The sequence below is a fragment of the Arvicola amphibius genome, chromosome 3 (genome assembly GCF_903992535.2).
Source record: "Arvicola amphibius chromosome 3, mArvAmp1.2, whole genome shotgun sequence".
Lineage (NCBI taxonomy): Eukaryota > Metazoa > Chordata > Mammalia > Rodentia > Cricetidae > Arvicola > Arvicola amphibius.
Genome location: NC_052049.1, coordinates 172,242,237 through 172,386,415, shown reverse-complemented (window position 1 = coordinate 172,386,415; position 144,179 = coordinate 172,242,237). Strand labels below are relative to the sequence as shown.

General features: G+C 44.9%; 1 protein-coding gene across 1 annotated transcript; it reads left to right on the top strand.

The window, feature by feature from the left end:
* The first annotated feature begins 33,678 nt into the window (after positions 1-33,678).
* On the top strand, positions 33,679-131,269 carry LOC119809467 (collagen alpha-4(VI) chain-like). The gene is made up of 36 exons (XM_038322272.1): positions 33,679-33,754; positions 38,009-38,611; positions 40,811-41,398; positions 42,827-43,432; positions 45,600-46,229; positions 47,237-47,782; positions 48,426-48,980; positions 54,614-54,948; positions 56,066-56,144; positions 58,618-58,763; positions 58,927-59,019; positions 61,646-61,699; positions 66,004-66,075; positions 68,352-68,378; positions 69,679-69,723; positions 73,339-73,392; positions 74,639-74,701; positions 75,036-75,101; positions 88,855-88,907; positions 89,034-89,070; positions 90,508-90,570; positions 92,250-92,312; positions 94,209-94,271; positions 95,047-95,109; positions 97,678-97,728; positions 99,259-99,294; positions 99,397-99,459; positions 101,736-101,798; positions 103,570-103,605; positions 104,528-104,564; positions 107,501-107,512; positions 107,598-108,091; positions 122,576-122,666; positions 125,989-126,672; positions 130,396-130,492; positions 131,023-131,269. Exons 1-36 carry the CDS (start codon positions 33,679-33,681, stop codon positions 131,267-131,269), a joined length of 6,891 nt encoding a protein of 2,296 aa, XP_038178200.1.
* The last annotated feature ends 12,910 nt before the right edge of the window (positions 131,270-144,179 follow it).

Below are 144,179 nucleotides of genomic sequence, written 5' to 3'. Positions count from 1 at the left end.
GTCCAGTGGTCTCTAGATATCCTAGATGGCTACGTCAGATCAGGAGCCATCTTGAAACTTTATTTTTCTGTAAAGAAATACATACACATAACCTTGCCTTGATGTTAACAGAACATCAGGCTTTTTATTTTTTTATTTAGAATTTACTTTAGGTTGTGGCTGTTAATGGTAAAAGTAAAACACCACCGTTCCCTGAGTGGCAGCAGTGGGCAGTCAGCCACGAGGATCTGCAGTGGGAAATGCTGTGGTTCCCCGTGGCTTGTGGATCCCAATCAGGGAGCCGTGTGGCCGGTGAGAGACAGATGCACCATACAGAGAAAGTGGGTATTTAATTTATTTAGTGGGTTATGGAAGGGAAAGAAGAAGGGGGGAAGGGGAGAAGGGAAAGAGCAGAGAGAGAGAGAGAGAGAGAGAGAGAGAGAGAGAGAGAGAGAGAAAGAGAGGGAGAGAGAGAGAGAAAGAGGGAGAGAGAAAGGGAGAGAGAAAGGGAGGGAGGGAGAGGGAGAGGGAGAGGGAGAGGGAGAAAGAAACAGAGAGGGTGGGGGCAGAGGAGAGGAGCCACGGCAGCAGCTACCTATTCAGGAGACAGAAAAGAAGAGACTCAGGCAGGAAACTGGAAGTGGAAGGAAGATCTGCTTACCTCAGCAGACAGGGGAGGGAGTGGGCAGGGCTTATCTCTTAAAGGGACAGGACAGAGCATTACAATGACTCCTTTAGGGCAACAATGCTTTGGGGCAGTAGAAAAATCATTATCCTTTAAAAAAATTTAAGTTAACATAACTAAATGCAGTATAACATATGGGGATATAAGTGGCATAGACTCTTACCCTTTTTAATTTTTTAAAAAATTTGTTAATTAAGTATTTGATGGTGTTTTATAAAAGCTTTACCCATGTATACTAAGGAATTTTAGTAACATGACTGATAACAAAATTTCTTAAATTATTTTTAGCTTAAGCAGAACCATTATTAATGTTCAGTTGTAGTGAGAGTCTTAGGAAGGACAGGTATCAAGTTATTTGACAAAGTCAATAATAGATAAGATATAATAGTATTTTCTGGAATTTTCAGGGCCTCATGTCATGTCTGGGATTGTGTTTTGTAGTTGACTAGTTAGGGAGAGGAATTATGTATGTCCGTAGTGAGTTTAGCACAGGTCTTTATCTACTCGAAAGCAGGGAATATCCAAGACACAGACAGCCATAGTTGTCAGCATCAAGTTGATATCCACTTGTTTCTAATTATGTATTAGAAGCTCGAAATAAAATTATGTCTTTATACTGTATAAAATAATGTCTTTAATAGAGGTTTAGGCTTTTGTGAGCTTTTTAAAAATTACTTCCCTTGTCAATGTCTGATCACTTATCAGACCAAGGGCAAGTATAAAATTAAAAACAAATCTACTTACTTAATAGTGGTCATTCATTTTTTTTTAAGAACCTAAGGTTATAAGAGTTGAGATCTTTAAAATTTAGGGTAATTTTAATTTTGAGCTTAAGGCTCTCTTATTAGGTAGAATTATTTAGAATTACCTGAGAAATAATCACAGAAAATCTTGAAGGAGAAAACGACTGAGTTTTTCCATGCAAGCATGATGGAGGAGGGTCATCTATGTGTTACTTTCATTGGTTAATAAAGAAACTGCCTTGGCCCTTAATAGGACAGAAAATTAGGTAGGCGGAGTAGACAGAACAGAATGGTGGGAAAGCAGAGTCAGGCAGATGCCTCAGGCAGTCGCCATGACTCTTCTCTCCTAGATGGATGTAGGCTAGAATCTTTCCTGGTAAGCCACCACCTTGTGGTGCTATACAGATTATTAGAAATGGGTTAATCAAGATGTGAAAGTTAGCCAGTAAGAGGCTAGAAGCTAATGGGCCAGGCAGTGTTTAAAAGAATACAATTTGTGTGTTATTATTTCCGGGGCTAAGCTAGTTGTGTGGGATCCGGGCGGGACGAAAAGCAGGCCTGCTCGCCTCATCACTACACAAGCATGAAAGTTTAAATTTAGCTGATATTGTCAATGAGGACAAAAAAAATGTGAATAGTATCAAAGCATAGCAATTCCACAGAGGAAGAACTAGTTAGAGGGCTTTAGTTTAATCACATTTTTAGGCAGTGTGAAGTTACAGATTTTTAGGCTGCACCAAAATAATTTTAGATAAAAAAATTTTAAAATAATCTAATTTTATTGACTGTATTTTTGGTTTAACTCTCTTTGGCCTCCAAAGAAATTAAAGAAACATGTAATTATATTTGTATTTTTTGGCCATTATATTATTTAGAAGAAATATTTTAAAACCTTTTTATTTTAATTTACTTCTATATTTAGTCCATCACAAGCCTGTTTATATTGTGATTTTTAAAATTTTTGTTATGTTGTATAAAAATATAAATTAAAAATGAAATTTTAGTCATAAAAGACAAGATGAAATATTTTGTTTTGCTAATGTTGTTAGCATGTTATTGAATGGATGCATAATTTAACCATGTGACCATCTATTAAATATACTTTATTTTAAGCAAACTTTGTTCTTAGTTCTTTGCTTTAGACTTAGCTATGAAAACATATACAGAAAGTCAAAGATTCTTTTTAAGTCAATTGTATTTGTGCTTAGGACTACAAACTTAGTTTTGAGCACATTAAAAAATTTGATCATTGGGCCAATGATCAAATGGTAGTGGCGGCGCACGGCTTTAATCCCAGCACTTGGGAGGCAGAGGCAGGTGGATCTCTGTGAGTTCGAGGCCAGCCTGGTCTATAAGATCTAGTTCCAGGATAGGCTCCAAAGCCTGTCTCATTGGGAGTTGGAGGGATAGCTCAGGGGTTTGGAGTGCTGGCAGCTTCTCCAGAGGTTCCAGCATCCACATGGCGGCTCACAACGCTTATAACTCCAGTTCCAGTGGGTCTGACAACCTTTTCTGACCTCCTTGGGTACCTGGCATGCATACGATGAGCAGGCATGCATGCAGGCAAAGCACCCATGTACATAAAATAAAAATATTTAAAAACTGATCATTTATAAAGTAATTGTTAATTTGTATGTCTTGATTATCTTTAACAGTTTATAAGTTAGTAGCTTTTATAAGAATAGGATTTTATAGTTTTAGACATACATTTCTAAATTTTTGTTAATCTGAGTTTACTTTTATAATCTTAGAAATTCATCATAAAAAATTCGTTCTAATCCAAGATATCTTGGAGAGTTGTTGTTTCTTTAGTCTAAAAGGAAGATATAATAAAACAGAAGGCTGGGTGTTAGTATCCAGATGAACCTGGCCCGGTCCCTCCAGGACCGGACAGAGTGACAGAGCGTTAAGCCCTGGATCACGTCTTCCCTGTCTCTTTAAAAGGTGAAACCACCTACTTCTCTCTCTTCTTCCTCTCTCTCCCCCTCTCCCTCCCTCCCTCTCTCCTTTTCTCCCTCCCTTCCTTCCCTCCCTCCCTTCCTCCCTCTCTTTCCCTTTCCTTTTTTCCCTCCACTCCCTTTACCTAATATAACTCCCCACTTCAGCTCTGTCTGAATGGCATGTCTGTCCCTTCCTCATGGTGAGTTCTCACCTGCAGTGGTTTGGACCCATCCACTGCCAAGGTCCCTCTCAGCACGAAATAATTACACCTAGTACGACTAAGTTTTAAGAGTGCTGTCTTAACTGGTTTATGCCACATGGCCATATTAAGTTGATGATGGAATTATAAGGCATGCATTTTTTTAAACCTTAGGAAAGTTTAAAGGCTACCAGGCATATGGTGTTTTTATCCTGATGAGGCATCAGCTAAGATGAAGACAAACCATGTCTGTCACTAAAAATATCTGTTTTGTGTGCTATGTTGTAGCAGGCCTAATTTTTTCAACAAGAGCACTACTAAATTAAAATTACCTATGTATAGACTTAACTATCAGACTTTTGTTAAAAGTTTTAAGCTAAAATTTTTGTTACAGATCTTATCAATTTTTACCCAAAGCCAATGAACTTATAAATCTGGAGATAAAGAGTATATAGAACACAGAGATACCTCTGTTCCCTGTGTGCTGATTTATATATGAGGTTGGTCGTTTTTGAGCCTTATTTTTTAGGATATCTATTTTGGTAAACTGGGGATCCAAAGCTATCCATTATATCTATAAGACTCTGATTCTTTTTAGTCCATCCAATAAATTGTCACTTAAATTTAAATAAGTAGCAAACTCAGTTAAAATATTAATGGCTGAGAAACATTTAATTAAGCTGATTGATTATAGCAAGCTTAGACTTTTGAACTATATCACCTGGCATGGGTACAATCTTTGAGGAACATACGGAATTTATATACAGAATACCTGTTCCATATCCTTTTAAAGAATCATCTATAAAAGCATTAAAAGCAGTCTCTATTAGATTTTAAAGCTCTAAATCTATAGAATTCTTTTTAATATTATTTATTTATTATGTATACAATATTCTGTCTACATTTATGTCTGCAGGCCAGAAGAGGACACCAGACCTCATTACAGATGGTTGTGAGCCACCATGTGGTTGCCGGGAATTGAACTCAGGACCTTTGGAAGAGCAGGCAATGCTCTTAACCACTGAGCCATCTCGCCAGCCCAATCTATAGAATTTTTAGATGTTATTCTAGGCAATACCTGTAGGGTATATTTAAAATCTTAAGAGGGAAAATTTTAGATAATTATCTATAAAATCCAAATAACTAATGCTAATGTTACTGTCAATTATTATTAGTGTGAAACAAATAACTGACATGCATTTTATCTAGTGACACAATACTTTCCCTGGCTCTTTATCAGTAAGGGATTATTCTGAGTTACTGCTTTAGCAATTGCACTATTTAATAAACTAATACTTTGCTCTGTTTCAGATGTTACATTTGTTTTAGAATTTAACTGAGAGTTTTCAGAAAGCAAGTTAAAGAGCAGAGCCAAACCCTAGCAGTGCTAAACATATAAGAGGGTTCCTAATAATATGTCCCTCAAATTTTAAATTTTTCCATGACCATGAAAATTAGGTATTTATTTAAGTATAGTTAGATGATTAGGAGAAGATAACATCTTCCATGCAGTATATGACTAATATCTCTAGAAATTAAACAGCATTGGCCTGGTGTTTTATGCTCTGATTGCAATTGTCTCTATACTGTATGTAATCCCGCTGGCAGGGTCAGCTATTCAGGGTCCTCTGAAGGGGAGCTACCTGAAAGACATGGGCTGAAGAGAGGAAGGAGACCAAGCAAGATTCTATTTGTCAAGATCTCTTTATTAGGGTGAAGGTTACAGCTTATATAGCCCTTGAATGGGGTGGAGGTAGGGGTAGGAAGGAACTTTGCCAGGGTAGCGGAAGGTCATCAGTCAGCACCTGGTGTAAGCCGAAACATGTGATCCATTAATATTTTCCAAGGTAGTTGGAATATGTGGTGGGTTCCGTAAACAAATAGTTCTCAAGATAGTTGGGATGTGGGGTGGGTTCCCCGCAAACATCCTTAGGGCAATGACTTCTGCTATCCTTTAGGACAATGGTCCCTGACAACTGTATATTGGTTTTGTTTTACTTTTTTCCTCCCATAAAGGAACCATTGATAATGAGTTACTTCCATTATGAGGGAAAAACAAAACAAAAAATCATTTCTCATATGGGATCTTTAACATTGATTTATTTCTGCTATGAAAAAAAAAACCCAAAAACATTTAAACAAAAATCAAGCAAAGAAAAATAATCATCTCTGGGGTTCTGACATGAGGGTAGGGTTTAAATAGAAAGCAAAAAAAAAAAAAATGTTTAACTAGGTAGTCTAGCCAAGGTGTGGCTCCCTAGCCACCATGGCCGCAGCGCCAAGTCTTTCCAGCAGGGTCACCTGACAAGCTGTAATCTTTCTCCTGGAGACAAGTTCCTCCTCTGGGTGTTCCACCCTGGGGAATCTGGTTTCTTGGGATCCGATCCATTCTTTCAGTAGTGTGATCGTCAGAGTGGAGCACAAGAGGTTGCTAAGACAGAAGTGTTTTTGCTTACCATTTCTGCCTATCCCTCCTAGTCCCTGTTTATCACTGTCTCTGTACATGACTTAACATCTTTTGTGAACATTAGGTAGAGCCTTTGGAATGTATGAACAGACCCATAGTTCCACTAGCCAGTGGGCTAAGACTGTTGCCAGACAACATCGGAGGTCAACAGCAGAGTTGCTCACACTTTGAGGTTACCACCTACCTGAGGTATGCACAGTGATGGTTTTTGTAGTGTGTTATCCTAAGATCTTTTTTGTCTTGTTACTATAAAAGGTTCATGAAATTACTACCTCATTGGAACATGGCATTTGGAGAAACCCAATCTGTTCTGGGCTGTGTCTCTTATGTTTGACTCTAGAATAAAGCATCCCTGTCTTCCTTTGAGGTGAGAGCGGTTTTTTTCCACAGACAGCTTGCACCTGTGATCATCAGTGTCCTGAGCAGCTGGCCTTCCAGAGCCGTCTTTACCCACCAGCCCCAGCTTCTGGATTAGCACTAACCTTTGCTCTCAGCTCTTCCAACTGTCTAGCAATGTTGCCAAGAGCAGAGATGAGGATAAATGGAGCTAAGATTCAGTTTCTCAGATCTACCCGAAATGTTTTTGTGTTCCAATAAACCTCTCTGCCAACACAATAATCCAAATCAAACCAAATTAGAAAAGGTTTAATGGATACTAGGGCTTCCACGTGGCCTTCCAGGCCCTCAGAGAGGAGATGGGGAAGGAAGACAGGGAAACCACACGTTTGTTCTCTGGGGAGCAGTTTAAATACCCTGTGGGAGTGGTCTTAGCCTCTCTGGGAAGGGGTAACTGTTTGGTGAGCTTTCTTGGAAGTGGAGTCTGGACTGAGGCAACTCCTAGAGAAGGGGGCTTGAGATGGAACTTTCCACCCAAACATTTCAGACTTTTTGGATATATGGATGCCAGGGGCTGAGGTGAAGTCTCAACCCAAACACTACTGACCTTCCTTCCTTCTACCCTTCCTCCTTCCCTCCGCCATCTTTCTTTCTTTCTTTCTTTCTTTCTTTCTTTCTTTCTTTCTTTCTTTCTTTCTTTCTTTTTCTTTTCTTTTTTTTTTGTTGAGACATAAGAGACACAAACATACAGGTTCTACTTCTTTTGTGGAAGTTTTATCTGCAAATTCTTAGACACATATCCTATGTTAGTTAGGGTTTCTACTGCTGTGAGGAGACACCATGACCACAACAGCTTTCACAAAGGAAAACATTTAATGGGATAGCTTACAGTTTCTGGGGTCTAGTCCATTATCATGGTAAGACAGGCAGATGTGGTGCTAAGAGTCCTACATCTTGATAGGCAGGCCGCAGGAAGTGCTGACTCATTGTGCATGACTTGAGCATATGAGTCCTCAAAGCCCACCTCCCCAGTGACACACTTCCTCCAACAAAACCACATCTACTCCAACAAGATCACTCCTCCTAATAGTGCCGCTCCCTTTAAAGGCCAGTTTCTTCCAAACCACATGAAATACACCTCCTGTTGAAAGCCCGGGTCTATGCCCCTTCCTTGGGAATTTGAGGATGCTATCTCAGTGGCTTTGACAGACCTTTGAGGACAGGTGTGATGGCCTGTGATTTCTGCAGGTTCTTCTGGTTCTTTCAGAATGTCACTCACAGAAGTCACTATGAAAGCGGTATCAGCCCGAGGTTCCCAGCCTGGAAAGGCCACTTTATCAACAGCCCCGCGGATCTCCAGGCCACAGAATGGTTTCAGACTGTCCCTTGTCCCTCACAACTTTGATTTGCTCATCAACTCCCTTCCTGTGCCTCCTCAAATTCTGCGGGCCTCAATCCGAGGACTCCCCTCCCAGCCTGGCTTCCCTCAATGCTAGCTTTTTTCCTATCTCTATTTGCTATCTGAGGAGTGCTGGGTTTGCCTTTGCTCCTCCCAATCTGGAACAGAGTGCAGCTAATGATTCTTTTGAAACTGTAAATTGGCAATTTACAATTGTATAAATTGACGGGGCCCAAAGTGATAGGAGGATCAATGAACACAGCGTGCAGTAATTAAGCTAGTTAAATTGAATACTGCCTTAAACACTTTTTGTTATGAGAACATTTGGAACATTCCACAGTTTTGAAATGTCTCCTTCTCTTGTCAACTATTATTCAGTGCACTGCACAGAAAAGCTAAAAAGAATAATCCTCCTGCCTGAGATTTGTGCCTCTTGGCCCCCACCTCCCAGTTCCCCTCCCTCTCCAGCCTGGGTAACCACCAGGGCTGCTCTCTGCTTCTGTGAATGCTTCAGATTCTAACACCTAAGTGAGAACATGTGGTTTTTGTCTTTGTGTGTCTCTCGTTTATTTCAACTAGCAAAAACGTCTCCAGTTCCATACATGTTGTTTCAAATGCCAGAGCTGCTTCCTCCTCCTGTCCTCCCCCCCTCCTTCCCTTTTCTTCTTCCCCCATTTCCTCTCCTCCTCCTCCCCCACCATTCCACCTCCCCCAACAGTCCCTTACTCTTTTCCACCCCACTTTCTCCTTTAAAAATCTTAACATCTGCCTACTTGTGTGTGCAGTGTGTGTGTGGGGAGGGGGCGGGGGGGGCGAGTGGAGGCTCAGATCACAGATTTTGAGAGTTCTCCTTTTACAACTTGAATCCCAAGAATTGAATTCAGTTCGTCATGGCGTGGAGGCCAGCACCTTTGCCTACCAAGCCATCTTGCCAGCCTGTTTTCTTCTACTTAAAGACAATCTTTAGGGGGCTGGAGAGCTGGCTCAGTGGTTAAGAACACACTGACTGCTCTTCCAGAGGACCTGGATTCAACTCCCAGCACCCACATGGCAGCTAAAAACTGTAACTCTAAGATCTGACACCCTCCTGCAGACATACATGCAGGCAAAACACAATGCAAATAAAAATAAATTATTAAAAAACAATCTTTAAAACTTATACATTTATTTAATACATATGTGTGTGTGTGTGTGCCCAAGCTTATGTATGTGGGCCACATGTGTGCAGAGCCTGCAGAGATCAGAAGAGGGTGTCAGATCTCTTGGAACTGGAGTTACAGATGGTTATGAGCTTCTGTGTGGGTACATGGAGTTGAACCCGGGTCCTCTGCAAGAGCAGTAATCAATCTGGCTATTCTCTGACCTGAATTACTGCCATCTCCAGGAATTATGCTGGGCCTGTGAATAAGACATGTTCATCACTGCTGGGCCTGCTGATTATTTACTGTCTTTCATAGAAGGAAGGTGGAGAGAGGCTCAAGGGACCCTCCTCTGAATATCCTGCCTCCTCTGCAATTTCTCCAATTGGAGACAGGTCTTGGGTGAAGGGCTGGAGGATATGGGTGGGGAAGAGAAGAACGCTTGTGAGGTGCAGTCATTTCTGCCGCATGCAGACCTTCCAGGGCTGCTTCACAGTTACTGACGTGCATGGCCACAACCCTGCAGCTATCTACTGGGCGGAAGTTAAGTCTGATAAACTCACTGATTCCTCTAGGTGAGCTAGACATTTGTCTCTCTGAGGGAAGGGATTTTAGCTGTAACTCTTAACTACATCCCTTCAGCCCCCGATTTCCTCCCTTTTAAGCCTGAAAAAATATCTCACTGTGTATATATACAATTTTTGTTGGTTTTGGAGACAGGTCTTCATTATGTATCCTGTGCTGACCTGGAATGTTCTATTTTGTAGGCAAAGCTGTTCTTGAACTTAGGCGATTTCTCTGTCTCTGCCCCTGGAGTATGAACTTACAGGCTTGTCCCATCACACACAGTTTGCCAAACGATTCTTAAAATGTGTCTCCTGGGCCGGCAACATCAATAGCACCCGAGAACATCAGAGCAATGCAGATTTCTAGGTCTCGGAGACCCAGAAATGGGGTCCTGCTCACCTGTGCTTTAGTGAGGTCACAAGGTTGGGGATGTAGCTCGGTGGCAGAACACCTGCCTAGCATGTGTGAGGCTCTCAGTTTGACCCCGGAACACACAGATTTAACAAACAATCCCGATAGCTCACGTGCTTCTGAGCTACTTAAATTGGCAAAACCCTGGCAGAGAGCATGAGGGACTGGACCTTAGCCACTTGTCACTGTGTCCTCAGAACTGAAAACAGATGCCCAGGGAATCAACAATATTTGTTGAATGAAATTTCAAGCCAGGACGACCTTTTAAGTACTTTGAAAGTATGAACTTGGTTAATCCTCGTGCACTGGGTTAAGTCCTATGGGGGTCCTATGGCTATCCCGTTTAACAGTTGAGGAACCACAGAGATATTAGGCGGTGAGTTCAGAGTTAAAACGTAGCCCACCCTTCTTTCTGGTGCTGCAGTAGATACCACACTCAACATTTTCCAAGCCTCCACTGTGTGAAACGGGAAGGAGAATAGAAATTTGGAGCCAGCCAGGGCTACAGCAGCTCATACAGAACAGAAGCAGATGTAGCTGGTGCCTGCCACCGCTTCCCATGGGGCCTTCGGAGGGAGCCTCTGGAGGAGCCTCTCCTTGCCATCCTCTGAGGCATCCTGTCTATTGATCTGGGGTTTGCTGTGCTGTGGAGTCACGGCAGCTGAAAGCCTGCCCCTGTCTTGTCCTCTCCATATTTCCAGGATCATTCCACAGATAAATCACCCATCTCAAACCTCTTGTATCTAAGGCCTTGACGTCACGAAGACACCTGCCTTTTTCAAATTGGAAAAGGAGAAAAGGGGAGTGGTGGTGGTTGGGGGAGAAGCAGCTGTTGAGGGATGACAAAGCCTCTGTTATGCACAATTTGGCCAGCAGATGGCAGTCTGTGTCCGTGTCCTTGCAATTGTACCCACCTGCCTGATTTCTGGTCCAAGCTCAAATCACATCAAGAGAGCCTTCCAGGGGTGACTGACTCTTGAATGGAGCTTTTGAAGGAGATCTGTAGAGAGGCTGACATCTTTTGTGCTCAGAAGCCTGGGACAGAGGCTGTAATTTGCTGGAAATCAGCCTTTATCTTTTGGACTCAGAAAAGGCCTGCCTAGAAAGCTCTGCCAAAGGCCTGTGCTGGTTCAATCGGAGAGATGCACTCAGCTGCCGAGGAGGCCTGGGGCCAGCTCATTCCTTCATCTTAGCCCACTGCTCAATGCCACCTCATTTTTGATCACAGGAAGAAGCAAACAACTTTGAAAAAACAAAACTAGGAAGACTCCCTATAAAGGGGAGCCCTTGAGATTACGTCTGGCTAGCAGGGTTATCTGAATTTTAACATTTTATTAAAATCCTGGAATGTATTTTGTGTGTGTTTTTTTAAAACAATTATTTTATTTTTGAGACAGGGTTTTATGTATTCCAGACTGGCCTGAAGTAGCCCAGGCTTGCTGTATAACCCAGCGTGGCTTTGAATTCACGGTCTCCTTGCCTCTGACTCTGGAGTGCTAGGGTGACGGATATCACAATTTCATTTTCCCGTGGAATAGTGTCCTGTGCAGTGTAGGAGGTTAATAGAGAGACTCAGCTATACAGAACATCTGTCAAGTAGGCAAGTCATCAAATGGCTGAATATAGACCGCTATATGTTAGCGACTCAACTTTCTGCCAAAGAGCAGAGTTCAAACACAGCCCAGGGGTTGGAGAGCTGACTCAGTGATTTAGAGACAGGCATTTCCATTGCCAGACACCTCATAACTCCAGCGGATTCTATGCCCTGTCCTCCAAGGGCTCTGCATTCACAGGCACATGCCCATAAACATAATAAAATAATAAAAATGAATTTCAATTTAGCTTTTAAAAGAGATTTATTTATTTTTATTCTGTTTGTATGAGTGTTTTCCTGCATGTATGTATGTGTACCATGTGTGTTGCTGGTGTCTGCAGAGGTCAGAAGAGGGCATCAGATCCCCTGGGATTGGAGTTGTGGATGGTTGTGAGCCACCATGTGAGTGCTGGGAACTGAACCCAGGTCCTCTTGAAGAGCAGTTAGTGCTCTTAACCATGGTTCCATCTCTCCAGCTCCACAAAAATAAATCTTAAAAAACAAAAAAAATACAGAAGACAAAATAATTGAATGCTATGTACCAATGGAGTATCACTGATATCAGTTTACGCATGATGCTGAGAGCTTTTGTCCTTTGCAAACCGAAGAATGTCAAACTTGCCTACTGAGGGTATTTAGGTCTGAGACCATGAGTGATGAGCCAATCAAGAGGATGGAGTTAAATGGTTCTGTTCCTAAACCTTATCCATGTTAACTCATTCCAAGTTCATGGTGAATTTATGCGATTTATCAGAACTATTACTTTCACCATGGAGATGAAAAAACAATCAAAGCAGAGGAGCAGGTAGACCGTTGGCCCAGGATCACAGCACTAAAAGCAGGAAGAGTTCTTACTCTCAATTTCCTCTCTGTACTTTTTTCTCTCAGGGTCATGGCCTCTTCCATGATTTCTTCTATCTGGATGGCAGGGAATTAGCAGCTGTAGGCAATGACTGGAATACTCTCCCCAGGCTCAGCTCAACAGGCTTAGTTGGAGGAAGGCAGGGGTCCTGAGTTCAGGTTATTCCCATGTGGGCTGCAGCTGGTTCCATAATAGTGGCCACACTAGAACCTATTCTCTCCCCATTTCCCTGCAAAATGGAGAGGTGTTCCTCAGGCTGCTCTGTGTTGCAAAGACCTGCCTTCCGCAGTCCCCGTCCCTGGGAATGTGGCATATAGTGCGTGGGCTGTGTCCACGCTAGAGGTGGAGTCTCAGGAAACTTCTGTCTCCCTTCTCAAGCCCAAGTCATGGCCTCTGTTACTTCCGAACATCTTACTGAATCCTCCTCAGCTGTATAGGTACAGGATTTTAAAACAATCCCTAAAAAGAAGGAGGAGGTGTCTTAGTTCTGGTCCCTCCTGTCAGGGAGGAAATTGAGGAAGGACAAAGCATTAACATGCGTGTGTTTGTAAATCCCTTATCCCATTATAAATCCTCACGAATCAACCTGGGAAGGAAGTGAACCAAGAATGGGCAGAGTCAGAGATGGGAGAACATTTGCTTCAGAGCAGTGGTTCCCAGCCTCCCTCTTGCTGCCACCCTTTAACACAGTTCCTCATGTTGGGGCAACCCCAACCATAAAATATTTTCACTGCTACTTCATAACTGTAATTTTGCTACTGTTATTATGAGCTGTAATATAAATGTCTGATATGAAGGATATCTGATATTTAACCCCTGTGAAAGGGAGCTGATAAGTGACCCACAGGTTGCAAACCACTGGTCTGGAGATTAGAGAAGGCAAGACCAAGACTCACTGGTGGATAATAGTTAGGAAAACACAGAACTATACTTTAAGGCTGGGAATCAAAATACCCCAGAATATTCAGTAAACACTCAAATGTGAGATCCTTTGGTCTGTAGAGCCCAAAAATATGCTTCATGTGTGAACTGGCATCTGACTATCGACAGGAAAAGTTAGACAATATATGAAGTCCATCAGGAGACCCAGGGCAAACATGATTGATATGCCCCAGTGGTAATGAAGTGTCTGTATGTGGGATTTATCTGTTCATCCGTCCATTCATCCATCTGTCTGTCCATCCATCCATCCATCCATCCATCCATCCATCCATCCATCCATCCATCTCTTTATGTATATAGTTTTAAAATGTGTATGATTGTTCTGCCTGCATATATAGCTGTGTGCTACATGTGTGCCTGGTGTCAGTGAGGCCAGATGAGGGTTCCTGCAGAACTGCTGTTACAGATGGTTGGGCATGATTTGGGAACTATACCTGGGTTCTCTAGAAGAACAATCGTCTTTCTCCAGTCTCTATAATTTTTTTAAAGATTTTATATATTTATTACGTATACAGTGTTCTGCCTGCCTGTTGGCCTGCAGGCCAGAAGAGGGCACGAGATGTCATTACAGATGGTTGTGAGCCACCATGTGGTTGCTGGGACCTCAGGAACTCCTCAGGAACTCAGGACCTCTGGAAGAACAGCCAGTGCTCTTAACCTCTTAGCCATCTCTCCAGCCCTATAATTTTTTTTGAGACACTGCTTTAATGTAGTCTAGGCTGGCCTTAACCTCTTCTACTTCCAAAGTGCTTAGGGTACAGCCATGTGCCTCCATGCCCAGTTTTTGGGGTGCTGGGAATCATACCGAGGGCTTGGTGCATGCTCGGTAAGTACTACTCTTAGTACCTTTCTGTGACTGTGATAAACCACCACGGCCCAGGCAACTTACAGAAGAAAGCATTTAATTAACCTCAGGGTTCCCAAGGGTTAGAGTCTGTGATGGCCAAGCAAAGGTGTGGTGGTAGGAACATCGGGGAGCTCTCATCTCTCAAGCAAAGAGAAGGCAGAGCCACCTGGGAATGTGCATGGCTTTTGAGACTGCAAAGCCCACTCCCAGTGACACATCTCCTCCAACAAGGCCATACCTCCTCATCTTTCCAAATAGTTTCACCAACTGTAGACTAAGTGTTCAGATACATGGGCCCATGGAGGCCATTCTTACACAAACCCCACAACTAGCAGCTGAACTGTCTCCCCAGACTCTGTAAATGGAGTATCCCCATAACAGTGTCGTGAGAGAGCAGATTTGGAAAAAAAAAACTGCTAAGTAAAATTATGTAAAATTGGGGATGAAGGAAGTAATAGGGTGAGTGCCTGGCATTTTAATGCCATGCTAGAGTGCTTTCTAATAAGCCTGCTTTAGGGCATTCTGACTTGTTGGTAATGAAATTTTCCTTGACTTACCAACCGCAATTGATTAGATCGCATGTGCTTTCCAGCTCTGAAGAGTTGGAGATTAAATTGAATTGAACTGAAAAGAAATCTTTTTTTTGGGGGGGACCAATAGAGATGCTAACCCTACAGATTAGGGCTTTGCTCTCTTATAGGAAATCAATCAATGCTATGTCTGATTTACCCTTACTTTATCATTCTTTTGACCACTGACTATACACAAGTCAGGTTTCTCAGGTCCACGTGGAATTGCTCATGTCTGCATTAATAAATCAAATAAAACTTTGACAAATGCTTATTAACTATGCATATGAGAATCATGACTATTAATAACCAAGGATCATGCTTTCCAGAAGCATCCTGAATGTTCTTGGGTGTGAGAGGTAAACTGAGGCAATGGAAACTAGTCAAGAGGACAGAATTATGTCACTGGGAAGAGCCTGAGAGGCGGAGTCTGACCAAGGTTGAGTAGTTCTGGATGAAGGTCACACACAAGGCCAGGCTGCCAGGCCTCATGCTGGCTAGGCATGGCCCTCTTGGGCTTCACTGAGATGGTCTAGGCACTGGTCTGGAGCCACACAAACCACCGTCCTTCATTCTTGTTTAAGCAGTTAGAAGCCCAGAGCTAATGGCATATGTCTATAATCCCAGCATTTGGGAGGAAGGGGCAGGAGAGTCAGGAATTCAAGGTCATCCTCCACTACACAGTGATCCTGAAGTTAGCTTGAGCTCCATGAGACCAGCCAAAAGAAAGAAAAAGGGCGCAGAGCTAAGTTGTGACTCACTTGCCTTTTCTTTCTATAGTCAACAGCTTCTTATTTAATTTCTTGCTTCCCTGTTACTTGGTGTTACGTGGCTGTTTTCTCAAGGTTGAACATGATCACCATTATCTTTTTATCTTTACCCTTCCTAAGGATATCTAAGCCATTAGCCATTGCTGGGGAAGGGGAGACTCTTATGTAATATAGTCCTATGTAAGTTGGTCATTTTTTTTTTTTTAAAGTAACCCTAGTTAGACCCATTGGTTTTCCAAGCTAGATTTGGAAGGAAGTGTTTCCTTGGTCTACCCTGTCCCATGTGGTATGTGTTGGTGTGCTGTCTTGCTATGACAGCAGTCATTGGCCCTGCTGGAGGCCCATGCAACTCAGGCTGAGCTACCTGAAGCTGCAGGAGTTGGCGGTGAGGATGGTTGCCTTCTTCTATGGTATGGAGTGGCACACGCTTTTGGTGAATGGGCTCTATTGTGTGAGTCCAGGGACACTTTGAGAAGGGCTGAGAGACTAGAGAACACATTGCAGTCCCTGGAAGTCACATGGGCTGAAAATGCATCTTAGCTATGTTGTTGTGGCCTCTGCTGTGGGGAGAAAACATAGCTGAGTCCTAGCTGTTGTGCTGGATAGCTCTATGTCAACTTGACCCAGACTAAAGTCATCTGAAAGGAGGGAACCTCAATTAAGAAAATGTTTCCGTAAGTTGGAGTTATAGGCAGGCCTGTAAGGCAGATTCTTAATTGGTGATCAGTAGGGGAGGGCTCAGACTATTGTGGGTGGTACATCCTTGGGATGGTGGTCCTGGGTTCTATAAGAAAACAGCCCGAACAAGCCATGGGGAACAAGCCAGTAAGCAGCACCCCTCCATGGCCCCTGCACTAGCTCCTGCCTTGTTTGAGTTCCTATCCTGACTTTTAGTGATGAACGGTGATGTGGAAGTGTAAGCCAAATGAGCCCTTTCCTCCCCAATTTGCTCTTTGGTCACGGTGTTTAATCACAGAAATAAAAACCCTAACTAAGACAGCTGTCTGCCCAGAAAGAACTTGTAGGGTAGAAATGTAATGGGAAAATGACAATGCAGTTACTGTAATGGTAAAAGCAAAATGCTGCAGGACCCCCTGCAGCTGCAGCAGCAGAAACGCTGCAGGTCCCTGAGTGGCTGCAGCAGGCCATGATGAGAGACAGACAGATGGGCATGCCACGAGACCACAACGCAGGTCTCCGAAGGCCGGCTGGTCTTGGGCAGGGAGCCACATGGTAGGTGAGAGACAGAGATGGATAGAGATGCCATGCAGAGTGAAATTGAATATTTATTTAGTGGGTTATGGAAGGGAAGGGGGAGAAGAAGAAGAGGAGAGAGAGAGAGAGAGGGTGGGGTGGGGTGGGGGGGAGACAGAAGCTGCCTCTTTGAGAGGGAGACACCGAAAAGGAAAGGACTCAGGCTGGAAGCTGAAGATCAGCTTGCCTCGGTGGAAGGGGGAGTGTGCATGGCTTGCATCTTAAAGAGACAGGACACATCATTATAGTTACTACTGCCACATTGGCCTTGGAGCTGGCAGGAAAAGTGGACAGAAGGGAAAATGGGGTAGACTTGATAGAAGAAAACTCTCTTTGACCTTTAATATCGGGTGAGGGAATATAATCCATGCATGATTCAGTATACAAATAGGGGCCTTAGTGGTCTAGTATGGAAATTCCCTACCCCATCCAAGATTCAGGTTTATTAAGGGCACAAGGGCTACTGAGAGCCCCTGGTGTATGCGGGTAAGGCCTGGCATGTGCCTGGGCGGGTAGGGAGGGTTTTCCCAATCTAGGGCTACTTGAAAGTGTAGCTCTCAGCGCGGTCTCATCCAGACTCTTTGGGCCTGAACATGGCGAGGAGCAGGGATGGCTGTGGTATTGTTTGCCTTCATGGCCCCAGATCTGTGTCTTTCCACATTTCTCACACTTCAGGCAGGGCTGACGCCAGTCCCTGTCTAGGGAGGCGACTCCATCAGTGAAGAAAACGTCCTCGTCACGTATGAGGTGTTGGGGAATAGTACTTTAAGGTGTGTGACTTTTGTTTGTGCTGCATTTGTTTAACTCTGTGAAGCTGTGATTCTTTGCCTGTCTAAAACACTTGATGGTTCTAATAAAGAGCTGAACGGCCAATAGAGAGGAGCAAGGGTAGGTGGAGCTGGCAGACAGAGAGTATAAATAGAAGGAGAAAACGAGGAAGGGAGGAATGAGAATAGACCAGCCGCTTTATTGCTTTTTATTTTGACGTAAGGTCTTGTTATTACTTTGGTTCTTTAAGACAGGGTCTCACTGTGTAGACCAGTCTGGCCTTGAACTCATAGAGATCTGCCTTTGCCTCTGGAGTGTGAGGGTTAAAGGCGTGCGCCCCCACAGCTCTGACTGAATGTATACATTTGTGACAGCATCGTCTAATTAATTTTAAACACAGATCCTTATGTTTCAGAGTACAGTGATTGTAACCGAATCTTAGGGATTCTTGAGTTTGGCACCAAGTCTTCTCTTGTAGCCTTAACGAATACGGTCTACCTTTTCTGAAGTGGTTGACCCCTGGCTGGTGCAAACTCCGGGTTCTGAAATGATTTCAGAAGTATTAGTTCTTGGTAATGACCCATTATCTCTCCTCATTTTCCTCCCTCCTTTCCTCCACTGTCCATCATCCTCCCATCAGTGAAGGAAAATGGGGATGTTCTCATTGAAGGCAGTTTCCAGATTAAAGGACGTGCTGAACAGAAAGGGATCAAAGTGAGCAGACCTGAGTTACTGAAGAGCATGTCTGTGAAGGGCTCAGGTGATGTTCTTTGGGCAAATAGCATCATTAGAAGACAGGTTTTTTTTTTTCCCTGTAAAAGGTTTTGACTACATAATCTATATATCCATTCCAAGGCTAAATTCTGTGACTATAAATGCATTTGAAATGTATTTGCCCCTTTAGGTCTTGTGTTTGGCTTTCGGATTCCTGGGAGTAAAGGACAATATGAAGCCATATTGTTTTGTGAGGTTTGTGGTTTAACAAGCAGAAACACAACCTTGCATTTTCAGAGATGGCATGAATGGCAAGCCAGAAAGTATGATTTGGGGCTCCAGAGAAAGTGTTTAATTGTGTCTGCAGAACTCAGATGATGATGGTGGATCACAGGTGGCCAAAATTCACACTGAGCCAGTTTAAGCAGAGAAGGTCATATGCTCATTTCATCAACATCACCCCTCCTCCACAAAGACCAAACAAACGACATACAATTAAATAAAGAACGTGAGACGGGCAGAGTCCAGGATTTCAGCTCCTCTTTTATTCTGTGCTTTAGAGCCAGAGACCAAGCTGAAACCAGAAACCAGGAAACATTAGCATCCATTTCTAAAACTTTATAGCAAGAGGTATGTGTGTGTGTGTGTGTGTGTGTGTATGTGTGTGTATGTGGTGGTGGTGGTGTCTAAGGCAAGATTGTTATTGCCCAGCCATGGTCACATGCTGATTCTTGGCTCAGCTGAGGTGTGGACTGTTTTCTGTGATTGGTAGCTCCCAATGTAGCTGAGGATGGAGTTTCCCACTGGTAGAGTGACTACCACTGTGTAGCTCCTCTTGGCCTGGTATTTGTAATATAGATCAGGCTGGCCTTTAACTCAAGAGATCTGCTTGTATTTGCCTCCTGAGTGCTCTTTCAAAGACCGTCAAATTGTGCATAGCGGCTCAGGTTTGTAAGTCCATCACTTGGGAGGCTAAGGCAGGGGGACTACTGTGAGTTCCAGGCCAGTCTGCACCACAGAATAAAGCATTGTCTCTAACTAGTGTCTCAAAGCAAGGTCTAGAGAGATGATGGCTCAGTAGTTAAGAGTGGTTACTGCTTTTGCAGAGGGACCTTGAGTAGAATTTCCAGCCCCATCTATAGCTGTCTGTAACTCCATCTGCACAGGGATCGGATGCCTCTGGCCTCTGTGGTAAATACACACACACACACACACACACACACACACACACACACACACACACAATCTTTAAGTGAAGCAAAGAAAAACAATCAGTAACAACAAACCAACCTATAACTCCATGATAATGACATCAGATCCCATTATACCCTAACGTTTTTAAGTCTTTTTTTTTTTTTTTTTTTTTTTTAAATCCTGACTCGGGTTCTGATTGACGTTTACCTGTCCAGTATTTTTTTCTGTCTGTCTCTGTGCGGTTTTTATGGTAATGGCTAACAGGTTAGACCCAATAATCGGTGATGTACACCAACTGACTAGAGGTGAGCCAGTCAGTGTTCAACAGTGGATCCTATCTCAGACCAAAGAACACGAGAAAGCAGCGACAAAACAGGGAAAAGTTCATCTGATAAAGACGGTGCTGATGCCTGACACGTGCTGAGCCAGAGGCATCCTCCACCAGAGAGCAGAGAGGCCATGGGGAGGCACGGCTACTTACAGCACTCCAGAGGAGCGAGGTTCGGATGAAATTGCAGCAAAGCGGTTTGTTAGCTCAAGGCAAGGCTGGGCTGTGTAGACAGAGATTGGCATCTGGCTTAGGCTGAGAGGAGAGCTACGGATCTTTGTTTCCTTGGAAACTACAAAGTGAAGACATGTGTAGAATGCTGGGTGGTGCCCCCTTATCTGGTGCTGTGCACCTGGGGTGGAAATGGAGGCTGTGTTAGAATGCCTTCGGTGCTCCGGGCAGGAAGGAGGTGTTCCATTCTCACTGTGATTTTTAACAGTTGAGTTTCTGATACCATCGTTTTAAAAACAAGATTCATCATGTTCTTTTGTTAATTTAAAAGAAAAAAAAAAGCAACGTGGTTTTTTTATATTTTGTTATTTAAAACAAACAACCTATCTTCATAGGACATCCTCTCCGTAGAAACCAGTTTAGGCAGGGCGCCAGGGTCTCCTGGGAACAGCAGCCTGTCTTCCCTAGCCCGACACTAGGAAGTGACGCGGGATGGAAACGTCTAGACAGCTACAAGACTACGAAGGACTTTTGGAGTTTACGGTCCTGAGGTGAAAATCCGCTCACCTATCTGTTCTGTGAATATTTATGGAGAGATACTGTGTGCCACCCGTCGTAAAAGAGATAGTTTCTCTCCTTGAACAGTTTATAATCTGTCGAGGGAAAGCCTGAAACGGGGAACAAGCCCATTATGCCCCCATAAGGCCAATAGAGGGCACTGGCAGAAATTCGTTTTTCAACAGTAAAAGGTGAAGGCTTTGTGGCCTCTAGCCTGGGAATTTGGTCCCATCCCTGGTGAGATTAGACAGTGCAAGTGGAAAGGGGAGGTTCTGAGACAACATCGTTTTGAAAACGTTGGTGAGCATGCCCACGGTGGTAACTCACTGGACAGATCCGGATCTCAGAGCATCCCTGAACTCTCCAATCGCTTCCTGGCAGCCGGACCAAGTCACACGCATGTGTGCATCCTTCACCGAGCTTTCAGCTCTGCAGCTCCAGAACTTTCTTTAGTGTGCAGCAAGTTTACTAAGTCTGCTCACAGGGTAGCTTGGAAATGCCGGGTGTTACCTTTGCCCTGGAAGCAACCACTGAAAGATAGCAATTGCTCCTAAATGTGCGGCCTCCAAAGCTCATTCTGTATAGTTTCTCAGAGGATGCCCAGAAGAACTGAACTCGTTAACTCCAGATGAGGTGCGGACACTGTGAGCATCCCCAGATCCAAGATTGAGTGTTGGTAGGCTCTGTATATCACCGTGCTGCAAGAGTTCTTGAATGCCAAGGCCCCATCATGCCCAGAAGAGAGCCTTCATGACATGCATCCACTTCTTCTGACTCTTATGTTCCTTCTGCCTTCCAGGATGTTTCCTGGGCTCTGAACGGGGATTGGGGGTTGTGGGAGGGTGAGGATACAGATAACAGCAAACAGTTACCCTTAGCATTTTGACTCGGCCCGAGTCTCTGAATTAATCACTATTTGCCACAACAAGACCAGGACCCCGGGGCTGCACTAGTCCCGGGGTAGAAGCACAAATATTTTGGAGGCATTTTGGCCTTAAGTATTTGAGCTTAACTGTATTGGTAGGATTTTAAGCATGATAACTTTCTTCTCTCAGGAAACCAACCTCACAATGAACAATGGCTGCTTCTTACCTACATGCTAAGTGAATATTTCCAAGAGGAGCAGTCTTTGGCTCCATTATCCCCATGTCACAGATAATTAAGGTGGAGGGTGAGCTGGTCCAGCTCTTTGGGGCTAATCCTCTGTGGAGGAAGTTCCTTAGGTTTTTCTGTCAAATTAATCAAGTCAAAAAAAAAAAAAAAAGAACCCACTGAGAAATGAGAATTCAACTCTCTTAATGACAGGCTGTCTTTATAGTGACAGTATATTTCAGGAGATGTCATTTGACCCCATTTACTCAAATAGCTATGCCAGAAACTAAATAGTGTTTCATGCCAAGCATGTGCCTTCAGGTCCTAAGATGATGGTAATAATGACAAGTCCCAATCGTGATGGCGATGACAGCCAATTTCCAGGCCCTTCGTCTATCCGCCTGCTGCTCTTACGTGATAATAGAATCCAGCTGACTACATGGCTGTCTAGCTGGAGAGCAAACCTCCCATCTTCCTCTGAAGCTGGATATGGTAAGTGTCCACGCTTTGACTAACAGAACGGGAGTGGAAACAATGCAACTTCCACTTTTCACCCTTCCCACTAGCTATCGGGTGATGCTTGTAAGAATCTCAGGTACCAGGTGTTTAGTATGGCATCTGCATTCGCCTCAATCCCCGAAAGACTGTGTGGACTATGCCAGCCACCTGCTGACCCGTAATACCTACGAATGTGAGACAGAAACAAATCTTTCTCCTTTAAGCCAATGTGTTAGGTTTTTTCCTATAGCAGGTATGTGCTGGTTAGCTGGTCTTTTCCTATAGCAGGTATGTGCTGATTAGTTGTTTTTGTAACATACCATCATCTATCTGGGAAGAGAAAATTCCTTCTTCAGATTGGCCTGTAGGTGAATCCATAAGGAATTTTCTTGCTTAAGCTTGATGTGGAAGGGCCCAGCCCCCTGTGAGTGGTGGCATCCCCTGGGCAGGTGGTCCTGAGTGGTATAAGAAGGCAAACAAAGCAAATCAGTAGGTAGTGTTCCTCCTCCATGGACTCTGATTCGCTTCCTGCTTCCAGGTCCTAAGTTCCTGCGCTGATTTCCTTAATAATGATGGACTATAAGCTGTAAAATGGAATAAACACTCCTCCCCAAGCTGCTGTTGATCGTAGAGTCTATCACAGCAGGAGAAATCAACCAGGACGGTCTCTTGGTCCAACTCATGTGCATACACATGTACATACTGATATACAGATTTTGACTTCACGTGCCCCTTAGTCATATTGTCATGGCTTGTTTAGAGCATTCAAGATGAATGCTGACACTTCCTACACCAGTTTTAGAAATGCAGGCACTGCTTGTCCTTGTCTTGTTCATCAGTTTTTTCTTTACCCACCCATTATATAAATTGTGTTGAGACTCAGTATGTAAAGAACTCTTTGACAGAGGGTAAGCAGGATGGCTCAAAATGAATGCTTTGAAGAAACTTATAGTTTAGAGACTTCACAGAGAGTAAAAATATTAAATTAGAGGTTCTTTTTTTTTTTTTTGGTTTTTCGAGACAGGGTTTCTCTGTGGCTTTAGAGCCTGTCCTGGAACTAGCTCTTGTAGACCAGGCTGGTCTCGAACTCACAGAGATCCGCCTGCCTCTGCCTCCCGAGTGCTGGGATTAAAGGCGTGCGCCACCATCGCCTGGCTAAATTAGAGGTTCTTGTGATGGACATTTTTTTTCCCTTCAGAATGTATTAAGAATTAAAAAAGAGTTGGTTTCACTTGTGTTATTTCCTTAGTACTATTTTTCTTTTGGAGAACATCCTCCCTGGCATGTTTGTATATTCATTTTCAAGGCCAGTGTTCACAGGGCAGGTCGCCATTTTTGGCTAATGACAATAAGGCAGGCATGAGTGTGGGCCCCGTATCACCCGTAAACTCAGCCCCCTTTCCACCCCGCCCCCAGTCTCTGGAGAGTATTAAACACTGGGGAAGCTAGTGTGTCATAGAGTCCTTCAGGCTTCCTGTGTGCCAGGAACTAATTCCTAGGCTCCAACAGATCTGAACAGCTGATAAGGAGAAATTGAAAGTTTGTCAGGTAAGAGCTATTTGCTTTTCCTAGGGGGCAGGTTTATACAGATGTATATGTTTTGTTGTATTTTTTCCACATAAAAGTATCTTTTATTATGAATGAACACAAGACAAAACCCTAAGCAAGTAGTTTGTAAGATCTACAGATGTCCTGTTTTTAAATGTGACCACAATAGCTTTGTATTTAAACTTTACCACTGTGTCATGACCCTAACTGCCCAGTTGTAAGAGTAACAGTTATTGAAAGAAGTTACATTGGTTTTGACTGGATACTGTTGCAGAATCATTAATGTGGTTATAATTGTTTTTATTTGTTTTAACAAATGCTCTCTCCTCCTCCTCTCTCTTCTCCTTTTTCTCTTCCTTTGCATTGTTTATTTTGATTTTTTTTGAGATAGAGTCTCATTGTAGCCCAGGATGGCCTTAAACATGCTATGTAACAGAGGCTAGCCTTGAACACCTCCTGATCCTCTGCCTTTCCCTCCAAAGTACTAGGTTTGCAGGTCAGGCACCACCATGCCACCTATGCTTGGCCTCTAAAAGCATTTTCTTTCCTTCCATGACCAAGAGAGAAAGCGGCACGTGAGAACACAGACACATGAGAGGGAGAGAGAAATCGAGGCAGGGGTAGAGGCAGAGAAGAATCCAAAGGAAAACTTGTTAGAGAAATAGAGAAAGTAACTCAGGTTGAAACCGGTAAGGAGGAGCCTGCAAGCCTCTGAACTTTTACTGAGCAAGAAGATAAGTAGTAGGAGACACATCCAGAATTTCCTATTCTGTGGAAAGGAGAACCCAGCTAGTTATGGATCTCATCTGTGCTCTGTGGATTATTCCACCCATACAAAGCTTTTGGAGATTTAAAAGTTGCAGATTGGTGTTAGATGGCAGAACTAAGGGGAGGGGACAGCCCTGACAATTTAGTGATTCAACAGGTGTAGTCAAGATACAAACTCAGGGGAAAGGTGACTGTCCTTGACAGAGCCTGCTGGGAGACGGTGGCAACCCTGAGTCAGACCGGAGTGATTTTCTTTTCTTTTCTTTTTAATAATTTATGTATTCTATTTGCCCTTACTTCCTTCCTCCCTCCCTCCTTTCCTCCCCTCCCTTCCTTCCTTCCTTCCTTCCTTCCTTCCTTCCTTCCGTCCTTCCTTCCTCCTTTCCTCCCCTTCCTTCCTTCCTTCCTTCCTTCCTTCCTTCCTTCCTTCCTTCCTTCCTTTCCTTTTTTTTTTAAAATTGAGTTTTAGAAGCCAGGCAATAACCCCAGGGGCTGCAAAATGTAGAGGAGCCATTTTTTTATTTTGGCCTCTGAATGCTGTAGCCCAGAGGCCTTTGCAAAGTCTGCTTTCACAGAGTGCCGTCGGGTGGTTTCAGATTCTCAGAAATGGGCTTCCTGGAAAGATCTTTGGAGATGTTTATTGTGTCTCTGATTAAGAGGAATGGAATCCCATCTGTATTCTTCAGCAGCAGCAGCAAATCCAGCATGTTGCAGTTAAGAGGAACTGCAATGATGACCCTTGTCTGCTTGGGGCTTTAGCCCTGACCAGTCTGTCTTGTCGCAACATCCCTAATTCATCTTGTGCCCTCTGTGTAAGGAGCAGTTCCGGACCTTACTGACTTTTGCGGTTCTCTTTCTGACCACATTCCCAAGTCCTCCTTGGCCAGAGGTTGCAACAGCAGACTGACTCCTCTTTGGTGTTCTCTGGGCTCTTAAACTCAGTGTCCACATTCTGTTTGGTTTTGTGCTGTTAGTTCTGAACACACACACACACACACACACACACACACACACACACGTATATAATTTTAGGGTCTCTCTCTCTATGTAGTTCTGGGTATCCTGGAACTTGATCTGTAAACCAGGCTGACCTTGAACTCACAGATTCACCTCCCTCTGCCCCCATGAATGCTAGGATTAAAGGCATGAGCCACTACACCTGACATGATTATATTCTTAATGCAAATGACTTTAAAATTTAATTTTGATTAAAGTATCAATGAGAACACAATAGGGTTCACATCTGTTGTGAACAGGTGAGGGCACACCAGATGTCCTAAGGATACCTTTAAGTCTTTGTAGAACATCCTATTTTAAAAGGGAAGCCTTTCCCGGTAAGCCAGTAAATCTATGCAGTCACATTCAAAGTACAGCATGGAAAATGGAAGGATTCAGCTGTGTTCTAGAGAGGGGTAGGAGTGTGAAAATGGCTATCAACAACCACAGTGATATGACAAAGGGGAAGTGGAGCAGGGAAGGAGGGCTGGGTAGCAACTACAGACAGCGTGGTTGTGAAGGTGCCATCTGAGTGCAGACATTAAAGAGGTTAAGGCGTTGGTCATGCAGCCGTGCTGAAGGACATTCAAAACAGAGGAAATGGGACATGCAGAGCTCCTCCTGCCACAGGGCATGTCTGGCTGATGTGAGAACAGCAGACCCAAGTCAGGAGCATAAAAAGTGAAGGTGTGGGATGGGGAGATGGCTTCTTAGGCGAAGTGCTTGCTGGGTGAGCATGAGGACCTGCTTTGGTCCCCAGAACACGAGTAAAACGCCCCGTGTGTGCTGGGAGGCAGAGACAGCTGGATCTCAGGGCCTTGCTGGCTTGGCTTAGTTTATTCAGCAAGCCCCAGACTCTAGTAAGAGACCCTGTCTCCAGAGGTGGATGGCTTTTGAGGAACAATACTCCAAGTTGATCTCTGGCCCCCACATGCACGCATGTGCACTTGCCCTCACCTGAAGCCCCCCCCCCCCCACCAGGCTAATTAAAAGTGACAATGAGAGACAAATGGGAGAGAAAAGCCTGGTCAGATTGCTTAGCAGTCTGCGGCCTAATTCATATCTTCCTCGGAAGAACAGGGAGCCTTGGGAGGTTTGGAGAAGAAGTGGCTTACATTTCACAAGCACTTCCTTGACAGGGTTGAGAGCAGATTTCAGGAGTCAGGGCAGAACAGGGACCCAGGAAAGCTTTTGCAGCCATCAAGCAAGAGAGGTGAGATTGTCTTGCGCTAAGGTGTTTGCAGTAGAAATGGTGACAGATGGGCCATTTCTAGGCAGCTCTCTTCAAAGGCAGAGCCAACAAGATTTCTTGTGCATGGGAGAGGAGCAGGGCTTTGGGTCTGTATAAGTAAAAGACTTTAGTTGTCTTTTTTTTTTTTTTTTTTTTTTTTTTTTAAGACTTTAAGACAGGGTTTCTCTGTAGCTTTGGAGCCTGTCCTGGAACTCACTCTGTAGATCAGGCTGGCTTTGAACTCACAGAGATCTGCTTACCTTTGCCTCCCAGTGCTGGGATTAAAGGTGTGCGCCACTAAGTCTGACTGGGGAGATTCAGGAGAGAACCCCTGTGGACATTGATTGGCATAAACAACAAAGCAAACTTGACACGTTTGAGTTAGTCACGGAAATAAGTGTACTAGCTTCAAAGGCGAAGTGCAAGAGGAGCGAGTGACTCTCCCTGGCTTGGCTTGGGAAGTGACCTGTGAGCTGGGTTCTGGAAATGTTTAGGAGCCTGCTGGGTGTGTGCACATCCATGCATGTGTATTGAGGAGTCCTGAGGATTCCAGCAAGAGGAAGGAATATAGAAGCTTTATGAATCTGCGAAGCCAGAACCAAACTGGGCAACCGTGTTATCTTGTAATTACCACCTCCCTGGAGTCTGTAGTCCAGAGAATCTTATGATAGAAAATGAAATAGCTGATCCTTTTCAGCAGCAGATAGGTTTGTGTTATTGTGTGCTTTTCCAATTCCATTTAAAGTTATTTAAGATATCAGAAATGATGCAGAAGCAGTTCAATGTCACTGAGTTCCTTTAAGCTGAGATCCTTGAGATAAAAATGAAAGTCATTGAAAAAGACATCGGCAGCTAGTTCTGAAGAGTTTGTTTCCCCGCGGTGACCGTGGTCTCCTGGGTGGTGCCATATCCCCACATCTGCACCATTTTGATGTAAGGAGGCTCTCTCTCCCACTGCCACAGAAAGTCTGTTAGAATTTGAAATCTCATGTTCATCAAAACATGGCTATTTCCTGGATTTACCCAGTCAAAGATGTGGTCAGGTCTTTGATACAAAGGAAGCATTTTTCTTTGGTTAAAAAAATACTGATGTTTTGTTCCACCAATGAGAAAGGACTCAGCTGGGGGTCCCATTTTGTTGCTTGTCACTCAAAGGAGACAGACATCTCTAATTTCACAGCTCTCCACAAATTTGTCCTCCTCCACGGGTTCGTTGTCTCCACACTCGCTCTGTTGAATGGTGCTGGCAAAGAAGCACACGCTCTAATTTTATGGCTGACAGAGCCGAGGTGTAGACTACTGCAGAGATGTGCAGGAAGTGTAAAACGGGAATGTGGCAGGACTGACACTTCAATAGAAATCATTGGCTAGTTCTACGCAGTTTTTACTGCACTTCCCTTCATTTCCAGAGGAAACTTGAGTTCTGGGATTTCAGCTGCTCCCCTGCCTGTGTACATCATCATCATCATTATCATTATCTTCTTCTTCTTCTTCTTCTTCTTCTTCTTCTTCTTCTTCTTCTTCTTCTTCTTCTTCTTCTTCTTCTTCTTCTTCTTCTTCTTCTTCTTCTGCACACTAGGCTGGTCTGGCACTGGGAGGATGACATTGTTTTACACCTAGGTCCTCTCCCCTTCTCCCCTCCATCCCCTTTCTGGTCTCAGGTAGCCCAGGCTGGCTTCAGATTTGTTATGTAGCCAAAGCTGGCCTTGAACTTTTTGCCTTTTCTCTCCAAGTGCTGGGGTAATAGGTATGTACCACCACGGCCGTCTTATAGGCCTAGGATTTGGGTAGTCAAGAGCAGGGGCCAATACCAACTGGTGGAGAGCGATACAGCATCTTGTCCCCGGGGAGTAGGTTGGCGTGGGGAGACACTATGTGTGAGCATGGTGCAATGATGACCATGATGATTGTGGTGACCTCAGTGACAGAGAGGCAGTCACTAGTCATCCTCCGGGGCAGGAGTCATCCTGGCAGTAACTCCAACTTCAAGGCGACACACACCGTAGCAGCGTGGGCCATAGATGGATAGCAGAATACAATGTGGGTTCCTTCCCTGGATTAGCGTAGTTATGTGGCCTCTAGGCTGCTTCCCGAGCTGCTGAAGCCCCGTGTGGATTGCAGTGTTCTCCAGCAGCAAAGACGGCAGACGTCTGGACAGTGCTTACGGCCACTGCGGGCTTCCGTATTTTCCCCCAAGGAGTGAGGTTTAAGCCATGTGCTGGTTAAGCTGATCTTGACTAGGGAAACAGGGAGAAGAAGTGGGGTGTTTCCTTCCGTCTCTGACTGGCCATCTTGGACGTCTGTGTTCTACAGGGCTTCTGCCACTCCTTTGTAGCACCACGGTATGATGCCTTAGACACTCTAACCAAAACAGAGGTATTTACTCCTTGTTCTGGTCACTTTTCCCTGTGGAGGTGAGCCCAAGACACCTCTAGTTGGCCCTTGTACTGATGTCACTTTCAGCAGATGGCCCAGCTGATGTCTGAACCAGGTATCACAATGAATTAGACAAGTCAGCCTGTGGAGAAGACCCAGGCTGATTAAAAATAGCCTTGAGGGCTGGGCGGTGGTGGCGCACGCCTTTAATCCCAGCACTCGGGAGGCAGAGGCAGGCGGATCTCTGTGAGTTCGAGACCAGCCTGGTCTACAAGAGCTAGTTCCAGGACAGGCTCTAGAAACTATGGGGAAATACTGTCTCGAAAAAACAAAAAAAAAAAAAAAAAAAAAAACCCAAATAAAAATAGCCTTGAAGCCAAGTTGCCATCCCATTCCAAAAGTTTAAACTCTTCACCGGTTGTGTGCCAGTCTTCGGATTACCATGGATGGTTGGCACATGGTGGGAGTCAGCATGCACTTATTGCCATACTAGCCTTCTCTCCTCACTACTTGCTGATGGAAGCTCCAAGCTCTACATATTGTTGTTTTTGGAGTCTAAAGAGCCATTAATTGTCATTGAAATGTTTGACACAGCTTCCCTCAAATATTTTACAACAAAGTTGTATTTATGTCTAAGCCAAAATTTAGGAATGGGCACAGGAAGCTAATGTTAGTGTTTATGCAATCGCTTTAGGCTGAACTTTAGGTTAGTTCTTACTGCCAGACATACCATTTGGGTTCCACTATGATGTGTGCAGAAGATCGTCTTCACAGCTCCCAGTCATTTGCTTTCTGGAGCTCACAGTCCAGATGTGTAATACTGCAAGACCACGCTGTAAGAAAGTTCCCCATCCAGTGTTCATCCTAACCCCTTGAGCGTGAGAAGAGAGAACGCCAGTGTCAGAGAATAAAGGATAGATAGAAAGGAAATGGGAAAATACGTTAAATTAACTGTGCACGCTTGCATGGGATAGTTTGTCTGCTGTTCTACCATCACAGTCTATCTTCACACACAGTTTGGCTGTTTACTTAGCTTTTTCAGTCTTTCAGAATATCTTCGAGGGACACAGGCAATTAGTTTTCAGACTGCCCTTAAATCGTGGTTTCTGTGATTATCTCCCTGTGATGAGATTTTGGGGTGGAAGGAAATATAAGGAGGGATGGTGAGGTTTCTCATGCACAGTTTCAGGAGATGCATATTGTCGCCTCATCCTGTTTGTTGATGTTAATTGTGACCATTCGGTTGTCATGCCTGCCAGCTTCCTTCATTAAAAAGGCTATTTGTTGTGTCCATTGTAACTTGTAGATAACATTTAAAAGAGATACTTTGAGACTGTGTTGTCGGCTTAGTTACTTTTCTATTGCTGGGACAAACACCAAGGCAGCTTGGACAAGAAAGCATTTAATTGGGCTTCTGGTTTTAGAGGATTAAGTTCATGGTGGCAAAGCAAAGCCATGGTGGCAAGGACAGCTGGGAGCTCACATGTGGATTCACCAATAGCAGAACACACTGGGAATGGTGCCAGTCCTTTGAGCCCTCAAAGCCTGCACCCAGTGGCACAATTCCTCTCCAGCTAGGCTACATCTCCCAATCCTCCTCATAGAGCCATCAGTCAGGAACTGTTGACTGAGGTTTTTGTCCTGCCCAGTTCCCACAATTGTTAAATCCCAAAGAATCCACACAAAGGTCTACATTAGTTATAAATGGATTGGCCCATTAGCTCAGGCTTCTTATTAACTCTTATAACTTATACTAGCCCATTATTCTTATCTATGCTAGCCACGTGGCTTGGTACCCTATTCAGCGAGGCATTCACATCTTGCTTCTGTGGTGGGCTCACAACTGCAGAGGAATGGGCTTTCCTCTTTCCAGAATTCTGTTCTCTTTGACCCGCCTCTACTTCCTGTCTGGTTGTCCCACCTATACTTCCTGCCTGGCTACTGACCAATCAGCATTTATTTAAGATATAATTGACAGATTGTAGACATTTGTCCCACACCAAGGAACCACGTATTCAAATATCCAAGACTCATGGGGGCATCTTATTCAAACCATCGCAGTAATTATCTTGTTTTTCAACAAAATTTTATCCAATGGTCTTGAGGTGTCATCTGGAGTCATTTGTTCTTGTGGTTGTCACAAAATTAAAAACATTTTGATTATCTGTGTGTCTGTGTGCTGAGAACCAAACTCAGACCCTCTGTGAGAGCAGCAAGTGCTCTTAACCAGTGAGTCATCTCTACAGTCCAACAAAGCAATTCTTTGAATGAGAGTCTTAAAAAGTAGATTTTTATTGAGGATGAAGCTCAGTGGGTAGGGGAACTAATTACTAGTTTATGTATTAATAGAGAAGCATTTCATCTGTGTATTTAATTTATTTGTTTGATTTAATTAAATCAGTTGGTTTAATTTTAACTTTCTCAAGATTGGTTGCTGCCAGGCTGGGGTGTAGCTCAATGGTAGAGTACTGATCCAATGTGCAAGGCTCTGAGTTCAGAACCCTGAGTTGTAAAAAGAGCAGCCAGTGCTCTTAACCACTATGCCATGTCTCCAGCTCAGGGACTCAGTCTTGTGCAGGTACACAGAACTGTATAACGTTCATGTGAGTTAATTGTTCAACATGATTTGAGAGAAGTCTTCCTCTGTTGTGGCACCATTAGTTATTGGACTTAATATCCCCCGTTTTCCCAACCTAATCATACTTCATCCAGTGGTTTTATGTCTTGCTTCCATGGTGGGCCCTGCATGTTTAAATGCAAACTATCAGACTTAAACAGCTTCCTGAAGTAGTATATATGATGTAAACATCAAGTCATTAATGTATATTTATCACATGTATGCACAGCTGTCAAGTGTTTATAAATGTTTGACTTTCCCACTAGATTTTATTTGCAATCGTAAACACATTTTTGACTAATTGTATTAATTATAATAAGGATGACATAATGCAATATGAAAATGTAGATGCATTCTTGGGAGATTTTATCTTACATGTAACTTTATTAGCTCCTGAATTAAACAATATTGAAATACAACCTTTTATTTCCTCCTTTCTTCCCTCTCTTCCTTTCTCCCTTCCTCCCTCTCTCCCTCCCTCTCTTCCTCTCTCCTTTTTTTCTCCCTTCCTCCTTCCACAGGATCTTAGTCCATAGCCCAGGCTGTCCTGGAATTCACTATATATAGCTCATGCTGGGCTTGAACTCATGGCTATCTTTCTGCCTTAACAACACATGGCTATTTATTCTATTTATTTACTTATTTTAAGACAAGGTCTTGCTGTTATCCCAGGCTGCCCTGGAATTCTGCTCCTTCTGCCCTGACCTCCTGAGTGCTGGGATTATAGGCATGTGTGACCGCTCTTGGCTAAAATGTCGTATGTTATTGTAACTGTGAGGGCCATACGTGAATTTATTCTGGCTTACTTTTTCTTGCCATTTTTATGGATAAAACGTTTTACAAAGATGGATCCATTCAATTTTGATCACAGCACTATGAGGTAGGTGCTATTGGGGAAACTAAGGCACAGAGAAATGATACAATTTGCCCAAGATGCACTGTTTAGTGGATCGTGGTTTAGACTCAAACAACCTATCTTCCAGAGTTCTGGGAGACTGATGGCCAAGAACATAGAGATGGGATGTCTCCTGTGCCATGTGGAGCCTCACTCAATGTGATCACTACCCCGTTCTTACAGTAGAAAAGAAAAAATTGGCTCAGACTTGATAATTTTCATGGATGCCTCTGGAAATAGGCTCAAGTTCAGGGGGAAGAGGTTATTTTATGTTTCTTCAGGGGAGTATAAAATATACTCAGGCTGAGCTGATCTTACCAGGCAGATGTGTTCTAAGATATTGGACTATTTCTGGATGCTTCAAATGTTTATCAGGTCATCTAACTCTTGTATAAAAATACAAGCAAAATTACCCAGAGATGTTTATGTTCCACTAAATGAATTCAGTGTGTGAAGTGGGAGTTCTACCTCCAACCCCCATATGCTTCCCCTGCCCATAAACCACATCTGCACAGATGTCAACACAATTCTGAGGTGCTCTCTTAGTGTTTACAGAATTTCCCTGAAGTCAGACTAGTGGGACACTTTCCTTACACAATTGAAGCAGTGCGGCAAGGTCTTTGTTATTATTATTATTATTAATTATTATCATTATTTTATGTGCATGAGTATGTCTTGTATGTGTGGGTGGGTGTGCTCACCTACATAGGCATGTTCAGAGGCCGGAGGTCACCATCAGGATGTCTTCCTCAGTCATGTTCCCATGTTATTTCACTTATTTACTGTGCATGTGTTTATTTATTATTTATTTGTGTGTGGACTCATGTGCTATGTACACCTGAGGGGTCAGAGGACAACTTGCAAGTGTTGGTTTTCTCTTTCTATAATGTGGGTTTCAGGGACTGAACTCAGGTTGTTGACTTGGGAGAAAGTAGCTTTATCTACTGAGTTATCTTGCTATCTTGATAGCCCTTCACCTTTTTTTTTCTGAGACAAGGTCTCTCCTTGAACCTGACACTTGCTGTCTTATTCCCCTCCCCTCTGGTAGGGATGTGGTTACAAGCTACATGCCCAACTACATGAGAACCTGTCTTCCAATTTTTTTCAACATTGCCAAAGTATACCGTACAGACAATGTGATACAATGTATTACTTTCAATGAAGACATAATTTTTAATCACAAGGTTTCTTTCTTCTTTCTTTCTAGGATCACATCTAGTATGGGGACTTGGAAGACATTTTGGTTGATCATCTCCCTTGCAGCTAGTTTGGACTGCATTAAATCGCAAAGGATTGGTAATATATGAAATTCTTAAACTCCGAATGCTTGTTTGCCAGGGACCTGGTAGTAGTGACAATCTTAAACGGAAATGCAGCAGGAACATCATAATTAATAAAGCGGAATGGATCCCTTGATTGGAATCTGGAAGCTCTTAGTGAGGGATGGGTACTTGATTTTTAAAAAAATACTTAACCCCAAATGGTAAGACAAATAGGTGTGTTGAAAGCATCATGCTTCTGAACGGAATGCTGGAGTCTAAGAAGCCTGTATTACTGAACTTTGCAAGAGTTGTGTGGTCTGTTTTGTCTCCACGACAGAGTTGTTCTGAGGGTAATTGTCATCACGAGGTGGGCACTTGTGTCTGATACCAGTGACACCTCTGCAATTGTTTTGTAGTCTTTATATGTATGTAGTATATGCATATGGGTGTGTTCACATGGTATACATATAGGTGTGTTCATGTGTGCTTTTGGGTGCTTGTACACATGGGTGTGTCATCTCCCCAGCCCATTTGGCAGTCATTTTAATAGATTGTATGGACTTTTCAAGATGAAAGTCTTGTCAAGGGGGCATTTTTTGCATGGTCTGAAGCCCACTGAGACACCACTGAGGTTTAAATACTCAAACACAGTTGCATAGACCGCCATCTTTGTTGGTGGAAAACTCTGAAGCTCTCCGTCTTTCCCTTGGCTCCCTTTCCCCTTCCTGTGAGCAGAGCTGTGACGGCAAGTCTCATCATGTTTCACATGCCTTCTAAAACTACAAAGAACTGACGGGGACAGAACGATGAAAGCGGAAGGTACCTCTGTGGTGTCTCATGGTAGAACCAAGGCTTGCTGGAAAAGATGAGCTACAGCTGGGGGTGGTTCCTTCAGCTTGGAAGGACCAGGGAAAGCTTTATGGCTGTGTTTGCTCCTGTGAGGGGTGTGTATTAGTCAGTGTTGTCTAAAGGAACAACTGATAGAATGAATATGAATATATATTATAATATACATATAGGATGTGTGAGAGTGGCTGTGGTCCCAGTAGTCCAACAATGCTGTCTCCTTATGGAAAGGCCAAGAATATGGAAGTTGTTCAGTCCACGAGACTGGATGATTTGGCGGTTCCAATCCGGTGGTGGAGTCCTGGAGATTCTGAGAGAGCTGCTGGTCTTTGGTCTACACTGGAATTCTGAAAGAAGATTCTAAGTATCAGGGAGGGATGGCTCAGCAACAGGACAGGTGAACTTGCCAGTAAGAGTGAGGCTTCTTCCACAGCCTTTCATGTGGGCTGCCACCAGAAGGTACGGCCCAGATTTAGGCTGGGTCTTCCCACTTCAAATGATCCAGTCAAGAAAATCCCTTCCTAGGCATACCCAGCTTCTTGGTTTTAGTTGGTTCCAGATGTATTCAGGTTGACAACCAAGATTAGCCATCGCAAGGGCAGAAACCAATGAGGCATTTCTGGACTAATGATGGAATTCTCTCTTCCCAGTGGAGGAGCCCAAGAGAAGCAAATTCTGTGTTACCTGTCTTCCTTTCCTAAAGACAGACTCCACTTGGCTTTCTGACCACAGTCAGGCAGACTTCTGCAAGGCAGGTCCCAGGATTCCAAAATGGACACAGGGAATTGATATCCCTGGGTTTTTACCACGTTTCCCCCAGCCCTTCTCTGTTTATGCCTGGATGGGGTTTTTCCTTTCTAAAGCATGGACTCATAATTAAACTTTTATGTGTTGGATGTTGGAAGAGCTGGGCTCTGTCTAGCTCTTTGAAGGAATGTCTGTGGGGTGCTATGCTGATAAGTTGTACGTCAACTTGACCCAGGCTACGGTCATTTTGGATGAGGAAATCTCTGTTGAGAAAATGTCCTTACCAGACTGACCTATGGGCAAGCCTGTGGTACATTTTCTTGACTGATAGCTGATGTGGGTGGGACCATTCCACAGTGGTGCTGCCACCCTTGGGTGAATGAGATGTGTTATTTTATACATGTGTTGTCCAATACAGTGGCTACCAGCTACCTGTATCTATTTGAGTAGCCTGTTTTTAGTCTATTCTGACTACTTGACTATTTTGAGCATAAAAATGCAGTAAAATACGGAGTCATATTTCTCCTTCACACTAGCTGTGTTGCAGGAGCTCAATGACCATGTGACTAGTGTCCACATTGCCCTGGTTATAATGATTTCTAGCTCTAAAATGTCAATGTCTTCATTGCTTTCATTATTGTTCAAGAGTTCCATCCTTGGGCCAGCAAGATGGCTAGTGGGTAGAGGCCTTTGCCTGATGACCTGGGTTTGATCCTCTGAACCCATGTGAAGGTGCCAAGAGAACTGGCCCTATGACGTTGTCCTTTGACTTCCACACGCACGCTGTGGCACACACAGTACAATATGATGACGATGATGACGATGATGACCATAGCAACAGTAACAGAGTTACTTTCTTGTAAATGCTATCTTCTCTCTCTCCCCTTCCTTTTTCCTTATGCCAGACAAAAATGTGAGTAGTTAATTGGAGTCATTGTGGTAGCTAGGGAGATATGTGTGTCAGTCAGTAAAAGAAGTCTGAGTGTTTCTACACTACTAGTAGAAAGTGGGTTTTCTTATTAAGTGTGTGGGAGATTATGGAGAACCTGCTTGAGGGACCTAACTGGATGGTCAAATGTCTGAGGAGGGGATGAGAAGGTGGCAGATGACCAAGGAGAGCTGGTGAGCATGCATGAGTCAGGCAAAGGAGATCACAGTGTGTCTGGGCTGCCTACCATCTGACATCTGTGCCAGTTCACCTGTGGGGAGGAGGACACGGCACGGAATGAGACTGGCTCTCCGTTGGTGGCTGTTCACTTGTACTTTTTTTATTTACTCATTTTCTGTTTTTAAATTTTTATTTATTTATTAAAAATTTCCACCTCCTCCCTTCCTCCCATTTACCTTCCCCTCCCCCTCGCTCTCCAGTCCTAAGAGCAGTCAGGGTTCCCTACCCTGTGGGAAGTCCAAGGTCCTCTCCCCTCCATCCAGGTCTAGGAAGGTGAGCATCCAAACAAACTAGGCTCCCATAAAGCCAGTACATGTAGTAGAATCAAAACCCAGAGCCATTGTCCTTGTCTTCTTAGTCAGCCCTCATTGTCAGCCACATTCAGAGAGTCCAGTTTGATCACATGCTCCATCAGTCCCAGTGCAGCTGGCCTTGGTGAGCTCCCATTAGATAAGTCCCACCATCTCAGTGGGTGGACGCACCCCTCACAGTCCTGACTTCCTTGCTCGTGTTCTCCCCCCTTCTGCTCCTCATTTGGACCTTGGGAGCTCAGTCCAGTGCTCCAATGTGGGTCTCTGTCTCTAGCTTCATCCATCGCCAGATGATAGCCTATGCTGGAGAGGATGTGGAGTAAGGGGAGCACTCATCCATTGTTGGTGGGAATGCAAACTTGTGAAACCACTTTGGAAATCAGCGTGGCAGTTTCTCAGGAAACTGGGAGTCAACCTACCTCAGGACCCAGTAATTCCACTCTTGGGAATATACCCAAGAGATGCCCCATCATACTACAAACGCATTTGTTCAACTATGTTCATAGCAACACTATTTGTAATAGCTAGAATCTGGAAACGACCTAGGTGCCCCTCAATAGAAGAATGGATAAAAAGGATGTGGCACATATACACTTTAGAGTTTTATTCAGCTGTAAAAAACAATATCTTGAATTTTGCATGCAAATGGATGGAAATAGGAAAACACTTTACTGAGTGAGATAACTGAGACCCAAAAAGATGAATATGGTATGTACTCATTTATAAGTGGATTCTAGCCATAAATAAAGGACATTGAGCCTATAATTTGTGAGCCTAGAGAAGCTAAATAAGAAGGTGAACCCAAAGAAAAACATATAGTTATCTTCCTGAGTACTGGAAGTAGACAAGATTGCCAGGCAAAAGTTGGGAGTAAGGGGGTGGGGGTGGGGGTGGGGGTGTGGTAGGGGTAAAGGGAGATGGGGAGAGAAAAGGGAGAAGGGGAGGATTGGGGAGAGCTTGGGGGAATTGGATGGTTGAGATGGAGGAAGGGTAGATATGGGAGCAGGGAAGTAGATATCTTAATTAAGGGAGTCATTTTAGGGTTGGCAAGAGACTTGGCTCTAGAGGGGTTCCCAGGTATCCAAGGAGATGTCCCTAGCTTGTTCCTTGGGCAGCAGAGGAGAGGGTGCCTGAACTGGCCCTTTCCTATAGCCACACCGATGAATATCTTGCATATCACTTGTACTTTTTAACACAAAGTCATTCTCTTTTGAAGCCTGCAGGGAGGCCTCTGTAGGGGACATTGTACTTTTGGTGCACACCAGCATGGACCCCCAGCATGCCCGCAGCGTGCGGAACTTCTTGTATGTCTTGGCAAACAGTTTCCATGTTGGCAGAGAGACCATCCGTGTGAGTCTGGCCCTGTACAACGATACACCTGCTTCTGAATTCCTGCTTTCCACCTACCACCGCAAAGGTGACGTGTTGAGACACATCCAGCGACTTCAGTTTAAGCCTGGAGGCAACAAGATGGGCCGGTCCCTGCAGTTCATTCTAGAGCATCACTTCCAGGAAGGAGCTGGGAGCCGGGCAAGCCAAGGAGTGCCTCAGATGGCCCTGGTGCTGAGCAGTGGCCCAGCCGAGGACAACATCCGCGAACCCGCAGAAGTTCTCAGGAGGGCAGGAGTCTTAATATATGCAGTTGGTGTCAAATATGCAGCTCAGGCTGAGCTCAGGGAGATCGCAAGTAGTCCCAAGGATAAATTCACCTTTTTTGTTCCCAGTTTCTCTGGTCTGCCTGGCCTCGTCCAGAAGCTGCGGCAAGAGCTCTGCAGTACTCTAGCAAAGGCGGCTCAACCCACTGAGCACAAGTCTCCAGGTATTCTTCCCTTCTTTCTCATCTGGACATCAAAGAACCCCAAACTTTGTTTTTCTTGTACCCCTTTACTACTTTCTTATTTATATGTGGGCACATTTAACTCAGAGAGTAGAATTTCACCAAACGATGCATCTCTCTTTCTCCAACCACTCACCACATCTCACCCATCCTGGGGCCTTGTGGTGGTGCCATACACCAAAGGAACATGAGTCTGTTTTTGAAGGAAGGGTTCTTTGTTCCTACCGTGATATTATTGTTCTGGGTTTACCTGCCCACTTTACATGGCCAAAGGGCCACAGGAGGTGAGAGGAGCAGGATGTCCCCAGGATGTTTGCTTGTTTCATTGGTTAAGAGGACACATTTTTGAGAAAAGAAAGACCTGGCCTTAGATCCCAGTTTTTCACTTCTGGTGCCCTCTTAGATAAGCCATTTAACCTCTTCAAATCTGAATTTTCTTCCTGGGACGTTAGTACCTGTCTCAGTCGGAAGGATCAAACAAAACTGTGTCATTAAAAAGCTGGGCACAGTGGTTACACAACCAGGGACACCCGTGCATTCCCTACTGTTTGTCTGTTGGTGCCTCCGAGAAGACATATCTGTCTTCAACTTTGTGTTGCTAGTGATCAGACTCAAACTGGTGAAGATTCTTCATGCTAGTTACTTAGCTTTATGAGAAAACATGCACATTTGCTTTTTAAAAATCATCTCAATGCATTCATTTTAGATTTGCCGATGCCTGCGTCGGATTTCCTAAAGTGTAAACCTTCAAGTAGAGAATGAGATGATTGTGTATGAGCTCCATCAAAATTTACAAGAACAGAACTTCATTATTTTGATATTTTCCTATAAGTATATGATTGGAAGAAGTGCTAAAAGTTGACGACCCCTTAGTGTGGCAGTGTGTGGCGTTCCTATGGCCAAACAGATATTATATACTTTTAGAATAGCACTTCAGGGCTTACAGAGACATTCTGCATATGTAGTCATAGCTACCCCTGCTTGCTGTTTTACAGCAGCGGTTCTCAGTCTTTCTAATGCTGTGACCCTTTAATAGAGTTCTCATGTTGTGCTGACCCCAACCAAATTATTTTCATTGCTACTTATAACTGTAATTTTGCTACGGTTATGAATCATAATGTAAATTTCTGTGTTTTTGATGGTCCTTGGTGACCTCTGGGAAAGGGTCATTCGGCCCCAAAGGGGTCACGACCCACAGGTTGAGAACTGTTGCTCTACGGTTTTCAAACCTTGTTTACATTGCTGTCTCAAATTTGCAAATAAGCAGGATGATTGGTATCACTATTCTTGCATTTTTCAGCTCAGGAAGCGAGGCTAAAGGCACCACAGGCAGGTGGAAGTGCTAAGATCTGAACCCCAGGACTGTTAGGCCCACTGTCGACAGCGGGCATGGTAGACTGCAGGGGGCAGTCACTAAGGCTGTGCCAGACAGAGATGCAGAGGAAAGGAAGGAAGGGTGCGACTCTGGCAAAGCTCCACCAAGGCTGGTGTTGTCCTGACCCTTTGTGGGACCTTAAGAGCAGATGTTACGCCTCAGGGTTGTCTTGACCCTGAATCTAGGTCCAGCAAGAAACTGGCTCTATGAAGCTGAGAAAAAGGCAGTAGTGGGAGGCGAGTCTTCCAAAGAGCAATGCTTAGAAATGGTCTAAAGGAAGCAACAGGACCTGGGCAGAGTGGCCATGTCAGCTAGAGCAGACGCTCCTCGAAATACCCGTGAGAACGCAGGGACTGGTGTAAAGATCATAGTGGGGCAGAGAAGGAAAACCTGAGAGGCGAGTGGCAAATAGGTCAGAACGGCAGTGAGACCACTAAAGAAGAACGACATACTCCAGCTCTCTGAGCTGTTAGTGCCAGCACACGCCTGGAGATGAGGTTTGCGTTAGGAGGGGAGAGACAGGTGGCTGATCGTGACTGGAGAGGCGACTACCCCATCTTGCCATATGCTGCCAAAATTTCAAAAGGTTTAACTTCTTGATGTGAGTCTAGGCATTGTCCATTGGATTTCAAGGCTGGAGGTGGCCATAGCAGTAGAGCAGGCCTGAAGCCTTGGAAGACGAGGGGGTAGAGGGAAGGGACACGATTCCCCAGTACACTGCCACTGTCCTTTCTGTTCAGCATTCTGTTGACTCAGTCTTTAGAATGAAACCTCTGAGCCTCCGTTCCTTCCCTTCTTTCCTACAGTCTGCCCAGAAGCCTCCCTGGCTGACATCGTGTTTTTAGTGGACAGCTCAACTAGTATTGGACCCCAGAACTTCCAGAAAGTAAAGAATTTCCTTCACTCGGTTGTCTTGGGGCTTGACATCAGCAGCCATCAGGTCCAAGTGGGACTAGTCCAGTATAGTGACAATATCTACCCAGTTTTCCAGCTGAAACAGTCCTCTCAGAAGAGTGTGGTCCTGGAATGGATCCGGAATCTGCCCTACAGCACAGGAGGCACAAATACGGGAAGTGCCCTAGAGTTCATCAGGACCAACTACTTGACTGAGATGAGTGGCAGCCGGGCCAAGGATGGGGTTCCTCAGATAGTTATCCTGGTGACAGACGGGGAGTCAAACGACGAGGTCCGGGATGCAGCTGACCAGCTGAAAAGAGATGGCGTCTTTGTGTACGTGGTAGGGATCAATGTCCAAGATGTCCAAGAGTTGCAAAAAATAGCCAGTGAGCCGTTTGAGAAGTTTCTCTTCAACACGGAAAACTTCAGCATCTTGCAGGAGTTTGCAGGAAGCCTCCTCCAGGCTCTGTGCTCAGCAGGGGAGAGACAGCTGGAAAGTAAGCCCTGTTCAATCGACCACTCTGGATCTAACACTGAGTTACAATGTAGTGATGTGTTTCCAAAGGGGAAGGAAGGCCTGCTCTCATGGGAGCGTCTAGAAATGCTTCCGAGCGGAAAGGAAGTTTGAACCGGGCATAAAGGAAGAAGAGAGTGTTCACGGGTGGGAAAGAAGGGAGAGGCTATGCTGTCGTGTGGTTGGGAGGAAGCAGCATGGGGTTTGGAGTCCAGAAGACATGCTTTTTCAATCTTGCATCTGCCATGTTTTAGTCACTGTCAGGTCCAAAGGAAACCCCAATTCCCCAAACTCCAAAAGGCATTCTATATATCCAGAATGAGTTCAACAGATTTCTGGCAGTTAAATCAAAGACAACATTCTCCAGGAACTTGTAAAACCTCTTTCCAGCTGCCAAAAGAAGTCATTTCCCTCATCTCTGATAGAAGGAACAGATGGCTAACTGTGGTGCCTCTCAACACATCAAAGCGCCTCCAGCTCCCTCAGTATCACAAGTACCTGTTAGCTAGCATCCTAGCCCTTCTCACCTCCTCCTCTACCGCAAACTGCCCTAGCTCACAGGCTTCCCTCCCCGCAGCTTCTCACTCTCCTTATAACCCAGCTATTCTCAGTATTCTCTGCTCGTTATCCTCACTGTATTCTCTATCTCTTGCTATCGTGCTATCTCCACTATTCTGTCCTGCTCTCCTGCTTCCCTAGCCCCGGTCATGTCCAGTCTGCTGGTTGTGTTTAGTCTACGTCTTTCTCTGTCTGTTCTGGACTCTTCTAGATGCCTCTGGATATTTGATATCTCTTAAGTACAACTAAAAAAACCTTCCCCTTAACCATACCATGCTGTGGTCATGTCAGCAGTTATGTGAGCATGAAGCAGCTCCAATTCTCTTCATTGCCCTCACCTTCACGATGGGGACAATAATCTCATAGAAGAATGATTTATGAGGATTAAGCCACCAAAGTATATAAAGAGCTGTGGCTTGCAGAGGCCATGCAGTCGTGGTTAGTTTCTCACCTTCTCCATTGGTGGAAGAAGAATATGAAGTAGACAGTAAAGAAGCAGGCCAGAGAGAGGGAGGAAGAGATGGAAAAGAAGACATGGAGGGGGGGAGAGAGACAGACAGAGAGATAGGTAAATAGAGATGGATAGGTAGATAGATAGATAGATAGGTAGATAGATAGATAGGTAGGTAGGTAGATAGATAGATAGATAGATAGATAGATAGATGGATGGATGGATGGAGAGAATGCCTGTGATAGAGTCCCAAGCAGAGAAGGGGCAAGCCCTGGGTGTACAATGCTATGTCACTTTACTACCTGTCCTTGTTATTGCCCATGCCAAACCACCCTTGTACTCCATTTTTCCTTAAGAACTTGATTTGATTGATCTTTTCTGTCCATCTTCTTTTCCTTCTAGAGTCCGCCAAGACCTATGCAGATGTAGTCTTTCTTATTGACAGCTCACAGGACACATCACAGGCCAGTTTCCAGTGGATGCAGAACTTCATTTCTAGAACCATTGGCGTCCTGGAGGTTGGCAAGGACAAGTACCGGATTGGGCTGGCTCAGTATGGTGATCAAGGTTACACCGAGTTTTTGTTTAATACCAACAAGACCCGGAATGAGATGATCACACATATCCACAAGCATTTGGTGCTCCGAGGTGGCTCCAGAAGGACGGGCCGAGCCCTTCAGTTTCTTCATCAGACGTTTTTCCAGGAGGCAGCAGGAAGTCGGTTCTTACAGGGTGTTCCTCAGTATGCGGTGGTCATTACCTCAGGCAAATCTGAGGGTGAGATCCAAGATTCCGCACAGATCCTGAGGAAGAGAGGCATCGAAATCATGTCTGTGGGGGTGCAGGACTCTGACAGGACGGAACTGGAGGAGATAGGATCTCTGGTGTTTGTGCCTGACCAGCAGGGAGAAGATGGAGTCAGACAGCTAATACAGGATGTAAATGTGGTGATCCAGGGGACTCAAATGTCTGAGGTCACGACCGAGGCTGCAGAGGGAGCTGCAGAAGGTAAGTCTTGATCCTTGGCTCCCCGAGTCACCAGGAAGTCACAGAAAGAAAATCTGGGGGACTGGGGTTACTTCTATTGGCAGAGTGCTTGCCTAGCAAGCCTGATGGCTTGGGTCTGATTCCCAGCACCACATAAACTGTACAACAACGCATGCCCATTACCTTAGCATTTTAGGTATAGAGGCAGGAGAATATGAAGTTTAAAGTCGTGCTTCATTAGTTACATATTGAGGTCCTCCCTTTTTAAAGGAGGAGGAGAAGGAAGAAAGTGTCGAGAAAGATGTCTACTGAGGGTATTCCTCGGTGTTAGGGCACGTGTCCCTGTACATAGGGGAGAGAAAGGGGACATGGAGTGCCTCAGCTGTCATCCTGTCTATCTTTGGTTGCCACCAATACACTGCCGAGCAAACCCTCTGCAGTCAGTGCTTGAAATAATAATGTATCCTTACAGGTCTGGGTCGGCTGGCTGTGGGGAAGCCCCACACGTAGATTTGCTGACCTTGCCTGGGTTTGTTCAGAGATCTGAGGTTTAACCGGAGCTGACTAGCTAAGAATGGCTCTGCTTCTGAGGTCAGCCCAGCTACTCTGAGCACATTCTCCCTGTGGTAATTGCAGAGCCCTAAGAGAAAAATCTAACTATATAAATGCTTTTCAGAGCCCGGCAGCACCTGCTGACATACTATTAATCAAAGTAAATCACATGACTGTCAGCATCCTCGGAGGAAGAAAGCATATTTTTGCATGGGCATATGAGGAGCAGGATGGAATATTTCTAAATAGTAACCTAAGCTACCACGTACTTTTTCTAGGCTGACCATTAGCCTTTCATTTGATATTGTTATTTCATGTGTATGGGTATTTTGCCTGCATGTATGTCTGTGTACCATGTGTGTGTTTGGAGCCTGTGGAGGCCAAAAGAGGAAGTTGGCATTCCAGATGGCTGAGGACCACCTGTGGGTACTGGGAAACAAACTCAGGTCCTCTGGAAGAGCAGCCAGTGCTCTTAACTGCTGAGCCCTCCTTCCACCCTTGTTTATTATTTTCTTTTTTCTTTGTTTATTAATTATGTATACAGTATTCTCAGTATTCTGTCTGCATGTCTGCCTGCAAACCAGAAGAGGGCACCAGATCTTATTACAGATGGTTGTGAGCCACCATGTGGTTACTGGGAATTGAACTCAGGACCATTGGAAGAGCAAGCAGTGCTCTTAACCACTGAGCCATCTCTCCAGCCCTCTTGTTTATTATTTTCATGTGTGTGTGTGTGTGAGTTTGCATACAACACATACATAAACGGGTTCCTAGAGGCCGGAAGAGAGCATCAGACCCCTGAATCTGGAACACAGAGGGTTGTGTAGATGCCTGGAACTGAGCCCAGGTCCTCTGTAAGAGCAAAAAGTGCTCTTAACCACTGAGCCATGTTTCCAGCCTCTCAATTTCTGTTTCTGAGACACAGTCTCACTACATAAGTCAAGCTGGCCCTGAAAATGTGACCCTCTGCCTCGGCTTCCCAAGGGCTGGGATTACAGGCATGCATCACCCTGCCCAGTTAACTCAATATTTGAAGAAATATTTTCACAAAGCTTTCAGAATTTCATGTTGTTTCTGTTGAAATAACATAAAGAGGGGAGAAGTGATTAAATAAAGGGTGTTTTGGACTCATAAGGGGGATTTTGACTGAGAGTCTTTTTGAAGGTAGAAAATGAAGGAAAAAGCCTTCCAATATTCAAGCTTCTAAGATCATTCCACAAACTGGAAGGTGATCTTGAGTGACTTTATGATGGGTGTCTGTAAACTGAAAGAGATGTGGATACGTTGTGTGTGTGTGTGTGTGTGTGAGAGAGAGAGAGAGAGAGAGAGAGAGACAGAGACAGAGACAGAGACGACAGAGACAGAGACACACACACAGAGGGAGATGGGGAAAGAATATTTTGGAATAGGTATGAACCTCTTTGACTATCATGTTAAAAAAGACTTTCTCTAAATTCTAAAGCACCAAGTAGAAGTTAGTATAGTATAACTTAAAACCTTCAACACATTACTGTGGCAGATAGACCATGTCACAGTGACACACACACACACACACACACACACACACACACACACGAGTGGTTCTGTTATTTGTCTGTTCTCATGTTGAAACCCCTTATGTCTTTTTGGTTTTCAGAATGTCCAATTGCCATCCCAACTGACTTGGTGTTCCTTGTCGAACAATTTAGCATGGCCAGGCAACCCAATTTCCAACAAGTTATCCATTTCCTGAAGACTACTGTCCAATCTCTCAACATCCACCCTCATGCTGTGAGAATCAGCTTGGTCTTTTACAGTGAGGAACCACGGCTGGAGTTTTCCTTGGACACATTTCAAAGTGCTGCCCACGTCTTAGACCATTTGGACAAGTTGACCTTCCAAGGAAGAAGAGGAAGGGCAAAGGCGGGTGCTGCTTTGGATTTCCTGAAGAATGAAGTTTTCATTCCAGAGAAGGGCAGCCGTTCCAAGGAAGGCGTGCAACGGATAGCCGTGGTCATCATGGAAAGTCCCTCTCTAGACAACGTGTCTATGCCTGCTTCTCGCCTCCGCAGGGCCGGGGTCACCATCTACGCAGCAGGCATCCAGCCTGCCTCTGCGAGTAAGGACCTGGAGAAGATTTCCACATACCCTCCCTGGAAGCATGCCATCCACCTAGAGTCCTTTCTGCAACTTGTCGTTGTGAGAAACAAACTGAGAAACAGGCTCTGCCTTGAGACCGTGAGCAAATTTTATTCTCCAGTGAATTTTAGTCCACAAAGAGCAGAAGGTAGGAGGGAATTGGTACATTTGGGGTGTGGTGTGTGTGTGTGTGTGTGTGTGTGTGTGTGCATGCGTGCACGTGCGCGTGTGCGTGTCTGTCCTGTCTTTCTCCCACCATGAAAAAAATGGAGTCAACTCATTAAAAAAAAAAAAAAAGAAACCTCCACTTAGGAAATATTTATTGTCTTGGTTCTAAGCAGCGCAGAGGAAGTGCAGGACTAGTAAGCATCTTACTTTTCGAGAGAGGGCATCTTGTAACCCAGGATGGCCTCAAATTCACTACAAGCTGAAGCTGACCTACAGCCCTTATTCTCCCACCGCCACCTCTCAAGTGCTGGGATTACAGTTCTGTATTACCAAACCTTATGTAAAATTCAGATGCTGGGCTGCTGTGAAGGCTGTTGGGTCTGCTTTTCTGGTTTCCCCTCCCCTGCTAGTATTTCTTAGATTCAACTTAGAACAATAGGTTTCAATTCAAATCACTGAAATATGGATAATCGACTAAGAAATTCAAGCCCGTGATGATATCTTCAGGGGAAAAACATCACTGAGGTTTTATTAAAAATACTAAATGATTTTTATATATTCTTGATTTCTTGTCCTGCGGTCTAGAAATATGAATATACAAACAAGTTTCAGTCTTTCCCCTTGACCTGTGTTTTTAGTCCCTAATTCTGTTTGGGAAGGTGAACTATGTTAAAGATGGCTTTCATTTCCTGGTCCATTTCCTGCTTATATCTTATTGGGCAGAAGGGGAGAAAAGGAGTCTAACTAATTTATAGTGGTCCGAAGAGTCTGAGAGCTGACTTCTGTCCCAGGCTGCACAGTGGCTAAGAAGGGACCTGGAGTGAGGAAAAGTGTCCCAAAGTCTAGAGTGTAGAGGAAGCCTAGATAGTAATAGAAGGTTGGATGATTTTTTTTTACCAGTAGGATGGAGATTGGGATCAGTGACTGGGAACACACCTCCTCCTGACATTCTGTTCTAACGGGTTGTGGCTTCTTCTCATTGGCCAGGCTGCGTGCATGTTGAGAAGGCAGACATTTACTTCCTTATTGATGGATCTGGCAGCATCAGACCAGAAGACTTCATTGAAATGAAGGCGTTCATGAAGGAAGCGATCAACATGTTCCACATTGGGCCTGACAGAGTCCAATTTGGAGTCATTCAGTACTCAGACAAGATTATAAGCCAACTTTTCCTCAACCAGTGTGCCAGCACGGCGGAGCTGAGGACAGCCATCGACGACATCCAGCAGGGAGGAGGTGGTACCACAACTGGTGAAGCCTTGAGCGAAATGGCCCTGATCTTTAAAGGAACCGCCAGAGCCAGTGTTGCCCAGTACCTCATAGTCATCACGGATGGCCAGTCTTCAGACCCGGTGGCTGCAGCTGCACAGGGCTTGAGAGACATCGGAGTCAACATTTATGCCATTGGAGTAAGGGATGCTAATACGACTGAGCTCAAGGAAATAGCAAACAACAAGATGTTTTTTGTATATGAGTTTGACTCCTTGAAAGACATTCACCAGGAAGTGATTCGGGACATCTGCTCCTCAGAGAGTAAGAATTAATAAAACAATCGTATATTAATTACACTTAACAATTGGGTTCCATTATGATACCTCATATGTGTGTATATTTTAATCACAGTCACCCCATTATTCTCTCTTGCCCCCTCCTATTTCTGCTGATCCCCTTTTCTTCCCAACTGTCCCCTTCTACTTTCATGGTTTTTTTCCTCCCTTTTTCTTTTATTCCTTTTTCTCTGTGTGCGATCCAGTAAGTTTCATGAGAGTTGCTACGGAAACATGGGTGGGAGGTTGCTTACAGGAGTGTGGGCATTGCACCAGAGGTTTTACCACTGCTAGAGTAAGAATTTTTAAAATCTCTTTAGTGGAGCTTTAATTATTTGAATGGTGTTTATTTTCTTAGATAATTCACTGGCTTGTGAGTGAGTTTTGAGTGCAGAGTGACAGTGACCTAGAATAAACCAAGCTGGTCAAATTTTATATCTTTATCCCACGCCCGTGTCTTATTTTGAGACTAGTTTGTGCTGAATTGCTGGAAGTTTATTGACTGCTATTTATTCCTTTTAAAAATATTTTTGTGCTGTATATGCGACCCTTGATTGTCTGCTGCAATTTGTAATCCCCTGGCTCCTGGTTCTGACCGAATGTCCTCTTGTGCTGCCCCCCCCACCAAGCCTGTAAGAGCAGGAAAGCTGACATCATCTTCTTGATTGACGGCTCAGAATCCATCGCCCCTAAGGACTTTGGGAAGATGAAGGAATTCATGGAGAGGATGGTGAACCAGTCTAATGTTGGTGCTGATGAGATTCAGATTGGCCTTTTGCAGTTCAGTTCCGCTCCCCGAGAAGAATTCAGGCTTAACCAATACTCCTCAAAGGTGGACATGCGCAGAGCCATCTTGGACGTCGAGCAGATGAACGATGGTACTCGTACTGGGAAGGCCTTGAATTTTACTCTGCCTTTTTTTGGCAGATCAAAAGGAGGGAGACCCGGTATTCATCAGTATTTGATTGTGATCACCGATGGGGTCTCCCAGGATAATGTTGTCCCCCCAGCCAAAGCCCTCAGGGACAGAAACATAATTATTTTTGCCATTGGAGTAGGAGCGGCTCAAAGAACCCAGCTTTTGGAAATTACTAATGACCAGAACAAAGTGTACCATGAGGAAAATTTTGAGTCCCTGCAGAACCTGGAGAAGGAAATCCTTTATGAGGTCTGCAGTTCCCAAGGTGAGTGAGAGAGAAGCTGACCTGCAAGCTATCAGAGGTGCAAGCGACCCTGTTTGCTTTCTCAATAATGTAGAACTCTGTCCTCCTTGCTGGGCATGAGGTGGATGGGAAGGTCATCTGTGGGATGACAGCTCTTGACACTGTAGCTTCCCTGGGAACTCTTAATTATCCCTTTGCTGTCACTGCCCTGGTCACCTGAGAGCTGAACATTCTCAGATTCAGCACCACGTTCCCTTATCACACTTCCCTGTAGCATAGACAAAGTCAGAAGGGAATGTGTGTGCACAGCGTCCTGAAGTTTGTGACTACTGTCGGGGAAGGAGCAGAGGGCCATGTCACTGACATAGTCTATCGTGAAGAACACACTGTCTTTCCTGCAGAACCCTTGTACAGAAACTTGCTGCCCATTATGTTCTGTTTCTAAAGGGCTAAAGTTGTCTTTGATCCCTTTCTGCCTTACCCTGTTAGGTTTCCCCTCACTCCCTGCCCAAGATGGTGAGGTCTAACCTCATCCTGACAGTCTGGACCTATCCTCTTCTTTCCTTAAGATTGACTTTCAAGGAGTGATGGAGATAGAAAACTACCTTCATGGATGACTCCACACTAGGTGAGAGGCTGTTACAAACACTTTCCTTGTCACAGGAGCTAACACATGCACAAGCAGACACACACACAGATATGCAGATACACACACAGACAGATACACACAGGCAGACAGACAGACACACAGACACATGCACATACATACACAACAAACACATGCACACAGACACACACACAGACACACACAGACACACACACACACACACACACACACACACACACACACTTATACGTATACCCACACCCTAGCTTTGAGGAATCAGCCCAGGAACTTGAGCATCCCAGACAAAGTATTCTGCCATCATGATCCATGTCAAACCCTAGGATAGCTAACTTTTACTTTTTTCAACTATGTATTTTTATTTTATGAGTGTGCTTTGCTTGCATGTTTGCCTGTACACTACATGTGTGCAAGTGCCCATGGAGACCAGAAGAGATTCTCCCTAGGACTGGAGTTACAGACTGTTGTGAGCCACCATGTGAGTGCTGGGACTTGATTCTGCAAGAGTAGCCAGTGCTCCTAACCACTGAGCCATCTTTCCTGATCCGCAGGCTGACCCTCCCACTTCAGCATCAGGGAGGTTTTGAGAATGCTAAACAAGTTCTCTGCCTCTGAGCTGCATCCTCAAGGCAGTGGGTTCTGCAGTCTGTGTGGCACATCTCGTTTGTTTGTTTGTTTGTTTATTTATTTATTTATGAATGAGACCGGTTCTCCTTATGTACTCCTGGCTGGCCCTGAACTTGCTGTGAAGACTAGGGTGGTCTTGATCTCCAGAGACCCACCCGCCTCTGCCTCTTGAGTATTGGGATTAAAGGCGTGCGCCACCTTGCCCAGTCACTGTTGTGCCTTTTGATGAGAAGGTCTTAAAAACTTAAACATGTTTGGGTCATCTTCGATCTTGTTAAAATGAAGACTCTGAGGTCAGGGTTAGGGTTTGCATTTTAAAAACAAATCGACTAATTATTCTTTGAAAATCCCATCCATTTCTATAATGCATATTGGTCATGTTTATACACCCATCACCCCCCCACCCACCCCTTCCTTCCCCTTCTGCTCCTGGTGAACTCATTTTTCTTCCCAACAAGTATCCATGTGTGTATGTATAAGTGGGTGTACATGTGTGTGTGTGTGTGAAAACCACTGAGTTTAATTAGGGTTGACAGCCTGTGCATGGGTAGAGATTGTTTACTGTAGCATGGGCAGGAGTCTGTATATCTAGGAAGCTACCAGGTAGTACTAATCCTGCAAGTCTATAAACTTTGCTCTGAAGAGGGGAAGTGTAATATGATATTGAATATAGAATATTGATATAGAATGGTATAGTATGGGGTAATGTATAATACACCATAGCATAGAATCATGTAGAGGAATGTATAATAAAACCATGAACTCTACTATTCCTACAAAAAATACTATGTATATAGGAGATGTTTTTATATGAACATGAGTGCATGAATTATCCATTTATTTTCTTTGAGACAGGGCCTCTCACTGTAGCTCAGGTTAGCCTGGAACTCACTGTGTGGCCTGGCAGGCACGAGACTCCTGGTAATCAGGTTTAGCCTTGTGAGTGCCGAGAGGCAGGCGTGTGCCACCATGCGTGGCCTTGTAACTGTTTAGCTCTTTGAGTCTGAAGAAACCAAGGAAGAAAATCTGGTCTTTTCCTTAGTTAAGTGCCTATTAACAGGGTCCCATGACTTGTCAGCCTTGGTGGGAGGCAAAACATGGGCTCTGGACATTTACAAAGCCCTTGGTTCTTCAGAATCTGCGAGAGCAAGCAGTACTTAAGAAAAAAAGAAATGCTTTCACCAGGATGCTTTTCCCAGGGGAAGCTCTGTGTTACCACACCTGTCTCATACAATGTGGCTCGTAGGTGGGGCGACTCCTCTGGGGTGCAATCAACATTCTTTCTCATTCTGTGCGGTGCTGTCCTAACGTGTTAGATGGTGTCCGTTCATCTGATAGTCACGTGGGCTCCCGTGAGGTAGACGTCATTATTGAGATACTCAACTCCTAGGTGAGGAAAATCGGGCTGACAGTGGTTGCAAACAAAAGGGAAACAGTGGGAGGCAGGGGTTGAATTACTCAACAAGGCAGCAAAAGACAGACCACTCACTGCCTGGCATGGTGGTGCATGCCTTTAATCCCAGCACGCAGGAGAAGAAGGCAGAGGCAGTCTGGTAGGATCTGTGAATTCTAGGCCAGACATGGCTATATAGTAAGACTCTGCCTCCCCACCCCCCAAAAAAGCAAAAGGCCAGATCAGGATCACTTTGGTTCTAGGCTAACCTCAGCTACACAGAGGGTTCAAGGATAGCCTGGCTACATGGGACCCTACCTATCTCAGAAACAGATATGGAAAACAAATAGGGGTTGGGGAATTGGCACAGTCAGTAAGGTGCTTGCTTTTCAGAGCCAAATACACGCATGGTGGTATGTACCTGTAATCCCAGGAGACAGAAATAGGAAGATCCTTAGGGCTGGTTGGCTGGCAAGTCTAGCTGAATCAGTGAGCTCTGGGCTCATCCAGACACCTTTGTCTCAAAAAATAAAGTGGCCAAATGCTTGAAGGAGACACCCAGGGTCAACCTCTGGGTCCCACTCACTATCACTATGCACATACACACATACACACATACACACATACACATATACACACAGACTCACATTCTCTTTCTCTCTCTCTCTCTCTCTCTCTCTCTCTTTCTCTCTCTCCCTCTCTCCCTCTCCCCATCTCTTTCACACACACACACACACACACACACACACACACACACACACACACAAACATGTACATATGTAACTACCCCGCAAACAACAACAAAAGCCCACATGATAATCATTATGTAGGCACGCAGAGACTTTTCTTGAGCAACTGGGTTCTAAGAGGTGCCAGGCTTTATTGTGGAAGACTCATTTGGGCTCCCTGCATCCTATCAAAGCTTTAAAGTCTATTTTTGTGAAGTATTAAATTAGGGTCTTTGCTCAGGCTGCTTCAAGATGCCCAGTAAATTTGGAAACCATTTGAAAAAAACACATGGATGAAGCTATCACAAAGATGGAGGCTAAGGTGTAGCGCAGTGGTAGAGGACACCTGCCTAAAGCCAGCCAAACCAAAGCAAACCACAAAACAAAACCAAAAAGCAAGGGTCGTGGACTGCCCTGCATATGGTAGTCCGAATTCTCTGGATATCAAATTCCTGAGTTTTCTTTCTTTGCAGGGGAACAGTGCCTACCTTTTCTTTCCGTTCATTTTGTACCAGGTGGATTAGGGTTCTTGCTCATTCAGTTTTGCTTTTAACTTTTTGATGAAATTGGGCTAGACATTCTAATAAGAGCCAGGAGCTAGTTAATTACAGAATTCTGGAGTCACAAAGCTGAAAAAGACCTTGGAGGTCGCCTGCCAAGATCCAATCCTCTCCGCTAACAGGGAAGAAAATGGCTCCTTGCATTTGTCAATTACTGAGTAAAACCAGTTGAGAAGGTTCTAGGGAAACAGAAGCTAGTAACACAATATTATGCCACTGAGAAAGGCAAAGTTCTCTTGTCTCAAATTGGATCTAACACAGAAATGGAATTTACTTCTGTGAAACTGCTATTTTGTCAACTTGAACTAGATTTTAAAAACAAAGCAAAATCCAGTCATTTTATATGAGAACAGGAGAAAGACACTTTCCACTGTGTTAGTTTCAGGAACATACCAGCTAGTATGGGTACGCTCTTCAGGGGGCTAAAGCTCATGACCCAGCCATGGGAAACATTTCATTGGTGAAGGGCCAACTACATACTCATTGCTCCCCAAATTGTATTGCCTAATCTTTGGTTTAATTTTTCTAGTTTTGAGCCAAGTATTCCAATATGTGTGTGTGTGTGTGTGTGTATGTGTGTGTATGTATGTATGTATGCGTGTGTATATATATGTGTGTCTCTGTGTGTGTATGTATATGTGTATATGTGTGTATGTATGTGTGTGTATGTGTGTGTGTGTGAGATCAGAGAACAACTTACAACTTACAACAACAGTTTGTTCTCCTTCCACTATGCGGGTCTTGAACTCAGGCCCTCTGGCTTGACAGCAAGAGCCTTTACCCACTGAGCCATTGTGCCAGCCTACAATGTGTGAAGATTCAAGGAGGAGACGTCCACATATTCAGTTGCCTTGAGTGGTTTTAAGCTATTCATTGCCCCCGCTGAAGTAATTAATAGTGCTAGCTCTTTCATGGTTGCTAAGCTATTCATTCATCTACATTTGAAACTAGATGTTGTCTGCGAGCATATCAATTTTTCATTCTCGATGGAATTTCGTGAGTGGGCTTATTATACACTAATTATACCCTGAAACACCAGTGGACCTTCAGATTCTAGATTAAGCCTCTCCAGGGGACCTTACAATTTATTCAGGCAAATGAAACAGAAAATAGAGGATGCCATCCAGCTCTGGCCTTTTTTAGTGGTCTGCCACCCCCACAAAAGGCTGATGTATGGGCAGTAGAAGAGGAAGAAGACTCCCAGCGTGGAAGGTGAGTTACAAGTACTGCTGAAAGAGACTCAAGGCTTATTTATAGGCTACCCTTACCTGCCAGACATCCAGTGAGGGTCTGTATTAGGTCACGGGAGAATAGCATGAAATAGCACTCACTCTTAAGGAACCACCGTGGTAGAGAAGAAGACTGAAGGAAAGCCTCAGTGATACACAGGATATTACGTACTTGATCGGAGGAGGCACAGGTAAAAATTGGAGACTGCTTGGAGGGTGAGGCAGGCATTTGGATTGCTACTTAAAGGACTTGAATATGTCAGTTGGCTACATAGGAAAGGACATTCCAGGCAGAGGGATAGGATTTGACATGACAAAGGCAAGGCACAGCCCGTTTTGTATCAGTTAGCTTTTACCATGTACCAACCTCCAAACTTAACCCACCATTTTCCAGACTTGGCCTTGGGGGAGTTGCCTGGGGGGCATTCTTTCCAGCTTGGGTACTCACTTCCCCAGCAGCAGGAGACTGATACTACTTCTCCACTTTCAAAGGATGCAGCATGGATCTGTCTGTTGGAATCGATCTCTCAACTTCTTCAGAGCGAGCTCAGCAGGACCTTCGAAGGCTGCTGCCGGGGCTGATGCAGCAGCTGGCTGTGCTTTCTGATGTCAGCTGTGACACTTCTGGCCAGATGGACCCCAGGTTCCGCTATGTGATTCCAGGCTCCAGCGGACAGCTTGTCTTTGACTCAGGCTTTGAGAAATACAGTGATGAAGCCATCCAGAAGTTCTTGGTGCATCAGGGTTCTGTGAACAATCGTATGGATGTAGACTTTCTGCAGACCCTGGGAGAGACTGCCATCCAGCTGTCTCTTGCTACAGTGAAGGTAATACAAGCCTAGGACCCAGGCTATGGAGCCTTGGGGCAGGGTAGGATAAAAAGGCTTTTGTAATGGAAGCCAACAGAACTGACAAGAGGAAGCTTTCATTCAGCGGCATGTCTTTATTAAGTCCTGGCGGCTCTGGGCTAAACAATACCAGGAGGGACCAAAGAATACAGCCCTGCCTTCCAACCGCTCATAAGTTAGAGATCCAAATCCTTCCATGGTATAATTCATCCTTTTTTTTATTTGTTTATGACAGGGTCTCTCTATGGAGCCCAGGCTGGCCTTGAACTCACAGTGCGCCACCTGCCTCTGCCTTCCCAAGGCTGGGATTAATGGGTGCGCCATCACACCCTACCTGCACAATTCTTTCTTAAGACACCCAGAGCATGCCGCTAGGCTCCCTAGTCTCTTATGTTCACTCCCAGCTATTCGGAGTTCAACCATTATTTTTGTAATCATCACATTGAGCTAGCCGAAGCCCACCGGTGAAGTCCCTCCCTTCCTGATGCCCCTTGAATGGTGTACCTCAGGCATAAAGCGCACTTCCTTCTTCCTCCATTCAACGTCCAGTGTCCCTCACATGCCTCCTCTCCTCTTGTTAATGGCACTTTGGTATTTTTTGAATGGATAAAGATGGAGGAGATGATTTTAAAAGCATCTTTAAGTGGCTAGTTTAGACTGTTTCAACTCTTCTCTTTTTCTCCCCTTGGGGTGAAGGGGAGGAAAAGTTGAAGCAGAAATAGGTTTGTAATTTAGTAACAAATGGATAGGTCAGAAGGAATATTTTAAACTGCTGGGCACACACACACACACACACACACACATTCACTTGTATTTTTAAGAATTGTGTCTGGGTAGTGGTGGCACATACCTTTAATCCTAGCACTCGGAGGCAGAGGTAGGCAGATCTGAGTTCGAGGCCAGTCTTGTCTACAGAGTGAGTTCCAGGACATCTTGGGATACACAGAGAAACCCTGTCTCGAAAAACCAAAAGAAAAAAAGCAAAACAAATTGTGCAATTTTTAGCATTTACTTCTGCATTCTCTTTTCTTCTTCCTTCTTTTGTTTCCTCTGTTCTTCCTGCTCTCTTCCCCTCCCTCTATTCCCCATGTCCCAGGTCCTTTTAGTGCTTACTGATGGACTTGACGAGGATCTACAGAGACTGAGGAGAACCTCGGAGCTCCTCCGCAGCAGAGGTAAGCCTGCACACTTCATGCGTGGACTGGATCCTCCCTCCAAGGCCCCTCCCACCAAGGTCGAGCTTGGTCTCAGGTCTGGTTGGACTCCTGGAAGCCACCTGCCCTAATGGGTGGAGCGTGGTTCCAATAGGCTGAGGTCCAGCCTCTCTTGTATAAGTCGGGGTGTGGAGGCATCTTCCCTTCCTAGCATCTCTGATGTCAGAGCTGCTTGGGACAGTTACACAGCCGTACTCCCGTATTGTCATCTAGTATTTTAGGTTTCCCAGAAGTCTCTGTGTGTCTTTTCCTTAACTGCTGGAGTCAGCTGGAAGCCAAACATTGCTCTTAGCCCCGCCATTCTTTTCAATCTTTCCCTCTGCCCTCCTCCACATTTAAGGGCACTCCAGGTGGCACGTTTGTGAAATTAGAAGATGCTCATTGCCCCTAGTGGATGCAGCCCTGTGCCGGCTGCTGGCTGCATTTCAGAACACACTTGCTGCTCAGCTGGGCATCCTAGTGTAGGACAATTTGTTCATATGCATAAAGTGGCTTTGGCTGTTCTTGTTTTGTGTCACAAGAAGCAAACACAGGATGAATATTCAGTCATGTTGTTTTGTTCAAACTCCCTTGAGGCAGGATAAAAAGGAAGGGAGAATTCTGGGGACACAGGATGGGGAGGGGAGGAGAGAAAGAAGGGAGTTTTCTCATACAGGAATTTGGTTGAAGCTTCTCACCCACAGCAGTTGAAAAGGGCCAAGGAGTTTGAGTGGTGAGCAGGGAGCAGAAAGTGCATATATTCTGATCACCTTAGGCCCCTGAGATTTGGAGGAGCTGGGAGTTTAGGCAGACCCTATCCTATCTAATGAAACAGGTACTAATATATCAGTGGAGTCTGCTCACACACTGAGACCAAATGGACATGGATGCTTATGAAATTCAACCAGGAATTGCCATGTTTGTTGTCAGAACAAATATTACTGTTAATATTTTGATCTGTAAACTCCCAGCATATACACAGTTGGCTTCTTGCTACTGAACAAACTGCTGACAATCTTGTACATATTCCCAATTTATGCCTTAAAAATATGTTCTTGGCAACTAACGTGTGAACAAAGTTTGCAGGCTCTTGTCACACACTCTCAAATTTCTTCCAGAAAAAAAAAGTTGCAATAATTTAAGTTTCCAGGGTAATCAATGAAGCAAGTTTATCTGGAAGCAAGCTGTCATAAAACAAACAAACAAACAAACAAACAAACATGCTTTTCAACACCAATGGCAAAATCATCCCCAGTAGTATGTATTGAATACACCCCATCAAAGGAGAAGGACAAAGGTGTCACCCATGAGGGGACTGACACATAGCTCCTGACACACTGCCTTCCTTATCAGCCTGAGGACTTCCTCCAAACTTTTTGTGACCTAGCCCTGATGTGGGATTCCCCTCTGTAAACTGTGAATACCACTGGTTAATAAAGAATTGCTTTGGACCTTTAGCAGGGCAGAATTTAGCTAGACAGGGGAAAACTAAACTGAATGCTGGGAGAAAGGAAGCAGAGTCAGTGAGAAGCCATGTAGCCCTGCCAGAGACAGATGCTGGGAACTTTACCTGGTAAGCCACAGCCACGTGGTGATACACAGATTACTAGAAATGGGTTAAATTAAGATGTATGAGTTAGCCAATAAGAAGCTAGAGCTACTGGGTCAAGCAGTGATTTAAATAATATAGTTCCTGTGTGATTATTTTGGTCTGAGCAGGTGGAAACCAACAAGCAGCCTTCCCTGCAACATAGCCCCAGGGCCAAACCAGGGTTCATGTTGTTAACACAGAGAAGGATTGCAGGACTGGCCCTGGTTACTCTTCCAAAGGACTCAAGTTCAATTTCAGGTATCCACATGGTGGCTCACCATCTGTAACTCCAGTTCTGGGAACCCAATAAATCTCTGGCCTCTTTGGGTATTACATGTACACAGGCATACATTCAGGCAAACACTCATACACATGAGATAAAAATAAATAAAATCTAAAAACTTTAAAAAAAGGTACTTGAAGGAGAGGCAAGATACCATTGATAATTTGAGGTTAGCCTGAACTTTCTTGAGTGCTGGGCTAGCTAGGGTTATATAAGTAGATTCTGTATGAAAGAAAGAAAGAAAGAAACCCAAACCAGACAAGACAGAAACAGCAATGAAAAAGAAGGCAAATTGTACTTTCACTATTTTTTTGAGTTATTCTCACTGTGTAGCTCAGTTTCAGCAAACCATGTAGCCCATGTAGACCTTGAACTCCTGATCTTCGTGCCTCGGCTTGCATGTTCCGGGGCTGCAGATGTAAGCCTCACTTGGTATGGGAACTTGTTTTAACAAAAAACGCAGCTTGAGACAAGAAAGCCTGAGGATGTGGCAGTGGTGGAATGATGGTGACCATCTGGGACTGAGACAGAGACAGATGGTTTGGAAGACAGGTAAGTAACCCCCCTTTGATACTTCGAAGGACTCTCTGGACTCCTGCTCATCGGCCTGGAAGGTGCGCAGAAGGTAGAGGAACTGCAGGAGCTGGAGTTTGGCAGAGGGTTCGCGTACCGGCAGCCTCTGAGCATTGGTCTGCCGTCCCTCTCAAGCGTCTTACTGAAGCAACTTGTGAGTCCTCTTCCCAAGTGTCCTTTGGTTGATCCCAGTGATGATGATAATGTTGAAAACTTTGGGGAGGGTGTGTGCATGGGAATTTTGCCTGTCTAGTGTGTAGTATGACCCAGGCTGATATAGAAGAAAAACCATATGTGACACAGATTCTGTGTTTTAGGACACAATTGTGGAGAGGACATGTTGTCATGTGTATGCCAAGTGTTATGGAGATGACGGGCTCAGAGGTGATCCTGGGACTCCTGGGAAGAAGGTGAGAATTCCTGGTGGAGAGAGAAGGTGACACTCAGTGCCCAGTGCACACCGAGGCTGACATCCTCACAGCCTTCTTTCTAATTCTACAGCCATAACAAACCTTTGAGGACCTTGTTACTTTACTTATACGATCTTGAGTTCTGGGAGTGGACAATGCTCTCCCCAAACTGACCAGTACGGAAAGGCGTTTGAGACTTGAGCTCCTGTGTTTTCCTGACATCACGATAGCCTGTTCTTTCTATCACACAAGGCTGCCTTTTTATGTTGATTTAAAATTATTTTTAATTCACGTGCTTGTTGCGTTTATTTGTATGCATGTGTATATATGTGCACATGTGCAGGCTACAGTGTCCATGTGGAGCTCAGAGGACAATCTTTCGAGAGTCGTTTCTCGCTTTCCATGATGTGGGTCCCAGGGATTAAATTTAGGTTATGAGTTTTTGTTTGTTTTGTTTTCTTTTTTGAGAGGGTCTGGCCTAAAGCTTGCTCTGTGCACCAGGCTGGCTTTGAACTTACAAAGGTCGGCCTGACTCTTCCTCCGAAGTACTGGGCTTACAGGTGTGCACTGTGTCTAGCCCAGGTCATTAGTCTTGATGGCAAGTGCTTTTATTGGTGGACCGTCTTGCCGGACAAGTTGTTTTATGTTTTTTATTTTTCTGTGTGAGTGTGTGTGAAGGTCATAGATCAACATCTGGACTCTCCCTCAGGCGGCAACTGTCTACTTTAGTATTCTGAACCTGGAGCTTACCCATTTGGCCTGGTCAGCCAACTGGCCAGCAAGCTGCAGAGTGCTCCTGTCTCCACCTTCCCAATTGCAGGGATTACAGGCATGTGTTGTCATGTAAGCTCAGAAGTCATGCCAAGGAGCTCAGACTTTACCTCCTGAGCCATCTCTAAGCCCCACTTCTGTCTCATTGACAAGGCGGTCATTGATCCCACCTTTGCACAGGATGGTGCACTTACCAAATATTGACCTGGCCGGCATCTTTTTCCCCAGCACTAAATGCCGTTCCCTTCCTAATGTTCTCACAGCATTAAAATCAGAGAAAAGATACAGCCTTCGGCTTTATGCAGCAGTTCCTTTTCTTCTCCATTAACTCTGACTTAACTGGCAGGAAAATTAGTACCTGACACTTTGAGGGAAGACCAGCCCAGAGAAACATTCCTCAGATACTCAGGGCTGGCCAGGTTCTAAGGGACACCCAGGAGCCAAAGTTCTGTGAGAGGTACATCACCTCAAGTGCCGTGTGAGGTTGAGCCACACCCACCGGCACGGACACTGTTCTTGACCTCTCTAGGCAGCTGGGGCGACCTTGAGCTGAGGACAGTTACAGGTGTGTGCCAGGCATGTGCCAGGTATGGTGGCTCACACCTGTAGTCATCCTCAGCTCAGTACTTGGCTGGAATGAGTTCTTTTTTGTTTTTTGTTTTTGTATGTAAAGATTTAATTTTATTTTTACTTGTATGCGTGCACCCATGCCTGTGAATGGACGTGGATAAACAAGGCTGGCACCTGTGGAGGAGAGGGCATCTGGTTCCATCTGTTGTGGGTGCTGGGAACTGAACTTGGGTCTTCATCAAGAGCAGCCTGCTCTCTTAACTGTGGCACCATCTCTCCACCTTCTGATACGAGTTCTTAATGGCTTTCCAGATCCATCCTATCAATATGAAACAGCGGAAACTCTGTCATGATTTTTTTTTTCTGAGATAAGGTCTCATGTGACCCAGCATGGCCTTGAACTTCTTATGTAGCTGAATATAACCATGATGTTTGGATCCTTCTGGCTTCAGTTCCCAAGCAGCAGGATCAGAAGTGTGTTTAGTTTACACAGTTCTGGGGACTGAACTCAGGGATTCATGCATGACAGGCAAGCACTCTGCCAGCTGAGCTCCGGGCCTAGCCCTGTAAAGTCTTTGAAAAAGAAACCGGTTAAGCATTAGTGACAGGTTTGTGTCTCTCACGTTCTTTATTATTAGACTGAAGGATTGAGTTTGGGAACCCCTTACTGTGTGCATGGCACCTAGGTGGTCATGTCTCCAATGCCAGCCATGGGAGAACCAGAGGATGCTGATGTCCCTGCTCGGTTAGAACCGAGTTGTGCTTGGTTGTATTGAATTTACAAATAAAACGTGTCTCGTTGATGTTACTGGTGGATTTTAGGCTAAATAGACAAATCTATCTTTCAAATGGCAAGCCAACATTCCTGGGGATGATAGAGTTTGTAAACATAAAACTGAAAAAAAAAAAGACTAAACAGTTGAGTCAGAGATAAACGCTTCCTCATGAGAAATTGGGGCGCATGACCTCACAGATTGTGTTAAGCAAGGTCAAAGACCTATGAAGGCATAACACTTTAAATTAGAAACTGGTCTTGGTTTGAGTTTTCATAATAGAATGGCTTAAAAATATATTGGAATCATAGCAATAACCTGATGAGCCAAACAAGTGTCCATAAGCTCCCTTTAACGCAGGCCAAGAATCTCTTCTTCCATGCAGCTCCTCCAGCAAGCACCGAATGGATTGGTTGATGACATGTGAACCTAGTGAGACAAGACGATCTGAGGGTAGCGATGATGAGGAATCCAGAGTCCAAGTTACTTATTTGAGTTTCCTGTCTTCTCAGGGCGAGAGGGGCTTGGACGGGCTTCCTGGGCATCCTGGAGAAGAGGGTGACTATGTGAGTACCGGATCTTTTCCTTTCTTGTCTTCCCTTCCTCTCTCCTCCCCACCAGCTAAACTGAGGTGATTTGTTGTGATTACCGAGTCACCCATGATAATGACTGGTGTGACAAGGTGAACTGAAGGGAGTTCGTTCTTATAAGGACCCAGCTTTCTTGGGTGGCAGTGAAGGCTCTGGGGTCATGGCGAATCCCTGAAGGTTTGTATAAACCCTGGGTACCCCACACCACCCGAGGACTTGCTGCATGAGAAGCACACACTGTTTGTTTATCAATGAGACAAATGTTGTTATAGAGGGAGCATTAGGTAGGAGCAGAGCGCGGTGGACACCGTCTTCCTCTTTGCACAGAATTACCAGGAGGCTTTAAGAAAGCCATGGATTTCAGGTGATTTTTAAACAGTTCATTGTCCCACGAGCCTGCTTTAAAGCGGATTTGCATGTACGCCACTGGCTCTCGAGCTTTCCGGTCTCAGACTGTAGGTGTTTTGTGTTGAGTGGGTCAGTTGAAGAAAAGAGGTCACGCCGAGATGAAGTTTAGGCTCTCTGCAGTGTGGAAGAACAGTTTCAAGGTACTGAGCCGCGAACTGCCATGCTGAAGCACTTTTATTGACTGTTACACCAAAGTTGTTTTTGGGTAAGACAAGTTCCCCATACCAAAGCCCTGATCTAATCTTTATGTTTTCTGAAGGAAAACATTGCACCCTTGCAACCTTAGTCCTTACTGTGTACAGTTTACCTGCAGGGTGAAATAGAGTTCAGGTTCCCAAGCCCTAGTGGAGCTTGTAAGTCAAGAGGCCTTGGGTGTGCCAGGATAGTCTTGTGATCAAACTGTAAAGCTCCTTCAGAGACAGAAAACGACCACCGTTTTGTGATATCTACTCTAAGTTAAAACTAAGAGAATTTTATTTACTTATTTCGTAATGACAACAATCCACTATGTATTAACATGCATGATATTACTTTATGAAAAATGAATATATTTGACAGAACAGAAAGCATCAGCATAAAAAGAACAATGTTTTCCATATTTAGCTTTTAGGAAGCTGCCGAATTTGCATGCCTGATTCTTTGTCTAGCCTTCTCTGGTGCCACTATCTGTGTGTCTCTTCCCTCTGCCTTATACTTGGGAAAGAATGAGAGTTAAAAACAGAAAATGGAATGCTGTTCCACTTAGCCCGTTGTGCCCCACGGAGAAGGAGAGAGACAGCACTTACAGCTTCCAAAGACTTTACTAACTCACCACATAAGCAGTCAGTGATGATCAGGGCTGCATGACAAGGGCTCTGGAGCCTCGTTTCTCCTGAGCAGAGACAGAAGCAAGGGTTATTAGCACAAACCCACAACACATTTGCTGCCAAGTTACAGTTACAATTTTCACCAACCAGGAATCAAATTTTAGGGACTTTTCCTTGTGTGTTCCATACAACGCAAGCCTTTCAGTCCAACCAGTCAGATTCGTTTGTTCCTCCTGGGGTCAGGAGCAGCCATAATGTTTCTAGAGAGCTCAAGATGCATAACGGCTGCTTCTATGGTTTAGGGAGGAGGGTGGTCAGTATTGGAAAGTTCCCAGCTCCCCTAGGACTTGGGAACCTGAACTCTATTCCACCCTACAGGTGAAATGGAGTCTGAAGTCAAAATGGCAGTACTCAGGCCAAGGTGCTTTTGCCTGTTCCCTTCAGTGTAACTGGGAAAAAAAAAAAACCTTTGTGAACTACTGTACATACAAACATAGATATTTTCTTTGCTCCAACTGTTTTTTTTTTAAATTATTTTATTTGCCAGAAGATGTGTCTACATACTATATACGTAGCTGGTACCCAAAGAAGTCAGAAAAGGGTGTCAGATACTCTGGAACTGGAGTTATAGGCAGTTGTGAGCTGCCATGTGGGTGTTGGGAACTGAACCTGGGTCCTCTGGAAGAGCAGTCAGTGCTTTTTAACCATTGAGCCATCCATCCTTCCCTCTAGCTGCTGCTATTCTGAATACCTACACTGTCTGAATGTAGAAGCTAAGCATAAATTAAAGAAAGAATATAGCTGCCAAGACATGTGTAAACCAACCTACTTTGCAGTTTTGGGAGACTTGCTCAACCCTCCTTCCCTTTTTTTCAGTAAGCACAGCCTTACTGAACACGAGTTCTTGCTCTTTCATTTAAATAACAGAAATATTCCTTCTATTTTTCGATGATGTTTAAAATGTCCTGTGCTATTTTTTGTACCTGTGGGGTGGGTCAATGAGTGAGCATGTGTGTGTCACGTGGAGGTCTCTTTTGGGAGTGGGATCTCATCTTCCATCTTGAGGCAGAATCTCTCTTGTTTATACTTAGGCCAACTGGCTTGGAAGCTTCCAGACAATTCTATGCCTCCCATCTTCCTACATGAGTGCTAGGATCATACCACAGCTCCGGCTTTTTAACGTGGGTGCTAGGGACTCCGCTCATCACATTGGCACATCAGGTTCCCTTGCCCACTGAGTCATCTCTCCAACCTTCTTTTATGTTTAATGCAATTTCTTACAAGAGAAGATGATTTCATTGTGTGTTGTCCTCTGAACAGTTTTTTTTTTTTTTTTTTTTTGGTTTTTCAAGACAGGGTTTCTCTGTAGCTTTACAGCCTGTCCTGGAGCTAGCTCTTGTAGACCAGGCTGGTCTCGAACTCACAGAGATCCTCCTGCCTCTGCCTCCCGAGTGCTGGGATTAAAGGCGTGTGCCACCACTGCCCGGCTTGAACAGTTCTTAATATTGTTTTTTTTTTCTTCCTAAAAATGGGTAGCTTTTCCTGCTCAGTGCCAGAGATATCTCTGTAGGTGGGATGCAGTCAGAGGCGCGAGCACGCATTTGTAGACTCAAGCAGAACGTGTCTCGGGAATGATTTATTCACCCAGATGTTTTCTGTTAGTAACTCATCACGCCTCTCCTGAGCCCACCCTCCAACCCAAGCACGTAATACATCCTGAGACTGGGAGGATGGCTCAGCGGGTAAAGCCCTTGCTGTGCAGTCTTGAGGACCTGAGTCTGGATCCCACAACTCACATAGGCTGCATATATAGCAGTGTGTGAACCTGATCTCCCACGACTTGGATGCAGCTAAGAACAGGAAACTGTGTGTCGAACAAGGTGAAAGGCAAGTCTGTCCTTCTGACTTCCACACCCGGCCATGGGCCAGATGTGCTTCACTCACACATAAACACACGCACACGTGAACACACACACGCGCACATGCACAAGATTGAAATAAAAATTGTTATGTTCATTGACTTTGTGGGTGAGAAAATCAAAAAGGGCTCAAAGGCCAGTTGTTCCTCCACGTTTGGGGTTCCAACTGGGCTGATGAGAACTTCTGGGGCTCTAGAGACTGAATTGGAGGACCCATTGCTGGGGTGGTATCTTCTCTTTTGTGCCTGGCATCTCTGCTGGAACGCTGGATGGACACAAACCTCAAAATATAGCAGGAGATTTAATATATTTTTAAAAAGTGGGCTGGTGAGGTGGCTCAGCTGGTGTGAGTGCTTGCCATGCGAGCCTGGCAGCCTGTGTTTGTCCCCTGAAACCCACAGTGGAAAGAGAGAACCAACTCCTGCAAGGGGCACCCAGACTTACACACATTTGCTGTAGTACCTTGCACCCGTATACACACATGCTTATGTACACACGCCCTTGCTCCTGTACACATGCATGCTTATATACACACGCATGTACACACAAGCGCATGTATACACACATGTGCCAATAATAATAAACTGCAAAATATTAGAAAACATCTACCAGTCTTGGTGGTATGTACTTATAATCTCAGTCCTTGGGTGGAGGCAGCAGGATCACAAGTTCAGAGCTAGCCTGGGCTATATAGCAAGACCCTGTCTCAAACTAACAAACCCAAAACCTAAGAGAAATACAAAGTTGATTTCCCAAATACTATAAGGACAGTAAGGGAACAATTGGGTGATCTCAACAGGAAAAATTGCTGAGGCGAGGCAGTAACCTCAGGGACAAGAAGGGAGTCACTGATAAGAAAATGTTAAACAATAGTTTATTCCCCATGAGACCACAGTTTGAGATATCTGAAGGAGATGCTAGTCACATCTGAAGTTTGCATTATTTTCTCATTTGGGAGCTCAGCTTGGCCAGATGATGAGTTTATAATCTGATGACCTTGTAGGTTCTATCTGGTCAGGTGTTTGAAGATATGAAACTCTAGGGACCCTCTATGTTCCAGCCCTGTGCCGGGCATCCCTGCCAGTTAGAATTGCTTTGGTGGGCATGGAGATAGCTAATTAGTATCTTCCTACGTTTTTCTTCACAGGGACAAAGAGGCCCCCGGGGTCTTCCTGGATTTCGAGGTGAGGACGGGTGTCCAGGTGTGAGAGGTCTTAAGGTGAGTGTGCCCTTAACTTTGAGATTCTTGGCCTTTCAGAATTTTGTCCCTTGCGTTGGAGAAAGATCTTAATTCCTCACCACAGCTATAGAATCTCAACTCCTAAGAATGAAGATTGCCTGAAGGAAAACCTGTAGCCTTTGCAGAGAGGCGGTTCCAGGAGACCCCAGGAGTGATGTGAGGATGTAAGGGAAAGTGACCTAAAAAGACAAAATCAGTTAGATTCCGTGCTGTGGGCAGAGCAGGCCCATGACAGGAGCTCTGGTGGTTAGTGGTGAACAGGGAGCCTGAGCCATATCCACTCAGACACAAGAGACCTGGTGATCCTACTCCAAATCCCCAGGAAGGGGTATGGGACTGGTCCCAAGAAGCTTTAATTCCTTAGTACTTTGGTACTGCATTTGGGGAGAGCAGGCTCTGGTTCCAGAAAAGAAAAGACTCTCAAGACAAGAGTTGAGCGTTGCTGGTAGTAGGAAGGTGGGCTTGGAATCCCGAATTTGAACATCTAAGGGAAGATGAGCAGAATGCCCTCTTTGAAATGCCTGCTCTAAGTGGCTTCTGAAGCTTCCAGGATTGGAGGGTCTCCTTCAATAAGCTCAGAAGAAATATCTACAACATGAAAGTCTAAAGAGAGCTTCCCCAGGCACACTGATTGTGTCCCCCATGTGCCACCAAGGTGTTCTTTCAGTGACCCTGTCCTGTTGTTCCCAGAAGCCTCTGCATGCTTGTCACCCAGTGTGTCCTCAACTATCTGAGAAATATTATCATAATAAATGTAAGTGGCAGGCCACTGCTGCTCCCTGTCCCCCCTGCTATGCAAGAATTTCAAGGTGCTGTTTGTACCAGGTGTAGGAAGTGGGGGAGGCTAGTAGTAATTCTTTGAGACATGTTACATTCAACTGGAGAGACAGGCAACTTCATTTGATCTAATAATTATATTTTCTTCAAACTGAAGTGACATGACTTCGTAAATAAATCGAGAGTTAAAAAATTCATCAAGCCCATTTTCCCCTCCCTCTCTCTCTTTCCCTCCCTCCCTCGCTCCCATCCCTCCCTCCTCGCTCCCTCCTTCCCTCCCTTGCTCCCTCCCTCCCTTGCTCACCCCCTCCCTCACTCCCTCCCTCCCTCGCTCCCTCCCTCCCTCGCTCCCTCCCTTCTTCCCCTCTCCCTTTCTCCCTTTCTCTCTCCAGTACATGGAGCTATACCTAGGGTCTCATTTGAGCTAAGCAAATCCCCAGCCTTCAGTCCTTTTTTATCTTAGTTTTGATTAATATGTAAGAATTGCATATATGAATGAATACAGTGATTTATTTCAGTAGCTGCACATAGAATGCAGCAGCTGAATCCAAGCTCCTCCCTCTTCTGCTCTGCCCATTGTGGAATATTACTTTAACTAGGGAAACATGTTACATTTGTTTCTGCTGCCTTTGTTAGCGATGTAAAAATGTGTTACACTTGTGTAATCAGGTAAAGATATGTTTCATTTGGTTCACCTTGCCTGCCTAAGGCACCTGATTGGTCTAATAAAAGCTGAACAGCTACCAGCTAGGCAGAGAGAGGGTTATGTGGGACTGGCGGGCAGAGAGAATAAGTAAGGAGAAATCTTGGCTCGGAGAAGAAGAGACGGGAGAACTGAGGGAGAAAGAGAGGGACATGTCTGGGGCCAGAAACGAGGGCAGCCATCAGTCAACCAGACAGGAGAAGCAGTGAAAGTTAGATAGACAGAAAGAAAGAAAGTAAAAAGCCCCGAGGCAAAATGTAGATAAAGAGAAACAGGTTAAGTTATAAGAGTTGGCAAGAAATGTGCCTAACTAAGGCTGAGCATTCAATAACTAATTAGTCTCTGTGTCATGATTTGGGAACTGGTGGTGGCCCAAAAGAAGCCTGCTATGCACACCCATTGCCTCTGCATCCTCTAGTGATCAGTATTCTACATTTGGGTTGACTTTCTATTTTTACTTTTCAAAACTATAAATGTGTTACTAGTCTTTTTGTGTGTCTAGCTTATCTCATTTAACACCAATGCCTTCCAGTTTCAAATGGACAGAATGCTTCCTTTTTTTCTTTTTTAATGATTGAGAAACATCCCATTGTGTATCTGTATCACATAAAAAAATCCATTCCTCCATTGATGGGTCCTAGGCTGCCTTCCTACCTGGGCTATTGTGAACATTGTCATAGTAAACACAGACATGTAAGTATGTTTTGGGCCATGGTAGCTTCACTTTTGGATCTGTGTACACAGCTGAATTATTTTTATTTCTTCCTGACTTCAGGGAGCAAGAGGATTTTCAGGAGAGAAGGTAGGACCACCTTCCCTTTTCTTTCCCTGGCTGGCAGCTTCCCTGGGAAACACAGTACCAAGTTCATGCCCTGTTCTATGGCTTCAGTGTGAAATGCCAAATTCTTAGACCAAGGAGGTTAGACTTGTCTTCCCAACTGACTGCCTGGCTGATGGGCTGACTTCTAAGACAGATATTTAAGCGCATATAGATTGTGACATATATTGCTATTTCCAACTCTGTAGTAATGAACTACCATATCTATCGCATGATGGTCTAAAAGAGTTGGTTCTGGTCCAAGGTGTGGTGGGGAGAGTGGGGTCACAGGCACATATGGGGAAGGGGTGATACTTTGGTGTGGTCACAATAAATGAGTAACTTTGTATCCAGATTCAGAATCAAAGTATCTATTGTTGGCTTATTTGCTCTAGAAATATACATGGCCCCCACTTTGTGTTCCCCTTGTTACCATGGAATAGAGTTACAAATGGTAAGACAGACCTGGGCTCAGGCTGATCTTACTTATGCATTCTAGAACCTCTCCATACATCCTGTGACCTGGGGCAAAGGTGATCACATCAGGTCCAATTCAAGAGCTTGCTAGATGTGTTTATTGTCATATGCTAATTCAATTTACTCGGGTTTTAAAAAAGAACTCTTTAAACTTGATTTCTGGGGTAGGACAATAGTATCAAACCCATCTTTTAGATGTGTGGCATGGGTTCATTTGGTTTATGAAATTCTGACAGTTTTCTTCAAAAGATGCTGTCTCTGTCTTTTCTGTCTCTCTGTGTCTATCTGTCTGTCTGTCTCTCCATCTCTCCTTCTCTCTTTCTCTCTCTCTCTCTGTGTTATGTTTTTAGACAGGGTCTCACCTATAGCCTAGCCTGGCTGAACTCTTAATCCTTTTGCTCCAGACTCCTGAGTGCTGAGATTACAGGTGTGGGCCATACCAGCTACAAACGTCATTTTTAGAATGTGACATTGACAAAGGGCTTGCTCACTTTCAGTGCTGAGTTGCAAGAGTCTTTCTTACCCTTTCTTACCACAATTGTGTGTCCCCCCCTTGCTGTTTTTTATACATCTTTCTCTTCCTCTTGCTCCCTTCCTAGTCCCTCTCCCCCTACTTCTGCATGGAACCATCTGGGAAAGCAATAAGGACCATTTTGGAGAAGACCAAATTGTTACTTTTTAATAATTGGGTGTGGTGTTAACATTGTTTCAGAAGCTCTGTGCTCTTGTTAGCTGAAAAAGAAATTAACATAGAAGAAACCCTCTATCCCTTGGTCTCTTGTCTAACTTCTGCCCTTTATTCCCACAGGGCAGTCCTGGTGAGGAAGGTGCTCGGGGCTTAGATGGAGAACAGGTATGAAATTCTCTTGCTTTATATTTTCTGCCCATTACTCTGGCTCTATCTGTCTGTCTATCTATCCATGTGTCATCTATCTCTCTGATTAATTGTGTATCTGTGTGCACACATGCATTCCTGTGTGCTAACCACTGCACATACATGGAGACCAGAGGTCAGGTTGTAGAAGTTGGTTTTCTTTTTTGACCTTGTGGGACCTAGGGATTGAATTCTAATAGTCAGGCTTGGCAACAAAAGCCTTTACCTGCTAAGTTATCTTGTCATGTCCTTATTTATGTATGTATGTATGTATGTATGTATTTATTTACTGAGATGGGGTCTCCCTGTGTAGTTATGGCTGGTCTGGAACCTGCTATATAGACTAAACTGGCCATGAACTCAGAGATCCACCTGCTTTGCCTCCTTAGCACTGGGATTAAACATGTCTTCTCAGTGACCACTTTCATGTCATTAAACTTCCCCTCTCATTTCCAAGGAAACATCTCATGTCCATTTTAAGTTAATTATATACAACTTTGCAAGAGTGATTTTTTTTTTAAGTTTTGAAAACTTTGTTTATTGTCAGATTGGACTGAAAAACAGCATTTGACCCTTAAAATTTTTAAAATAATTTTATCACACACACACACATGCACACACACACACACACAATATGTACTTTGATCATCTATCCCTATTATCTTATCACCCCCATTCTACTGAACCCCAAATCTTTCCAAGTCCTCTTCCTATTTTCATGTCATTTTGTTTGTGGTTCACTGCTTTTAGTTAAAGCTGGCTTAACTAAACATGAGTGTGTGTGTGTGTGTGTGTGTGTGTGTGTGTATTTATTCAAGCAGGGTAGCTTACCAATGGCTATCACACTAAGGACTAGACTCCCATCTCTCAGCCACCATTAACCAAACAGCTTCTCGGGGCAGGATGTGGTCTCTCCATTCCGCGATGGAATGCTGATAGTCCCAGCCTTGTGCACGCAGCCGCTGCTACTGTGAGTTGACGGGGCAGCGGCCACGCTGTGTCCAGAAGACAGCCTTCCATGCGCTCCTCACCGTCTCTTGCCTCTCACGTTCTATCTGCCTCCTCTTCCACAGTGGTCCCAGAGCCTCAGAGCGAAATGTAATCTTTTATTTCATAGATTTCATAATATATGTTAAAAGAATTTAAGTTAGTATGTAAAAATTATGGTGTCTTCATATGTCAGGGCCAGGATCCTTTGTTCTTTTCATCTCCTTCTCCCTTTCTTCCTCCTCCTGCCTCTTTCTTCCCCTTCTCCATCACAAATAGTTCCCGCTTCTGCTCTCCTATTAGTCTGGTGTATGTACTCTTAAAGCAAGGACAGCCCTTCCCGACTAGTCATTTTAACGTGCACATTTGACAGCGTCCTCTTCTCTCTATCCGAGGGCCCTTGACTTTAGTCAGTCCCTTCCCAGACTGCCTAGCATTGTCTTGAATTTCATTTCCATCTTCTGTTTTGTTAAATTTCAGCAATTAGACATTTTTCTTTTCTGCTAAAGATTTATACTTGTGTGCATGCGTGAACATATGCCCCTGTGTGAAGGTGTCTGTGGAGGCCAGGAGAGGGTGTTGCATTCCTGATAGCTGGAGTTACAGGCTGTTGTGAGCTACCCTGTGGGTCCTGGGAACTGATCACAGGTCCTGAGGCAGAGCAGCCACTTCTCTTAACCACCAAGCATCTTTCTAGCCCCAGACTTTATTGTTAATACTGTTTTAAAAAGCTGACATTCTCTTAGCTTTCCTCCCATATTTATTAGCACCAGAGATAATCTTCCTTTAAACAGTTAATATCTTCAAAAAAAGAAAACATGAAATAATCTCATTTCTTTTGCCTAAGATACTCCTTGCAGAGTTTCCTTTAATGGGGGTCATGGTCATTGTAAATTCCCTTGGCTTTTGTTTCTCTGATATCTCTTTGTTTTAGGTTTTTTTCTCCCACAAAGGATATCTCACTGAGTAAACAAATTTGTTCTGAGTGTTATCCCTTCTCAGAACTTTGAGAATGTCATTTCTTAGTCTCTGGCTTCTTTTGCCTTGGATCTTTCATTATTACTGTTTAGAAGCTATCTGTCAAAATAATTATTTCTTGCAAGCAACATTTCAAAAATATATATCAGGCTGCATAAAAAATCCCATTGCTGTTAGTTTTGGCAGTTTTAATATGATGTATCCAGCTGTACGTTTCTTTCTATTTATTGTCCTTGGAACTTGTTAAGCTTTTAGATCTATTTATGCCTTCTACAGAGCTTAGAAAATCTGTAGAAAGTCACCCCATTGAAAGTTTTAGCTTTTGTGTTGTGGTCAGCTTCCCATCACATAATGAAATACCCAAAATAATTTATCTATAAAGAGAAATGGCTTATTTCCGCTCATGGTTTTAAGATTCAAGTCCACGTTGGGTAGATCCACTCTTAAGTTTCTGATGGGGGAGGCACAAAAGACCATGCTGGGGAGACTGTCATGGAGAGTTCTGCTCACTTTGTGACTGGAAGAAGGAGAAAAAGAAGAAAGGACAGGGGTCCCAGGGTTCCTCTCAAGGGCTCAATCTAGTGGCCTGAGGACCTCCCCCAAAGCCCTACTCCTGAAGTTCCACAGCGTCTTTCAGCACTAACACAATGGGGCTGAGACTGAACATGTAGACCTGGGGAGACATTAAAGACAACATACAGCACCTGTTTCCCTGTTGCAGTGGCTCTCAACCTGTAGGTCACGACCCCTTGAGGGTTGAATGACTCTTCCACAGGGTTCACCCAAGACCATCAGAAAACACACAGAGTTACATTACAGTTCATAACAGTAACAAAATTATTTAGTTATGAAGTAGCAACAAAAATTATTTTATGGTTGGGGGGGTCACCACAACATAAAGAACTGCATTGAAGGGTCACAGCATTAGGAAGGTGGAGAACCACTTCTCTATTCTGACTTTATGGATATCTAACTAGAAATGTATGAGAAATTCCCGTTTTGTCCTCAACTCTCTCAATCACCTTTCCGCATTTTCTTTTTGAGCTCCATTCCATATAATTGCTCCTCCTCCTTCTCCTCTTTCTTCGCCTTCCTCTTCCTCCTTCTCCCCACAACCAAAAGAGTCTCACTGCGTAGGCCTGACTGGCCTGTAACTTGTTATATAGACCAGGTTGGCCTTGAATCCACAGAGATCAGCCTGCTTCCCCAGTGCTGAGATCAGCAATGAGAGCCACCGCTCACACTTTGGTTTCTAACTACTTATTTTGTACTTCATTCACTTCTGTTTTGTTTTCTTTTCTATTTAAGACATCAGCTGAATTTTAAGTTCACTTGTATTTTTCAGCTCAAGAAGTTCTATATGATTCTCCTAAAATCCCATCTGTATCCTGATTTTTTCTTCATCGAGAGCCCTAAGCATTTCCTCTTATTTCTCATCTTATTAATGACATAAGAGTTGTTTTAATTCATCTGGTATTTGTGAAGGCTCCTCAGAGCCCTGATCTGTCCTATTGTCAATAGTGCTAAAGCACCTCTCCTCCCACTCCTGGCTGGAGTGTAAAACTACCTGAAGAAAGCTTCCAGAGTGACCGAGAGGATAAATATTCCTTGCATATTTATTTTTCTTAGGGTGATCGTGGAGCCGCAGGGCCGTCTGGAGAGAAAGGGAGCAGAGGCAGCCGGGTAAAGTATGCGCGTGTCTTCACTCTGTCGTATGGCTAATGTGCACACCGACACCAGCAGTTTAGGCTGTGGGAAGGAGGTGTCTGGTGGTTTTACTTGACACCAAGGGTGAAAGGCAGCTCATGTTAGATGACCCTTTGAAAGCGTTCCTCGGGACCTGAAGGACAGAGACGAAGCAAGTTGTGTGAATCTAGGACCTGTGCTTTGTACCGTGAGCTTGTCACCCTGTGATCATAAGCTTCTCATGGGACCCTGGCACTGATGACGTGGTCTCTCACCAGGACCCTTTGGCTTCAGTTCAGATGTGTCCCTCCAGCCACACTGTACCACCCTCTGCCTCCATAACATTCCTCCTGCTTGCCTGCCTCTGTGGCTTTGCCCGTATTGGGTGCCATTCCACACCACACCTTTTCCATGATTACATCTTCAGTGGTCATTTGAATATTAACTTGTCTTTAACTCTCTAGTTCCCTTTCCTTCCTTTCCATAATAGTTTTCTTGATGTTATGTGAGGCTTTACTGGGGAGATGTGAGCCAATGCTTCCTTCCCCCTGATGGAAACCAAGGACCAACCAAAGTAACTATTCTCCCAAGTTCAGCTTGGTTAAAATGATGAGTTCCTTGGGGTTACTTGCAAGTGTCTGATTGAATGGTTATTTAGGGGGTATGCATGACACAAAAAAAGGTATCACTAAAAAGGCCACCAGAGCATGGGTGGTGACTCACAGAACCTGGAATCCTGAACTCCATGCATGACTGGCAGACAGCTGGACAGGTCAGGTTGCAGAGTCTCTTCAGGCAGTTAGCTGGTTAGAGCGTTTCCTCTCTTCATGTTCTTTACTGCCTCCATAACCTGGGGGAAGCCTTGTGAGTCTTAGATGTTTCAGGAACTTCCTGAGACTTCTGAGTTGATTGTGTCCTGAATCTAAGGTAGCTTCCTCCAGGATAAAATGTTTGAGCTAAGGGTAGTTGCTACACAACACTCCACTATGCCAGTTTGTAGGGATCCCTCTTTTCTTTATGTCTTTGATAGGCATTACTTACTGTCTCCTGTCCTACTTTTAGTTCTCTATAGGAGAAGGGAGGTATCTGCTTCCTGTATCTCACCTCCTCCATTCTGTGCCCATGGCAGACATTATTAAATTGCTCTTGAGAGCTGCTCCCCAGTTCTCTTTTTACACCTTTGTGAGCATTCAGTGATTTTATAATGTGGTTCACTTTTCATTTTTTCCCTTTGTGATTTAAGGGTTTGACTGGACTGCCCGGACAAGTTGGACATCGTGGGGAGCCTGGACTGAGCGGCGATCCCGTAAGTAAAGGCTGCGGGTTTTCTGTGCAGAGGCAAAGGCTGATCTAGTGTTGGTTAATGAGGTGCCAGCTCAGTCTGTCTTTATGGCATTGTGGCAAGCTAGAGATCTGAGAGGCACGCCGAGAGGATCCTGCTGTGGAAAGAGGGTGGGGCTTTACTTGGCTCGGGTGTTTGTGATTATTGAGTAAACAGGACTGGGTAATATAAGGGTCCTTCTTGGTTCTCTCTTCCCTTCTTCTCTTCTTTCTCCTTCTCCATTCTCACCTAGTGCTACAAATGGAACCCAGAGCCTTGTGCATGCTCTGTAGTTACTCTGCTACTTTTGTTTCCTCAGGGGGATCCTGGATTTGATAATTTCACCCAAGGCCCCAAGGGAGAGAAGGGAAGGCGTGGACGTCAGGTAAGATGGATGCAGTTTGCATGTGGGGACTAACACAGAGAGCAATGACTATATTCATTTCAGAACACTTGGACATGTTGGTTGAATCCAACAGGACAGCAGAGAGCAAAGCCACAGCAGGACCCTCACTCTCCAGCACACAGGCACCCTGGCTGCCAACCTCCAGGGGCTTCCTTGTCCTTGAGTTCTAGTCCAACCATTTCTTTTCCCTACAAAAGTCCCTGCCCCCTCACTCTATGCTAATAGCATTGTAAAGGTGATCTTAAACCTCTTCCAGCTTTGGTTTCGTTCCTAAAATGAAAGCATCAGACTTAGAGAGGTCCAGACTCTTCTCTATCTTGAATTTCCCTGCTCCTGGAGGGCTGTGTTGATTTAAATGTCCTTATGCAGTTGCTTTGATTTCCATCCTAGCCAGAGCTGACTGGTGTGAACTGGGCAGTAGACAGTGGTAAAGATGGGATGCCCACCTCATCCTGGAGACTGGACCCGTCACGACAGAAAACATTGCAGAGGGAAGAGAGACTGGTTAGCCTGACGGATGCTAGTGTCTTACAAGGCAGCCTTAGATTTTTATGTCTCAGACATTAAAATGCATGATCCTGAAAAATGACTAAGATAACAAGGATATCAGTTCTCACATCTCACCTCCCTAAATTCTGGTCAGAAGCAGATATTTGGGTTGGAAGGAGCCTTCATTTACTTGGAATTCCAACCTGGGATCCCTTGACAAACCCTAGGGCACTGGTTCCCCTCTTAGAGTGTGGTTAGCCAGAATTCGCGTTATGATGTCTAGGTCCCGAGTGAAACTCATCTTGGGACCGTCATTTTTATGTCACTGTGTGGGAAAAATTTTCATCCTGTCGTTCATTACAATTGTATTGAACAAATGAGTTGTTTCCCTCAGTGAGCTGAGATCAGAGAGCCCTGAGAATGGCCACGCTCTGAGATTGAGCTAAGCACACAGTGAGGAGTCACCCTTTTAACCCCTGGACCTCTGGATTCGCATCTGGAAGATGGGAAGGGTAGAGAAACCATCCGTCTGTGAGTCATTGGTTGTCATGGGAAGAAACGTCATGATTGCTGCGTAGCCACGGGACGCTCTAGCTGTTAGGAGGGGCCCCAGGCGTCTGAACACACTGTTCAGGGTGGTGACCACCACAGCTCCACAGCTGTAGTGAGGGCCTCATGACCACAGCTCCCGAAGGCCTCCATCCCTGAGTCGGCCTGTTAATCTTGACTCCATTCCTGTATTGTGTGTGGAACAGAAACTGCAACTGTTTCAGAGAGTGCCTTGTTCGACTGGATCTTGTGTTTCCCGTGGCTTCTCCTCCAACGCTGGGCTCAAGGAAGGGTGTTAATGAGATACGCTTTGACTAGACTCGTGACAGAAAATCACTTCTTTGCAAAAGCAGCGCATGTGGATCGTACAGTCTGCCCGCGATTAGAAGATAGACCTCCAGGGGGCAGGCTTTCCTCGCTAGTATTTCTGAGAGGCCCTGGGATCAGTGTCACAGTTAAGACTGGAAAATTCCTCTGTGAAACAGCGTTTCAAGCAAGCAGAGAAATTGTATTTTATACCTCGGATGGGGAAGGAGTGGAGAATTATTCCTGCAGGTCACGAGTGTGAAAGCGATCTCTCTCTCTCTCTCTCTCTCTCTCTCTCGTCTCCTCTCTCTCTCCTCCTCACCTCTCTCTCTCCTCTCTCTCTCTCTCTCTCTCTCTCTCTCTCTCTCTCTCTGTGCATATTCGTATATTCCCATGCATGTAGAGTCAGGGGTTGACACTGGGTATCTTCCTCAAAGCTGATCATGGATCAAGAGCAATACTTAGCTCCAATTATGATTTAAAATAATAAAAATGAGAATGGGAATGTGGCTCAGCTGGTAGAGAGCCTGTCTAGCACACACACAGCCCTAGTTTGAATCCTAATGTGCCCCAGCTGGGCGTGGTGGTGCATGCCTGTAAACCCAGCACTTTGGAGGTGTGGGCAGGAAGGTCAGAAGTTGAAGTTCATCCTTGGCTCCATATTGATTTCTAGGTCATCCATGTTATATACATGAGACCCTGTCTTAAAAAAAAGTAAAATATTGAGATAGTCAGCATCTAATGATAAGAGACCACTTACATACTTGATGTTACTTTCACATGGTGCAGTTCTGTTAGGCAATGAAACATAGCAAAGAGCACTTTTTATTTTTGTTGTTTGTTTTTGAGACGGCCTTACCATGTAGCCCAGATTAGCCAGATTAGCCAATTAACTCATTGGCTACCTTCCTGCCCTAGCTGTCTAAGTTCTGGAATTTTAGGCGTGAGCGCCATGCCTGGTTTTCTGCCGAGGGTCCAGTCTTCTGCATGTCTGGGAATGAGATGCAGAATTGGTGAAAAAACACACAGACTTCTGAGGGATAAAATCTTTCTTTTTAAAACGATTCTTTCTGTTGCCCGTTTTACTCTATTCTTTGTCCCTTCTGTTTTTCTACCCAGATGTTTCCCTGCTGCCTTTTCCCTGACATCTTCCTTCTACCCTCTTTATTTTTTCCCTTACAGCTTATATGCCCAGCACACTCTTTCAAGCAGTATAAAAATTACAGTGTGGCTGCATTCTATTTTTTAAGTGAATGATTACGATAAGTACAAGTAAAAAACAGCATATTTCCCATTTCCTTTACACGATTAAATATTTTACATATTACAGGTGAAATACAAATTATCCCAAGAACGCACATACAGTTAAACATTTATCTTTTAGACTTCTCATAGATCAGGCGCCTCGAAGCCATGACTGCTTCCATAGGCAGCAGTTTTTATAATTGCCAGAAAAGCAGGTTACTGGTTTCCCTTTTCTCATTTCAGGGCCCTGTCCAGTTATCTCAACTAACCATCCAATTCATTGTCTTCTAGTCACACGGAGTCAATTATTTAAAGCTTTGCTTTAGCTATGATGCACGCTGAAACCCGTGAAACACATTTTCCAAAATCAGAAAGAACTTGAGCTAACTCCTGGGACTCAATTGTTTTCCTTAATCATTAATCTAAACCATTGTCTGTAGGACTCCTCGAGAGAAACTCGTAAGCCCAAGCTGCATGGCCCTCTCTTGTTCCTATTGTCTAGACTCTGCAGCCTTTGCTTCATCGGGGCAGGGGCAACATCTTATCCTACCTTTAAATTTCTCTCTAAACTGACCCCTATCATAATCCTTTGCTACATTTGTTAGAAACTCGTCATCATCAAAATTCTATTTAAACTAGCACTATTATTGTATAAAATCTTTGCTTTAGTTAAACAGTACAGCTTAGGAGAGAGTCATCTTCATAATAATCCACGGATAAAAATGCCCGGTAGAACGGGGTATTTCTGTGAGATAGTCACACTACACTAAAGGTAGTGGGGATCCCCTGATACCACATAACATGCCAGAAAAAGGAGAAAAATGGCAGTGGCAAACATATAAAGGCACAGCAGGAGCCAGAGACTGGAGCTGAGCCCTTGGGTTCTCGCCTAGCCCATCAGTGCCTTGCATTCTGGTGGGCTGATCCCCTGAAGTCAGTTGCCACCTCCTGCTCCTCTGACATGGACACCAGCAGTTTTCTACATATTTTCCTTTCCACTCTCTCCTTTCTCCTTCCTCTCCCCATCCCCCTTTCTTTCTCCTGGGAATTAAAACCTGGACCTTGTGACAATAGGCAAGCCCTCTACTACTGAGCCGCATCTTCAGCCAGACAACTTTTCTCCTTATGGAAAACATCCATGGTATAGTAGTAAGTGAAAAAAACCAGGCTTGCAGGAGTGTATTCAACTCGTGACCAAACTTATGGTGAAAAAAAGTCAATACCTTTATCACCAGAATGTTATGCATTTCTTTCCCTTTGCATTCCGAGTTATTGTCATAGTCCATGAAGGTCTTGTATGACTTTTTATTTTGAAAAATTCCAGACCTATAGGAAAAAAATGTAACTGCAGGAATGAATAGCAACCATTACCGTATTTGCTTTATATCCGTGTATAGGTGTGTGTGCGCGTGTGTATGTATGTATGTATGTATGTATGTATGTATGTGTATGATGTTTTTGGAGTTACTTGAAGATCAATTGAAAGCATTACAGCACATTACCCATAGTATTCAACAGGCATAGTTTAAGAAAAAGGAAACCTCTCTATAGTAACACAATAGAGTACTCACACTACAGAAATGAAATATTTATACATTATTTTCTTTTTAAAAGTTTTAAAAATTGAAATAGAATTACATCATTGCCTCCGTCCTTTTCCTCCTTTCAGCCCCTCCCCACTACCCTTCCTCAAAATCCTCCCATGCCCCACCAACTCTCAAGCTGATAGCCTTTTTCTTTGATTATATTTGTTACATACATATTTATGTATGTGTATGCAGAAATACACACACACACACACACACAACCTTCTGAGTCCATTTTTGTTGTTTGTGCCACACATAAACAATATTGTTTTCTGCACAGGGCATGGTCACTTTTTTCTACTTTCCCCATGTCTTAGTTTGGGCTACGGTAACAGGACGCAGCAGACAGGTTGTATTAGACAGCATTTATTTTCACACCAGGCACTGGAAGACTTGGCACGCGACGAAGGCCCAGTTCCTCCTCCATGCATTGCCTTCTTGGCTGTCACCTCACAGACAGGGGGCTGGGGTGCACCAATCCCACCCTCAGGACCCAGCTCACCTCCCAGAGGCCCTATGCCCTATTCCTTCAGATTGGGGATTAAATTTGAACACGGTTCCTTTGGGGGAGCACTCTGATGGCTAGCTTTTATAGCAACGGAGGTACTGTGCAGACTGCTGGGGAGAAAGGTCATCGATGGTATTGCACAGAGCTGATCCCTGAATTTTGCAATACCAACTTGCCAAGTGAGATGCACTCACTGGTGCAAGATTGTCGTGAAGTGCAATATTGGAACTGTCACTCATGGAATGTTCTCTCAGCCTATTGTTGTTGTCAGGGCATCTTGCCTTTTTATTTTTCTTTAATCCCAGCAGTCAGCACGTTGCTCGTTTGCTTAAATGACATTGGCATTCCTGAGCAATTTTTTTTGCTACACATCCCCCAATTAGCACTTGTCTGATTATTTCTCTATATCTAGAGGCAGACTGATTCTTCCTTTTCAAAGTATGACTTAGTAATGCTATTCAGGAGTTTGGCTTGCTTTTGGTGATATCTGACCCCTTCATTAAGCTCATGTTCTCCAGCTTTCTCTATTGTGAGTATATTTTCCCTCTTTTCTAATAAATAAGTAGTTTGAGGAATGGCACTTGCTCCAGGACTGTGGCAGTCTTTTACCCAGTGGCTCCAGCATGGGTCCCAGTAATCATTTGACCATGCTGGTGGCAAAGTGCTGTCTGCTCTGAAAGTGAGGTGATACATCTTTCAGGAAAAAAAATCTTTGCTATGTACAGATCTATTATGAGAGGCTTTATTTAGTGTCTTCTCCCACATACAACCCACTTAAAAAAGAAGTTCACAGAAGCATTTACTACAAACTGTGAGGGTACGGGAAAGGTGTAGAGGAGAAAATTACAATATTTCCCGTAGCCGAGAGCACTAACATTCGATAGTAATCACTTCCCAGAGGAAGTCAGATAAGATCCCAGGGACTTGTTAAATGTGGTTTTGTGTGTAACATATGCATATTATATATTCATGTATGGGTGCACTGTGTGCATATGGGGGAAGGGAGAGGGAGAGCATGTGCATGCGCCATGGTACACATGTGATGGTCAGAGTACAACATGTGGGTCCTAGGGATCCAGCTCAGGTCGTCAGGTTTGGCAGCAAGCTCCCTTACCTGCCGAGCCATCTTGCCAGCTATCCAGAGATCCTGACTTGAGACAGGATCTCTTTGGTGGTTCTGGAGCTCACTGACTTGCTAAGCTGGCTGACCAGTGAGCTCTGGGGATCCATTTTGTCTTTGTCCCCCCAGCACTGGGTTTACAGATATGTGATTCTGCTTTTCTGTGGCTGCTGGGGTCCTAACCTTGGATCCTCATGTTATGTCTTAGGTGCTTTTTACCCACCGAGCCATCTCCCCAGTCCCTAGAAGTAGTGGGATCCATGAGAATGGAGTCTAAAGATGAGGTAGACTAAATTTTCATGCAGTAGCCAACTTTATTTAGAGCGTCAGGCAATTTATATTCTCAGAGTTAATCAAGGTCATATGACAGAGTTCACACGAGTTCAAACTGCCTACGATCACAGAACAAGCCTTGTTATCTGAATAGAGAGACAATGGACAACCTGAGTAATCCTGCTCTGTTTACACCTGGGAGGGGCACACAAACACAATCTAAGAACAAAGCTGTGTTTAGAAGGAGTGGAGGTCACAGGACTCTTGTTTTCTTACCAGCCCTCAGAACTCTCCTCACATAGCTCCATTCTGGGACAGTCTTTAGACACCTAGTATAGTATTTTTCTTTTCAAAAATGAGGAGTTGTCATTTGTCTTTATTTGGGATAAAATTATTCTTTTAAATAATTTGCCTTAAAAGAACAGGACCACACCACACAGTTTTCTACTTTATAAAGTTGAAGAAGATGATTTATCTTTGACTGTTTCACACTTGTGTGTAAGGTGTCTTGGCCATGTCCACTCCCAATTCTCCAAATCCTTCCCATCATGTGCCCTTCTTGCCTTCACGTCTTTTCCTCCTTGGATTTGTTGGAACCCACTGGTCCAGACAGTGCTACCGCTGGAGTGTTGACTGGCCTTGCTGGCGTGATCTCATGTGGGTAACAATGGCAGGCAGTGGGGTCAGGAGTGCAATGGTCATCTCGTATCCAGACGACATCCAGCATTTCCCCACACTTCTCTCTAGTCTCTGGCTCTTATATGCTTCCCACCCTTTTCTTCACTGCTGCCTGAATCTTAAGAGGGTTGACCTAGACAGTCGTGAGTCTCTGCGTTCATTGCTGTCCACTGTAGAAGAAGCTTCTCTGGTATGGCCAACAATAGGTATGTGGGTATAAGCAAAAGCAATTAGAGTACAGTTTGGCAACATTTCCAATTGGCAGAACAACAGTAGTAGGTTGCCTCTATGGCCTATGACCTCCATAGCCATGGACTTTTGACCAGGTTTACAGAGCCACTCATGGATTCCCTCCTGTGAAGGAGGCTTCAAATCTAACCAGGAAATGCTTGGTTATCCCCACAACCTTCATCCCAGTATTGCACCAGTGAACACTCTTACTTGACAGTTCAGAGGTCAATGCTATGTGTTACCTTTGATAACTTTTCCTCCCACAGTGCACTGCAGGGTAACTTTTGGCACTGTGAAAGCTAGGAACCAAGGGGGAAGTTTTTTTTTTTTTTCAGATCATTTCCTGCTTGAGTTCTCTATGCCTTGCAACCAAGGTGTGCTGTGTCTTTAGTAATAGGGCTTTATTGTCTGGTTCTGGTGCATGGTAAAGAGCAGCAGTAATAGTCTATGTTGTTTTGGTGGTTTCAAGGGCCTTTCTAACCAATAACTTGTAAGGATGTACCCCACACTCGACACTGAGATGTACATCTCATAACCCATGTCTTCTGGGGGAAGCACTGTGTCCAGACTCCTTTTTAAAATTTTTTTTATATAAACATTAGCTTACGAAGCAATTGGTTTTCATAGAGTTTTCATACAGCCAGCCTTAGTTTTGGTTAACGTACCTGCCTCTCCTCTCCTGTCCCTCTTGCCCCCATCCTTGCTTTAACCTTTAACCTGAATATTTTTCTTTTCTACTTTAATATTTATACCAACCCCCCTACCTCATAAGTACTTGATAAACTTAAAGTCAAACAGGTTTATTATTTGTGTTGATTTTAAGGGTCACCAAGAAATTATATAAAAAGTAAAAAAATTATAACAGTGTTTATTGTATGATACCACCTGAGTTTATGAAAACATACATTTATATCTTCTTGAGCATTCAGAAAAATTTTGGAATTTTACAAGAAGTAATTGGTTCCTAGTGTTTCTCTGTCTGAGTCACTGTTCTATTGCTATGAAGAGACACCACGACCAAGGCAATGCTTAGGAAAGGAAGCATTTAACAGGGTGCTTGCTTGCAGTTCCAGAGGGTTAGTCCATGTTCATCACAGCAGGAAGCAGACAGGCATGGTGTTGGAGCAGTAGCTGAGAGCCACCTCCTGATCCACAGACAGCAGGCAGAGGGAGCGAGAGAGACACTGGGCTTGGAATGGGCTTTTGAACTCTCAAAGCCCACTGCCAGTGACACACCTCCTCCAACAAGACCACACCCACTCCAGCAAGGCCACACCCACTCCAGCAAGGCCACACCCACTCCAGCAAGGCCACACCTCCTAATCCTTCCAAACAGTTCACCAAGTGGGGACTAAGCATTCAAATGAGGCTACGGGGGTCAGTTTCATTCAAACCACCACATTACCATAGAAGAATGAGTCTGAGATTTTCTTTCTAAGTTTGTATTCTTTCATTTTTATGTAGTGTTTGTGTGTTCTGTGCATGCACGCATGTGTGTTTCCATGCATGTGGGAGGCCCAACGCTGATATCAGGGATATTCCTAGATTGTTCTCCACCTTTGTCATTAGAGCAGGGTCTCTCGGAAGAACTCAGAGCTCACCAAATGCAACTAACTAGTCTAACTAACCTAGTTTCTTACTCTGGGGATCCCCTGTCTTTCTGAACCCTATAATTACTGGAGGACACCTCGGCCACCTGGCATTTACTTGGGTGCTGGTGTTCTGATCTCCTGTCCTCAAGTTTCCCTGGTCAACACTTATACATGGACCATCTCCCCATCCCCACAGTTGTGCATTGTTTTTTATCATGACACATTTAAAATTCCCTAAAAAAACATTTAAAAATAAACCTTGAATACTGGAGACTTGTCCGCGACTGGCCTTGACAAAATAGCTATCGCCAAGGTAGGGGTATGGGGATTAGAAATATTAGTAAAGAATACAAAGATGAGGAGCATGGAGAGATGGCTCAGAGGTTAAGAGCATTGCCTGCTCTTCAACGGTCCTGAGTTCGATTCCCAGCAACCCACATGGTGGCTCACAACCATCTCTACTGGGTCTGGTGCCCGCTTCTGGCGTGCAGGCATACACACAGACAGAATATTGTATACATAATAAATAAATAATGAATAAATAAATAAATATTAAAAAAAAGAATACAAAGAATGCACGTGAAAATAATAAAACAGAAACCATAGAACAGTAATGGAAGGACATTCCAGTGAATACTGACAATCATCCACGTTTTAATTTTCCATACACTTTTATACCCCAATACAAAAGGGGAAGAAGGACAACAAAAGACTTCTTTAACATGATACAAAGGACAACGGAAGAGTTAATTGCTTTAACCCTTTGAGGCATCAAAGTCATACATTCTGTTGTTTAGGCAGTGAAGACACCCTAGTCCAAATATCCTGAAGGCAGAGCCATTCCCCAGGTAACCTCGTCTTACAAAAGAAGGAGCAGAAGTACACTTGCTATTCTGACCATCTGTCAGGATGGAGATAGGCCTCACATTTTTGGGCCTCCACAAAGACTACAATGACGAGGAGTCGGCCATCCTGGAAAGGCAATTCCGAATAGAAAAGTCAAACTGAACAGGGTCTCCCAACCAGTGTACGCAGAGGACCAGTGCACAGCAGATGCTTCAGTGCATCTTTTGGGTGGTTTCTCCTCACAATGCTGCCATCTCAAGCGTGTGGACACCACTTTCATTTGTGTATTTTTATCATGTGATCTTAAACCAAAATCAGTACCTATTTAAATATTGAAAATAAATCAGTATTTAAAGTCCTTGAAATATTTAATGAAAAGATATAATGAGCTGGGCATGGTGGCTCACACCTGAAATCTCAACACTCAGGAGACTGAGGCAGAGGGTTGTAAGATCCCTGTGAATCTGTGTTAGGATGAGAATCTGTCTTAGTAATAGAAACAGAAACTAGATGTGATAGCACATGCCAGGAATCCCAATACTTGGTTGGCAGGAGGATCTGAACTTCAAGGTCAGCTTGAGCTACATGAGGACCCTGTGAGAGAGAAAGAGAGAGGACAGAGAGAGAGGAAAGAGACGAGAGAGAGAGAGAAGAGAGAGAGGACGAGAGACGAGAGCGAGAGAGAGAGAGATGAGAGAGGAGAGAGAAGAGAGAGAGGAGAGGAGAGAGAGAGGAGAGAGGAGAAAGAGAGAGAGAGGGAGAGAGAGAGAGAGAGAGAGAGAGAGAGAAGAGAGAGAGAGAGAGAGAGAGGAGAGAGTGAGAGAGGAGAGAGGAGAGAGAGAGAAAGGGAGAGAGGAGAGTGTCAGGAAAAATCTAAGATGAACCACTCCACCGGTGTACAGAAATTCAATCAGGCCTAATTAAACCAAATTAAAATGCCTATGTTTTATTAAATGCAGCACTATTGGGTAGCCAAGAGCATAGCAGAGGAGAAAGAAAACCAGGGAGCACATGCAAAGCCTGGAACCACATGTTCCTCCTCTGGGCACCCACTTAAATACCCTGTGGATGGTGGACCTGACCATCCTCTGGGGAGGGGTCAGGACCTGGCATGCTGAGATTTGGAGTCCAGACCAATACAATTCCCAGGCCAGGGGCTGGGATGGATGCCAGGGGCTTGGGGTTGATGGCTCCCAACTTAACATTACATTTCAGATTTCTTGAATATAGGTGTGATAGGAAGTTGAGGTGATAATTATGACCCAATTTTTAGGCTCTTTTGGAGAAAGGGGTATAGACTCAAGTCTGGCTACTTCCTGTGGGCTTGGGGCGACATGGGAGAGGGAAAAGGGGAGGGCTGAAAGTTGGCCCGCTCACGCTCAGCTAAAGGTGTGGTTGGGGTGGCATTTGGTTTGCTGTAGTCCTCAGGCAGCTGCTTTTTGAGGGAGATGCGAAGATAGGTAGCTAGGAGAAAAAAAAAACGATTGTTATTATTGGCCCTATAAAATGGGGCTAGGCATGGGATGAGAACAATAGCAGATGAAATCAGATCTAGTTGGCAAGTGTTCTGATCCAGAAGAGTTGGCAGGTGTCCTTGATTTAGGGAGAACCAGTACCAATTGGTGAAGTCCCAGGAGCTGGTGTTGTCCTGGCAGTTCTTTGTTAGGTTGGTCTTGGCTTAGGCAGCAGGAGTGACCTGTAAACTATGCTTGAAACTGGCTGGGGTTCGTTGTAGCAGTAAAACAATTGAAAGTAATTGGGAACCCTGGATTTTAACCAGACTCTGATTTCTGATGTATCAATTAGACTTTTTCAGGAAAGTGTAAGAGAACTGGAACAGAATTTTATAGCAAAACGGCTATTGCTTTAGGTTAGAAGGCAATTAAAGGAAATTGGGAGCTTTGAACCTCTGAAGATTGAAACCTGTTAACCCTGGGACTATGGAGCCTGTACCTTGAAGTTGTCAAGTGCCTTTAGACAGATCTGGAAGGAATATAAATGAGCAAAAATGAGACAGCTTTTAGTTAGCAGCAATCTCAAATCCGTCTCCTTGTTCATTGGAGAACACCAGTCTTAGAAGCAGTGCTTGTCATTAGCGTTGAGTACAAGAGGTCCAGAGATTTATTTGTGTGGGGAAGATTCAATCTACCTGGCAGGATGAGCACATCGACTCCCAGGTGAAGCATCCAGAAAACGGGAGAAGTAAAGGCCACTTCTTTTGCTTCTGTGTGGGTGGCTTTGCCAAACCCAGAGGCAAGGTGGAAGGTCTTCTGTCTTCTTAGAGGACCCAAAGGGAGCTGCAACAGCTGGCATGTCTCTGTATTAGAGCTCTTGTTTAAAAATGCTATAATCTCAGCTCTATAAAGGCAATTGACCAGTAGGTACCATACCTGTTATTTTAAACTGGGCATATAAGCTAAATTTAGATGTACATTTTATCCAATTAGTCACAGTTTATCAATGCTAGGAGAATACTAGCACATGTGGGAACTCTAAAATGGCAGCTACCCACGTGTTTGTAATTTTCCAGAGATGCTGTAATCTGGAAGTACACGTGGACATAGAACTAAATTCACATCACGGAAACACAGTTACACATTTATATAAACATATTGTGGCCACATTATTTTAACAGGTCTTAGAATCCTGTGTCCGCTGACTAGACATTGTAAGAGGGAACATAAACGTAAGGATGAAACGTTAGACCAGGGGGACAGCTGATGGAGGGATCCCAGCACAGTTAGGCCTGGTGGGGAAATGGCAAGCAGCTGGGAAGGGAGCAGGCGCAGTGGAGGGGCCGGAGAGGTTCTGGGTGCACTGAACGCGGGCCCGGCTGTCTTTTGTTGTTCTGGGCCCTTGTTCTTTGTGCCGTAGCACAAGGCCAAGTGCCTGGCCTGCACAGGGGCTCAGGGGCCGGGCCCATCAGAGTCACACTGGAGCCTTCTCTGGTAGCTGTGGAGCCTTCTTTCTGTTATCACTATATACACAGGATTTGTTGGTCCCTCCATTGACCAGAGACACTTCCTACCTCCTCCTCCTACCTGCCACTCAGGACCCTGCATGACACCTGTATGAAAGGAAATGCCAGAATGTTTAGATGCCAAACATGGCTTGCTGAAGAGTATTTGATTTGCTGTCACAGCATAGCATAGTGAACCTTGTGCTATTGTCAAGAGACATAGGAAGAAATGATGACTATATCAGTATTCAAGAAAACACAAGAATCGAATGCCATTTACTTTGTGTGTGTGTGTGTGTGTGTGTGTGTGTGTGTGGTGTGTGTGTGCGGCGCGCGCGCGCGCATGCTCAGGTGTGTGTATGTAGGTGAGAAATCTGGTTGGGTATTTCCTTAATTGCTCTACCTTATTTTTTGAGACAGGTCTTTCACTACTCCACGTTTCTGCTAAGCCATCTGGCCAGTGAGCTCCTGTCTTTCACAAACCAGTGCTGGGGTTACAGGCACCACACCTCTGCGCTCAGCTTCTTTGGGGGGCTGGGGATCTGAACGTACAGTGAGCACTTCACCCACTGGCTGGAGGTTAGCGTTGAGCAGTGCTGACCAATGGATACTCTGTCTCCACACTTCCCAGTATAACAGCTACTAGCCTATGCATTTGTTGAGCCCTGGGATGTAGCCAGGGTGCTGATTTTTAATTTCATCTCATGTTAATTAGTTGAATCATCACATATCGCCAGCAGCTTTGGCATTGGACAAACACAAGTCTACAGAATAAAACCAGGACTCTGATGTTTTTTCTGTTGCACAAAGGCCATGGTTTTATCTACTGCTGTTTCAGCCAGCAACTGTGACTCTGCAGTGACTGGTCTGCGTCTCTGGCATTGGCCTGGCCGCTCAGGCTGTGGCCTGGAGGGGATTCTGTTACCACAGGCACTGGCTATGTCGCTTGCCACCCAAATATAGTTTTCATTAAATCCTCTATCATTCTATTTAGCAATAACCACTGGGAGTCAAAGTCTGGGGTGAAAACCTGCTAGCTCAGAGAGGTTGAGTAACTGAACCTTCTCTCTTTGCTGGCATCTCCGAAAGAGTTTCCCCTCCACTCTGCTAAAACAAAAGCCCACCATCATAGAAGGTCCTCCCTACACCTCCCGTGCATCTCTGTTGTCTTACAGAAACACTCTGAGTCTCTATGACTACTTCTGTCAATTAGTTGCTAACTCAGCCTCGCTTAGTGGTTTTATTTAATTAACGCAATCACACACTTGAGGTTCACAGTGTGATTGAATATCTCTCTCTCACAATACTCTGTGGATTTCAACAGGTCTTTCTTTTTTCTTTACTTTTCAGGGAAGTGCTGGTTTCCATGGACCTCTGGGGGAAGCAGGCAGTGCAGGACCTCGGTAGGTGTAATGCTGGAGGGGGCGGGGGACTCTGTTGCAGGAGAACTGGGTAGTAGAAGAGAGGGCTAGGCTGCCACATGGTTAACTCGTTTCCTTTTTGAGATCTTTTTTTCCTTGTGCTCTTAGGGGGTCACATGGAAGACATGGCATGCCAGGGTTGAAGGTCAGTATTTCTGGAGAGCTCTCTTTGTTCTAACAAGTAAGGCTACTTTTATGGTCTCTCTGAGGTCAAGGGGAGTTCTGGTTGGCTGTTGAGGGGCACAGGGATCACTGGGAAGTTATTATTATTTATCATGTATGTATACATACAGTATAATATGTAGAAAGGAGAATAAGAAAGCAGAGATGGGTTGAGTTGTAAGGGCCACCCTAGACTAGAAGTTCAAGAACAGCTTGGCCAACATAGGACCACATTCCCAAACCTCTAGTGAGGCCTCATTCCCGACTGCCATGTGTGGTCAACATTCTATTTCCATGTTTAAGATAAAGGTCCTTGACACTAGGGTGTCTATTGTTATGATAAACACCACAACTCAAAACAAATCAGGGAGGCCAGGTTTCTTTCAGCTAACAGGTCCACATAACCATCCATTCCCAGGGAAGTCAGGGCAGGAACTGAAAAGACCATGGGAGAATGTAGCTTACTGGCTTGCTCTCCCTAGCCTGTTCAGTTTTGCTTCCCTTACATACCCAGGATCACCTGCCCGGGTTAGCACCACCCACGTGGGCCCTCCCATGTCATCACTAACCATAAAATGCCCCACAGATTCGTCCACAGGTCAGTCTGGTGGGGGCATTTTCTCAATTGAGGGTTCCCCACTTCCCAAGTGACTCCAGTTTGTGTCAAGGTGACCCTAACCCTATCTAGCACACGAGACCTGAGTCCATGTATCTTAAAGAGAGGGCAGAAGGGCCTGGATGAGGATTAGCTCCATTGCTAAAATGCTTTTGCTGCACAATGCAGGGCCTGAGTCCCATCCCCAAGAACATACGGGAAGAGTCAGGGGCAGGAAGATTCTGGGCTCACTGGCCAGCTGGGCTTTCCAAATTGTGAGACCCAGGTCCCAGTAAGTGACCCTGTCTCCAAAAAAAGAAGGTTCACACACACCGAGAGACGAGAAGGAGAGGAGAGAGGATGAGACTAGAGAGAGAGCGTGAGAGAGGAGGAGGAATGAGAGGAGAGAGAGGCGGGAGAGGAGGGAGGGCGGGAGGGAGGGAGGAGAGAGAGAGAGAGATATTTTTCTTTTTTAATTTTGAGATACACTTCTTATGCAAATAGAAAACAGGAGTTTGGGTTATTTAAGTAAAGGAATTCTGGCCAGTCAAATGGTGGAGCTTCTCGAACTGATATATGAAGAAGACTGTTGAAGACTGGGAACAAAAGACAGTAACAATCAGCCCCTGCATTTTCTCAAAGGGGAAACCCCTCAGATTTCTTCTCTGATCCATTTCTGGAGAGGATTGAGCACAAACCAATCCAATCTTTATTTCTGTGACTTATCTGGGGGCTTTTAAGGATGTCTTGCAAAGCTGTCTTTAATAGAACACTTGCTTTGGCTGGAAGCTCTCTGAGTATTTTTTTTTTTTTTCATTTCTGCAGGGTGCACGTGGAGATGCTGGTGAACTGGGTTCTCAAGGAGAGCCTGGGTATCCAGGCACACAGGTTGTATTGGGAACAGAATTTTAATTTAAGGAGATGTGTTTGAAACCTTTTCTTTGTTTGATAGAAATTTGAGTCAGAATGACCCTACGGAAGTTTCCTGGCCTTCCAAAGCAGCTTGTACAGCCCCTCTTTTGGAAAGGCCAAACCACAAAAGCTGGTATTGATTAGATTCCACGTCCTTGCTACTAACCTAGGTCTCAACACAGGTTCGCTCATTCTACCATCTGGGGGCTGAGTAGGTTTATTAGTCCATTTCACAGGGACAAGATAGAGAGGGGACGGAAAAGGTGGGCAACCTGGCCAAAGTCACACTGCTAATGAGTTGATAGGGTTGGAGATTGAAGTTAAAGTCAATGCTCTTAATGAATGTGCCTGGAGCTATGATTCGAGTTGCTCCAAAGTTGAATTTAATTCTTTAACACTGTATTTATTCCATCAGCAAAGCACTTACTGGGTGTCTGTTATGCTTGGGACTCCTTCCTCACAGTCCCTGGGGTGCTTAGACCAGCAGGATGTGAGTCTTCCCTTAAGGGCTTCAGTCATTGAGGGTTGTCAGTTCCGAAGCGTCAAACGGAAACATGAATTTCCAAGCAGCTCATTTGGAGCCCTTAAAGAAAAAGCCAAACCTACCATTTTCCAGCCCTCTACACTGTTTCTTTCATAAAACAAATCATTTCCAAGTTCACTGCAACGGGAGAACTTAAAACTGACAACAAACTTCACTCCCATTGACTCCTCTCCTCATCGTTAACAATCCTGAGAGTGTCAGACGATAATTTGAGAAGCTGTCTGCTGATGTAGGTGGCAAAGACAGTCAAAAGAAAAGAGCAATCAAAGTGTAATTAGGGTGTGTTTGCTTTATGACAGAGAAATGGCATCAGGAGGATATAATGAAGAAGCCTGCTTTTTCCCTGTTTTCTCTTTGATCACTGGCTCATCTCAGATTCGGACCCCTGCTACTGCCACGTCTCTGCTTTCTTTCCTTTAGTCACCGGGTTCTGCTTTTTGAAGGGGCTGCACATCGTGCTGAGAACCATAAGTGAGATAATCGATAGAACCTGTCCTCCGTTCTCACCTTCCCACTGGGCTGTGGGGGTGATGGTCTATTTAAATCAATGATTGTCAATACCTCACCTGGGAGAGTAGAAACCAAGATCAATGCTTCCACTAGGGAAGTATTTCTCAGAAAAACGAGAGAAAAATTAAGGTGTCGAAATCAGTAAAGCAAAACAGACCCGGAAGAAAATAAGCACCTCTTGTCCCTAGCAACAACTTAGAGCCACTCCAGGGTACCTCTGGTTCTGGAGAGAGAAACAGTTGTCATCTGGCCTGTGCAAATAAAAGGCTCATTTCCAAATGAGAGGGGCACCGTAACTGCTGCTCTCAGTCCACTCTGTCGGGTGGGTGAGGATATGAAAACACTTTCAAACTCCAGTGCTTGGCAGGTCCACCTGGGAAGATTGCCAAGGGCATGAATGCCAGGGACCTATGCCCTACCTTATAGATGAGTGTAGAGTGGGCAGTCCATGAACACGTCAGTATGTAGAGACAACCTGACTCAGCTTGGTAGAGACGACACAGTGATGGGTCTGGTCTGGGTACCTTTGTTCAGCAGACATCTGAGATGCATAGATGACTCTGCAAAAATTGGTTGAATTTTAATATCTCTTCTGGAACAGGGACCCAGAGGAAGGCAAGGACCCCCAGGAATTTTTGGCCAAAAAGGGGACCTGGGTGCCCAGGTAGGTTTGCAAAACATGTAGCTACAGTACAGCTGCTGATGAGCCGTGGCTGATTTGTGCCTCTGAGGACTCATTGGGTAAGACGTTTGGGATCTGTAAGTACCAAAGACTTCCAGAACATCTAGTCTGATGACGTTGGCATTGGTATCAACTCTGTACCTCCTTTATTTTGGGCACACAGTGACCAATACGTTCTGGATAGACCTCACAGCTCGTGTCGCTGTACAGGAGGCACGTTTACCTTGCCCGTTCCTCGTGAGTAAACGTGCCTGACTGTGAAGATAAAGCCCCAGTGGCTGAAGGAGAGGCAATGACTTGTACAGATAGCAGGTGGTCAAACGGACTCCAGCTTGGGTCTTTCTAGGGCCTGTTCCACTGTCCATCTAATGTCTGTGGCTAGTGGAAAGGTCAGAGAGACTGAGCTGTATGGTCAAGTGACTTCCCGAGGGCAGGGACATTTGCCTCTGCTTAGACACTTGAGCAGCAGGATTTGAGTCAGGTCTGCAGTTTCCACCCACTCAGAATGGCAGCTCTAGGAGGACCAAAGTCATAGTTCTGTCCTCAGTCTCACCCTGGGTAGCAAAGTCTAGTTTGCTGCTTTTAAAGCTTTTAGAGCATAGCTATCCGTCTATCTCTATCATCTGTCTGTCTGTATCTCTCTGCCTATCTCTCTCTCTCATCTATCAATCATCTATCTATCTATCTATCTATCTATCTATCTATCTATCTATCTATCTATCATCTATCAATGTATGTATATATGTATGTATTATCTATCATCAATCAATCAATCAATCATCTATATCTATTGAAGCAGGGTCTCACTATGTAGTTCTAACTGGTCTGGAACATACAGAGATCTATCTGCCTCTGCCTCCCTAATGCTGTGATTAAAGGTGTATGTTACAAGCCCTGGCTAAGCTGTTATTTAAAAAAATCTCACTGTGGGTGCTAGACAGATGGCTCAGCAGTTAAGAGCACTGGCTAATCTTCCAGGGGACCCAGGTTTGATTCCTAGCACCCATGTGGTGACTCAGTTGTGTGTGACTTCAGCTCCAGGGGATACCTGCACATCACTGCACATAAAGTTAAATTAAAAAACCTCATTTTGATATCATAAGTGTCATTTGAACAGGTTTCCAGTTTGGAGTAGATAAAAGTCTAGGCTCTAGTTTTCCTGATCTTTTGATCAAGTCACCTTTCCCAGATAGTGTATAGAAATTTCCCCAAGTTCTCAGTATTTTCTAGATTTAATTCTCACATAGTAGACTTTGTGCTTCTTCCCAGACTTCCCCAGCCTACAGTCTAACTGCATCTGCTATGCATTTTGCATGTTGGAAGATAACAGTGCTTACATCTTCATGCCAGTTCCCTTCTTCCTTGTGAAGATACAGGCAAATGTTCTGTTCCTGTAAACAGCATCACAGAGGTTCAGGGAGATTAAGCAACTTGCCACCCAGACAGAAAGTAGTTGGATTGGCCTCTGACTTGGGTCTGGAGGTGGTGATTCATGAGCACATTGACATTTCCAGACCATTCCAATAATATACATGCTCTTGACTCATAGTGGGATGATATCCCAACGAAGCCATCCACAGCTGAGAATGTCAGCGTGGCCAACCAACATCATAGTTTAGCAATACAGCACTGGAGAGTATCGGTTGTTGACTCCTGTGGCTTCATGGTGGTGGCTCACTGCCAATACCCAACATCACAAGACAGTCTTGTATCAAGTATGAATATCCCAGGAAAAGGCATCATTTGAAGTATGGGTTTGACTATATGCATATGATTTTTCCTCTATTATAAAGTATAAAACAAAAAATTAGTCAAATTGCTATAAGCTGGGGTCTATATGTAGTAAGAGCCATGATTGTAGTTGTGGTATCATTGCAGGGGCCTCCTGGGCCTCCAGGACCAAATGGCTCAAAAGGACGAGCTGGACCCAGAGGAGTGAAGGTGGGTGCCAGAGAACAGACTCTTGGGGTATGACTTTAAGAGCCCTTTGGACTTTCTTTTTTGGGAAACTCTTTCTCTGCTGTGTGATCGTTTCCAGCATGTTTCTGATGTTGATGATGCTATTGGCTGCCTTTTAGCCGATAGCTGGACAATGCATACAAAGAAGGAAATTATACAAACTGACCGACGGCGAAGTGGCTCACATATATCAGGAGCACACTGACAGAGAGACACATGGACTCACTGCAAGTGTACATGCTTACACCCACATCTCTCTAATTTATGCTGTGCATCTACTCTCATCGTCAGCACAAAGACCACTGGTGTACTTACAATTGATTTTATTTAACACACACACACACACACACACAAATACACACACACACACACACACACACAGAAACACACACATACACAGAAAGAGAGAGAGAGAAACACATACACACACACACACACACAGAAACACATATATTTTTGAATCCAGCTTCTGCATCTGAAAGGAATCGTGCAGGATTTGTAAGTGTGGCTTATTTCCCTTAACACAATGAATTACAGTGGCATCCATTTTTCCTGCAGCTAGTGTGGCTTTTCTTTACAGCTGTATCCAGTTCCACTGTGCATTTGTATTCCATTTCCAAGAAAGCCTTAAGCCTGTCGGCTGTATGGTGATGCGAATGGCTTGAGAAGTCTAACCAAACAACCTCTAAGGAAAATGGCACAAAGATGCGTAAACTCATGAGAGAAAATTAATTTCATCTTTCCTCTCTATTAAAAGGGAGAGCTTGGCCTTGCAGGAGAGCGAGGCCCACTGGGTCAGCGAGGACCAAGAGGGCAGCCTGTAAGTCTAGTTTCTGTTTTCAACCCCTGGTTGAATTCCTTGTATTTTTCTTATTTGGTCTATGTTCTTGTTTCACATAAACGAATACCCTTGATGATTTCACTTGGGGTTACCAAGGTGACATAATGGCTTGAGCTGTTGAGGATTTAGTCAAAGGTTTGTAAGTTTCACATAAATAAAGAATCCAAAAATGTGCTGGGGTTTCTTTTGCCTTTTCATTGTTGAAGAGGGAGTGTCTGTGAGCCTCTTCTAATGGATAAGGAAGTTTTTCAAATATCGGAGTCTTTGGGAACTAATGAGATGCTCAGAGAAACTTAAAAAAAGCTCTGTGTGTGTGTGTGTGTGTGTGTGTGTGTGAGAGAGAGAGAGAGAGAGAGAGAGAGAGAGAACATGTATACATGCTGTATGTGTGTGTAAGCATGCTCATACCATGGCATGTGTGTGGAGGTTAACCTTGGGTGGTGGTCTACATTTTTTGGCTTCATAAAAAGATTTACTTTATGTGTATGGATGTTTTTGTCTGTGTATCACATGACTTCCTGGTTCCTGGAGAAGCCAGAAGAGAGTGTTGGATCAATTGGAACTGAAGTTACATACGGCTGTGAGCCACCACATGGGTTCTGGGAATCGAAGCCAGGTCCTCTCTGGAAGAGCAGCCAGTGTTCTTAAACTCTGTGCCATCTCTCCAACCTTCAGCCTTGTTTGAGGAGGGATCTCTTTGTTTTTTATACATGTGTGAGGCAGCCCAGATAGCCAGTGAGCTCCACTTTCCTCTGAGAGCACCGGGTTGAAGATGTGTGCTACCATACCTAGCTTGACATGAGTTCTGGGATTCAAACTCAGATCCTCACGCTTGTCCGGCAGGAGCTTTACCCACAGAGCCATCTCCCCTAGCATAGAGACACACCTTTCTAGATATCACCAATAAGGCACCCAGTTAGAATGGTTAACTTTTCAGACTATGAGCTTAATTATCCAGAGCATAGGAATAATGTTGGAGACCAATAATCATGAGCGATTTCTTCCTACAGATGGCAGGCACTTTCAAAGGCAGCGCTCTGTGCTCTTACCTTGCCCAGTGATGTGAACACAAGAACGAATTAGTTATTTTATATGGCTATTTTCAGCTCACCACTTCCCTGCAGTTTGCTTTATCATAAGAGTAATACTGTCTTCCAGAGATTTCTTCCAGCAGCAGTTAGGAAGGGCCTAAAGAGTGCCTCTCCCCACTTCAGCACCGAAATTGAATTTGTTGGGAAGGAGAGAAAACTGAAGTAGGCCCAGGAAGCTTAAATTAAAATGTGCAAGAAGAAGGAGCAGAATAGGACTTCTGTGGACTGAGGCAAACGACGGCCCATGTCTATACTCCAAAAAAGTAGTGAAATTAGTATTTTGTTTGATTTTATTCAACTCTCTTGGTTGAAAATATCTCAGAGCTTATGCTGCGCTTCCTCTCTCTTTCTCTCTATATCTCTCTGAAAGCTAGGGAAAGATATCCTTATCAGAGGTGACATTTCAGGACCCCATAAACCCGAGGACCTAAATTTGAGCCCCTAGAACTCAGAATAAGATAGACGTGGTGGCACACATCTTTAACCCCAGCACTCCCACAGTGGGCAGCTTCCAAACACAGGCCTCGGTCTCTCCCTGTAGCTGCCTGTGTGAATGCCCTGTGTGTCTTCAGGAGACGAAGACAGAGTAACAACCAACAAAAGGCACTTTCCTCCCCACAGAGGATTCAGTTTTTTCCCACTTCCCTTACTTTTCTTTCTTTTATACTTTGGATTTTTCCCAATTAGGGCTACAGGAACAGTCTTCGGGCCCCTAACTTCATTGTTTGCCCTCCCTGTTGATCCAGAAACAGTTTCTGTTCATTCCCCGCAAAACCTACTGCAAGTTTCTGAGTTCAATCCTTATGATAAATCCTTTTTATCTGTTTGTGTAGGTGTTTAGATCAGTAATGTACCAGAGCACACGTGTGTGTGTGTGTGTGTTTGCGTGCATGCTCATGCATGTGTGTGTGAGCATGTATGTATGTGTACCCATGTGTGCGTTGAGACAGAGTCTCACTGTGTAGCACAGGCTGGCTCAGACTCAGTCCTCTTGCTTCAGCTCCTGAGAACTGGAAATAATATCAACATGTTTCCCAGACGACGAGCATGCTGTGGAATAGTCCTTTACACCACGTGAAGATACGTCACTGGGATTGGCTAGCTAAAAACAAGCCTAAGCTATCAGCTGAGCTTTCATAATTGTTAAGATGTCTCCATGTTGTTATTTGGGAGCTGGCAGGTGGAACAGAAAAATCTGCCCACAGAACACACCTATGCAAATTTGCCATGCTCTTTCCAACAATCATGTAGATGGCACTGTCATGGTCTTCTTTTAAGTCTTATTTCCTCCAGTGTGAGTGTTTATCCTGTGAAGGTGTTCTCTCACCCTCCACCAATCCCCACCCTCTTCTCCAGTTTCTTAAGTAGTTAACTTATGCAAAGGTTTGGCTCTTGTCATGAGCCATGAGTTGATCTGGGCGACTCACAGTCAGTTCATCTTGTGTCCTCTTTTTAGGGTCTTCTTGGTCAAGATGGTTATGGTCATCCAGGAAGAAAAGGCAAAAAGGTGAGGCTCATGTAAAAAAGTATTCAGATATCAAATCACAGTTTTTTATTTTACTTTACCAGAATATGGTGATTTTTCAAGATGTGTTTCAGGAATGCGCCCCCCCCCCCCCCCAACATGTCATAGCTTTACAGAGTTCTGTCCCTGAGAAGTAAAAGTCTGATTTAGTTACTCACTTGTTTAAAAACTCCCCCAGCCTTGTCCTCCGGCCTCACTAGGTATTCATTCCCACTCCATCTGGATCTGGAGACACGAACCCTTTCCCAACTTTGTCTCTGCAAATGATATAGACTTTTCTTTTCACTCTCCTTCCCTTGAACAACCGTAGCTCATGTTCTAAGATGAACTCCCGCATCCACACAGACACAGTTTGCTGTCCTTTGCTTTGTGCCTTTAAAGCATCAGGCCCCCCCCCCCCCCAACCCTGGTATCTCCAGCTGACTCTTCCAGTTTAGACCGATGCACAGACTCCACAAATGTTTCTTTTTTTTTTTTAAAACATTTTAAATCCACAACAAATTAAGATCAGCACATCTTCCAACAATAACTTTCCTCCTTCATTTTTCAACATTTTATTTATTTACTTTTACATTTTAATTCACCTTTCTCTGCCCCCTCACTCCTGTGTGTGTGCATGTGTGTGTGTGCGTGTGTGTGTGTGCATGTGTGTGTATGTGTGCGTGTGTGCACGTGTGTGTGTGTGTGTGCGTGTGTGCGTGTGTGCGTGTGTGTGTGCGTGCGTGTGTGTGTGTGTGTGTGTGTGTGCGTGCATTGCACACAGGGACAACTACTTTAGTAACTTTTCTCCTTCCATCTTGTCAAATTTGGGAACCAAACTCAGGTAGTTAGCCTTGGCAGCCAGTGCCTCTAATCACTGAGCCATCTTGTTGATCCCAAGTTCTTATCTTGGCAAACACGTGAATGGACAGCTTGGAATACTGACATATGTACCCATCGCCTTGATTCGTCAATGGAAATCTTAGGGCCAGTTATGTTTTAGCTTACTCAAAGTCTCAATTACTTTTCCTCCCTTATGGAAATTATTTTTAAGAGCATCTCAGAAACCATACATTTCACGCACAAACATTTTAAGTTACTTATGTAAAATAGTCTTTATAAATATAACCAGATACCATTATCATGCCTAAGAATTAACAATTCTCCTTTAACATCATCCAACATCCCATCCATCAGAACTGATGCTCTGGACAAAGCTGATGCTCTAGACAAAGCTGTTTCCTGTCTCAGGGACAGAGAACCCGTCCTGATCTCATCCTCTTGTTGCTAGGACAAGTGTTTAGAGCCATTTTTGTCACGCATCTAGCCAAGCTTTTTATCACTTCTCATTGCTATTGCTGTCATCTGGGCCAAGTCAACACGGCTTTCTACTTTGATTCTTTCTGAAGCCACCTAAGTTGTTGGCCTCTAGGAGTGAAATGTGGCCATGTGACTAGTTCTTTCCCAGATGAATGTTGAGGAAAATCTTAATCACCTGGCACTTATCATTATCTTGTCTCATTCTGTCCCTAGGGTGAACCTGGATTCCCTGGCTATCCTGGTGTGCAAGTAAGAAGAGCTCTCTGTGGGCCTGGCAACTGAAGCCCCCTGTCTGTCATGGGTTCGCACATCTTTCTCTACATTCAGAACTCCGTTTTTGTCTTTGTTAAGGGAGAAGATGGTGACCCAGGCCATGGAGGAGAGAAGGGGGCCAAGGGAATCCGAGGGAAGAGGGTAAGAATGGCAGGGTTATCAGTCATCCTCACAGGCGTGGAGGGCACTAGCCTAGCCCTGCTCAGTCGGTACACATTGCACACCCCACCACATCTTCTCGTTTACGTTCAGGGCGGAAGTGCAGCTTCCAGTGACCAGGAATGGTAACTGCAGAGCAGGCATGCTGGAGTCACAGCTCTGCACTACCAATTGCTCAAGACAGTTTGCGGGCACCTCTGCCTTGGTGACTCTAGGGAAAATTTGGAAGGACATTGTCAAAGACAACGCTTTTGATCAAGTGTAGTTTGAGTCTTCCCTAAGCTGCTCAGGTGTTGGGAGCAGTGAGACCCCAGATCCTGAATTTCTTGTAATTCCCTGATCTGAGTGCCTACAGCTGCTCTGAGCACGAGACCTGAGACCTTCAGGAGTTCCTGATGGCAGGAGAGTGGTTTCTGGTGGGTTTGGCTGGGGCGTGGCTATCTCTATATAATCTGCTCCTGAACACAATAAAGGGGGCATTCTTGGGGAATTCAAGGATGACCCGTGTTGCTGTCTCTCTGTCTATGTGTGTCTGTGTATTTTAACCTCCAGCCCCCTTGCCCGGAGCTCGGTAACAGGGTAAAAGTGCACCGAACGCAGACACGGGGGTGCGGTGCGCGGCATTTGGAGGTCTCCACCAAAATTTCGGCACTCAGGGACTAGAATCCCAAGAGCATGGCTTCTGTCTTGGTGAACTTTAAGTCTACTGTGCTTCCTTGAGGCTCCCATTAAGAACCCATTCCCTTAGGTTCAGCAAATTGAGTATGATTTTTTTTTTTAAATTCTTCTTTTTTGTTTTTGAGACTGTCTCATGTAGCCCATGCTGGCCTTGAATTTGTTATGCAGATAAGCCTTGCTTTAGCGCCCCCATCTTTTTTTCTGTATTTCCCTATTGGGCCATCATGCCCAGCTATGAAGACTGGATCTTGAAGGGCCACAGTCGATGGCAGCTCATTTTGAAAAAAGCGACTCTGTGGGCATTAGTTCCTGGATAGCGTTTACCTGATAGATGCCAGGAAGCAAGCTTGGACTGGTGTGATGGCTCAGGGGATGCTCTAGTTTCTGCTGCTGTGGTAAACACCATGAATGAAAGCAGCTTGGGAGGGGGAAAGGGTTATTTGGCTTATATTCTGTGTCACAGTCTGTCACTGGGGAAAGTCAGGCAGGAACTGAAGCAGAAGTCATAGAGAAATGACGCTTATGGACGCGCCTCCTTTCACGGCATGCACAGTTTGCTTTCTTACACAACCCAGGACCGCCTGCCCAGGGATGGCACTGCCCACACCAATCATAATAAAGACAATGTCTCACAGACTTGCCTGTGGGCCAGTCTAATAGGGACATCTTCTCAGGTGAGGATCTCTCTTCCTAGTGACTTGAGCTCGTGTCAAGCTGACAAGGAGCTAACCAGCACCGTGGGTGAAGTCTCCTGCCGCTGAGCCCGACTACTGAATGTGAACCCCAGAACTCACATGGTGATAGGAGAGATGTGATGGTCTCCACATGTGCGCCGTGGTGTACACACACACACACACACACACACACACACACACCATCAAATAAATAAATGCAATTAAAAATGTTTAAAGTAAAGCCTTCTGGGAACAGGACATGAGCCTGTATTCGGAGCAGAAGGGAGGGAAGGCAAGAGAGCGTGTGTCTTCCTTGGACTCGGTAATTGGTGTTTTCATCTGTCGGCAAGCTCATTAAGACAATCAGCCCCATGCTTGCTCAGTTTGCTTCTGCTCATGGTTGCTCTGACCTGGTAACTTATCTTTCTCCTTCCAAATATAAAAGATAAAGCATTGATTAAATCCACTTAATCAGTGTGCTGTGTTACTTCAAATACCTAGAATGTGAGCAGCGAGCCCCTGGCCACCCAAAACCTTTCCTGAGACACTGAGGCCCAGAAAGCGCTGTGGGAATTTTTTCTTTCCCATGGTCAGACCTTCACTACAGGCCCACACAGTATGCTTATCATATGTCCTTGAGACATGACTGAGGGTTAAGTCATCTTTTAAGGCTCTGCATGGAAATGTATTTGTGTGTGTATCAGCCATGGGCAAGCTGGAGTTACATGGGTAGACTAGGAGGGAGCTGTCTAGTCCCCAGAGAGTCTCCTGTCTCTCCATGGATACATGGTTCACAGAGGTCGATGACAGACTCACTGGTCTTAGGTCTGAAGCAGTTTGCTCTTTTGGGAAGGTCAGTTCTTGTAGCCAACAGGGAAGCTTATTCCTTTGGTTTTTCTCTTTTAGGGTAATTCTGGCTTTCCTGGGTTTGCCGGAATTCCAGGTGACCAAGGCCCACCAGGAAAAATGGTAACAAGTACTCTTCCTGTTTTTATTTTCCACCTTGTGTCAAGATGAGTAAGAGTTTGATAAGAGGCCTCATGGAAGAAGAAACAAACACCTGGGACATTGAGCAGGGTCACGGGCACAGGCAAACTGCTTGTAGAATGCTGACTTCAAGCCCTATATAGAGAGTATCCCATGTGCAGTTTTTCTCTGAATGCAGGGGTGACATCGGAGTGACTAGAGCTAAATATATAAGCCAATACAGAAAACTCATGGGAGAAGTGCTTACCAATACAAGCCTGATGACCAACAGATAAAACCAGAAGGAGCTCATTCTGTAGACTAGGCTGCCTCTGCCTCTGAGAGCTGGGATTAAAGGTGTATGCCACCACCACCCCACCCAACCGTACAGTCTAAACTGAATTGATAATATTGCAAGACTAGAGGGATTTTAAAAATCCCTGGGACAAGCTGGGCAGTGGTGGCGCATGCCTTTAATCCCAGCTCTTGGGAGGTAGAGGTAGGGTGGATCTCTGTGAGTTCAAGGCCAGCCTGGTCTAAAAGAGCTAGTTCCAGAACAGCTAGGACTGTTACACAGAGAAATCCTGCCTCCAAAAGCCAAAGAAGCCAAAGCCAAAAAGGAAAAGAAAAAAAAGTGGGAGGGGGTAAGACTAGAATTCCCTGGGATGTGGGAAGACTTCAAGGCTCCGCCCTCTGTCCTGTTTTAGAGACTGGGTATAGTTTGCCTCTCTGTTGCTGTGAGAAAACACCAACCAAAAGCAACTTGGGAAGGAATGGGTTTATGTGGCTTACAGGTGACAGTCTATCACTGAGGGAAATCAAAGCTAGGGCTTAAAGCAGGAAGGATCTTGATGGCTGGGACTGACACAGAGACCATAGAGGGCTACTGCTTACTGGTTTGCTCCCCTACCTGGGACGGTGCTCCATCTATTCAAGAGTGCTCCATCTAGCCACAGTTGTCTGGGACCTTCTGTCTTAGCTGACAATCGAGAAAATGCCTCATGGGCATGTCCATAGGCCAGTCTGAGACAGTTCTTCAGTTGAGAGTCATTCTTCAAGGTATGTCTAGGTTTGTATCAGGTTGACAAAAGCTAGCCAGGGCACAGGACTGTCATTCTGTGAGGAGTAGTATATTCATCAGCCAGGGGTGGGAGGGGGACATTCTAGACTTACCAGAGCTCAGGACTTTTGTTGTAGAAGAGCAACTAAGGCAGAACACCAAACATCACAGAGGTAGTTCATGGCCATTTGGTGGTGAAACAGATTGAGCAGGGGTTTCAGTACAGCGACCTGCCTAAGGCTACAAGTTACTGCCTTGTAAGGTCTAAACAAAGACTTTCTAGGCTCCCAGAGGGGCTGGAGGCAGACAGCTAAAGTTGGAAGGCTTCAGGGAGGCTTCCTCTACTATAGGGCAGAGACAGGGTAGGGATGAAGGGCCTGAAGAGCAGGAACAATGGAGATAGAAGGATGTACTTTGAAATAGCTTGTGGTAGGACCTGGGATTGTGAATGACTGTGTTTTGAATTTGAATTTGAACTGTGGATTGGTCTCAACACTCTCTGGTCTTCTAAAAGTCTGTGTCCTGTCTACCTGGGCTTCCTGAACTCCAAGGCCTGGGCTGGACCTTTCAGGCACTCTGTCCGCCCGGCTGGACTGGACAGAGCTCCAGGGCCAGTGTGCCACGAAGAAGCCTCAGGATCTCCAGTGGGTTGTGGAGAAGAAAGTGTTGGCAATCAGAATGTTGCATTTTGATTCTCGTTTCTGTTCTTTCCAGGGTGCCAAGGGCTCAAAAGGTTTGGCGGATAGGACGGTAGGTGAAGACTCTTAATTTGAAAATTCACTCATTTTAGAACATAGATCTTTCTATATTCACAAAGTAAGGTTTGTTAATCTTAAAACTTCTTTATTTTAATAAATTCTATTAGTATTGTAAGTTTGCAGAGTGTTCCCAGAAATGTCACTATAAAAATAGTAGAATATTTTAAACATTAAGTGACACAAAAGAAAATATTTGGAAGCTACCACCTTCCTGCAGTATGTTCTTTCATAAAGTTAAAACAATGCTTTTAAAACTATGTATTTTTAGTAAACCAATTTGCAGAATAGTATAGACTTTTGTGTTTTATGGAACACTTTCAGAAACAATTTCAGAAATCATGGCGAGTACTTCTCTTCCAGTGCACACAGACTGTTAGGTAAGGGAGTGGAGGATGTGGGAAACACCTGACAAACAGGAAGTGGTGGGGTCTGATGTTGAGGGAAGAACAGAACAGAGGAAGGGATAAAAGGAAAGAGATAGAATTATGGGGGTGGGGGATACAGGGGCACCTGTCTCGGCATTCCTTCTAAAGAAGTATTCTAGCAAACGCTACTGTAAAAATGTACACACTGGCAGCAATCTCCAGCGTTCCGTGCTTAGATCACTGGATTTCACCTTCAAAATCAGATTTTATCCCATTGATTAGTAAGCAGATTATGAAGTAAAATATTATTCCTTACCTACCTGTCTCAACACACTATTTAAAATCCTTTAAATGCTTTAAATTAGCTACTGGATCTAGAAATAAAGTTGTTAGGTGTCAGCTCCAGCAGTTTTGTGGTTTTCTGTTACAAATTTAAACACTTAAGATAGGCACTGAAGATGCGCACACGACATTTCAAGTCACGACGGTGAAATCCGCTTCACATTAAATGCTCATTTCCTCCCTCCATCCTTCCCCGTCTCTCTACAGCCTTGTGAAATTGTTGATTTCATGCGAGAGAACTGCCGTAAGTTGTTTGGGAGACACTCAGATGGAGCCGGGGGTGCAGATAGGGTGGGGTGGGAGAATCTAAGGGCATAATCCAGCGGTGTGGATGGGGGCATGGATCAAGGTCTAAGGGCATAAGTCACAGTATTTGACAGAGGCTTGGGAAGTGGCTCGTCTATCATTAAAAAGATCTTATACATCAACAGATTGGGCCCAATCTCCCTTTGAGTATGTCATCTTTTCCTAAATGGGCTCAGAAAGGAAGTATTTGAAAGACATACCGTCTCACTAATGAAGAATGCTCCCCTCCCCGCAACATAACCACACTCATACACCTATGTGCCTGCATCTTAGTGCATGAAACAGAGCGTGGCTGGTACTGTTCTTTTGATTTCAACAAGTAGGAGCTGTGATGATTTTTGGGAAAGAATATGCCCCATTTGGTTGTCATTTCCATTGCAGTAACGGAACTATGAAGTACTAGGCCTTAGGTGCTGCTTTGTCACATAACAGCTGACCCTTACATATTCTCTTTAATAAGCATCTTGGGTACGCGTGTCTACCAAGAGCACACTCCTCCCCTTCCTGGTGGCAGGGAGAGTACCTGGTGCCCACGTTTGGGCTTTATCCACAATCGCCTGCTTTCTTGCTCAACCTTTCGGCTTCTGTCCACTCCCAGCTGCTGGTCAAGGAGATTCCAGGATCCATTTTCAGGGAAGTCACACAGATAAACACTATCTATCGCCTTGGATGAAAGGAAGAACCGGCTGTATAGAAAGCTAAAACCTCGTGATGTTTGGGGAGCTCCACAGGGGCAAAAAGCAAATAGAAAAGCAAGAAAAAAGACATTTGAAATAGAAGCAACAGACTCAAGTAGAGGGCTCAGTGTGCTTGCTACGTCATGCCAAGATAAAAATTGTCGCTGCATAACCATTTTATCTATAAACATAGACATTTTTAGAAAGCTAAATCTAAATGTTTAGAAAAACTTTTGAATTGAAAATAGGCAAAAGACGTGAAAGGAGTCAAAGAATAAAAAATTAACAATGAACCTGTGAGAATATTCACCCTTGATGGAAATCAAAAATTATCAATTAAAACAATGATAGGTTCTTTTTGGTTCTCAAACTGGAAACATATACACAATTGCTATGTATTCATACATATATATATGCATATTTGTTTTGTATAGTTTTGGTCTTTAGAGACAGAATCTGGCTAACTAGCCTTATCTGACCTGGAACTCCTTATGGATGCTGCTGTGACTTCAGACTTGTAATCCTCCTGCATCAACCTCCCAAGAGCAAGGAATGCAGGCTTGTCCCTCCAGGCCTAGGCTTCATATTGGAAATATTAAAAAAATCAGAATAATCCTTGCCCTCCGTTTGGGGAATGTGTGACAGCAGATGTGGCTTTTGGAACTTCTACAGTGCCTTCTAAAGAGCAATTGGGCTGTCCATGTAGAAACCCATGATTCTAGTGATAGACACAGACTCTGATTGGACAGACAGACACAGAGACTTGCATCTGTATGATTTTCCTGAGAGACACTGGCTGAAGAAGTCAAGGGACATCTACATAGTAGAATATATGATAGCTCTTGGAATTTACTGATAAAAAATGTCATACCAAGTGGAACATATTTCAGAGTCAAACATACTTTAAGCTCCAAGTTTTATCAAATAAGATGAAAAGTACTTTTATGTATGGATAAAACAGATGGTGAAATAAGAACAATCTTAATTTTTTATGCGCATGTGTTGCTCATATATATGCACATCTATATACATATATACTTTTATATAAGATATCATTGTATATGATTTATATTTATGACTATGTATATATGAGATACATGTAAAATACAGCTTCAGAATAGCTTAGCATTTTAGTTGGATTTAATTTTAGCTGAAAGTAGTCAACATCCTCATAACAATGGGGAAATTGTCTCTTAAGTCAAAGCTTGGACACCATCTGTCTGAGGAGTCCTGGGGGGCTGGCGTGTTCCAGGGGTTCCAGAATAGACTTTCCTTCCTCCTCCAATCCCCCCCCCCTTGTCAAGCTTCAGTCATTGCTTTTGCATTTCTGCCAGCCTGGAAGGGAAAGGAGTGCAGAGGCAAAGGGCAAAGGGCAAAGGGCAAAGGGCAAAGGGCAAAGGGCACGTCAGCTTTTTTTTTTTTTGGTTTTTTCGAGACAGGGTTTCCCTGTAGTTTCTAGAGTCTGTCCTGGAGCTAGCTCTTGTAGACCAGGCTGGCCTTAAACTCAGAGATTCGCCTGCCTCTGCCTCCCGAGTGCTGGGATTAAAGGCGTGCGCCACCACCACCCGGCTACATCAGCTTTTCTTTCAGCCTTTCAAGTAATGGATTTTACTTCTTACCATTTTTCTTATCCTGTTACCCAGAATGTGGTAAGCCAGTCAGCTCCATGAAAGTGTGGCCTGCATTTCAGGCAGCCATGTATCCAGGTGGAAATTGGTGCCCTATTGTAATGGAAAAAAAAAAGAGAGTGAAGTGGTGGCACATGTCCTTAGTCCCAGCACTCGAGAGGCAGAGACAGAAGGATATCTGTGAGTTCGAGGCCAGCCTGGTCTACAGATGAGTTCTAGGACAGGTTCCAAAGCTACAGAGAAATCCTATCTCGGAAAGTCAGAGAGAGAGAAAGAGAGAGAGAGAGAGAGAGAGGATACTGGCAAATAGTAGCAGTTCTTGCCCTACTGGGGAGGGGTGTCTGGAAGGCCATATGGATTTCTCAGAAGAGAGGGTTTTTAAAGAGAGGGCTTTTAAAAAGTGGACATGGTTTGAAAATCCCAGCATCTGGGATGCTGAGGCAGAAGTATTATTTTTAAGTTAAAGGTCAACTTGAGTAACACAGGAAAACTTTCAAACCAAAAGAGTATATTTTATATTAAGTATAAACTTCCCATATCCACTAACAGTGTCTTCTTTTTCCTTCCAGCTTGCTCAAAAGGTAAATAATGCTCGCTGTTCAGGTAAGCCCTCACCCATCCGTAGGCAGCACACGTAGCTCAAGTTCTGTGTATTCCTGTGTCAAGGGATTTCCAGATGCCCAGCGTTCCCAACAGAAGTGCTCTTTGCCTTGGACATGTCCAACGATGTCTCCCAGTCGGCCTTTGAGCGGATGAGAAACATTTTATTATCTCTGTTGATGAAGATGGAAATGGCCGAGAGTAACTGCCCCATTGGTGCCCGAGTGGCCATCGTTTCCTATAACACGAGGACAGATTACCTAGTGCGCTTCTCAGACCATCAGAGTAAAGCTGCCCTACTCGAGGCTGCCAGGAAAATCCCCCTCGAGTGGTCCTCTGGGTCCCGGAACCTTGGGGCCACCATGAGGTTTGTGGCGAGACACGCATTCAAACGTGTGCGCTCAGGCTTTCTGGTAAGGAAGGTGGCCCTGTTCTTCCAGGCTGGTGGGAACTACGACACAGCCTCTGTCAGCACAGCCTTGCTGGAGCTCCACGCAGCGGGCATTGCCTCAGCAATTGTAACCTTCACAGAGGAGCACAACCTCCCGGATGCCTTGCTGGTACGTGAGGAGTGGGAAAGGGCCGATGGGAAGAGGTGCTGGGGCTAGTCTCGTTCTCACCCCTCCATCAGGGATGGCATGAGCGGTGAGTGTGGTTCAGGGGAGGAATTCTCCAGAGCTGCTGGAGAGGAACCAGCTCATCTGGAACACATGGTCTGTGCAAAGAGCCCACAGAGGCTGTCTGGTGTAATAGCCCCAAAGCTCTATTAGCTAGGCTTCGTTGGTTCTTTCTGTTTCAAGAATGAGAAAAACAGACTCAGAGAAGGTAAGCATATTCTTGAGGGTCAAGTAACTAGTTAGGTGACTAGCTGATGAAATCTGCTGTCACACGTTTTTGTCTGAGGTTTTCTGTCCTGCCCAGTTCCTGCAAACATTAAGTTCCAAAGAAATCACATAGAGGTCTACATTAGTTATAAACCGATTGGCCCATTAGCTCAGGCTTCTTATTAACTCTTATAACTTATATTAGCCCATTATTCTTGTCTATGCTAGCCACATGGCTTGGTACCTTTTTATAGCGAGGTAGTCACATCTTGTTTCTTCTGTGCTGGGCTCACAAGTGTAGAAAGAGCTTTTTTCTTCCCAGAATACTCCTGTTCTCATTGACCTGCCTCTACTTCCTGTCTGGTTGTCCAGCCTATACTTCCTGCCTGGCTACTGACCAATCAGCGTTTATTTAAAATATAATTGTCAGAATACAATTGTCCCACACCAACACCTGTCCAGAGCACTGTACTCATCTGTCACCTGAGATTGGAGACTGTGATTGTCCTCCTCTTCCTCCTTCCTTTTACTGGTATATAACCTTATAAACCCATTTAACAACATGGAAAAACGAAGTGCTTTTAAAGCAAGCACATGAATGGATTGTGTGTGTGTGTGTGTGTGTGTGTGTGTGTGTGTGGGCGCGCACACAGAGACATGCATGTGAAGGCCAGAGCTCAGCCTTGGCTGTCATTCCTCAGGGGCTGTTTACCTTCTATTTGGAGACAGGCTCTTTCCCTGTCCTGGAGTTTGCTAAGTAGGATAGGCTGGCTGGCCAGCAAACCCTGGTACCCTCCTGTCTCCACCTCCCCAGTGTTAGGATTACAGGTTTGTACCACCATATAAGGCTTTTTGCCTAGTTGCTGGGGATCTGAACCCAGGTCTTCCTGCTTGTGTGGCTTTGTTGACGAAGTCTGCTCATCAGCCCCAGGTGGATTCTTGTGTGGTTTATTCCTCTTTGACCAGGATGTGATTTAAGGCTCAGAACACCTTTGGTATTTATAAATTCTCTCTCCGTTTGTTCCCAAATCAGAAAGCCCAGCGTAGCTCCTCCTCTGACTAATTACAAGCTTATTCTGAATCTTGATATAAATGGAATCATTCAACATCTAGTCTTTTGTGTATGACTTCTTCCAGTCAACATGTCTGGTCTTGCTTATCCATGCTGTGTGGAGGGGCAAGTCGTTCCTTGTTGTTTCTGTGTGATATTTCAATATGTGTAGAAACACACATTGGAGTTATTCGCATGTCTAGTCTCTAAAGTTTGCCCTTCTAACTAAAACCTATGCAGTACATGCTCACAGAGTTTCTGAGACCATTTCTCAGAATGAAAGTTGATTTCTTTCTGCTGCATGTGAATGCTAGATTTAGCCATGTGACATTACCAACATTTGACCATTTCTGACCTGGAAAAATGGAAATGCCATATAGTTTTACTTAATAACTAATGGATTCCTCTGTGCCAGACCACTTCATCTTCTCTTGAGACAGAGCTGTGCAGCAGAAGTGCTAGGTGAGAAATCTGGTTGACACACAGTGCACTTGACTAAGACCCAACAGATAAGCTTGTGGCAGTTTACAGACTCCTGGGAGGATGGGCAGCTGTCTCAGGTTGAGAAACAGAAAATGAAGAGAGGGCTTTTTACTATTCTTGCCGCATCCCTCTTGCCTAGCAAGCGTGTCTGGATAGGATGGGCTGGGGGCGGAGGTCTGCCCTGACAGAGAGCGACACCGTGGTGCAATCGCGTCTCCTTGAAAGCACCCCAGTGCTGCTCTCTGATGGGCTGCTTGCTGGACAGTCAGTGGTCGCTTCTGATTTGTAGATACATCCTCAGTCATAGCCTGCTTGCCCTCCTTGTCTCGGGGTTCAGAGTAAAAGGGTGAAATGGTATGTGAGGAGAAGTTACCGGCTGGAATATACTTGCCTCTCTGTGCTATCATTTTTAACTGCTCTCCCCTCCGTTATGTTGGCATGTTCTTGCCCCAGGGTTCTGGGAGATAGAGTGGCATCTTGAAAATTTAATGGTTTAGAAAAGATGTTAAATGATGCTTGTCAGCTCAGATGTAACGAATGACCTCGCTGCTGGTGACACTGGCAAGGAGAGAAACTGTCAAAATGACAGCCCGGTCTTTCAGGGCATCTCAGGAAACCCTTGTTCTTCTCCAGTGGGCACACCGCAGTCTTCCCCTGCTCTTCCTGTTCCGTACATGAGGGCAATCTAGTGAAGACAGTGGGCTGATTGTGTGGTTTGTTTTCTGAATTCATTGCCTAAAGGCTTCCTGATTCTTTGTGAGGCTTTTGTCTTTCAACTCTATGCTATTATAATTTTCAAAACAGTCCCCACATACTTCTGGGCAAATGATGGTAGCTCAAATTGAATGGATTATACAAACAGATATCCTAACTTCTCAGTTCATTTAAACACACTTGGAGACTGCCACGCCTTTTGGAAAGCTTTTTAACACCATCCATAGAATTATTTCAGTCCGAAATAAAACAGCATTATCGCATTTGGGCTCCTGGTGCCTAATCCCGTCATTAAGAACCATCTTCTGCCTGAAAACATAAGCCTTCATTAGATCATTTTTTTTTAAGCAAAGAAGCAGAGCATTAGAGGGGGAGATGCAGCTTGCACACCAGGCTTCAGATTTCATTATTCTTTCTAAAAAGCCTCGTGCAGGTTCCCTTGAAACAACGCCTAGGAAAATAGCTCATGTTTATTGATCCAGCCACCATTCTAAGCTTTTATTGATTCACTTAATCCTCAGAACCCAACGAGATAGGCAGTATGATGAGCCTATTCGTCAGACAATGGTGCTGAGACCCAGGCAGTTATGTGAGCGTTCAAGGTCTGGAGCTTGCTCTCACAAGCTCTGAGGCTTTGAATTCAAATGCCAAGAACAGGAAAGAAAAACAGAGACCTTCCAAGCTTAAATCAGTCCTCTCTTTTAATGCATTTTATCTTTATAATAATATTAGGAGATAGGTCTACAAATTGGTCTCAGTTTTACCCCTTAGAATGGAAGGCTGGCTGTCGCAGAAGTCCCCTCCCATCATGCAGCATGAGCTTTAGAAGATAAAGACACCGGGGTGTGTGTGACTTTTAAATTTTGATGTAATTTTAGAATTTATGAACGTTGCATAAAGAAATAGCCTCTCTCTGTCTCTGTCTCTGTCTCTTTTTCTCTCGTGTGTGCATGTTCAAGCACGTGTGTACATGCACGTGTGTACATGCACGTGTGTACATGCACGTGGGGCCAGATATCAACCTTGGTTGTAGCTCCTCAGGAACTGCCTGCCTTGTTTTTCAGACAGGGTCTCTCCCTGGGAACTGTTGCTCTTCTGTTAGGCTCGGCTGACTGGCTACGGAGCCTAAGGCATCCACACATCTTGTTCTTTCAAACTCACACACCACCATAGCCAACCTCTCACATGGGTGCCAGGTATCAAGCATCCTCAAGTTGTGTGACAAGCACTTTATCAATTGATCTATGTCTCTAGGTCAAGATTTTTTTTTTTAATAGAAAGACCGACCTGCTGCCAACACCTGAGGCTGTTATGTTCCCTCCCAGCTTTGTAATGTCCAGGAGCAGCAACTTAGGGAAGAAATTAGACTTCAAACCATGGTTTTGGCCCTTAAATTATTGTACGTGAGAAACAGAAGATTGCTAAGCAATGAAGATTGGGTTAAGTCTTTGCAGGGAGCCGATTTGCTAGCCGCCATTACAAGATGGCGCTGAGCCCCTGCACCACCAAGTAAACAACTCCATATATGGTAAGGCTGTAGATGGAACCTCTCGCATGCGCAGTAGTGTGCAGTAATCTTAGCCAATCCCGTGGCCGGGGGCATCGGAAGATGAGTGAGTAGCCAATCCAGGCATGACCCGTGTCCGCTCTCCCTATATAAGCGGCTGCCGTTTAGTGCTCTCGCCCTTCGCTTCCTGCTCTCCCAACAACCAAGAGGCTCCAATAAAGCGTGATAGGAGAAGAATCCTTGACTCGGTGGTCGTTCTTCCCTGCTGGCCAGGGGGGTTCGCCGCAACTGGTGCCGAAACCCGGGACGCCGGGACACCCTTCGGTCACCGGGCGAGGGGCCAAAAAGGATCCAGAACTCCACACGCGGGGCGGCGACGTCGGTAAGCAAGTCTCCAAAAAAAAATGATGATTGCTGGAGTTGAGCCCTGGAGTGTTCTGCCTAGTTTTTGTGGTAATTGTGATCTGTGTGTTCCTGTGTTGTTTTTGATTGAGCTGCCAGAAGCCTGGTCAAGAGAGTGCCTTTGTTATTGCGACAGCGCCTAGTCAAAATCGAAAGTAAGTCCGTTGTAGATAAAACGGCTTTTCTCTAAGAAGACTGCCATAAATTAAGCGGCTCCCCGGTAGGGCGCCCGTGCATAAGTGCACATTAAGGAAGATTGATAACGGTCGTAAAGGACATTGACCAGAACGCACCGTGGTTCGCGGTCTCTGGGGATTTCACCTTGCCTTCATGGGAAAAATTAGGACAGGACTTGGAAAGAGCTAAATATGAGGAAAGAATAGGCAACTGCTTACGGGAGGGTGATAATGCAGATCTTGTTAGAAAAGGTAGAGAGGCATTAATGACACACCAGGACAACTTATCAGAATCGGAATCAAAAGGGGGAGACTTGGATAGGCCTAAAAGAAAAAAAAGAAGAGGAAAAAGAAAAAGAAAAGGAAAAAGAAAAAGGATCCAAAAGTTAAGTCCAGGAAAATGGGCCAAAGAGAGCCCTTGGACAGAGAAAAATAAAATATAATAAAATATAATAAAATAAAATATAAAATATAATATAATATAATAAAATAAAATATAAAATAAAATAATATAATATAATAAAATATATAAAATATAAATATAATATATATAATATAAAAAATATAATCCCCAAGGCCAGAGGATTATTAAAAGGGCTAACAGTAGCCTCAAAGATATTCTAACAAAACAAAAAAGGGGGAATAGCAGAAACAGCATCCCCCAGGGATAGAATTGCCTTGGCATTTTTTACACTTAATTTTTTAATTTTTGATGGTCAAGGCCGAACAGCGGCTGATAGACATGCTAACATGACCCCCGAAGATAAGGGAGTATCTGTTATGTGGAAAGATGTGTTGGATAATAAATGGTATGGACCGGATCCAGTCATTGCGGGATCCGGGGGAGCTGTTTGTGTTTTCCGACAGAGTCAAGAAGTCCCTCACTGGGTACCAACACGGCTGACAAGGAGCCTGAGAGCAACAGCTGAAGATGAGGGCTGCAACAACATGGATGCTGATCCTGGCAATGGAGACAGCCCTGCTGAACACGAGTCCAATGATGTTATGGGCGGTAACGAAGGCCTGGCCCATGCCAATGCCTGTTCATGCTAATTCCTCCATATTGCCCATACTGTTTTCCACCTCCTGCGATCTGGAGGCATCCTGTCTGCCTAACTCAGACGTTAAACAGGAGTTGTTTAATGCTACATCTATCAATGCTACCACCTTGGCTATGAGAGTGGAGTCCCTGGTACCATTGGGAGGTGCATCCACTCCTAAGAATGCTACTCGTTTTAGGACATCACCACACTGTGTTCCAGATTTTTCATTTCCACCTACATTTACAGCCTGCCAAGCTAAGACTTGGGAAAAGACACAGGTTGCCTATGGGTTCTCCCTATCCCCATCTATGAGGAGATACCTTTATAACCAGTCTAATCAAGATTCTGCTATTGGATCAGGATGGTCCTGGTATCAATGGCTGCTCTCTAATGAAGTAGGAGCCACTGCAGACATCTCAGCCCTGGCAACGCTACAATTCACTAGGACTTGGCTCCTTAATGTTTCTGGTAGCATATCAGAGTCATTGGGCCAGGGGAGATGGCTTCGCATTTATCAAGAAGAAGAATTGAGTAATGCTACTCTAGGGGGAGCTGCGGTCTGCGTGACCCCTCCTTTTTCCTTTTTGCTTACTAATTCCACCCCGGATCCCTCGGGTACCTTGGATTGCACAAATGGATCAGTTAATTGCCACTTGTCTGAATGTTGGAGTGGCACTCAAAAGCTGGCTATAATGGTGAAGGTTCCAACCTTCATACCACTCCCGGTCCAAGCTGACCCGGACCAATTTCCCATCACAACGCTTTTGCGTGAACGACGTGACTTCGGTATTACTGCAGCCATTGTCACCGCTGTAGCAGTGTCAGCGGCGGCTGCCGTCACGGCTGGGATAGCCATGGCTAATCAGGTGCAAACGGCAACCACAATTAACAACGTGGTTTCAAAAACAGCTGATGCATTAGAAACTCAAAATAGAATTAATAATCATATCCTTTCTGGCATAATAGCTGCCAATCAGAGGATAGATTATGTGCAGACTCAGGTGGATGAGTTGACCCGCCTGGTCCAGATCGGATGTGTCTCCTATCAGAAACATGTGTGCATTACTTCTCTTGTCTTTAATAATTCCAGGAATGAATCACGAAGAATTGGGGAGTATCTGGCGGGGAACTGGTCGCGGGAAGCGGAGCTGTTTCTCCAGAATCAATTGTTCCAGATCACTATCCTGAATAACACTCGTGTCCAGCCTATCACCCTTGGACAATTTTCTGACTGGCTATATTCTGCTTTCTCCTTTTTCAAGGAATGGGTAGGGGTTGGGATATTTCTGGCATGCTGTCTGGGAGGATGCGTGGTCTGCCTGTGGCTGATTTGCCGTCTTCGAGCCCAAACGAATAGAGACAAGGTTGCTGTCCTACAGGCCCTAGCCGCTTTGGAGTGTGGTGACTCTCCCCAAATATGGTTATCGGTTCTTAAGAACCAGTAGGCATTTGTCTGTCCTGCATAGCCTTTGCACCCCTGTAGGGCTTGTTCCCATTGCACCAGGGAAGGTGTGCTGAGACAACGCTTGAGGTACTGCCTTTGCACCTCCTAGGGATTTGTCCCATTGCACAGGAGAAGGAGTACCACGAGCCTGGGCCTCCCTTGATCGGCCCCCACATCATGAGGTGGGGGCCAGAACGGGAATAAGACCCCTTGTTGCCTATAAAACAAAAAAGGGGGAACTGCAGGGAGCCGATTTGCTAGCCGCCATTACAAGATGGCGCTGAGCCCCTGCACCACCAAGTAAACAACTCCATATATGGTAAGGCTGTAGATGGAACCTCTCGCATGCGCAGTAGTGTGCAGTAATCTTAGCCAATCCCGTGGCCGGGGGCATCGGAAGATGAGTGAGTAGCCAATCCAGGCATGACCCGTGTCCGCTCTCCCTATATAAGCGGCTGCCGTTTAGTGCTCTCGCCCTTCGCTTCCTGCTCTCCCAACAACCAAGAGGCTCCAATAAAGCGTGATAGGAGAAGAATCCTTGACTCGGTGGTCGTTCTTCCCTGCTGGCCAGGGGGGTTCGCCGCAAGTCTTATTTGCTTGTGGTCGAGAGCAGCCTCATGCCCAAAAGGACTATCAGCCCTGAAGTGAGACAAGAAAGGGCTTATAAAGTCAAATCCCACAATTATGTCATACCAGGAGCAGGCCACATAACAGAAGTTTCAGTTCAGTGGGTTAAAACAGCTTGTTTTATGTTGTAAAGCAATGGATCGCCTTAGCTGCAGGTCTGCTGTGTGAGAATGTTCTGCTCTGCAAGATGTGGCTGGTTGGGTTGGGGTGGGGCCTGGGAGCAGTCGGGTGAAGCATGAGATGGAGTTAGCTAAAATTAGAATATAATGGAGTCACTTTGGGCAGTTCAACATAACTATAGTGTGGTTTTTGGCTCATAGGATTATTGCGAAAATTATAAAATACTCACAAGGACATCTGATATCCTCTGTATGATAATCAGCATGGATATATTATACCTTGTGTGGCCCAATAGCTACCACTGAGCAAGCACCTACACTTAGTTCTAGCCACCACACTGCACATTGGCCACGCTTTATTATCCTAACCTCATGGGACTCAAACTGTAGTCTGGGGACCAGAAGGAAAGGCATCACCAGGCAGTACAGATGGCTAAACTTCAAGCCCTGATTAATCTGATCAGTCTGAACCTGCGTGTATATGTCAAGATACTTGGGTAGTTTACGTGGATGCCAAGGTCTAAGGAGTGTTCTCATTTCATTTCTGCTACTGTGATAAAATATGTAACAAGAAGCAATTTAAGGCAGAAAGGGGCTTATTGCAGCTCATAATTCCAGGTTATAGTCCATCATTGTAAGGAGGTCAAGGCAGGAGCTTCAGACCGCTACTCACACCACCCCCGCAGCCAAGAGCAGAAGCACGGGCTTACATGCTTGCTTGCTTTTGTGTTCTTAGTTTTATTTCTATACTCCTATATGTCTCAGGGCCCGCTGGGTAGGGAATGGTGCCATTCACGCCTGCAGTGGGTTGGATCTTACCACATCAGTTAACTTAAGATTCTCCTCCACAGACTTGCCTGCAGATGGACCCAAAGCAGACAGTTCTGCACTGAGACTCTTCCCCGACGATTTTAGGCTGTGGAAGGTTGTCAGTTAAATCTAACCATCACCAGCACTGTTTAAATCTCGTGACTGTCCTACCCATTAATAATGCTGACCTACATTTCCCAGATGAAAAGAGCAAAGGGAAGAGGGAGAAGAGATTTGCTCTGAGCCACGTCAACCAGACATTTGCATTCAGATATGGCATGGTCCCACGTCCCTCTTTCTCACTGTGTGCTCTTAGCCCAGTTCCTACTCGCAGTGTTTCTGCAGAGTACAGGGAGTGTGGGTTGCTTGGTTGACCTTAGTGGCACTATGATAATTTAGAGGAACCAAAACTGTACTCAAGCTCCTTGGGCCATCACAGGTTAGGTGGTGACTTTGTCCTTTCTCCCTTCCTCTGTCATCCTAGACATGAATTTGTCTCTCATAGTTTCTTCTCCTTGTTGTCTGAGTCATTCCCCCAACTTGGTGCCAGATAGTTCGTAAGCTCCCAAAGATGTCTTCAGTTCTAGGTAAACCTTCCTCCCTAGCACTTGCTTCTTCCCTCCTTCTCTGCTTTGGTTCTCCCAAGCTAAGAGCCTTCCCAGCTCAGTTCCAGGAATCATCCTTTATTGGCCTCTGGCAGCTGAGTACAGCAGCTGAAGCCTCGACTTAAGTCTGGAAGTCTCTCCAGGACAAGGGTTCGTGGGAAGTTCTTTAGTGTGAGGTAAGATGGGGTGGGGTTTGAGCATGGCTGTGGTGTCACTCTGCCTGTTAATCAGAAAGGGATGTCAGTACAAACTCATGGGTGTATGTATTCCCTTCCTGTCTTTACTGTACTGTGGAGGTGGGGTAGAGAAACAGGAAACAGTGGAGGTGACATGAGAAGGGAAGGAAGTTCCTCAGCCTGGTGTTGTTGGGGTTTTCTGTCCTACCCAGTCCTTATGCTGCCTGTTTTCCACAATCGTCAAGTCCCAAAGAAATCACACAGAGGTGTACATTAACTATAAATGGATTGGCCCATTAGCTCAGGCTTCTTATTAACTCTTATAATTTACATTAGCCCATTATTCTAGTATATGTTAGCCACATGGCTTGGTACCTTTTTCAGTGAGGCATTCACTGTGTCTGGGCCGGGACTGAGTCCTCTTCCCAGAATTCTCCTGTTCTTCTTGACCCACCTCTACTTCCTGTCTTGTTGTCCCGCCTCTACTTCCTACCTGGCTACTGGCCAACCAGCATTTATTTAAAATATAATTGACAGAATATAGACCATGGTCCCACACTACCCTGAAACCTAATTTGCCTTTCCTACAGACTGAGTGTCAGGAAACGTCAACATCATGGATCCAACTGAAAGTGCCTGCAGAAACCATGTGTGTTTTCCTAAAACATCTCAAATATGAACCTCAAAATGGGCGAATAAATTATGTCTACTTGGGGTGAGAATGTTTGTAACCCTGAGTTCACTCTATCAGCATTGCTCTTATCCTAAATCTTTGTGTGTGTGTGTGTGTGTGTGTGTGTGTGTGTGCATGGTATATGCCCATATGGGCGAGAGCACCCCTGAGTCAGGAGAAGACATTGGGTGTCCTGTTTATTATTTTCTTCCTTATTCCTGTGAGACACGGTCTGTCATTGAACCTGGAGATGACTGGTAGCCAGCAAGCTCAAGATCCTCTTATCTCTGCCCTATCACAATAATGGAGTTACAGGAGTGTGTGTGGCTACTCTGAGTTTTTTACATGTTTATTGGGGATTTGAACTCAAGTCCTCATGCATGTACAAAAGTATTCTAACCTACTGAGCCATCTTCCTAGCCCCTTATTCCTACCTAAATCTTAAATAGTACACCTCACCCCAAAACTGCCTTACAATTGCATCCACAAGAAGAAATCCTATGTGTGTGTGTGTGTGTGTGTGTGTGTGTGTGTGTGTGTGTGTGTGGTGCATGCACACTGGCAAGCACACATATGCACAAGTGCAGGTTCATATGTATGAGGGTGACTTGTGAAGGTCAGAGAACAACCTTGGCTTTTCATCAGGTGTTATTTACCTTTTCTTGTGAGAGAGAGTCTCTCATTGACTTTGAACTTGCCAAGTAGGCTAGCTCTGCTGGCCATTGAGCCCCTGAATCTGCTCGTCCCTGCCACTCCAGTGCTGGAATCCTAAGCACATGTCACTATACACAGCTTTCCCCCCTTTTCCTGCGGGTTCTGGGAATCAGACTCTGTCTTCATGCTTACAGGGCAAGCACTTTATGATCAAGCTCTCTCCCAGACCACAAAAGGAAAGTCTCCAAGATAAGAAAAATAAGCACACCAGCTTAAATAGATTTTAAATCTTACTTAAATTTTAAGCTTTGCTTAATGTTTACACTTAGTCTTGGCCAGAAGTCTCAGAAAGGATCACTTGGCTTAATCTTTAGTTCTAGTTGTAGATTATATCCTTGGAGGAATGTAGACAGGGTGAAGATACCACAGAACTTCTCTCTCTCTCAAGAAACCCACATCCACGCCTTGGGACTACACCTATCTTTTTCCTGTAAGAGTCTGTCTAAATACTTAATCAGTCACTTTGCCTCATTCTTGTTTGTCCTGTAATTGTTTTCTGTGGCATAGTCAAGAATCCCACTTTCTCTGAGTGGAGGTCCCTGAGGGGCTTGCACTCCTGAGGCTGCTGTTGACTCTGCTGTGTTGCGACTTCTGCTGCTGCAAACACTACTACTTCACATTTCAAAATCAAGTTGGTTGAAATGCGTCAAAGGTCCAGATTCTAATGAAAGTTGCATTTTGGTTCGTGTTTGAGGCCCTCTGGTTTTGATTCTCTACTCTGGTGTGGATGCAGTTCTCAGTAAGAATCAACGGGCCAGTGCTCTCTCTTCACATCGAGGCTCCCTCCCACACTTTCTCTCTGCTTGAATTTTCTCAGGAAACCTTACTTCTACCTTATTACTGACCATGACTATGCTGACAGGTCCAAAGTCAAAATCATGGAACGTTATTAATAAAACCCCACACAGATGCATCTAGACTGAATCACAGCTTCTCTGTGGACTTCCACTGCATTTTTGGTTTTTGTTACCACAATTATTTGGCAAGAACAGTACAGATGTTAAGTGGGATCTTAAAATGATTGTTTCTAAGAAAAGTTAAAAGTGAAACTTGTGTCTCTGGTCAAATTTGGTTGAATCTGACAGCTTTCCAGTGAGCTGAACAAAACATGGAAGAGTTATGGGCTCCAGGATACTCGGCGCAAAGGAGCTCATATGCTGTCCTGAACAGAAGCAGACCTGAATGACGGAAGTCTAGGGCCAGGCTCTGCTGGCCCAGGAGAACTCAGCAGCATTGACTTCCACCCTAAAGCTGTTCCCAAGGAAACGCAAGGCAGATGCCTCTCTCTGGCCACGTGGCAGATCAAGAACTACAAGTCAAATTCCCAACATTGAGTCTGTTGGCTTTCTTTCCCCTTGAGCCATCTCTAAGACAGAAAAACATGAATTTGTAAAGATGTAAGATGAATGTCTATATTTGTCTGAAGTTCCTCGTTACCCTTGAAACTTCATTTCAAGTTTGCGTTTTCTCGCTTCTACCGCACTTCCTGTATTTAAAGATGGTTGTATACCAACTTCCATCTCCCTGCAAGGCTTGGGTGAAGTGCTTGGGTTGTTCCAGCTTTTTATGTCTCCTGGCTCATTGCCATGGGTGCTGGTCCCAGAAGCCTCCCAATTTCCTTCTGTGATTTCCAGTAAAAAAGATGACATGTCACATTCTTGTCTACATTGTTTTAATCTGGAGTGATGAATTGGGCCCATTTGGTTAGTCTGTGCTCAGATCTGATGGCCGTTTGGAGGAGATCTGCATCATGAATGCCAGCTCTACTCCAGAAGGCTCAGTGTTAGTGTCTTCCATGTGTCAGGGAGCCTCACGGCTCGGATGTGCTCAACAACTGTACCCTGGAGGTGGCCTTATCTAATATATAGGACATGGGGCAGAGTTCAGATGAGTGTCCAGCTCCAGGCCTTTGCGCATGCCATCCTTCACACTAGGAGGCCACCACTACTGCTTTGCCTGTTAAATCTCTTTTCTCACTCTCTTTAAAATGTCAAATGGCATGGCCTTCACCAATCCCTTTCCTTTAAATGCCTCTCCCTCCTGTTCCCACATTCCTAAAATATATCACTGGAGCCCTTCCTTTCTGGAAGGTCTTTGTCTCTCTTTCCACAAGTGCAGGCATGCCATGTCACCCTCTGTCCTCACATGGCTTGTGAGGACTTCTGGGAGTGTCTACTAATCAGCCTGAGTATAAGCTAATTGTTGCTTTTGCCCCATAAATAATGAGAGAGGATTTTTTTTATGCCTTTCTTCTTAGATTTTTGCCTGTTTTTGTTTTGGTGTATGTGGTACATTAATATAAATGTCAGTTCTTCATGTTTCTTTTCTCATTAAGATGTTTACTTCAAGTGAGCTTGTTTTGAAAGGCAGTGCCGCAGGTTGGCTAGAGCATCAAGAAGAAAGATTAAAGAGCTCTGTGAAGAATCCATGGCACAGAAAGCTCTTTTCCAGACTAACCCTGGACTGTCTTTCTGAGAGCTGGCATGATGTCTTCATGGCCTGGGCACCCTACGACCTAGAGGTGGGCTCAGAGTCGGCGCGTGCCTAGCCGTGAGCATGGAGTGCGCAGAGCGGACCCTCAGTGGGGCTCCCTCTTACAGCCTTGGACAGAGTGGATAAAAAGATGGGCGTGGCTAAGCTGGGACACTAGCCGCTTTGCAGACCTCACTCGGCTCCTCGGAGGAAGGATTGGAGGATATTTCCAGCTTTTATCATGAGATGGAAGTCTCGGGAACTCTGTTAGTCGGGGCTGGTTAACTATGGGGACATTCGTACCACACACGAGTGCCATGATGTTTTCTGCTGAGTGCAGGCAGCCCTTAGGGAAGAGCGCGGCGCAGGGCATGTTCTATTGCATCTAGCCACTTCAGAAATTGGGCTTCTCTCTGTGCCTTCACTAGACTGTAAGGCATCAAACCCATTTCTTCACCACCCTTTAAATCTGTCAGACAAGTGAAGGGGAGGGAGCAAGGAGCTACAATGTATGTACTAGAATGACATGAATCACTTTTACCTTCATCCCATTAGTGGAACCCAGTCATAGTTAGGAACTCATTGCAAAGGAGCCTGGGAAATGTAGTATGACTGTGTCTCTAGAAAGAAGGTGGAAGGTTGTTGATCTGCTTTCATGGTGTTCCAGGGACCTTGTTGAGTTTATTGTTATTTACACATTCTATTTATTTATTTTTTTGAAACAGGGTTTCTCTGAGTAATAGCCCTGACTGTCCTGGTACATTTTATTTTTAATCTTTGTTGTTGGTTTTTAAACTAATCATGATCAGAGATTACATGAAAGAGATAAACAGATTTTCCCATCTCTTCAAAGTGTTCTTCATTCCTCTCCATTGCTACCTTCTAGTTGTGTTGTGCTCCAGCCCCAAACTCAAGGAATGTTCTACAGGTGCCTCCTACACAGTATCCCCCTCAATCCCTTTGAGTGTTACAGGTCTACCTCCTTACCACACAGTGTGTGTCCTGTTAGAGCTAGGGCTGGGCATGATTCTAAGTATGTCACATAATCTCAAAGTATTTATAAGTATTTTTTATGTAATTATATATTTCTTAAAAACAACATTAATGTTTTATTTTTAATCTGACTTAGGAAGAAAAAAAAGCCATAGAGACCATGACCTTGAATTTCACTGACCATGAACTTGTGTGTGTATGTTTGAATTAGGTGGACGGACTTAATGGATTTCACTTGTTTACATGGGAGACCGAGCGCCAGCAGGATGTGGAGCGCCTGGCCAGCTGTACTCTCTGCTATGGTAAGAGCTAGGCCAGTGCTTCAGATCCGAGGGCTCGGGAGAGCATGGACAAATTGCTGGCCACAGGCTGATCTGCCCTGCAGATGTGCATTTGCTTGGCATGTGTGGGGCTTTAGAATCTGGGAATTTTTTATTTCATCTGGATTTTTAGTGTTTCTTAGGAAGTCAGAATTATCCTGAGAGGCACAAACACTGCATTCCCGGGTAACCACAGACTAGAGGATGCCTGATTCCTCATGGGTTGCGTGCCTGTTGCTCTCCGCAGTTCCTCCTCTCACCCTGCCCCTTGGCATATTCCCTGAGACATTCTGTTCACTTATCTTCTTCAAAGTTCCCACGTGTGTCTGGGCATGAGCATCACCCTTTAGTGGCTCGTTTGTGGGTAAACCACTGAACTAAGAGTCAAGAGTCTCTGGGTTCTTGATAATAGATCTATTCTGGTTCGCAGTGAGATCCACCCCCCTCAACCTCCCTCATCGCATACCACACAACTCACACACTCACAGGCTTGTGCCCGAGGGAACTGTCTGCAGAAGCCCCTGCCTGCCCACTTGTAAGGTGTTCCCAGCCACACCCACTTCACTCAGGCCAGGGCAGTTGAATTCCAAAGAGGATGTTGCCATGCACAGCCATGAGAGATAAAGCAGACTGAGGAACTGCATGTGTGGACTAAGCCATGACTGGGAAGCTTTATTCACATGCGTCAGCTCATGTGACACATGGTCTCTCTTTGAGCTCCAGCCTCTTTTTTGTGGAAACCTAAATTCACGGGTGTTCCTTGAGATCTTACTGTCCAGCAGGCTGTGTTCTGAGAATCTGCATATGTGAACTCATTTCTAAAAATGTAAACATAAAATGACATATATATATATACATACATACATACACACACACACACACACACACACACACACACACACACATATATAGTTTGTGTGTGTGTATGTGCATGCACATGTCTAGAGGCCAGGGGTGTCAGGTTCTCCTGGAGCTGGAGTTACAGGTAGCGGCTGTGAACCACTCCATGTGGGTGCTGGGAATAAGAACTAGGGTGTAGGAGTGGTATAGGCCCCTAACCACTGCCCCATTTCTCCACCCCTGAAAACAACCCCATAAGATGGGTGTTATTATTATCTTTGTTATCTCTGTCAGATGGAGGTTGGAGGAGACAAGTTCATTGCCTGAGTAAGAGATGAACCTGGATTGAACCAGGCAATTAGGTTCATTTTTAGACCTCACTCAGAAGTGAGTCTTGTTGGACCTTTTTCTCTGGGATGATATAATCACATGCATGCTCCCCCAAATAGGATACCAATGACAAACCAAAGCGTGTTTCCACTGAAGTCCAACTTGCGGAACCAGTGAGTTTATTGGGCTTTCTTGCATAGCATGGTGAGGGGTTACTTCCAGGAGTGTCAGTGACCCCAAGGCAGTTGCACCATCAAAGGTCTCACCCCAGCATGGATGACAATTTCCCCACAGTTGCGCAGAGGAAGTCCCTGCTTCGGTTAACAGTCTGCCTTTTATATATAATAGCACTTCCTGTTTTATATATAATAGCACTTCCTGAGACCAGGAGGCCACAAGCTGTTATAGAATACCTCAGTAGTAGACAGGAGGAACAATAGGGAGTAGCTGGGATCTCAGTGGAGGGTCTGCTGTCCCTCCCCTCCTCTTCCTTCTATGAGGGAATGTCAGAAGTCAACAGGCCCAACCTCAGGGTCTCTTGCAAGTAGCTATAAGCACTTTGATGGAGGGCCGACCCTTATGCTCAGGGGATTGTGTTCTGCAATGGAGAGATTGTATGGTGTTTTTTCTCTGTGCTTTGCTTAGTTCACTTAACATAATGTCCTCTTGATTTACTCACATCACAAATGACGGAACATCTTACTTTTTGATAGTTTAATGCTCTTCTATTGTGTCTATATGATCGTACTTGTTAATATAATTAGTTCATCATGTGCTTTAAAAATTAGTGTGTCAACAAGCTCTAGCAGAAAGTCTAACCACTACGGTAATGATGAATGCATGTAGTATTGAACTTACACCTCAACTATGATACATGGTTGGTTGCCTTTATGCACAATGGAAGGAAATATAAAATTCCATTGCAATAGAGGTAGTGAAAATAAAAATGTCATACCCCTCCATGCTCTATAGATCACTTGGAGGATGATGGCCCAAGGTTAAGAACATTGGCTGACCACCAGTTCTTAATGAAAGGGTTTGTCTCATGGATGGGTTTCTAAAACATTGGCAGAACCTGAGTGCACTTCCGTGTCAAAATCCTGAGCCCTGTGTCAGCGCTATTAAACTAGAATCTGTTGATGGAGACTGCTTGTTTGTTCCCTGCCATCCAGACCTGAAATAAGCACAGAAACCGTATTAATTACAACACTGCTTGGCCAGTCACTTAAGTGTATTGCTAGCTATCTCTTATATCTTAAATTAACCCATTGTATTTTGCCACGAGACTCGTGGTTTACTGGTAAGGTTCTTGGGTATCTGTCTCCTTGGTGGCTTACACGGCGACTCTCTGACTCCACCTACTTTTCTCCTCTATCTCTGCTTGGAATTCCCACCTTGTTCTATTCTGCCCTATTATAGACCCCCAGCAGCTTCTTTATTAACCAATGGTAATAAAGCATATTCACAGCATACAGAGGGGAATCCCACATTAAGAATCCACATTTTAAAAAGGAAAGAAATTCCATCTGCTTGTGAGGCTGAGCCAGCTTGAGATCTCCGTGCTTGTGACCAGACTGTCATTTAAAAACCACCGACATTTGCTTTCACGTAAGAAAACAAACATGAAATGTCAGTCTCACCTGCTTGCTAAGTTCATTCTTAGCTCCAGCAGCCGATGTGTGCGTGTGTGTGGTATGATGTCCATGGATTTGCTTAAACAGTTTGTCACTAGTTCTTTTTTTTTTTTTTTTTTTTTTTTTATGGAGAGGAAAAGACACTGAAAAACCAGCGATTAGGAAGTCAGAAGGCCTAACACACGTGTTCAACCTGGGCCCCGTGGGCACCATGCATCCCAAGACAGCTGTAGATGTGGCCCCGACGCACTCATAGACCCCAATATGCTTCTGTAATGTCAATGGTCTTGACGCTGCGGCAGTACTGGAGTACTGCAGTCAGTTTCAGTTTTTTCCTCTGAAAAGTGGGCACCTGTTTTTAAATTGCCAGATCGCTATCTCAACACAATTCTTCTGGGGTAGCACTCAGGACAGGTGTCCTCCACGAGACTGGAAGGGTTTTCTGCATAGAAAGGAAGGATGTCTGGTTTAACTTTAGCTTTTTCCTGTTTCCTTGCTAGACAAGTGCCGACCAGCCCCAGAATGTCGGTCGGATGCTCCCAGGCCGCAGGAGTTGGACATGGACTTGGTGTTCCTGGTGGACAGCTCCCAGGGCGTCAGCAGGGATGTATACCTTGGGGCTTTGCGGCTAGTGGATTCGGTGCTTAAGGATCTGGAGGTGGCTGCCCAGCCTGGCACATCCTGGCAGGGGGCACGTGTAGCCCTGGTGACACACACGACTGCAGGCTTTTGGCCTGGTGTGGACCGAGCCCCTGTGCTTGAATACTTCCACCTGACCTCCTATGGGCATCGGGCAGAGATGCAAAGGCAGGTTCAGGAGGCTGCCGGTCACCTGCTGCAGGGAGCCCCTGCCCTGGGCCACGCCCTGGAGTGGACGCTGGAGAAAGTGCTTCTGGCAGCCGCTCTGCCACGGAGGTCACAGGTCCTCTTTGCCATTGTGGCCAGTGAGACAAGCAGCTGGGACAGAGAGAAGCTAAGGACTCTGTCTCAGGCGGCCAAGTGCAAGGGCATCACATTGTTTGTGCTGGCTGTGGGCCCAGGAGTGGGAGCCCTGGAGCTTGCTGAACTGGCTGGTGTGGCCAGCCCACCCTCAGAACAGCACCTGCTACGCCTGGAGGGCGTCTCAGAGGAGGAGGTAGCCTATGCCAGCAGATTCACGCAGGCCTTCCTGAGCCTTCTAAAAAGTGAGTGGCCCCGGGGATGGGTACAGGTGTCGGTGGGGATGTAGGTGGGAGGGATGGGTAGGGCCTGGGTTACCCTAGGTAGTGCTGGCCACAGAAACTTACAGATGTTTGTGTGTTTTTTTTTTAAACAGTTCATTTTATTTGGGGACTTTTCTTTTCTTTTTTTTTTTTTGGTTTTTCAAGACAGGGTTTCTCTGTGGCTTTGGAGCCTGTCCTGGAACTAGCTCTTGTAGACCAGGCTGGCCTCGAACTCACAGAGATCCGTCTGCCTCTGCCTCCCGAGTGCTGGGATTAAAGGCGAGCGCCACCACCGCCCGGCAAGTTCATTTTATTTGGTAGTTGAAAGTTTTTATAGTTTATATTTGTTGGTAATTTCATACAGGAAGATAATGTATGTAGATCACATCACTTCTCTTGCTTCAACTCTTCTGGAACCTTCCCTCACATCCTCCTCCCTCCTCATCCTCCTCCCTCTCTCCCCCTCCTCCTCCTTTCCTCTGAGTGCCTTTAGTGTTATCTGTTGGCCGTTGGTTCAGGGCCATTTACTTAAGGAACATGGGAACCCTACTGTGGGAAAACCCCTGAAGATGGCTGACTGTCTCCCAGCAGCCATCCCTGTATATGACAGCTTTTCAAGATACCCTTCCCAGCAACCTGCTGTAAGGACCTTGCCCCTCCCTCCTCACCTGGTGGCTTGGAGGCCCCAGGCATCCATGTAGCTTCTCAATTTTCTCAGTTACCAAAATGAGAATTTTGACTTGTCTGTTCCCTGCCCGTGAAGCCAGGTGCTCACGGAGGGACTCTGAAGTGTCATCGCTGTGCATATACACGGGTGCTGTTGTCACGACTGCGCTGCTTTCCTGTGGTAGATGCCATGCTTCCCAGATTTTAACTCACACACTCATTCCCCGGGGATCTTTTTTAAAAAATTAATTATTTTTGTTTTATGTACATTGGTGCTTTGTTTGCATGTACGCCTGTATGCAGGCATCAGAAGCCCTGGAACTGGAGTTACAGACAGTTGTAGGTGCTGGGAATTGAACCCAGGTCCTCTGGAAGAGCAGCGAGTGCTCTTAACTGCAGAGCCATCTCTCCAGCCCCCTCTCCTGCTGGTAGGATGGGATCTTGGTCAGGTGTGGATCTAGTTCTGTAGGTCTGGGCTGGGGTCTGAGATTCTGGGTTTCTCATCAGCTTGAGAACGATGCTGTTGGCCCACAGACCACAGGTTTTGTTAGTTTTAGGAGACAGAGTCTTGATATACAGTTCAAGATGGTCTTGAACTGGCTGCAATCCCCCTGCCTCACCCTTTCAAGTGCTGGGATTATAGAAGTGTGCCACCATCTCAACTCCATGGGCCGCACTTTAAATAACAAGGACACAAAACTTTATCTTTCTTCTATTTTCTCATTAAGTTAGCACTCCAAGAAACAGGTTTCATCATGGCCTTTCCATATATGTATATATATATGTACGTATGCATGTGTGTGTGGCATTGTACTTTGTTCTCACTCATTCCCCTTTCCTATTGCCCCCTCTTAAGGAGTCTCGGCTTTCTCTGGCTGGTTCCTCCCCAGAGAGCCCCTCTGTTTCCATGCCACACATATTCCTTGACCCTCCTTTGCCCCCCTTGCAATCCTCTTTCTAGTTTCATGATCTACATATGCATACATGAACATGCCTTCACACACACACACACACACACACAATTTAGATGTAAGTTCTGTACATTAGAGAAAGCAGGCAGTGTTTTGTATTATTATTTGGAAGTCCAGTTTGAATTTTCAGAGTAAGGTCAGAAGTCCATAGACTTTCCAGAAATTAAGGGTGACTCAAGAGCCTGGGGTCTCCCTCTTCAGATTAAAGGGTGGGGCTGTGTCAGTGTATCCTGGCTGGATTTCTCTCCTACACCCCCGCCCCAGCAGCCTCACCTCCCATCACACCCAGATGAACCCAATTCATGAGCAGCTAAGACCAGAGTGTACCCCCGACATAACAGTGGAGACTGAGCATGGGGTGTAGGGGGTATTAGCCTGGCCAATTCCAGGTATTTGTCTTGCAGTAAGTAACTAAAAAACAAGCCAAACAAAGATGCTCAGGGTGTGTGGGGAGCTATGGGTGATGCCCCTTACCCTCCATCCTGGGAGGCGAGAGTTCCTCAGTGGGTGTGACATCCCACGGGGGGTGGTCTTGAGGGAGATCTACTCCTTCATCACTAAGGACATGAAGGGATTCTGATGGGTATCTTAGAAGTATTGCCATGCATATGTGCCCTCCCGTTTGACAGAGACATCAGTGAGTTAATAATTCTAGTCCTAGTTTTGCTGCTCGTGAACTGTGTGGTAGCAGCAGAAGCCTAGGGCTTTCTTTGAGCCTTGGGTTCTTGCTCTTTGCAGGGGGTAGTGGAGACAGCAGACAGCTCAGTGACTCTTTGAGCAGAACAGGCTGAAAAACATTTGCTTTTCTCATTCGTTTAATGAAATTTTGCTTCATTTTTGAGGTTTTATTAGATTGTACTTCATATTTTGTTATATTCTTTTATGTTGGGGTATTACTTATCTAGCAGAATGAATGCACTTTATGTTTTGGTTTTGCTTGCTTTTGATTTGATTTTTATTGTTTTATTTGCATTTATTTTTACATCTGTTTTACGCTTTGTTCGAATCCCTTTTATGATCCTTTGATTTTGCATCATGGACTTTTTTGTTCTTATTGTTCAATTTGGCCTTTATTTTCTCATTTATTTTATTTCATTTTAGATTTTTCTTTGATTTTATGACTTTTGAATTTGATGCAGTATTTTGGTCATGATTTTACTAGTATTTTATTTTTATGTTCTGTTTTTATTATATATATATAATAAAAATATATATAATATATATTATATATAATATAATATATAATATTATATATAATATATATTATATATATATATATATATATATATATATATATATATTCCCCTAAGTCAGGAGTCAGGACTTCTCTGGATAGCTCAAGTTGTTTTGGAAACACTGTAGACTAGACTGGTCTTAAACTTAGAGATCCACCTACCTCTGTCTTCCGAGTGCTGGGATTAAATGTGTGTACCACCACTGCCTGACATTAAATATGATGTTTTTATTCTTTGAGAATTTCATATAATATATTTTGGTCATAGTCACACCTGCCTCTTCGCCTGACTCTTCCCAGATGACCCTGACTGCTCTACCCCTTCCCAACTTCACATCTTCTTTTTACTTTTGAATAACTCACCGAGTCCAACATGTGCTGCCTACATATTCATGGGACACTATCCACTGGGCCGTAGTTGACCTATCAGGGGCCACACCCTTAAAGAAAACTGTTTTTGCCTCCCCTAGAAGCCATCAGCCTTCAGTATTTCTCAGACAGGAGTGGGGGCTAGCGAGCCTCTTTCCTCCGTGCTAGAATGCCTGCAGGCCGGGGACAGGCAGCCAGCTCTGTCCTGAGTCCTTGAGCACAGGAGTAACTGTCACATCCAGAAGACACTGCTTTGCCCTGATGATCCCCGAACTCTGGCTTTCACAATCTTTGCGCCGCCTCTTCCTTGAAGGTCCCTGAGCCTTACAGGATGCAGAGTGGCAGTGGCCGTTAGATGTCCCATTTGTGCTGTGTTCTCAATTGATACTTATTCTTTTCTCTTAGATTATTTTTACATTTTATGTGATTTCATGTTTGATTTGATTTAAAATGTTTTCCTTTCAGGTGGAATAAACCAGTATCCACCCCCGGAGCTCACTGAGGAGTGTGGAGGCCCAAACCGTGGGGATACTTTGCTGCAATTAGATGCTCCGACCAAGAGGTGAGCACGTGATGAGGAGGATGGTTCACAGCTAAGGGTACTTGCTGCTCAGCCATCTGCAACTCCAGTTCCAGGGGCTCCAATACCTCCTTCTGGCTTCCGTGGGAACCAGGCATGTACATGGTACACATTAAGTGCATACAAGGCAAATATCCATATACATAAAGATAATGAAAAGCATTATTGGATCAATATTCAACAAACATTCAAAGAGCACATGGGTGCATAAAAGCACAAAATGAAAAATCCCATCCCACCATAGCATCCATCCTCCAGCCTCAAGTTTCAGGGGCAAAGTTGGTGATGTTAATGCCCAAAGCTGCCTCTGGTTCAGCCATAGAGTAGTGTGAATCCTCAGCCCAAAGCCACACCAGCAATGTCCACCAAGGGCAGAACCTCTCAGTTTGGTCATGTGACATGGTCTTTACGGAGGCTGAACCTTCGGCCTTGTCTAAGTGGGTAAGTGTTCCACTACCAAACTACATCCCCAGCCCAAGTTATGCGGTATGACAAGGACTGCTTTCCCACAGGTTGTCCAAGCGCCATTTTGGCATATCTGCCTTTGGTTATGACCCAGACACTCTCAAATCACCAGACATTTTTCTAGAAGAAAAAAGAAAAATCAAGATGACATCTGTAGCTCAGCAAGAAGCAGTGGGGGATTATGAAATGCGCGAGTCGGACGTGGAAGAAAATAATCAAGAAGCACCAGCCAAAAAAAGACATTTGGGCACTGCCCGTGGTGAGACGCCAAACCATGCCTTCCTTGCTCTCTAAGTGGGATTTTAAAACCTCTCCCTTTAAATAAAAATTTCTTTGTACTGTGTTAACATGTGCTTTTGAAACACACCGTTATTCACAAAGTTATCCACACCGCTGCAGAAATTAAGACATCAGAAAGAGCCCTCTTTCACTCCTGTGGAATACACTTCAGGGTATATTATGCCACTTTCTCCCCAGGAGGTGATCCCAGATCACAAAGAATCAAGGGTCTATTACGGTGCTTCTCAACCTTCCTCATGCTGAGACCTTGTAGACACTTCCTCATGTTGTGGTGACCCCCACATAAATAAAAGAATTTTTGTTGCTACGTCATAACTGTAATTTTGCCACTGTTATAAATAACGTGGATATCTGATATTCAGGTTATCTGATATGTAACCCCTATGAAAGGGTCGTTCAACCCCTAAAGGGTTGTGACCCACAGATTGAGACCTGCTGGTCTAGTACAAACAACCAGCCCACCAACCAAATGGACGTCTCTTGCAGATGTGGTGACCTTCTCTTGATCGTGAACTGAATTCCCTGGTAGACTTCTCGTCTATGAATGTCCACTGTGGCGCATTCTCATCACGTTTAAGGAGCGTTTTAAAACAACTAACTGTAGGTTGGTTCTAGATCACAACAAGGAGAAATGTTGTATCTTATCTGTGATGGACAGATTTAGCTGAACATTAAATAAATTATTGAGGGACATGGGGGGGGGGATTTACTGTAATGCTTTCTAAACTTTTTTTTTTTTAAATTTCTGTCTATGGGTATCTTGCCTGCATGTGTGCCTGTGCACTACATGGGTGCAGTGCTCTTGAAGGTCAGAAGGGGGCATCAGATCCTTAGGGACTGGGGTTACAGACAACTGTGGCCCACTAGGTGGGCTGTGGGAATTGAACACAGGTCCCCTAGAAGAACAGCCAGTGCCCTTTTGTTTGTTTGTTTGTTTTTTGAGACAGGATTTCCCTGTAGCTTTGGGGCCTGTCCTGGAACTAGCTCTTGTAGACCAGGCTGGCCTTGAACTCACAGAGATCCACCTGCCCCTGCCTCCTGAGTGCTGGGATTAAAGGTGTGCATCACCACCACCTGGCTTCAGCCAGTGCTCTTAACCATGTCTCCAGACCCTAGCCTTAACACTGTCAAGAGAAAATTAAGAGTTTCTAATGAGGAGTTAGTCCTGGTTGTATAAAAGGAGAGGTGCTGAATGTTCCTACATGGCTCCTACAATTAGGGCTGCTGGCTAGGTGGCCACAGGAGCTATGTAATTTTTCTGTGGCTCATTGTTCTGATCTCTAAAATGGGAATTAGTTGAGCGCTTTTCTCTTAGGGTTGTTTTGAGGACAACGCTTGTATTTTGTGTTCAGCACAAGCTAAGCAGACAGCTCTGTTAGCTGTTGAGATACAAATGCTGTGTGTAGTGAGTTACCTGTTAGATTCCAAAGCACCACACATTCAAGAGAAATAGAACCAGGCAGCATAGGAATAGGAGCTCCTACAGTGGCTTCCCCTCCTTAGGTCAAAGTGAGCAATGGAAGAAGTTACATGTAGAGTATGTCTTCAGTACAGAATACTCTCAGCTAACCTTACAGAGGGGATGATTTCTAGTCCTGGATACACTTTGCAATCCTTTCTTACTGACCAAACTTGTTCTCGTATAGTTTTATACACGTATACAATGTATTCTGTTTATTCTCAACCCCCTCTGTTATTTCCCTCCTACCACCCCTTCAACCCTCCTCCCCATCCTACAAATCCCCTTTTCACATTCTGTCTGTGACCCACCAAGTTTAATATGCCATCTGTGGGAATTGTGGGCTTGGAGCTATCTGTTTGAACCTGGTGGGCTCAGCAATGGGTATGCAATCTTCAGCTTCCGAAACCTCAGCAAGGAGGAGGGGTAGATCCTCATGAGCCCCTTCCCCATCTGTGACTGACTGTTGGCAGGGTGGGTCTTGTGGAAGACTCAGTTCAGGTAACCACCATTCAGGATTACAATGGCTGCATTGAATCCAGGAGGTGGCGTTTTGCAGCCCTCCTCTGTAGATGGAGTTTCTCTGTGTCCCAGCAGCCACTCCCCAGATATCCACACAGAGACTTATAATTAATTATAAATGCTCAGCCAATAGCTTATGCTCATTTTAGCTAGCTCTTATTACTTAACCCATTTTTATTAATCTATGTACTTCCCTGAAGCTCAGTTGCCTCATCTGTATACCACCTTTCTGCTTGCTCTGCATCTCATGGCGTCCCCTCAAGACTTCTCAGACTCTGCCCTTCTTCCCAGCGTTCTCTCTGCCCTGAAAATCCTGCCTAGCTCTTGGTCAATCAGCTTTTTATTAACAACGAGAGCAACACATCTTCAGTGCACAGAAGGAGTAAGTCACAGAACTCCTCTCTATCTTCTGGCTCTTACATTCTCTCCACCCCTTCTGGGATGTTCCCTGAGCCTTAGAGGAGGTGGTGGAAATACCTTATTTAGGGCTGGGCTTTCCCCCATTGCCTATCACCCAGGAATCTTGGAACATTCTCCTGAGGTCAGTTCAATCAGTCTTTTGGAGGAGGGGGACTTAGAGGACTTATAGGTGATTCTCCAGGGCAATCAACAATGACAGCCTCCATTCTGAGGCATCCTTTACTAGGTTAAAGAGGTGGAGGATTGCTGACTGGCTTGTCTAACCCAGTCCCATCCATAAAATTGGCACCCCCGGTACTTCTCAGCCACCTGCCGCGTGGCTCTGCCTGGCTCTCTCCTGCACTCTAAGGCCATCCTTAGCATTCATCAGAAACTCAAGTTCCTTCCTCTGGGTCCCCCCACCTCAAGTTGCTCTTTTACTGCATTTTCAAAAGAAATAAAAGTAAATAAATTAAACCTGCAATTTCCTTTACCTTGCTCCATCCATCCCATGCTCTCCTACAAGAGAAAAGTGCTGGCTGGTTTCTGGTTTGTTCTGAACTGCAGAGAAAGACCAAAGCACTTTTTTTTGGACCTCATTGCCTTGAGTTCCTTGGGGGCTTGGCCACTGTTGACTGTCACCTTCCTTTTCAAGCCCTTCTTCCTTTGGTTTTGGGGATAGCAGTTTGCATCTTCCTATTTTCCTCCCCTCGTGTGCTCTCTGTTGTCCTTTTCCCCATCCTTGCCTCTGAACAGCTCTGTTCTGAACACCTGTCGGAAATGCAGATCAGGGCATGTCGTTTCTATAACAGGGCCCTGTGTAAGGAACACAGGGCCTCGGGGTCGGCCCATGCTCTGAGGCTCTAGAGCCTCGGTGGCTGCCGTGTCCCTATGTATTACGTTTATATAAGTCACAGTTGGCCCTTGGGTCCTGCTGTTTGTTCCCAGCCTCTGTGGTCCCCCCTCATTCTCCCCTGCCCATCTCTACTCCCTATCTGCTCACCCATTACTTTTGGGCTGAAGTTTACCACTCCTCAGGGTCCTCTCTGTGCCATTATGGAATCTTTATAGCCTCTCCTGTGCCTCCATGCTGTAGTGGGTCTCTGCCGTAACAATCTACAGCCTGTGATTGCACCAGGTGGGAAGAATTTAGACTAGGGTTATCAACTGTCACCTCTTTTCTCACAAGCCAAGATCTTGACATAGTTCCGGTTTTGGTGTTATTTCCCAAGCATGCAGAGCCCTCCCACCCCCCGAGAAGGGTTATAGTGTAAACATCTGTATTGGGTTCTAGAACAGAAATCATGTCATTGTAGCTGCCCTTCCACCCGCCAGCACTCTCCTTTCCCCACACCCTTTCCCCTCTGTCACTAGATTCCATGGACTTGAGTAAAACCCTAGATGGCTGCAGCGTCTGCCAAGAAGGCAAAAGTTAATATTCATGGGAAAACAATGGCTAATACAAAATTAGGGGTTTCCAGTAATTGCTTGTTATTCTCCAATGATGTATCATGCTCAGGCAGAAGGCTCAAGACCATGAGGAATACTGAGTGTTAGGCTTCAAGCCAAAGCTTAGGGCTGGTTAGTGAAAGGGCCGAGGACCCTCCTCTAGTTCCGACCAATACGGTAACCCCCGGTCACATTGGCTGTTAAAGTCGAGAGATTTAGAAATTCAATAAAATTGAAGCTCCAGATTCTTGGCTGACCAAGACCATGAGCATGTTGTGCTCACACCCTAACCCCAATGGAGAGTGAGCATTCCACACATGAGCGTATGGTGGGGCATTTCGTGCACACCATAACCCCAGCCAGCAGATGAAGCATTTTGCAGGACTGTGGCTGGAGAGACAGCTCAGCAGTTAGCAGAGCTTGCTGCTCTTACAGAGAACTGGAGTTCAGTTCCCTACACCCGTGTTCCTCGGCATACAACCTCCTGTGACTGCAAACACACACACACACAGGCATAAACACACACAGATGGACAGACAGGCACGGACACACAGAGACACACAAAGAAATAGACACACAGACAAGGAGGTAGAGACAGATAGACAGACACACACCGAGAATCAGTCATTTAGATACACACACACACACACACACACACACACACACACACACACACACACACATCTTTTTCCCCTAGCCTCTGAACTCATCCCCAGCTTCCATCAAGCACCAGGAAGGAGAACTCTGAGAAACTTAGGGAGTGTGCCTTGGGGTTTCTGTGAAATCATGTATTATTCATCTTGGGTTTCCCTATGGAAATATCACAGACTGGGCACCCTAAGCAACAGAAGTTTACTTTTCAGAGCTTTGCCTAGAAATCCAAGCTCAGTGTGCCAGGCTGCTCGGTTTCCTTGGTGAGGGCTGTCTTCCTGACTTGCAGATGGTCACTTTCTTGTGTCCTCACATGGCCTCACAGGACATTTTCTTTCAATGCTCATGGAAGGAGGGCAGGAATAAGGTGGCAAAGAGACCCTGGTATCTTCTAAACACTAATCATATTTTATCAGGGCCTCACCCTTCTGAATATTTAATCAAAAGGCTCTAAATGCAAATGTAGTCAGATCTGGGATTAGCACTGTTGTATGAATTTGAGGCGATATAAACCTACCAGACAAACAGCTGATGGCTTGATGACTCCCACCCATCTCAGGGCACAGGGGAGTTTGCTTTCTGGCATATTCCTGACAAAGGAACTGTTTGGTTTTAAATTTTCATGGTTTTTAAGATTTATGTATGTGGCCTGCATATATGTCTGTATATCCCGTTTATGCCTGGTGCCCCCTGAGGTCAGAAGAGGATGTTAGGTCCCCTGGAACTGGAGTTACAGACTACTGTGAGTTGCCATGTGGGTTTAGGGATTCAAACTGGGTCTTGCCACTAGAGCAACTAGTGCTTGCAATGGCTGAGCCATCTCTCCAGCCTCAGAGTCTGGGGTTTTTAGAGTCATTTTTGTTCTTCCACAGTCTGGTGACCCTGGTGGCATTTTAGAAGCAATGGGAATCCGCCTAAAGATAAAACATCTTAAATTTTAATTATATATTTTCCACGTGTGTATGGGTGTCTTGCCTGCATGCATGTCTGTATACCATGGGTGTGGCTGGTGTCTGCAGAGGCCAAAAGAGGGCGTCGGGTGCCCTAGGACTGGAGTTACAGTTGGGAGCTGTTGTGTGGGTTCTGGGAACTGAATTCAAGTCCTCTCGAAGAGCAGTTAGTGCTGTTAACTGCTAGACCATCTCGCCCGTCCTGGAACCATGAATTCTATGTAGAATGCTCAACCTATTTCTGTAATGATCATTTTTGTCTTGTCACAGAGGGATGACTGTCTGTTCACAGCAGCACACCTGCCAGGCACAGGAAGACATGGAATACATGACCGCAGACCTATGCAATCTTTTCTCCCAACCATTTATACATAGCCCAGGCTTCCCTACATCCGGAGGCCCTAGCTTTTTCTCTTTTCTGTGGTAGCATATTATGCATCTGATTTGGGAGCTGGTGTTTTTAATGAAGGGAATGAAACAGTAGATGTTCCGGCTCATTGGCAAAGCTGCTGACTGTGCCGGTGCCTGTCTCTTTTAGACACAGTCCCAGCTGTCTGGGCAGCGGGGAAATGCGTCTCTATCCAGAGGACGATATTTGAGTTGTGATGCATTCATACTTCTGACTCTGACTCTGCCGTTCTTGAGTCCAGGAACTGGGGACGGGAAGGCAGATTCAGCGTTGCTTTCCTTCCTCCGGACAGTTGAGGTGTAGCTGCAGTTCCCCTTGGATCTCCTAGATGGCAGCACAACCCTTCCGCTAAGCTTCTCTGGCGCCTCTAAAGACACTGCGGAGGGGCAGCCGCCTTATCTGCTGTTCCCAACATTGAGCTTCCCACTTAGTGTACACGGTCTGAATACACAGGCTTTCTGCATTCTCGTCCGCATTTGCTCACGTCCACCACTAACCCTCAGATGGCAACGAATGTCATTTCCCGGACGAGGAAACCATTTTAGGGAAGGGAAAAGGTTTGACAAGATGAAATTGGTTTTGAATTCCTTTTATCCACAGGCTACGGTTCTTTTTTCTCCATTATGTTTGTTCCTATTATCTCCCACGAGAGGATTCTTAGAGTCACAGGAGTGTGCTGTGGTGGGACGTGGTAGAGAACGACAGGTTTGGCTCTTGTGCCTTGCCCTGGTAGTTCTGGACCTGGAGAGAAGCTGGGATATTACGGACAGTGGTTGAATTGCGATGCTGGTCAATCCCGATGGCAGCTTTGTCAACCCCCAAAGATCTCTGGAGTGAAAAGGGCTTCTTAGGGTTGCCCAGGACAGACTCAGATGGCTGGGTCAGCACCTCCTGCCTCAACAGCCGCTGGTGTGGGAAGCTGAGGAACCATGTCTGTGGCTCAGGCACCTCTGCAGCTACTGCAGACCCTGGGGAGATGGTCCAGTGGGGAAAGGCTCTATACAAGCACATCTGACTTTGGGTCCCTAGCGCCTACTTAGAAAGCATGGTGGCGCATGCCTATAATAGCACCACTGGGAGGTGGACCCAGGAGGGTCCCGGGTTCCTGCTGGCCTGCCAGCCTAGCCAATCACTGAGCAGTGTGAGAGCCAGGCGCAGTGAGGGACCTTGTCTGGAGGCATAAGGTGGAGAGCTACAGAGGAAGACCCCTGACGCTGATTTGCCCTGCTACTGATGCTTCGCTGCTCTCAGAACCAGCGTCTCCAAGGCTTCCAGTGGCTCTCAGGGAAACTTCCAGGTTTCCAGAACCAGATCAGAGCTGTCGAGACAGCAGCTTCCAGGACTGAGCAACTTCTGGGTTCTCAGCTTCTCAGGTGTGACTTAATAAATTCCCTTTCTCTCTGTCTTTCTCTCTCTCACACAGAGACATATGTATGTATGTATATGTATGTATACATATGTGTGTGTGTGTGTATTCTCATCCCATTGGTTCCATTCCTGTCGAACAGTGGTTTTCAACCTTCCTAATGCTGCAACCCTAATACACTTCCTCATGCTGTAGTGATCCCCCAACCATAAAATTATTTTCATGGCTAATTCATAACTATAATTTTTCTACTGTTGTGAATTGTAATGTGAATATCTGCTGTGCAAACCTCCAAAGGGTCACGACCCATGGGTTGAGAACCACTGTCCAAGAATCCTAAGGACACGGTGAGCCTTGTTCCTGAGAACTCCCTGCCTAGCCCACAGCTAGGCACATCTCATTTTAGTTTGGATTTAACTCTCTAAGAATGTTTCATAGCGGGCCTTGTGTTAAAGACTTAGCTACCAGACTGTGGTGTTATTGGGAATGCGGTGGAACCTTTGAGAGGTGGGACACCAGAGAAAGGAAATTAGGTCATTGGGGGCATGCCCTTGAATGGTCCTTGCATCTCATTCTCTTTGTTGCCTGGCTGCTGTGAGGTGAGCTGAGTCCTCTGCCTCGTGTTCCTTCTATAGTGCCTCTACTGGCTGCAGGCTCAGAACAAATGGGTCGTGTGACCATAGACTGAAAGCTCAAAGTCCCAGGTACAAATCAACCAGCTTTCCTTCCTACAAATTGATTTATTTTGGTCATTTAGCAGCTTTCAAAAACTCTTAGGAAAAAAAAAACTCTTAGGAATGGCTCCTAGACACCCTCTATGCTTGCTTCCTTTCTATAGATCTTGCTCTAGGAAGACCACTTTCTAGGTTCTGCTCTCCTTAATGCTTGTTTTCAGATTTATTTATATACACGAGAGTTTGGTCTACATGTATGAGTGTGCACCATGTGCTTGTCTCTACCTTCAGAGGTCAGAAGGGGGCATCAGATCCCCTGGAACTGGAACTATGGGTGGTCGTGAGTCACAGCATGGATGATAGGAATCGAACTCAGGCCCTCTGTGAGAGCCACGAGTGCTCAAAACCACTGAGCCACCTCTCCAGCCCCTCTGCCTTTGTTTATTTTGTATTTACTTCAAACACCAAGGCTCTGTGTACCATATCACCGCATGGAAAAGCTTCATGCATGCATTTTGAAGTTCTCGTTTGGATTTGTTGTCTCATTAATTTTTACCTTGTATTGCTTTGGGGAATATTAGTTCTTACGATGAAATTAAGTTGTAGAAAGGTCAAGTGACTTCAAGCCTCATGTAATGAATCAGTTGGTCTAAATTTAGAATGAAATGAATTTTGAACTATCTTGGCATCTGCTTGGTTCACTTTGCAAAACAAGCATTTTAGTCATTAGGTGAATCAATTGCATGGTGCTTTTAAACATATAGTGCATCCCATTGATTCTATGAGATTGGAGGGTTTAGGACTGCTGGGCTCAGAATTTGGTGTCCAGCTGTGTTTAAAAGTACAGAAATCAATATGAGACCCAGGTGTGGGGTGCCCAATATAATCTCAGGTCATCCTCTGAAATACAGACCTTGAAATGTGAGATCCTGCCACAAACAAATGACAATTCCCCCAACACAAAAGCAAAATAAAACAAACAGAAAAGGTTAGGAATGTCGTTCAGGGATGGAGTTCTTTTAAGTCTTATCTACAGCACGCACATGTAGGCATGCATGCACGCACACATGTGTGCGCGCACACACACAAACACACACACGTGTGAGCCTGTGCATTAGGTTGAAGTAGAAAGATCAGAGAGTTCAAGGTCCCTGACTGGCTACATGGTGATTCTTGTCCCTTAAAATGAGTCCTGGTAACGTAGATCTGTAAACCAAGAGGATTAGCAGCTCAAGGTCATCCCAGCCACAAAGTAAGTTCAAGGCCAGCCTGGGCTAGGGAAAACTTGATCTCAAAAGCAAACAAAAATCAGGATTAGCCTTTTCTAAGCAGAGGCCATGTCACTCTGGTGCGGTTTGGATGCTGGTTTTGCTTGAGTTTTGTCCATCCCCTGTAATAGATCATTCCTTTGCTTTCAAAATAGCCTCAGGCTGGCAGCTAAGAAGCCTGGGAACCGGAGAACCAGCCAACCACACTCAACCTCAGATCACTGAACCACATTACAGTGAACTAAATAAGCATCTGCTGTAAGGGGCGCTGGGCTAGGAGTGACTGCCATTTGAGGGGAGCTGTGACTAGGCACGCTCATGGGCTCACAGTCACCTTGTAGTTTGTTTGGTCACTTAGCTGGCCTAGAGTCAGTTTCTAGAGGCTGATTGAAAAAAAAAAAGGTATAAGGGTCTAAATTGTTCACGTGAGTGGGCCAGAGAAAGCATGTAGGAGCAGAGGACAGCCTGCTCCATCGCTCCCGAGCCTGTGGTAACTATGCAGCAGCTCCCTGTAACGGACGGACGGCAAGCTGTCCAACAGGCTCAGAAGGAGATCTTTGTTGTCAAGAGTCACTGAGATGAGGGGGTTGTCACCATACCATTTCCAAACCTGTTTCCAGTGACGCTCACAGGGAACCACAAGGACCCCCGACAGGACTACAAAACCCAGAAAGCATTTTGGTGTTTTCTAGTGAAACTGAAAATCCAGATCCTTTAGTGGGTGAGTGCTCAGCAAATTCATTCCCAGACTTACAACCTGGAAACTCACCAAGACAGGTGCACACCTCCCAACCCTATTCACAGCAGCCTGGTCTTTAAAACCCCAGGGTGTGAACAACCCCCAGGTGTTGCAAGAATGAAATGAGGGGCTACTGGGTGGTGCTTTGATACAAAATAAAGAGGGCTGGTGGGATGGCTCTGTGGGTAAAGACTCTTGATGCCAAACCTGAAAGCTCGGGTTTGATCCCCAGGACCCATGTGGAAGGAGAGTAACCGTCCACAAGTGATCTTCTGACCGTCACGTGCTTGCTGCGGCAAATGTGCACGCGCACACACACATGCACATAAATGTAGTTAAGAACTGGATTAGCAAGGATGAAAATAATAAATGATTGCAGCTGAACTGAGATTAAGCAACAAGATTAAATCTGAGAAGATACATTTTGATAGCAAGACAAAGACCCAAAAGTATACCTTGTACGTCTTCAGCAGCTGGGCCCACAAAGCACAAAGGTTTCTTCTTCAGCCTTCTTAACTGTGGCCAGCTGTGGCAGGATGCCGCTGGCTTGGGGCGGATAGAGCAGGATTTACATCGCTGTCTAAGCAGTTTTTATTTCTCCAGATAGATATTCATATCTTCTACAAATGTATATTGCTTGAATTTTCCCCCTTTCCAATCCTTTTCCTTTCCAATTCCTTTCTCAATGTTCTAAGCTTGTCACTTATATGATCAAAGAAGAATAAAATGAAGATGTGGTTGCCATGCAAGTCAGGATGTCAGTGTGATGGGGGCTCTGATGTTCTGTGCCCCTCCCCCTACCCAGGGAGTAAAGAACTTTTCTGTGGAGCTGCTGGGCAGGCGGGTCATGACTGTATTCCTAGCACTCTGGAGGCAGAGGCAGGCAGATCTCTGTGATTCTGAGGTCTACAGAGTGAGTTCCAGGACAGCCAGCAGTCTCAGAAAACCAAGGAAGAGGAGGAAAAGGAGGAAGATGATGAGGAAACTGGACAGGGCTCAGAGAAAAACAGGAAGTAAAAGTCATTTGTTCCTTGCATAAATATGCACTGAGCACACACCTGTTCTAAGAATTCTTCCAGAATATCCCATTCCAAGGATTTATCTGTGAAGAATAAAAACAAACACAACAATTCTTTCCCTTTCTGAGGGAATTTACTAATTTTATAGCCTGGTCTCATCTGCTGTCTTCTGTGCTTCCTGACTGAAGATGTCATGTGACCACCCTCCTCCTCCTGCTCCATGTAACCAGCCTCCTCCCGCCCCTGCTGCATGCTGTCCCTGCTGTGATCAACTGTATTAAACCCTGAGCCTTTCTTCCTTAGTTTCCTTTAGCTAAGTGTTTTGTCACGGCACCCAGAAAAGTAACTAATAAAATGGCCACACTGAATATGGCCTATCAGTTACCTATTTTATATATTGCTATGTAACAAATTGTCCGGCCCTTAGTAGCTTTGTAAACAAAAAAACCCTTTTTTTTTCTTTCTGGTGCACAGATCTCCCCCCCCCCCCCGTGTGTGTACTTGAGTGCATTTATATGTGGGGGTGCAGGCACTCATGTGCCATGGTGCACTTGTGGAAGTCAGGAGCTAACCTTGGGTACCAGTCCTTGCCTTCTGCCTGTTTACTGCTGCCCACTCAAGGCTAGCTGGCCTGTGAGATTCTGGGGATTCTTTTGTCTCCACTTCCCATTGCACTGTAGAAGTGCTGGACTTATAGATGAAACACATGAAACGTATATTTCACCCACCAACTGTGATTGGAGGAGATCAGTTCTTTCTTCCTGTTTCATATCCTCAGAGCCTCTGTCTACTACACTCAGGGCTGGAGGGAGGTAAGCTGGGTGTGGTTTGATGGGATACAGTCACTTGTGTCAGGGAAAGCATGGAACGGGAGGCGGCTGGCTATGCTGTGTTCACAGTCGGGGAGCAAAGAGAGGTGGATGCTGGCGCTCATCTCACATCCTCATTCTCTCTTTTCATTCAGTGTGAGAACCGACACTGGGTGTGTCTCCCAGGTGACTCCAAACCCAGATGAGCCATCGTAGTGGTATAAATCCCATCTCACGCATTGTGTGATCACAAACATTTTTAAGCTAAAGTTCCTGTAGCCCATGCTAGAAACCCGCCAGGACTCCAGCTTATTCACAGGATCCCCAACCCCTCTAACATCCAGTTCACATGGAGGAAAGCCCCTTATCTGTGTATGTGTCTGAGGACATGCCACATGAGTGCAGGCACCTGTGTAGACCAGAAGAGGGTCTTGGATCCCTTGGAGCTGGAGTTACAGGCAGCTGTGAATTGATGGACATGAATGCTGGGGACTGAACTCAGGTCTTCTGGAAGAGCAGCAAGTGCTCTTAATTGCCGAGCCGCTTCTCCAGTCCTCCATGTTTTTACCTTTGATTCTGTTTCTCTTAGTGGGTTAGTTTCAGTTTTTTGGACCAGTCATCTCCAAGAGTCTTGAACAAACATCACAACACTTTCCCACTAAACCACTGAAAATAAGAGTTGGAGGGCCGGGCACTTCCTCCGAGAGCATCAGATGTCACTCAAGTCCTCCCACTAACTAGCGGCTTCTTGACAGCCAGACTTGAACAATGGAAAACATGCTGCCTTGGTTGCCCATCCCCAGTTCTGCTTTCCTGTCAGAAAGACTTCCACTTTCTGATTGATACTGACAGGGGTGGCTTAGATACTGACATATTAGGAGTGTATCTTATGTGCCTGCATCAGCCATATCCTCCCACTGTTGTTAGATTTCTAGGTAGGTGTAGTGATGAGCTGCAGGCATGCCTGCTTTTCGTCCCACCTGGCTCCCTGCCGCCTGGCTTAGCCCGGAAATAACAACACACATACTGTATTCATTTAAACACTGCCTGGCCCATTAGTTTCAGCCTCTTACTCACATCTTGATTAACCCATATCTAACAATCTGTGTAGCACCACGAAGTGGTGTCTTACCGGGAAGATTCTAGCGTATGTCCATCTTGGGCCGGAGCTTCATCCTGTCTGTCTCAGA

Excerpts from the sequence above, each read along its gene's own strand:
- LOC119809467 (XM_038322272.1), top strand. The coding sequence starts at position 33,679 with ATGGGGACTTGGAAGACATTTTGGTTGATCATCTCCCTTGCAGCTAGT. Across the intron at positions 99,295-99,396 it reads CTGGCTATCCTGGTGTGCAA|GGAGAAGATGGTGACCCAGG; the intron begins GTAAGAAGAGCT and ends GTCTTTGTTAAG. Across the intron at positions 126,673-130,395 it reads CTTCCTGAGCCTTCTAAAAA|GTGGAATAAACCAGTATCCA; the intron begins GTGAGTGGCCCC and ends TTTTCCTTTCAG.